We start from the raw sequence: 127016 nt of genomic DNA, 5'->3' as shown, positions 1-127016 counted from the left end.
CAAGGGGTTCGGTAGTTAACTGCTTGTCCGACAGGCGCGCGCGCGCGACTGGGAGGTAAACAAATCACTTTTGCTTTTGGCCCAAGCAAAAACTGCAGAGTGAGGGGTGGCATGAGGTGGGAGGGACTATGTGTAAAAGGACCTCAGGTTTGTATAGTTAGGAAAAATGCAATTTGGACAAATTGTCATTTGTTCCGACACGGCATACAAAACCTTCGGTCCTTTTACAATAGGAAGACTCACTTCTTGGTGGAGGAATCTGAGTCTTTTGTGAACAGATGGTGTTCGCCCAACCTTGGAATGCCTCCCTGGTCGTAAGAGCGAGGGAGGGATCCAAAGCCTCTGTCCGATTGATCGGGGTTGTGCACCGCAGGATCAATGGTCAGACCTCTGGACCAAGTACTAAGAGAGAGGCAAGCGTATCTCTTCGTACCAGCAAACAAGAACAAGTTCCTATTTGCAAGAGGCAACATAAAGTTATGGTTTGTCTCTTGTTGGCATCACCTTCCCCCCCCTTGTAGGAGGAAGGTGGTGGATATTCGCTCCCATCCCTACGTGAAAGGGATAGGATGGGGCTCTGTCGAGTAGCTCACCGGCATCTCGTCCTTATCCAGCAAGGTGATGACCGTATCCCTCTACCCACAGGTAGAGGGGGGAAAAAGATAGGAAGAGAAGACCAGTCACTCTCTCATTCACTTAATCTATTCTTACAGTCACACCAGGACTCGATGCTGTTCAGCCTGCTAGGGTCTGGGTTAGCTACACAACGTGTTGAGCAGCCACCACGGGTCCTAAGGAAAACGATCCAAGGACCTGTGGGCAATATCCAAAAGGTAGAAGGAGGTGCCAGTGGTCTGGTTGTACCAGACCCCTGCCTTCAGTACCTGCGCCACGGAGAAGTTCTTGTGTAACTCGAGGGAGTGTACTTCTAGGTCATCTTGGTGCTGACGAAGAGTCTTCAACACTCAGCCTGGGATGTCGAGTTTCTTCAGAAAGCGCGGTCGCGCTTTCACAGGACAAAGCAGATCTCCTTCGCATCGAAGGCGGTGAAGTCCATTAGGGAGGGGATTGTGAAGGACTCTAACCGATCGTCAGGAACCGAAGGGTTCAGAGTCTTCGCTACGAATTCGGTACGAAATCGAGCGTCACGAATCCCCATCCCCTGGATGCTTGACTTCGCAGGAAAAGTCATGCAATTACCTCAGAGGAAAAGAAGGGAATGGTCGTATGACCTATCCCTCTTGCTCGATCTTCGGGTGATGTCCTGTAACCCATACACAAAAATCGGTCTATCCGTCTGCCAGCGAAGTTGTTCTTTCCTCAGGTAGTGGATAGGACACCGACACTCAATGGTGGGTTGTGCGATGGTATGGGTACTGTGACAAGCCGTTAGGACGAAGAAAAGATTGTTATGGAACAACCGAACTAAGTCCACAGCGAAGTTCGTAACAGACTTGGGCGCTCTGACAGCTGCCGACTGACTGCGTTCGGTAGGAGGCAAGTTGTCCAAGCACCCGAGCAAGTACGTGACCTTCGCCTTAAAAGGGTTATGCCAAGAGACTAAACAAATAATTTGTTCGTCACCGATGCCAGAAGGCAAGGTGATGACTCTCTTAAGGCATGTGCCCAACAGGCGAAAGTCAATTGCCTTCTAGAGACCGAGGTCCCTGATGGCAAGATATCTCATAGTATAGTTGATTCTCGGCTAAGGAGAAACAAACACTATGTGTCGTTGAAGACGAAGGTGTACAGAAAATGCAACCTACGTCTTCACAGGCTGAACCGAGAGAAGGATTCTCAAGATTCTGAACCTGTGCTACAAAGACTGAGAACGCTAACCGCTATTCATTGCTGTCCGGTGAGGATCGTAGTTGGAATAAAAGCGGAGCGCTTTTCAGTAATGAAGACAGGGAAATACTACCTGAAGAACTGCTTCTCATGGGCTGAACATTTGGAAGTAGAGCTGTCAGGTCGGAGAGTAGGCGATGTCTTCTGGACATATCTGTTAATTCGGGCGAGCAATGAATAATTGCACACCTACGAATACGAGATATTTTGAAGACAAACTCAGATCTGCAAAAATCATTCGCATTATCACGGTGCGATGCAGCGGGTGACTAGTACAGACTTCTGTTACCGTGCGGTAAACAGAAAGATGAAAGAGTCCAAGAGATATCTCTGTTGAAAATTCTCGCAATGTCGAAGGCGATGAAATCGAGCATCACAGCAGTAGATGGTCCTTCATTATTGCGAGAATCCCCGTTAATCCAGCCGACCTAAGTCCATGAGTTGTTTGGGCAAGAGATAACTGGTTTCGGTAGTCAATCAAACCAGGGGAGAGAGAGAACTAACCGACCGTGCATCTCCGAGACCTAGCTGATACTGAGCCGCTATCAGGCAGTTCAATACGCAGTAGCTCTCGGTGACTCGTCATCCTGAGTTGCCAGGTAATCCATTATTCCACGAAGGAATGCGTTCGGCTAGAACCATCGAGCATAAAGAATACGCTCGAGCAATTATATTTAACCGAAACGGATTTCGGTAAATACAAAAGCTGATTTGGTGTTGTCATGACAATACCAAGTATCTAAAATCGAAACACTGATAACTGCTGGGAAGGTTGCAGGCAACCCCGAGTTGCAGTTCAATTAAGATACAATTCGTCTCGGTCACAAACCGTAGAGTTAACTACGGTATGTGCCTACCCCCCCGGACAATTCAAACTGTTAAAAGAATCATGTCGCGAGGGTAATATAGTAGTATATTTGTAGGTTCTGTACCACGACCTCCATCCTAAATTCTTTTCCTCTCGAGGAATGAGAATAAGGATTGGAGATCGACCGCCTTCGTTCTCTAGTCAAGAGAGTGAAGGAGAAGTCTTCCAAAGGAAAGCTTCAATGGTGAACAGAATACCGAAGACGATAGTTCAAGCCAAACTGGAAGTTCCCGTCCGTTCTTCTCTATTCCAGGTTAATCGCCCTACTGTGAGATATCTTTCTTTCAGCAGCAGTCTTCTTCCAAATGCTAGAAAGTTACAGGAATTCGAGCAATAAGCGAGGTTCCCGATTATCGTGTAACAATTGTCGGGGATTCTCGCTCACTTTGGACCGTTGGTCTCGCCTAAGTGTTTGGAGATCGTAAAAACTCGACACTCTGAGTGCGCTAGAAATTCCGTAGAATTCTAAGCACTCTGCGAAACCCCCACCGAATTCGTCAAACGATATCGGCTGGTGATCCTCCCGATTCCCGTAGAAATCGAGAAAGGGGCAGGATCCCTCCTCAACGACCGGGGCTTACGTCAGGTAGGACCCGAAAAGGTCCCCCGGTAGCGCAGCCCCTAACGTGGGATCTTACAGAGAAATCTCTGTAGGATCCCTCCCCTTTCCCTCGTAGCCGTAAGGAGAGAGGGAATGGGGGAGGAATTGGATACTGGCTCGCCTTCCCAGCGGAACTAGCAGTTGGAGAAGAAAAGGAGCAGCCATCGCCTTACGGCGATGGCCTCTCAGAGCCTGGGAAAACGTATCGTCAGGAGGAAAACGTTTTCCCGAGGAGGGTTACGAAACTCCATACTGTAGGTAAGGGTCTGCCGCCCCACTGTGAACGTCGTCTGGGGGGTTGGGGGCTGATCGACACCTGACAGGAGAGAGCCGATACCGTCCTCCGACTCATTCCAGTCCTCGTCGAGGTCGAAACCTCAGGAGGACCGACCGAAGGGGTATTCAAATACGGTGTCCTGAAGACACGTAGAAACGCCTCTGTCGCAGTCAGAGGAAGGTGAAGTAAGCTTGTTCGACCGGCCAGAACTGAGAGAGCCTTCTTGTCCGGAGACGAGAGACTACCTGGTTCAACACAGTCGGCAAGCTCCGATCGCGGCAGACCCACCGTACATTTGGGTTCCCTCGTCGGCCCCAAAACGACTCGAGCCGAGACGTGGCTCTGCTGGTGGGAGCGGCGATCCTTCCCCGAGGTCGTTGTGCTGACGAATCAGCGCCATAACCTCGGCAAAGTTCCTCTGGATCTCAGAAGTCACAGCATCTTGCAGAGTGGGACCGTTAAGCCCTTCGAACAAGAGCATATTCCGAGAACCTTCCTCCTAAGAAGGGGGAACAGCGACAGCCCTCTCGGTCTTCTCCATCCACTTGCGCATACGTCCTGGCCGGTCCAAGAACCGTGCCTGGCACGTAGGGCGTCGTGGTGGGATCATGAGGGGCGCACCCCTCACGATCACTCCTCAATACCTCGCTCCTCCCAGTGTAACCCGAGGAGGTTGAAGGTACGGGAGAGGCAGACCTGACGCTCCCTCCTCGCTCGCTGGCAGAACCAGCAGGCTTGGAGGGCTGCAGGCGATCGTCAACCCGCGGTGGCGATCGAGCTGCAGGCCTGGTCGAACCGTCTCGCTGTGGAGAACGGTGCTGGACTGAGCACAGCGGCCCCGATCCGATGGGTCGGGGTCAGAAGAGCTGGTGCTGGTTGACGGTTACCCGATCGCCTCTCTGTGAGAGCGACGGTCAGGCGACCTGCAGGCTCCACTGTCACAGTGAGGACGGTGCTTGTCCTCACGGCACGTCACGTCGCGTGGTTCCAGCCGTGGCTGGCACCGGCGAATGGAGGACCTCTTCCCAGCCTCAGCCCGTGGCCGGTCGTGGACCGTCACGTCCCCGGGTAGCCAGCTGGTCGCCGCGAGAGCGAGAGCTGGTCTGGTGAGAGTCGCGTGAGCGGCTGTCACCAGTCTTCCGCCCCGTGCCGTGAACCTGACGCTGAGCGGACTCAGAGGTCTGGTTCCTGGCTGCACGGTCGGGCTGGTAGGCGACCCGTACACTCGGTACCTCCCGCGAACGAGAAGGCCGAGACGGACCCTGATGCAGTGGCAGAACCACTGACACCAGGCGGAGAAAGATAACGGTGTTAGCCGGTACCCCATCTGGTCCCCACCCGTAGTCTTCTTCCTTGCGGAAGAAGAGACGGGCCCCGCTCCCGAGAGCAGGAGGACCAGCGGAAGGAACCCCTCCCGTCCCACCGAGGTGAGACGGGTCCCGAGAAGCTCGAGGGAGACTTCTTAGGAGGGAGGAGGCAACCTTCTTCCTTCCTGGGCTGTGAAGCCTTAGAAGTCGAAGGGGAAGAGGCGGCAGAACCGACGACGATGAAGAAAGATGAAGACGACGACGACGACACCTTCCTCCTCTTCTTCGTCAGCTTCCTCAGAACAGACGTAAGATCTGCTATCCAGGGCGGAGCCGGGGCTGCTGTAGCCGAAGCCACAGGTTCCCGGGAGGACGCACTGTACAGACAGACCAAAGTCTGGGGTAGTACCACCACGAACAGGGACGACGTCAGCAGGTATGGGCATCTCAGGAACAGCAGGCACAGCCAGCACAGCATCAGTAGGGACAGCCAGCGCAGCAACGGCAGGGACAGCCAGCGCAGCAATGCATGACAGCCACGCGCAGCAACTGCATGGACAGTCAGCCCAGAATCGGCAGGTTACGGCAGGCAGCACCGGAAACACAGGAAGTGGAGCAGCAGCCAGCAACATCCTGGTACCGGCGGCAGGTCCAGGGGCGAGCTCTAGGGCAGCGGAAGTGTGGTCGCGGCAGCGCAGGCAACCACGAGCGGCGGCGGCACGCCCCCTCTCGGTACGGCGAACGGCACTTCACAGCGGCTGTAGGCAAGACTGTTACCCACGTGAGGCGAGTACACCAGGTGAGGAGGGACGTCGTCACCTGGAGCGTGGTCACCACTCCATGGGTGACCGCAGTAGGCCCAGACATAGAACCGCAGACCCCTGGACACTAGCACGCCCTGCAAATGGAAGGACGCCCATACCTCACCAAGGTCCCACCCTCGTGGCAGTAGCACCTGCGGAAATAACAGTAGTAGCGATTAGTGGGGGGGAATAGTCCCCTCGCGCGGGGGGGTGAGCCCTCTCCGAACGAGTGGAAGACCCCGAATACAATTGTACATCGGGCACCAGAGCGCCCTCCCCCGCGCTCGACGGGTCGGGCGAGGAGAAGAGCGCAGATAACCTTCCCCCCCCCCAAGGGGAAGGGCCATCTGTGGGAGCTGAGCGGGGGGGGGGGGGGGGGGGGGTCTCGTTCCCCTCGTTCCCCCCGCCCCCAACACAGCACCCATGTACCCAACAATAATAATAAGAGCCCGAGAGCAATCGTGCCCTCGGCCCGAAAATGCAAGGCATAAGGATCAATTCCCTGACTGAGCGGAACTTGAACCAAAATAATATTGATGCAATCAATAATAAAGGAATAAAATAAAAAAGAATCTTGCATTACGATTCACTTCACAATGAATAAGGGCTCGGATCGAGCGCATTTGCGCCCTCGGTACCGAGCGCAAGGGTAAAAGGATCCATTCCCGATTATGAATGGAAACCTTGATCCATAATGAATTGATGCAATCAAAATATATATGAAAATGAAAAAGAATACTGCGCTTGCGATTTCACTTCATACAAATAAAAAGGGGAAGGATCAATTCCCGGGAAATAGCGGAAACATTGATCCAAGTAAACAATGCAATCTCAATAAAATATGAAAATGAAAAAGAACTGCACTTGCGATTTCACTTCATTCAAATAAAAAGGGGAAAGGATCAATTTCCGGGTAAGCTGGCGGAAAACTGATCCAAAATGAGTATTGCTACAATCAAAATAATATATATGAAAATGAAAAAGAATACTGTACTTGCGATTCCACTTCCATACAGAATAAGTTTCCGTGCCGAGCGCATTCGCTCGGCAACGAGCACATACAGTTCAAAAAAAAATAAAATGAAAAGACGCACTTACTTACGATTTTCATCTACACATTTTCAACCAAAATATTCCGATCGGAGCGAGCGCTCTCCCGCCCTCGGCACCGAGCATACACAATACGAGGATCATTTCTGGGAAAATGAATTCCCTCACTTACGCCCTTCAGTCCCGGCACTCGGGTAATCGGAGGGCGTGGTGAAACCAAGATCCTTTAATTCACAATTGAATTCAATGGAAATAAATATGAAATGATTGTACTTACAATTCAGTTTCACTAGATAAATAGAAAAAGAAAAACACAACCATGCGAAAGCAACGACGATGAAGCGGGCAGAGAGCGATGATACACGTCCACACGCCAGCAGGCCGAAAGCAAAAGTGATTTGTTTACCTCCCAGTCGCGCGCGCGCGCCTGTCGGACAAGCAGTTAACTACCGAACCCCTTGTTCGAAAGCTTACGACCTATCCAGCTGCCGCTAGTACCTTCCTATTGTAAAAGGACCGAAGGTTTGTATGCCGTGTCGGAACAAAGAGAATCCTTGATCAGGCCTAGACAACATATATCTCCAGATTTATGAATTAAAATAATTTTCTAAGTCATAGAAAACCATATTACTTGGACTAATAGTCCACTTACCAAGTCATCCGTGATCTGTGCATAAAGATCATAACATACTTGGCATCTTTCATGATGCCAAACTATCTCTTCAAGAACTTGTACCGCGCATGCCGAGTGAGACCGGCATTCCACATGTCCGTATGGCTGTTGAAGCATAGCCGAACAGCCCACCTCAGCACATTGCAACATCTGTAAGAGATATTGAAAATGAGTATCAACCAATCATTAAGCCAAATAGATGACTTTTTAGACATTAAAATATCCAAATTCCGGAGTTATTATCCCCGGAAGATTGGATGATACAGATTATGTTATCCAACATCCAATCCTCTCCCAACTTGAAGTCCGGCATCGCCGGAATGAGGAGGGAATGGAATTCGGAAAAAAACCCTGAATGCTCAAACTATCTCTAGTAAATATCTTAACTCGTGTGGATTTCAACCAAATTATTAATCCGGCATCGCCGGAATACAAATTTTAGTTGAAAACCCCGGAAAAGACAACTAATATTTTGAATAACTGGCCATTCCGGCTGATATCCGGGTCCATATATCAGAACCTACCAACTTCCGGAATAGCCGTCAAAATATATAAAATTTTAAAATTTTAAAATTACAGAACATGTTAAGTTTAAAATTAAAAACATCATCCGGACGATATCCGAGCCTATATTAATAGACCTACCACCGTCCGGGTAACGTTAAAACCAGTTAGAGCTAAAATAAAACTATACATATAACAGCTATACTGTCAATAGTCTATCGGGATTGTATCCGGGTCTAGATAATAGACCTACCACGATCTCGAAACAACTATAGACTATAGTATAAACAAAACAAATTTCTTATGAAATTCAAACGTATCCGGGCCCGGATCTCCGGACCTACCACGAATGTAAATCATTAGAAATAACATAAATACATGTAAAGACAATAACATAAACCAGTTTATGGAAGGGACACACACTGCGTGCTTCAATTCCGGAGGTCCCGGAATCCGGGAACTCTATGACGGCCCGAAAGTATTCGAAAATGAAAACCAAATGAATCGAAAGGTAATAATTGGTTGTCAACGACATCTTCATATAATCCTTCACGTCTACATAGAACGGAGAGGGGAGAAGATTGTCACAATTAATTGATCGATCTCTCACTCCGACCCCCGGAGTCCGGCAGTTGGAGATTCCGAGAGATGTACTATGTTACAACCAACTAACCTCAGATTCACACGTTCACACTCCGAACGTTTCTTACTTCCCCACCGCTAACACACCAACTGTCTCTCTTTCTCTCTCAAAATGACTAGCATAATAAGTCCAATGACTTATTATGAAACTATTAACATCAACGGTCGCAGGATCTATGAATTAGGCTAGCCTACCATTCACCAAGATCAGACGCTATTAAAGAACAGCTAATCGACTGCTGATGCTAAGTCAAAAGAGGAGAGACTCAAAAGGGAGGCAGCGAAAAGGAAGTGGCCTACTAGGTTATGTTAGCCTACGTAACCTACGCTAGGTTAGACTAAAAGAACCTCTATAGTCGTAGACTAAATGAATATCACTGGGTCCGAAATTCCAGGAACGAGTGATAAAACTATTAGAACAAACCAACCTTTAATAAAATATATAGGCTTGACAAAACTCGAGATTCAAAAGCAACCTAGCCTAGGAATAGGCACTAAACGAAAAATTGAAAATAAATGAAAAGCTCTAACTGAAAATTATATGCTCGATCTGAATAAACGTAATACACAGAAGAATGAAAACTTCTTAAACTGGCAAAACTCGAAGAATGCCTTTAAACGGATATATTCAAAAATGCACATATTACCGAAAGATGAAGGAACAGTTAATATTCCTGATCCTAGCACTACGGTGCAAAATAACTACCGAAAGGCATTCGAAATATTACCAAGAAAACAGATCGTAACATATAAAATAATAGGTAGAAATATCGCCTAGCAATAAAACAGACCGGCCATGCGGACGAGCCCGTGTGACGACACGTGCTATAATAAAAGTCTCAATAAACTCATAAAACAGCGATCTACCTCATAAAAGATTAAATCAAAACATGTTCTGGGTACTGAACTTAGATGGAACGGAAGATGCCATCATAAAATCCTAATCAGCGACGAAAAATTCACAAAAAACACAGAGCTATGAAATTTTGTTGTTACGCCGTCGCCGTGCTAACATAAGATGTTGTAGATGGCGCTGGGGAGGTGGGGGTTGGATGCGTGGAGGCGGCCTGTGTAACGGCACCTCAGGTTTCGGTGATTATTGACGAGGATCTTTCTATGGGGTAAAGGAGATGTGGCAGTTTTACTCGCTCCTGGTTTATACACGACATTTTTTAATTATAAAAAAGTGCTCGCCTGAGGGTAGTAACCTCAGTCAGTCCCTTTGGTTTATTCTCTGGTATATTTAGCATTAGTTTTATATATCAGAAATGGCTAACGAGACATTTCACCCAGCGACACGGCTTGATCCCAAAAAGAATGTGTTGCCCAAGTTTTAATTAACAACGGGTATTCCAACCGGGACGTCGCAAAAGCCATTCGCAGAAACATCGATAATTGGTACCAGCAGGAGCCTCGCCCCGCCACCCTTGAAGATGTCACTCTCTTTTACAAGGGAGTATTTCACAAGAAATACAAAGAGGACGAAACAAAGAGGACGAACGAGCCCTTCGTAACATCAACGAAAGGAACATCTCCCCCACGGACCCTGCGAAAAAAGTGAAACTGATCATTTACTACAAAAGCAAGAAGACCAGTGGCCTGATTATGAAAAACAATCCAGGCCCCGCGATGCAGGACCCTCTCAAGGAAACTAACGTTGTCTACCAATACAAATGCCCTGTCCGGGAATGCCCCGGCGCCTACATTGGTATGACAACGATGCAATTTTCCAAGAGCATATCCTGCCATGCTCAGGAAGGCGCCATCCATAACCAAGCTAAAAATGTCCACAATACCAGGATAACTCGGAAGGACATTATTCCTAATATCAGCATTATCGATAAGGTGGCAGACCACCGTCGCCTCCGCCTCTTGGAGGCCCTACACATCGGGAAGGAGAGACCCAGCCTCAACACCACTAAAGAAACTTCACTCCTCCCGACAGTGGCGCATAGGGCGCCGCCCGCCAGCACCATAGAGCCGATCGAACGGACCAATCAGGTGCTCCTGCCCAATACTACGCTCCCAGTCTCCATCGTCCGCACGTGAAGAGCAGTGCGAGCTTCCACCTCTGCAAGACGGCTTGACTCAGGGACTTAATCCTCTGTTCAGCCAATGAAAACGCAGCGCTCATCAGACAGAGCACCTGGGACACAATAAATTCTGCCGAACGACCCCATTCCAATCAGTTCACGCTCACCTTTCCTTGAAAATAAACCGATGATAGGGTTGGAAACGCTGGAATTCCGTTACGCACTTAGACTAAGATTTGTTAACCCTACGGTGACCATATGCCACTTTTGTTATCATATCAATAAATTGGTATTTTTAGAAAACATTTCTTTAACCAAGATATGAACAACGGCCAGCTATTAGCAAATATCAGCCCTGATGAGAAGAGAATAATAAGAATTGAAAAGACCATATATAAAATCAATTCCACTGATGCTGCCATCATCTTTAACAAAGCATTTTGAGAGAGGGTCTCCTACCTTCATATATTATTATTATTATTATTATTATTATTATTATTAGCAGATCGATGATATCTATTCATAAGGAACAAGTCCACATGGGTCATTGACTTGAAATTCAAGTTTCCAAAGAATATGGTGTTCATTAGGAAGGAGTAAGAGGAAGTAAAGGGAAATACAAAAAAAAGAGATACCACTTATTAAAAAGATGAGATAAATTAATAAATAGACAAAAATGTATTAGAATGCAAGGAGAATAGTATTAGGGTTGTGATACACTGCATCTTCTAGAGCTGATCAAAACACATCTGTCATCTTAAGGTCCATCCACACATCCACACTCTGTCTGGGAGACTTAGTCTGTTGGCAGACAAAATCTGTAAACAAACAAACATTTGTTTTCCATGTGGCCATGTCCGGCCAGTCAAAGTCTGGGTGGAGGTGAGCACAGTACAAGAATGGCAGCGAGGCTCATAGCCAAAATAACAGAAAGTGACTGGCACTCAGTGCCTTATTGATGCGCATTGTGAAGAAAAAGCGCTGGGTAAAAGGGAATGTTGTCAAAGCTGGGTCATGAAAAGGAGAGCTCTAGGAAGTCATGGGACTATTTTAAGAGAATTGACATTTTCACTTCCCAAGTTTTGTAAGAATGTGCCCTATCTAAGACCTTCCATTCTCAACCTGACAAAGTTACCCCCTACATAGTGAAATGTGACACTTATACAGATGCAGGAAAGCATTACACCAGAAGCCAGATTCATTACAGTGTTAATTAGGTAAAAGTGAAAACCATTCAAAAACCAACCCTACTATAACCTCCACAAACTGGAGCAAGCCTAGGAACCTCTCTTGATTCCTCCTAGAAGTCTTTTTGCATTTTTAAAAATTTGTCTTGTGCCCTGGCAATCTACTTCCCCTTTCCTGATGGAATGGAAAGAGTGTGTGATTCTAAGTCCCAATGGATACCTAGCCACTAGAATTTGGACTTCGGGGTCAGACAGGACTTGGCCCTTCTGATCTTGAACCTTATATGTTCCAGGAAAGACATGACCTTATCCGTGGCCAGCATACACTTGTCTTTATCTAACACCCAGATCAGCCAATCGTCTAGGTACGGCACCACCAATATACCCTGAGACCTTAGCTCCTGCACCACCCCCTCCGCTAGTTTTGTGAAAACCCTTGGGGCTATATTCAGTCCGAAGGGCATCACCCTGAAGTAGTAGGCTGCTTTCTTTAGTGTGAAACCCAGGTATGGGCGGAAGTGCCGAGCTATCGGGACATGCTAATAGGCATCTGAAAGACCTATAGAGGTGGTGACAACCCCACTGGGAAGTAAGGTCCGTACCTGAGAGATGGTCAGCATTTTGAACTTGTCGCAACGAATGTACAAGCTTAAACGGGACAAGACTAAGATCACCCTTCTTTGTCGGTGCCTTTCCCCGGGACACTGAATAGGTGACCCCAAATTTTCAAATGCTTTGTCCTGGAGACTGCCCCCTTGTGGAGAAAATCTCGGGAGTAATCTATCAACTTCTTGGGGTTGGTTTCCTAAATCCCCAAGAATGGTGTGAGGGTGGAGGTGGGAACCCTTGTTCCAACTCAAGCTTAGGCCCCTGGATACTATGCTTTTCGCCCAACTGCTGAACCCCCAACGATGCCGAAAGAGGTACAGCCTGCCTCCTACCTAGAATTTCATTGAGATGACGATGGTCTGGTTCCTCTTCCAGACCTTGCACCTCTAGTTCACCCTTGGGCTCTGGTTCCTCCACGCTGACGAAAGGAGCCCCTAGCCCTGACACCCCTCGCGACCCTGGCAAAAGGTTGAAATACCTGATTACCATAGACCGGGTTATATGCCCGCGACACAGTATACTGTGGGGGAGCCTGTTGATTAATTGACGGTGAAAGGAGGACAAATTGATGATGGTGCTGAGGCTGAGCCTTAGAAGTCGAAGGCCCGGGTACCTGCTGGACTGGTACAGCCTGTAGCACAGGTTGCTGTTGTGGAACCTGGAAAAGTTGGAAGCGCCTTTGCCTCTTCCTAGCTCTAGAACTGGGGGAAGAAGACTCCGGTTTTCGCTTACAAGGGATACCCCAACGCAACCTGATGCTTTGATTAAGAAGCGATGCCTCATCCTGAACCTCGTTTACTGCAGAAGCTGGAAAGAGGTCTGCACCCCAAATTGAGGAAGCCAGAAGCTTGTTCGGTTCGTGCCTAATCGCAGCCTCGGATAGAACATACTTCCTGCAATTTCTCCTAGCAACCGCAAAGTCGTACAAGTCACAATGCATGCTCAAAAGTAACACTTGCGATGATCTTAAACAGCGTCTCCTGAGCGTACTCAAGAGCTGCCGTCTCCGACAGCACTAGGGAGCTAAGAGACCGTGCGAGACGTGTCCTAGCGTTAAATTTGGCTTGAATCAGTGCATCTGACAGCCTAGGGAGGCGCTCACTAAACAAAGTGATTGCACAGTCTGGCTTAAGCTTGCCTACCGAGAATGTAGCCGGCAAATCCGCCCACAAATCCTCCCTCCTTGGGAGTAGCAAAGATGTGGGATCTGCCTACCTAAGCTGTGACATGGGCTCTTCCCGTGTCACTGCCTGGAGGGTAAGCTCTGCTACCTTTGATGTAAAAGGTAACAGGTTTCCGTCAACCGTCGTAAACATCGTGAAAGGGCTCCTAAATGCTGTTACCCTAGTATTGCACAGTTCCACTCTTCCAGGCTTCATACACAGCTGAGCCCGGTCTCTAGAAAGGATAAGCGCCTCCTTGGGGACCTTATCCTCTCTAACCAGAGCTGCCTCAGTAAGCCTAACACAACCTATGAATGGTGGCTGCAACCTTTCGGGGAAGAACTCAAAATCCTCGAGCCTACGTGTACCACAACCTTCTATAGTCAACATCCCGTTGACAAAAGGAGCGAAGTTCGCCACCCTCCAAGGATTACTAGGGTGGAACGAAGGGAGCGTGGTTCCGTCAGGCATGCTCTGACCTTGCACCAAGTTACTATTAGGTGCCTGAAATGCCGACTCCTGTCTGAGGTCTGCAATCAGGGAGTCCTGCGTACCTAATCTCTTAAATACCTCTTCAAACCTTGCTCGACTCAACTTGCTAAGTTACCTAGGCTATTGACCTGATTTAAAATATTCGTATTGAACAGGTCTTGGCCGACTAGAGGGGAGTCTTCCTGCCCCCCATGCGGTACCTTATGAGGTATCCGATGGCTAAATGTTGAAGGTATGTGACTTGTGGGGCAATGGGAAGAATTTCCCTCTTAAGACCTCGGATTTGAAGACTTCAGCCTAGGTTTAATATGTGTATGAACATTTGGCACTTTTCCAGGCCTTGAATTTGATTTTGGTTTTCTTTTAAGCAAGGTTTTACCAGAAGGATTTGTCTTTATTTTAGGTATCACAGAGAAGGAATGCGACCTAGAAGGGGGCAACCCTCCTGTGAAACCCTTGAAGGAATTGGAAGGAGAGGGAGTGGAAGAATCAGTGACTCGAGGAAAGACCTCGGTGACTAACTAAGCTAGACTCATTAACATTGTTACCTGTGCCCACATCTGGTGTAATGGGCAAATTGTCAACCACTTCAAGTGACACTCCTTCCAACCCAAGCTCCAGCAATTCCGCCTATTGCTGTTCAATAACTGAATCCCGAATTCATTTGATAATCGGTGCTGCGACTTCTGGGTCAACGCATCCGGCCGATTTCTCCGGCCAGGAAGATCAAAGCTGCCATATTTTGGGATAGGATATACAGCTTAGCCTTCCTTATGTTCCGGCCAAAACCTCCAACCCAGATCTTGAGGGTGGAGGGTGCAGCATCCTTAACAGACTGCTCCGTCTGTAATTATTTATTGTTATTAATTAATGTAATTAATTTTTTTTTAATAATGTATTTATTTTATTATTATTTATTATTATTTGTATTTATTTATTATTATTTATTTAGTTATTTTATTATTTTTATTTATTTATTTATTATTAGTTTTTTTTTTTTTTGTAAACACTATATTAATCAAAACTGTGCAGTATAATTTCAACGCAATATGCATGGGGGATGCAGTGCGTTAACTTACTGGAGAGGTAACCTGTTGCACCAAGACGTAGCAGGCAAAGCAGTTCCGTGATGCCAGACTACGGGATCTTTCAGCAACTGCACACAGGGCATGGCCCCGGCAAACATCTTGGCCGCACGGATCCTGTAGAACAGCGTTACAGCCGGCAACCAGACACTGGGTGACCTGTAAGTGCAATAACATAAGTATAAGAACGTTTGCACAAACTTATAGGAATACCCATGTTACAAAGTAATATGCCGGATCATTCCGGATTGAAACAATATAGAATATATATAATATATATATATATATATACATCCCGGGAACTGTGTAAGACATAAATCAACCCGGGACTGCATGACCCGGGAGGGATACACAAAGTATCCCGGGACGGCCACATGAACTTGAAGTTCCATGGCAAAACAGAGATAAAAAACTAAAATAACAATACATTATGCTCGCCCACGGAAGAGCAACTTCCGTAAACATAACCCTCAACGATTACCGGGGAAGCCGGAATCCAAACCCGCCTTATGCGGGAAGGGAATGTAAAGGCGAATGGATGAAAACTCCGAGAGTTGAAAGAAGCAGAACGCACCCAATCCACGGAAACCGAGACTGAATACGCAGAACAACCATCAACTCATGAGAAGGTCAGCTGAGAAGCGACACCCACCAAGCTAAGGACCTGGAGGACCTTCTGCACCCCCCCCCCCGCTGATTCGGATCGGTCATCAGCGACAACCTGAGGGAGAGGGGCACCCAACTACTGGGAGCCCCTCGTGCGGGGGAGGGAAGTAGGCCTGATGGGGTGACGATCATATGACCCAGCGTATCCCCGCAGATATTAGACTACGAGGAAAATGCAGGGACAGCCTATGAAGGCTAACCGACATAACATCCAACATAAAAATACATAAATTAAAACCAATGACTTAAAGCTAAAAGAAAATCATGCTTTAACACGGGGGCGGTTATATATGACTAGTTAAAACTCGTAAAATATTAAACCGCTATGAAGGCCACCCGATGACGGTGGTCGCACCAAGGAAACCCATAACTAGCCTACTGTCATAACGAAATGAAATGGAAGGCAGACGAAAAATAAAATAAACGAAAATAACTTAATGAAATATACCAAACCAGAAATAAAATATAACGGTGGGTAAACGACAAAGCACGTAAAAAAGTCACGTGCTCGAATAAAGGCCCCCGTGCAAAACCATGAAAATAATGAAAATATAAGTAATCAAAAACAGGATCGACCTAAAACTGCCACCCAAGATATAAATAAAATATGTACTGAAATACCACACGGTAAAGCAGGATGGATGCCCACGCAAAGCCGATATAATGCATACAAGGGAATGCCGTAAGGGCGACTCGCTGCCGCTACGGTCAAGTGATGCCTAACAAAATCCTAAATAAAGGCAAAACGAAAGGCAAACTCACTCCCTAAATATTGTCAAAAACGGAACAAGTACTTAACTTGGGTGAAGAGGCAGACTAAAAATCCATAAAGAGATAAAACACAAAAAATGATTAAATAGCAGACAGCTCAAAACAAACATGCCAACGCAAGGTGGCTATCGAAAAGTATGACATCACAGACGCCTTCAACGGGGTAGCAGGGTGTGACCTATGGGTCAGCTCCCCGTATTTAGGGTCTTTTGATGAGGAAAAGGCTAATTGGAGGGGTTGCTGTGGTAGTGTTTAACACTCGCCCCAGGTTTATACCGACACCTTTTTTTATAGGTGAGCGAGTCAGAGAGTTCTGACATGTCCAATTTAGCAGTTCTCTGGTATTATAGCAATATTTTACTAGAAATAACACTAAACGGACTTATTTCACGGAGCGACACGGCTTCCGAGCCCAGATATAGATTTTTCCTACGTCAAAATCCCTTTTACAGTTTGTAAGTTTATATATCATTACCATTATAGCTATTCTTAGTAGTAATAGCAATAGTAAAGCAAACTGCTGTAAACTCAAGGGCCCCAACAGAGGAAGTATTCCAGTGAGAAAAACAAATGCAAGAAGTACATAACATGAAAATAACAGAAAAAATTATAGAAAGGAAATGAATGTAAAAAAAATGAAAAAAGAAAGTATGTAATCGTATATTAAATATGATAATGCTTGAATATCAAGGACATTGAAAATCATAATTTCATATAACAAATGACCATATATACATATTAAATGTATTGTAGATAATAGCTATCATTTAAAATAGAATATCATACAAAATATATTTCCATGGACATCAAGCTATACAGGTGTATTTGTTTCCAATGATAAATATACTACAATAGTGTGGGAGCTTATGAAAAATTTTAGGAAAACACACAAAGGATAAGTGCTAAGCAACGTCTTGTTCAATTTTGTGCAGTAGGTAATGGCTGAGGTTGTAAGGGAGGAGGAGGGACCCCCCTTCATGTATCTTTTAAGCTGACAACACTGCCTTGTTTGCAGGAACTGGAGAGGAGCTGAGAAACAGCTAGATAGGCGGTGATAGGCATTAGAGAATAAAATGATCAAGATAGGCTAAAGACTGTCAGTATAAGGATCGAGATAGGCTAAAGCCAGTTAGTATATATGACATATGGAATGTAGAATGATCAGCAAGCCAAGACTAAGCTGGAAGTACCAAAAATGACACATGCTTGATAACAGATGCAGTGGGTGATAAGGATAAAGAAGTTATCCACTGAATTCAAGTTAGATGGATGAATGGAAGGGGATATCAAACACACTCTGTGACATGTGAGTCCCTATTAAGCTGAAGGGCAAGGTACACTAGGTGGTGGTAAGACCTGCCATGATATATGGGCTAGAAAAGGCACAACTGAAGGGAACAGAACAAATTACGATAGATGTGGCAGAAATGAAGATGTTCAAATGAAGGAGTGGGGTGACAAGGAGAAATATGATAAGAAATAAATACATCAGAGGAATAAAAATCAATTAAGTCTCCAAGAAAGCCCAAGCATTAAGACTAAGACGACTTGGGCACTTGATGAGGAGGGGACGTGATGAGCACCATGTTGCCAGAGAATTCATGGAAGTGCTAAGGACATGAAGAAGAGGAAGGCCTAGAAAGCTGGAGATACTGCATTTGAGAAGGCAAGAGACAAAACAAAATAAATAAGGAGGGACACATAATAAAACACCTGCAAAAGGACAATAAAAACTATAACCCCAATAATGATTGAGCTAAGAATACAAAAAATAAAGTTTCAATATACTTACAAAAGTCCATAAAATTTGACGTAAAGCAATCTTGTCTGCTCTCCTCTTTTACTACAACTTCTGAACTGAAATAATCTTGGGTTTCCTCTTTTATACATGACAAGTCAGGCTCAGGCTCAAGTTCAATTGGTTCTTCTTTTATGGTGACAGACTCCTCAAACTCAATTTCTTCTTTTATATGCAATGGTTCTAAGCTTGATTTGGTGACCTCTTCCTTATTGCAAACTGATTCCATTGCAACATATTCATTACTTTCACTCTCAATTTTTTTCTCATGAACTGTAGAAAAAGAGATAAAATTGTGAACTTGAAGGACAGAACATAACTATAACCCTGACATTGACAATTTATAGAGTAGGTACTGTATGTACTTATATTTCTATCAGGTACTGTATGTAGTACTTATATTTCTATCAATCTTAAATTCTTAAATAAAGAACCCTTAGATGGCAGATTTGGATATACAAATACATTTAGATTTACCAATGATCTAGTCTGTATCACTAAATAACAAATATATATAATGTACAGAAATTTTATTCTAATTCAATATACTAATTCAATGTACTATCCCTGAATACTTTTAGTTTCTAACAGTACTAATAAACTGTAATAACTCTTGTAAAATTGGACTCTTCTTGATGATGGAAAATTTGCTTAGCTCAAGTTTACATCATATTTTGAGGGTGCATTATATATCCTGAAGACTTATATTATAATATGTATACTGTTGACCGGCCCCATTCACAGTTCTGGATTCGTGGACTCACCAATTGGAGGCTTTCTCTATGGACCTTATACTACACACATTCACAGAAAATTCACCTACATATTCGCTGTATTTTTCACCGACAACTACTCACAATTACTACTGTATTTTCATATTTTCACAACTAAATGCACATTTTGCAATATTAAAAACTCATATATAAGCATTTTTAGAGGGGGGTTTAAGTTTGGGAGTTAACTGTAGTAGTGGATAAAATAATGATAGATAATTACGGTATGTAAATACTGAAAAGTTTATTTCTATGTAATAATCTTATATTAAAGGTATACTGTTCATAGTTGAAGACTGCTACTTATATATACCCTGTGGATATTACAAATGAACATAATGACAGATTGGTGCAAAAAACATGTACATAGACAAGCTGTTGGAAGTAGAGCTGGAACGCCTCCTTTGAGATGGCACACAGCTGGTCCATCTCCTCTGGACTGCTAGTGTTAACCCCCACCTATTTGTGCTTCTGGGTTCCTGACATGATGCTCATTTGGTGGAGTGGAAAATCTTTCCTTCGGTGCTTGTATGGCGATACACTGTTTTTTTTCCTGAGTGTTCATAAACTGTTCTGCCGAGAAGTGTTCTGCACAAGGTCTACCGTTGTGGTCAAGATAATCGACGTCTCTATTCAGCAAATCTCCCCTCTTGCAGTTGGCCACCCATCGCTTACTCCTGCAATGAAATTTACCATTAGGTAGGTAACAAGACCATGCATATTACCCCTCTCATAATTATAGCTAATTCAAATACTAAATTTTTTCATAATTCAAGTACACAGATTAGGGGAAACACCCGACTGGACTAGCTGATCCAGTTTTCACCGCGTGTGGATCCACCCTTCGAAAAAGTACTTTAACACGTCCTGACACTGGAGGTGGGCACCAATCACGAGTCATCGGTGGTGAGAGCAACAGCTCGAGACCTCTACTATCCCTTTCGAAGTAAGTATTTTCTCCAAAGTTAGAAATTACGGTCATATTTTAAGATTAAACAGAGGTTAGTGAAAGTCTCGCCATGCGCAGTGCAAACATACCTCCATGGTGCTTTCGAAATTTTTACTTATAACACCAACAATTTAGAAGAATGACACAATCTCGATGTTTGCGGAGTCGCTTGTGTCAATAAACGTTCCATTCCATGTGCTAAATGCGCACACCCTTGCACCCACAGAAGCTGAGGCACTTTCTTCACAACAATCGTCAACAATGACACCAACCGCAGCTTATCCAAGGAAACTATGATGTTTTGGTAGAAGAAGAAGAAGACGAAGCTTGCACTAGATAATATTTCAATAAATAGTTAAACAGCATTATAAGGTCATGAATTGCATAAATTTTTTACATATTCATGATTATTAATTTGAAAATATTCGTTGTTGAAAAAGTAAATAGATTCCTGACTCAAATATCAAGTTTTGCTGTGAACAGTGCCTACAGCGTTGTTCGCGCTCTTCTATTGTTTGTGTGTTACCATATTACAGCAATTTTATCATTATTGCATTACTATGACAACTAGAATTCATGGAAACAGTTTGTAAATGCATCGGCGTATGTGTGAAGCTCCACTATATAGGCAACGATGAGTCATTTTGCTGTCGTCTACTCGTATCTACTTTAGAAATATCTGTAATTTTTTGGGGTTAATTTGGTTGCAAAAAAAGGATAATAGACATGAATTAAATAAACATTTTGAAGTAACAAAGTAAAGTTAAACTAAATAATGAGTAAAGTAAACAATTAAGGGAATAAAGCTTTGCATCTCATAAACATGTAGTCGTGTACTGCCCGCAACTGTGTTTGTGGAGTGAGCGCTTAGGAATCAGGAACCGCAACATAGTCCAAGGGCAATTTGGAGTGAATTAAGACCAAAATGTGTATAATTACAATCAAATAAGCACTGTGGAGTTTCAGTTGTGATGGCAGTAAGGATAAAACCACCAATTACAAGGTTAAAATTAATTCAGTTCAAACCATGACCCCGGGAGTAAGATGTTTCATACTTTCACTAATATAGGCAACAAAATGTTGTTTTATTGTGCTGACTACAACTGCAATCTTGAGAATGATCAGTAAAAGTTACATATATACGCTCACATTGTTCAAAAGTGCAGAGAAGGCTGGGAAAGATGTTGGATCCTTTGCGGTTACGAATGGCACCTCAGTCGGTGGACGCCATATTGGATTTAAAAACTGCCTTGAAAACATATTTTACGAAGACCTCACATGCCTATTTTAATTTGTATGGCACTTTCATATATCACATCATGTTGACGAAACTTCAATCTTTTGAATGGTATGCTTAAAGATGTAATTGTATTCTTGTTTCACCAATTAAATATCAAGTGGATAAGGCTGATCCACGTGATGACGATGGATCCACTGCGGTGTTTCCCCCTAAGCAGGATATGTTGTTAATTAGTAGTAGTACTTTCTAAATTACTCAATCAGATCAACCTGGTTGACCATAATGCTGAAGATCAGGCCTTGAACCTGTGGCAGTGACAGTCTACAGTTAACATGTCTCCCGACAAAGACACTGATATTGAGGCTACTGGTTTAAATAGTAATCTGATAGTACATGTTTACTAGGTATAGCCTATGTATATTACCATAAGACCTTGGATTGGTTATATCATTAATCGTTTGGACATTTTTCCTTAAGGGTCCACCCAGCAATTCTTGCATGAAAAACCATTTTTTTCTGCTAGTTTTCTTGTTGCTTTGTTGTGTTTTCATGTTATTATCTTGGGCAAAACCCTTGTTTACCATTGAACCACCATCCTAAATATCAGAACGGGGTAGATCTATATTACTATTCTGCGGCGGCCTAGACTATGGCAGTTTTACCTACTGAACAAGAATTTCAAGTAATAATTATTCGGGCGACTGTAATTAACCCCCAGGGGCTCATACTAAACACGGCGAAATACATTTGACATCCCAATTCCTGGTGGCTCTTGTATTCACCGGGACTGACGATGCGGAATGCTTAGTATATAGAAATACCCAGAACGGTAATGGGGGCACCCAGGTGGGAACTGGGGGTTTTGGTGGGGAGGGGGGGAAACAAAAACGAGCAATAAGCAAATGACCTAATAACAATAGAACACAACAAAACAAGAAAACAGAAAAAAATGGTTTTCCATTCAAAAATATGAGGGTGACTGACTCGGAATGAGGTTACTAATCAACTTGAGCTCCGTTTTCTAAAACTTCCCATTTTCTAAACCACAATTTACAAACATGGGAAGTACAGTAAATGTTTAAGAGAAGATGTCTAACTTAACAAACACACCTAACCTAACCTAGGGGGAGGTTATCCTTACCTGGTGTGGCCCCCCTCACTTACCGGGGGGCTATATGCCCCTCTGACCCCCTCCCCCCTTAAAAAAATCGTACTTAAAATTGTCTACGATGACAAATTGTCTTGCCTTCCTATTCCTGATGACGTGGAGCAACTGCCGGGTCCTGTGGTGTGAGGATAAAGTTTTCCGGCAGCAATGAAGAATGTATGAAGCAGCAATTCAGAATTACCCACCGACTTGATAAAGATGTACCGGGAGATGTACTGTTGGTAATACTCTCTCCGAATACCGGACCTCAGCACGAAAGACTTGATGTCCCTCCATAAGCGCTCGATATTCCGAGTATGAACGTCTGGATTTGGGGGAACCACGAATTCCGTACTGTGATGAGTGGTCAAGTGCCGGTAGCCGAGGTCGTTCATTTTCATCCCATCTGGCCATTCCTCACTCACGATGATACTCCCTGGTCTGATGTGCTTTCGAATAAGAGGGATTAACGTGGCTCTGTCACGACGAGGATCTTCCATTAACCCCACGGCGAAAAACTTCTCGGAAACCCTCTCAATACCACCGAACACCCAGACCCCAGCAGCATCTTCCCTTCCACGTCCGGTTTTAGACTTGACGAACTCAAATTCGGCGATCTCGACAAAAATGTCTGGCCCTCCGATTGGGGGCTGATGAGCGACAAAATCCTCTGCCACCTCAGAACAATAACGTCTCCAGGTAACCGCTGTCTGAGAATTCAACTGCAAATTGTCAAATATTTGCCGATGGCTGAACCATTTGCGCAACCAGAAATTCACAAACAGCACCAGTTTCCAGGGATCGATGTGGCACTTGTCTAAAAATGTCCCTTTGTAGTCGCTCACCGAAAAATTGCACTGGATTCGTTTCTTCGATTTAGGCTTCCGGACTTTAGAGTAACACTCCCATTGATGCCGTTCCGCCCTTAAAGTGCAAGGCTTATCACACCTGGGACACTTCACTGCTCTCGGTAAGACTGCGTGTTCTCGTAAAAAGGATAACGTTTCTTCGTTATTACGAGTAAACCGTGATGCTGCATCACTCTCCGTAAGTACACAACCTTCGCACACGGAGGCCATCGTTGCACTGAGTTTTTTTTTTTTTTTTTTTTTTTTTTTGCGGGGGCGTGGGGAGTAAACAACCTGCCGTCTTAAATGAAAAGCCAATCAAAACTTCGTACAGAAATATATAAGAATTGTGACTGGGCAGAATCCATTAGCCAATAATATTACATTACATGGACAATTAGAGGACCGGGATGAGTAGGTAGAACTTCTGCGCATATAGGAAGACATCGTCACAGTGACCAATGGGGAGGAGTCAGAAAGGAAACCAACATGAGCAAATGAGAGCGAATCTTCCTGACATTTGAAACATAAGAACTTGGGGGAAATGTATACTATATACTTACCGTAATTTCATTATTTTTTCCTCTGTTATTATGCATTTACGCAGGTAATGTATTTAGAATAAAAAATGTTGCTTTTATGTGTTTTACCCAAGAACAAAATAAATTACAACGTAGGAGGTGGGTGGACTCTACTGAAAAATAACCAATCGTTTAGCCAGCTGTCACCTGTGACTACCTACAGCCTGGCATACTAATATTCTAGAACTGTTGACAGTTTACAATCATAACTCACCTTTTTTTTCATTGGGTAATCTGAAGAAACTCAGATCCTTTCTCTGCAAACAGTTATTACTGCAGCCATAGGCGAACAAAGTTATCATTGAGACTTTTTTGTGCGATATTTTCCGTATGTCAACGGAGCAGAAGCCATGACAGTCACGCCGAACTAATATGAGGGGCCACTGGTTCAATTATAAATTAGTATTATTAGTATAAAAATTAAATGAAAGTAGCAAAAATCGAATCAAGTAAGAGCCCAAGTCAAACCAAAAGTCGCAATCCCTGATTGTGAAATCTGGTCGCTCAAAGGTGTAAAAGAAAAAAATAGCCAAATTTGAGATTTGTAGCCCTAACTGGCCAGATCGCGCGGCCGCTTGCAGCACTGCACACCTTCCCTTAATGTAAACAAACATGGTGCCATAATAATTACGCATATCACATTCCAAGCTGCGGGAATTTACCCCTTATTTTTGCATACTAGACGAAAAACATTAATGTAGATCTATTATCAACGACATTTATGTCAAATAATTACATCAGGCATCCAAAGAAATACAGTTTATACTATGCCAGTTGCTTTCCTAGTCTTCGTAGTAGTAGTAGTAGTAGTAGGACCTTTTGCAAATGAAACGGAAGACCTTGAAAGACAGTCGGTACGGCGCCTCTCTTCAACTTGGATCGACCCGAACTGACATAGTAGTTCGGTTTGATCCTTTGAAAATCATCCTCAGAAAATGTTCCAAGCAAAGCACTGCCGACGCAAAAAGATCGAAATTCGGCCTGTGTGTGGCCAGGATCCACTTCCTCCGCAACGCTTTATCTCAGGGGAACCTGGCAGAAATAAACGGAGAAAACAACCTGTGTGTAGTAAGGCATTTTCGTCATAAAAATGAAACACTATTAATTATGAAGGGCGAACACGATAAGGCACAGAATAGTACTGTAAGGAATTACCGCCATGCACTCGCTACTAAACCAATCACATCCACACTAACAGAATTGCAGATTTTTATCGTGTATCTGGTTATACAACAGTTCTCAACTCACCTGTGAAATTACGTACCACCACTACAATCCCTATTCGTACAGCCATAAGCTGAACAGGTGGGCATAGTATCCACAGATCAGTGGAGTATTGCAAATTTGTGCAACGCCACTAAGATTAATCATCGCTTTCCCCCTACATCAAGGGTGATTTTCCTGTTACTATCTCCTACGCACCAAATGTGATATGATAATCGAAAGTGAAGTATAACATTTTAGTTTCAATTCTTATTGAAAATAAACACTACAAATTTTAGATATAGAAGAATGAATTCGGTTAAAGAAAATATGCATAAAAATTTAATTAATTTAGAGTAAAAGTTATTATTTTCCGGGTGCCTTGTACCCAATGAAAAAAATAGTGATGCAGCACTATAGTCACAGAACTTTGTCCAATTAGAAGATGAAAACTTAGATTTTACAAGCAAAAATGATAAACATGTAATATTGAAGAACATTTTTATTCTTTTATTGTCAAATTCATGGATGTAACAACAGTGTTGCCTTGAATCAACGAGAAAGGAAAGATGGACTCTATTCAAGTAACCTATGAAAATATATTTCTAAGACAAATGCCAATGCATTTATGGTAAACATAAATAAATGCCAGATTATTCTGTTACAAAAAAACCTCGATATGTAGCTTTTTAAAAATACTCTAATCACTGAAGGACAAGGAGATCCAGCTAGAGCAGGCTAATGCAGCATCCTCTATTTGTCAAAGTTACATCACCTTGCAAGACAATTCAGAGAAAGTTTCTCTAGCTACCATTGCAGCAACATTCAATTTTTCTTTAATCCTACAGTAATCCTTTCGTTCAACAAACGTAGTTATTAGCTGATTTGCAGTCACTCCTGGAGAAAAGCGCACGTGAGAAGCCCATTGAGTCCTGATTTTCCTACCACCAATCCTTATCACATAGGCCGACTTCGCAGAGAGCCATCTTGTCCTGCTTCCCACCTTCCTAGATATTTGGGAGCGGTGGCCTCTGCTGACTTAGGAATAACTACAAAAATCCCAAAACAACGTCTGTTAATTAATAGTAAATTTTTCTCTCACAGTCTTTATAAGGAACTGGCTAGACTGAAGCCAATCAGATTCCAAGTCAAGTCTGAATCTGGAACACTATATATTTCCCTTAGAATTTGCACATACTGAGTTTTCAATGCTGTCATTGTTATGCTGTGCTGCTTAATATTTTTCATCGATGCTAATAATATTCAATTTTGTTTTTATTTACAATACTAAAGAAAATACATATTTATAAGGGAAACAAGTGAAATTCCCCTACACCCCCCTACACAAAGGTAGGTTCCCCTACGAACAGCAGACTTCCCCTATTCGTGGCAACTCTGCCTGTGCTGTTGAATACTTTGATTCTAAGGCGGGAGAAGAGACGTCCAGAAGAGCTTTGCTTCGTGTTCGTGACGTCATTGCCGCCCCTATGATGCGGCCATATTATATGCATATATATTGTCTTCGTTTTAGCTTTAGCTTTTTACGGGCAGTTTCAGGAGCAATAGTATTAGTAGTACTAGTAAAAGCAATCATCCAATGAAATGGCTCCCTTATTCGTTCTATTTCTCCTTCATTCGTGCTTGTTTAAGAATATTGTCTCTGTAATACCACAAATCTTCAATTTCTTTCAACAGATCAGCAAACGAAGGATTTTAGCCATCAATTCCTCTTTACTTTCTTGATACGCATGTTTCACACCAAATGTTCTACGGTTCTAAGTTTTCAGTTATTTCTTCACAGCACAAATATTTTGTGTCTTCTCATTTACTTTTTCCTATCTTTTAATTCTAATGTGCCTATATGTCTAGGCATACTGGTCAGCATTTTTTTTCAGTATCAGGTATCATACCTGATTTTTTCCCCCTGAAATCCAAACAACCCGCCAATCGCACATTTTGTAAGTAGTAGTAAGAGTAGTAAATTACCTTAGAAACGGCTCTTGTATTCGGCCCAGTTTACCTTTTGTATGCTTGTTCGAGTTTTTCTCCGCGGTTACGATATTCAGGCCTACAGTGTCAAAAAAATTCTCTTACATCTGGATACATTGTTATTATTCAGTGCCAAATGTGAATATATAGATGCACATTAAACAGTATTGTCCTTATAAATAAGCATTTTAGGTGTTAATTGCAATGTCGCATAGGACCGAAGCCGGGATTGCCATTTTTCCCACTGGATCCATCAACCCAAAATTTTGTTCGCGCTGAAGTAGTAATAGTAGTAGTAGCATTAGTCGACGGGATTTTCGTATAAAACGGCTCCCATGCCCGTTCTATTCTGCCCTTGCTTGAGTTGAATATAATTTTATGAATTCCTTCATAGCTTTAATTAAGTATTTCGTTAGATCTTCAAAAAAAGGATGATAGCCATGAATTCCATCGCTTCCTCATGATTTTCTCGGAAACTAACGTAAACAAAACGTTGGGCATCGCTGGAGCCAATGAGAATCGCGGAATCCTCGTCCAATGAGAGCGCAGATCTCGTTTCATCGTCTTAAAAGGTTTGTTTACAAAAATACCGGCTCAGTCTGTCGCCAGGATTTGTCTCGTGGTGACCTTCTTGTGACAGGTCAAGTGTGAGTCCCGGAACCGCTCCCGTCCGAGATGTCAAACAGCAATAAGCGTATTCTCTATGTGGGTATGTTATCACCGAGGCTAATATGTTGTATGTAGGCGCTTTATCCATGTTGAAATAACATTAACCATGTTAAATACACCAGAGCAAAGGGTTTTAACGTTAGGTGCTTCGAACGCTATGACGGGTAGCGCTGTCAGTGCACTGTAGGCACTGCCTAAGGTTTTTTGTCACGTCTCTTCGTTCTCTTCCATCTGGCTTTCCACCTTCTCTAATAATCGGTTCACAACTGCTTTAAGGTTTGCCTCCTGTTAGGTAGGCTACCTGCACCTTTCAGACTTTCTTTGTATAGGCTAGCCTACCTACCTAAGGTAGCCTACTGTCCATTTCCTTTTCAGCGCTGAATAACCTTTTAGGTCCCAGCGCTTGGCCTTTGGCTTCCCATCTATCCTAGCCTGGTTCCTGGTTCCTGTATTCGTCAAGTAGGCTACCTACCCTAACCTAACCCAGAGGACTCCTAGAGGGGAACTGGGATTATGGTGTGGGGGCTGCCGCTGATAAATGCAGTGAACCATAACGCTTGATCAGGTTGAAAAAATTTTATTAGGGTAGAATTCAGAGAGAAGGGTCCTGGCGTACCCTGGGGGGGACGGGCAACGTCGTCCCTGCCCCCCTGGCCAAGTTAAGGAATGGAATCCAAGGTTAGGTTCGGTAAAAATACCCAAGTCTGGTTAAGTCACATTCCCGCAGAAGTATCCTAGACCACCTACTGCAGAAATGCCTGCTACTGTAGCCCTGACCCCAGGCTATGTTCGCTTGGGTATTATCTTGGTTAATCTAAGTACTAATACTGGCATGCCGAGTAATTTAGGGTAAAAAACCGCATGGTACAGGGGTGGACCATGTACGATCAATGTGTACAACCCCAAGAAAAGTACATTATAACGCGTCTTGACACCGGAGTAGAGGTCTTTAGCTACGTTTCTCACCAATAAGTCGCGTCTGATGCCCATCTCCGATGTCAGGACGCGTTATAATGACTTTTTTTGGGGTTGTACACATTGATCGTACATGGTCCACCCCTGTACCATGCGGTTTTTAACCCTAATTATAAATTGCAGTTTCCTACAGTATTTTGGATGCTCAATAAAAAATTTTCATCAGTTTTTGTGGGTCAGTTGTAGTTAACCTGTAATTTACCTTTGAACTCTTTTCTACAGTAAGGGGGAATTTGGGTGGGGCAAAGACAAAACGAGTGAAATACAAGGATGGTATCCAATTAATACTTTTCATTCAGATGAAACGTAAGCTGTTTATGGAGTGCTTTCAGACTAATATGCAGTAGGGAAAGGACCTGACACCCTAGGTTAGGTTAGGTTAGGTGTGGTTGGTTAGGTCAACTTGCATATGAATATAGTAAGAGAATTATATTTTCAAACCCAAAATGCAACAATGGATTAAAGTAAAATTTTTGTTTTTGTGAAAAAATACATATTTCAATTAAATCACAGGTCGCCTAGCCTATAGGCTAGTACTCACAAGTAATTTTTTTTACATAAAAATGTTTCAAGCATCTTAACTGATCTAACCTAACCTAGGTTGCTAGGGCTTTACCTGGCTGGAGGCTTCACCTTCCTGGCCCACCCACATAACTTGACTTAAAGTGGCTTGAAAAGTCGTGGAGTGAAATAAAGAGAAATACCTTAAACCCGGAATGCTTTGTCCATACCTGAGTGAAGGGCTTCTCCCCTCATGATCAGCCATCCTAGTCAGATCTAGAGCACCATAAATCAGAAGGTGAAATACAGAACATTTTGACATAACCTTGTGCACCACATGTCCTAAAGCTTGTTAGTGTTACACTAAGTATATGTTGCTTACCTTAAGATTGGAAGACACATTTCTCAATGCCCCATTCTGTATCCTGGTAACTGGCATTTTTAACCAAAATTTATTTTCACATTTAGGGATGACCTTACTTTCACAGATGGATAAAGTAATTCAGTGTATTCTGTATGAAATACATCATGTACAAACTCAGTCTACACATCTTATACACAAGGAAGATATTGCCAAACTGTGGAAACTTGTGAAAATGGCCTTTGTCTTAAAAGTTCAGAGTACTTTAGCATAGGGGGGTAATTATTTATTAACTGAAAAGCTCGTATATGAGTCTTGTGATTATCATGTGAACTACAGGCACATGTCACTTATTAATGTTCATTTAACTCAGAATGGGATGCCTTGAGAGCAACAGCTCTGGATTCAGAAAATAACAAGCCTTCACTTCGTTAGCTATAAATGCACAGCGTAATGTACACTTGCCCCTTATACGTACTAGTCCCCATGCAAAAAATGTCTAAATGACCATCATTCAACCTTTCTGATAACACATTTGGTTTGGGCTAGGCATTAAAGTACCATAGTACAGTATTACCCTAAAACTGAATTAGAATAAATTAGTTTATTTTTAAAAATATGAATATGCAAGACTATATAAATCCATTTTTTTATTGCTTATACGGTATTGTGTTTAGCATCTTTACTATTTTTGCTTTTCCAAACCATTTTTTTTACCTGACCACTATATTTAATAATTATGAGGAATGTCTGTGGGAAACAGAGTTCTACAAGTTGGGGCAGAAGCCCAAATGAAGTCAATGCTGTTATTTCCATAGGTCTAATTGTTGAAATATATGTAAATCACAATGTAAGTATTCAGAAGAGTACTCGGTTAATGTCTGCAAGTGGTAATTCACAAAAAATGAGGCCTATGAAATATGGTGTATGATGTATCAGAGGCAATTTGACTTGGGGACTTCATGACCCCTGCATACTCCTAAATGAAACCAGGCCTAGAGCTATGTTCACTTTGCACTTTCTTTAACAAAGGGGAAGGGCATGAGTATGGCTCAATTATTTATCCCAGGATGATGATACTGATACCTACCAACTGGGATTTTCCCCACTTTTACAGGTTTCCCCTGAGTCTTTCCTAAAAGATAGTCTGACTTGGCGACCACACACTAGCACAAGCCGCCTCCAGTACTGCCCTTGGTATCTTGGAAGCTTCAATTCCCCATGCCACATGGCATGGCTATACTGAACTATAATTTTGTTGTCTGCTTTGCAAATTAGTTGTGAACTTATCCACCAAGGAGTGCCCCATTATTCCCATAACAGCCTGCTTATGAATTAACCACTGTGTCACTGACTGCCTGTGCTCTCCTGGAGCCAGGTGACCCTTCTGTTCTACTCCAAAAAGATATCCATTGCCAGATATCAAATACATGAGAATTTTGTGTCTTCATTGTTGTGCCATCCTGGTGGATTTGTCCAATGTCACCCCTACAGCCTTACTGGAAATATGGTGGGGGAAGGCTTGATGGACTACGAATACTGCCTTCAATTCCAAAAGATTGATATAAAAGCATTTTATTTTACATGTGGACTGCCTTACGGACAGCTAAATTTGATAAATACCTAGGTGCCTCATCCTATGAAAAGAATATCTAGTCTTGCCACCAACAGTGGCTGAACAGATTGTTTTGGCTGATCCTGTAGGGGGTTAGTGCCATCAGTAAACCTCATGTGGTGCAGTGGAGATCCATCTTGAATATAAGATTCTCTTGGATAAATCCAAATCCACATTTTCCCAGTGGCAACTAGACCCAAATATTGGCACAGATTTAGGAGGCATCAAAGATTATTTGATACCTACCATACTGCAAGTTCATTGATGTGAGGGAAATAGTTAAATCAGATATCTTGTCCAAAATGTATTAGCCAATTTGTACATAACTGGAGGTTACCAATACATACTGTATTATTTGTGCTTATATGGCAGTCTACTGTAGCTGTTTTTAAGAAGCCAATAGTAATGGCTTCGTAAAGATTTCTAAGAATGGGCTCAGAACAACTTGTAGCTCCTTGATTTTAAATTGGTAGTTCTGCTATAGCATTAGTGCTTTGGGGAAGTAGTTTTGTACTTTAATTTGTTGCCTTACTCTAGCTGTGTACTCTCAGACCTTTCACATGGACATACAAGCAACAGAATGCGTAGTGACAATGTGTTACCTAGGAATGGCCTTAAGGATATGTTCTGAAATGTGAGATGAAAATTAGAGTGAGGCTAAGTTGAAGAAGTCAGACAGGTAGGTGGAAGAGACCAAAGAGAACAGATATCTAGAAGAGGTCAAGGCCATCACAAAGAATCTTAGTGCTGTCTACAGAATACCTCACAAGGCATACTGTAGGCAACACCTTCCCACAGGAGCTGTTTGTGCTTATTAGTGGAACTTTTTAAGTTGACTGAATAAAAAGGACTCTTATGCTATCAAATTTTAGACTGACAAAACTAATTTTATAAGTAAGGTAAAGGCCTGTGAAAGAACTGTTCGTGTATAATGTATTTTACCTGGGAATTCGCCTTACTTAATGAGTAGTTGCTGGGTATTTTCATCGGTTTCTACAAATTGGGAATTCTTGAACCCATGCCATCTGGTGCTTACAGCAGGCTGTTCTTAGATCTTCTCTTGTTGTGGAGCTCAGAAAACAAATATAGTTACTGGCTTTGCTTTGTTCTGAAAAGCTCTTGACTATGTTTTTTGCTTTTTAAATGTGTATGCAGTATGTGTTTTATGCTGTTTAGAATGTCTTTTTAAAATGTGTTAAACTTGTTGCAAGTATTTTTTTAGCTGCTGGATGCTTCTTCTAAGTTATGCTGTTTGGTAGCCACTTGCAAGATGAAGTGTACGTAACTGTTACACCTGTAATTTTTGTAGACAGAAACAGTATCGTTAAAGAAAAATACCCGTATATTTTGGATTTGAGGTGAGGTGACTTAAGATATTTCTGGTGCTGCATATAACCAGTTTTTACATATTCTGTGGGATATTGAAAAGCTTTTTTACCCGAATCACTTCATTATTTAGATAATGCCTCAACAGTACTGTCTGCAGACACTGTATTTTCTCTTGTGCTAAGTATTTCATAAATCTTCCTTGTGGAATGCAGGCGAGTGTTGCCAACCATGTGTGGTTTAACCAGAAAGGAATCCTTTCTTTGTTTGTTTCTTTTCCTGCATTAACTAGTCCAGGGATATGATGTCCAACTTTTCATAAATAAGAAAAGATACAAAGACTTTTAGAACCTGTCATAAGACATTGTGGTTAAAACTTTGGAGGGTGTTCACCATAGGCCGATATATATTATTGTACAGTATTTTCTACATAGTTAACTACCTGTTTGCTTTATTTCTGTTGGTTCTTTATTGTAGATGTCCTTAACCACTTTGGAGGAGGGCTTAGGATCTCTCACTCTGTGAAACAATTACTATTTTTTTAATAAGTGCAATATTTATTATATGTATGCAGCTGCCCAACTGAAAACAAAGGTATTTCCAATGTATGAATGCTGCCTTGTGATTGATGTCTACAAAATTAAAGGGGTCTCTCAGTAGCTTCGTAACTGGTGTTGTTATCAGTTTTGTTGTTTTCAACAGAAAGGAGATACGTAGTACTCGTAAGTCATAATAACCATTTGAAATATTTTGGAAGGTTCAAAACCCATCTTTGGTAAAACACACTTTGCTCTGGCTCCCTGCTAGTTAGTTTAGGGATAGTTTCTCTTTAAGTGCTTGCCGCAAAAATTTCTATTTTTTTTTTTTTTTTGTATGGCTGATTTTGGTCTCATTTTTAAGCTGAGGAATTATACTGTGTGTTTATTTTAAAATAAAAATCAAAATTGTCAGAATGATGTGCTAAAATTAGCCGAGTACAGAAATTGCTTTACTTCTCAGACATTATTACTCTATTTAAACAAAGCATCATAAACATTTACAAATACTTTCTGCACCATAAAAAAGTATCATATACATTTATACTTCCTTTTAATAATGAAAATTTTCATGTTTATGGGATACCTTGTCATTAACATAAAATATCATCTCTGTATATTTTTGCTTATGTTGGATGTACTAGTATCTGTATATTTTTGCTTATGTTGGATGTACTAGTATCAAGCTCCTTTTCAAATACTATTACAGAAAATCTCAGTGTTTATTATTATTATTATTTTTAAAATATTTAAGACAAGATAGATTTTGTTACTTTCTGCTGTTGTATAATACTTTATATTAGATCTTGAATTTCATACTTTCTGCGGTTGTGGAAAGAAGGATGTAAATCATGTCATTTTATTTGCAAAAGGAATAAGTGACCTATGTAAGTTTTCTGATTTTTACAGGTGGTTTAGCCGATGAGGTTACGGAAGATGTGCTCAGATCTGCCTTTGCCCCATTTGGAGAGGTAGTTGACATCCAGATTCCACTTGACTATGAAACGGAAAAGCATCGCGGGTTTGCGTTTGTTGAATTTGAGCTTCCTGAAGATGCTGCAGCAGCAATTGATAATATGGTATTTTTTGCTGCTTTTTCTCACTGTAGTTAAGGGAGTGTTTTTATTACGACTCTTGTGAAAACTCAAATAATTGATTGAAAAGAGGATCGACCTACATTTGGAATTTCCCTTTTACAGCTAGTTATCTGTCAGTAATAACCAAATTGTCATTCAGGGTCTTCCCTCAACAATTCCATTTAAAGCGTCAGTCAAGAAAAGATTTTCTGTCGGTTATTATAAGCCTTTGAAATACACGTATGTTGGTTCACAGATTTTAACTTCCGTATATATTTTTTCAGAATGAAAGTGAGTTGTACGGTCGTACGATCAGAGTCAACCTTGCAAAGCCTCAAAAGGCGAAGGAAGGTTCTTCACGTGCTGTTTGGGCGGATGATGAGTGGCTAAATAAATATTCTGGTGCAACATTAGAGAAGGAAAAGGAAGGTGAAGAAGAGGCTAAAGAAGGTGAAGAGAGTCAGGAAGGGCCATCAGAAGGAGTGAAAAGATCTAGATCTGCTGAGGAGACTGCTGTAATTTAATTTTCAGTTTTAATTTGATTGATGTAATTTGCTTTATGCATGCCCATAGCTTTAGAAATATCTTGCACTGAATTGTTTTTTCTTTTTTTCCACTCACTTACACTTCATTGAATTTTTTCAACATCAGTAGGTTTTGGTAGCTTACTTCTCAAAGCATTCATGGAAATAAATAAACTACGTGATGCTCTAAACACTGCCATTAACTAGCAATTGAGTTATTGATAGACTATAGAATATAGGGAGCCCCTGGGTTATGGCTGCTTGGTTTACGGCATTCCAACTTATGGCATCGTTAAATGTAAGCACTATTTATTCCCATCATAATTATGATGGGAATAGATAGTGCTCCCGGGAATGGAACCGACCTCCGTACTCTGTGGACTGTCTACACTATATATTATAATAATACTACTGTGATATGCAAAGAACTAAAATTAAATTGTTTTTATTTAGGATGATGAGCCAAAGACAAAGAAAAAGAAGACTAACCCACAAGTTTACTTTGACGTTAAAGTGAACAACAACTTGGTTGGACGTATCGTCATGCAGCTCAGGGCAGATGTTGTTCCTAAAACTGCTGAGGTGAGTAAATTGATATTTTTTGGATGTATGCAAGGCACTTGAGTCATTTTATGTGAGTGTTTTGTGGTTGTTTTGCTTGAAGCACTTGGCAAATTTAGCACAGTGGACCGGCAAATTTAGCACAGTGGACCCCACCTATTTGCAGCTTCACCTATTTTCAGATTTTTCTGTGGAATATATGTTCATATTATTAGCGGAAAATTCACCTATTTGTGATATTTTTCATAGAGAAATATTCATTATTACTGTATTTTCACATCATTTTCAAGACTAAATGCATTTTTTGTGAATAACTATTAAGATACTCATGTACAAGTGTTTTTGGGTTTTTCTGTGGTGTTTAAACTATCAATATATGTAGGTAGTTATAAGCGATTTTAGAGGGGTGCCAAGTATTCGCAGATTTAGCTATTTGGTGGGGAGTGTGGTATGCATCCCCCACTAATACTGGGTTAATAACTAGTAATAATGGTAACCAGTAAGGCTTGTGGTTATGGTCAGAATATGCTCTTAAAGAGTCAAATGCCTGTTCATAGCATGAGAACTTAAATGCAGAATATCGTGCCATTTTGACCCTTTGTGGGTATCAGCATAATGGAAGAAGATAGGTTGTTTTCACTTCTTTTGCCATTTTTGTCATGCACTGACTTTGTTGGGATTAAGTTGAAAGTCTTTATGGTTTTGTTGTATGGGGGTATTAATTATTTTTAGAAATTCACTAGAATAGCTTTGTGGTAAAGGATGGAGAATGTGGACAAAAGTAACAGACAAAAATTAGAAATCCTCTTTGTAGATCTAATGCTAGAATGAAACATGGGAACAGACCTTGTTAGTAGAACCATCAAAATCATTAATTGTCTGATTTTCCCTTAAAATCATTGGCCCTGGTGCAGGTTAGCATGGAGAGTCTTTAACCCATGCATTGGCATTTATAGGTTAAGAAAGGTAGTGCTTTTTATTGCACTAGCTGTTTTTATATGCATATACTCTTTATGTGTTCACCATCATCTGTTACATCCTTTGACTTGTTTCAGAATTTCCGATGTTTATGTACACATGAAAAAGGATATGGATACCAAGGGTCCACATTTCACCGTATCATCCCAGGGTTCATGTGTCAAGGAGGAGACTTCACGGAACACAATGGGACAGGTGGCCGATCCGTATATGGTCCTAAATTTGAAGATGAGAATTTTCTTTTGAAGCACACTGGTATGATATCAACTGTGGTGGTATGTTTAAAAAATGGATAACAATACTGTACTAATCATTGCAAAGGATACTTGTGTCCTTCATTTCAAGTTGACCTCTTAGTTTTTATTAGGTATGTGATGAAAAACATGCTCAGATGTTGTTAAGGTTAATGAATCAATAAAACTGTGCATCTTGACAGGTCCTGGGATACTTTCCATGGCAAATTCTGGCCCAAACAGTAATGGTTCCCAGTTTTTCCTGACTACTGAAAGAACAGAATGGTTAGACAATAAGCACGTTGTCTTCGGGCAGGTTATGTCTGGCTTAGATGTTGTGAAAAAGATTGAGGTAAGAATTTTGTTTACTGTACTTTCCAGTATTGCAGGTAGGTCATGTTGTTAAAGTGATCTATATACACTGTTAAATAATGTACTCAGTAAATTTTATGTGGTATGTATCAGAAATTGGGATACTAAACCCAGTGAGAGTTTGGAGTTTGAAGTCAATGGCTTGTCAAGTCATTTACTAATAATAAGAAATGAGATGTTTACATGACTTTTGTCTTTTTCAGAAATGCGGTACAAGGTCAGGTAAACCCACTGCAAAAGTTGTGATCTCAAACTGTGGTGAATTAGTATAAATCACTCTTCAGAATAAGCTCATTGGATCATTGGAAATAAAGAAGACAATGGATCAAGTTTTTAAGAAGTACTACTGCAAATTAATTATAGTTACAGGATTTGCAGTTTTCAAATTGATTTATATTAAATTGATTCTAGATATCCTGCATATTTATATATGAATGCCAAATTATTGGTGTCATGTATAAGTTGTCCAGTGTTGTGCAGTTGTGCAACCTGAAGTATTTCTAATGAAGGAGGCAGTTGACATAAACTGCAAAAATGCACGTCTTTAATTTTTTTTAGTCTTCAGTGATATAGTACTGTATAATGAATCCAAAATCAGCATCTCATCTGTAGTGCCTACTTTAATATGACCTTGGATGGAGTCTTAGGATATCACACCTTTTATTATTACATTACGTATACAGTAGTACATTATACGTAAGGTTATCATCTTATGTGTGAGCATATTTGAAGTATGCTTCAACTTTGATGTAACCATTATAGTCAAGTGGGAGATCATCCAAGTATTATTTACGCAAAAAACTATATTTAGACAGTCATCACAGTGTTATGTTGGAAGTGTTGTGAAATACCAGCACAGTTAAAGTGGACTTTAGTACAACACTGTTTCATGCTTTGTGACTTCCACAAAGGTGGTTATTTTAGATACTGTATCTCCACGAATTTTAAGTTTTTCCAGTTTGACTTTTACTACTGTGTAACCTAGCAATAGGTGGGACACATTGCCAATTTTCTTTTGCGAGAACTTTTTTTTTTTCGATCTATGCTGATTCAGTGCATGATCATTTTGCTTTCATTTCTCACTTCTGAGTTTTCTTTGTATAAGAATGAAATTATGAATAACTTCTGAGTTGTACATGTACACATGGTCTGTTCTTCTCGAAGTATAAAATTGTCATCTTGGAGAGATTGAACCAGTGAGTTTTATTACTTTCAGTATACAGTAGAAGTATGATCACTACAGCTTTCCCCTTAAGCCATTTAAAGTGTATTTTTGAAAATTAACAATATTAATTTGGATTTGCCTTAACCTGATGAAAGCATCTCTGTCACATATTCATAATTTTTGCACTGTAATGAATATAGAAGTGATTTAATTGTAAGAATTTGAAGATTACAGTGAAGTAGGAATATGGTACTTGAAATAAATTCTGATAAGCTTTCAGTTAAATTCAAAGTTCAGGTGCTCTCCTCAGATGTTTTTATTTTCCATTATTAGAACAGTCAAGTTGAATCCTTCTAACTTGAATACCTAGTATTTTTATATAAAATTATATTGTACATCAAGTACTTTCCACAGGTAATAGGAAATCAAGATACAACTACAGATTGTATCTTGTTGCTACCTCATTTTTATTCTTGTAATTAATGGTGTCCTGTTTGCTAAATTTAAAGCTTTCAGGTATGTCTTTGATAATCTTGTTTTGTTCAAGAAGATACTGAGTTTTTGACTGCTGAATTGGTATTTTCAGTACAGTATATGAGTTTGTGCCAGCTATACTGGAAATAGTCTGTAGTGAAAGTATAATATAATGCTGCTTTTTCATAATGTGAATAGAAAATGTAAAGCAGGAGAGTTTATTATATTTTTTCATAGTTAAATTTTGACTTATAACCTCATTTCCATTGTACTATCACATTTATTTCAGTATTTTACTACTACTATGGCACTATTTTATTAAATACAATATTGTTCCCCTGGGAATACCCTTTTAAGTATGTAGTAGTATCCCTCAGCACGAGCTTGAATTGATTGTTGAGACTTCATAACAAGGTGGTTAATTGAATGAAGGTGTGGTAGTGAGGTACCACCGACTCACGTGCCAGGCTCCAGCACTTCTTTGGCTGGGGTTGATTATTGACATCTTGTTCCTCGTATGATTGCACATAAAAGTCTTCTAAAGCAAGGAACCCAATCTTCTAGAAAGGGCAAGGCAAGAGAAAAAAGAAAGGGGAATACCAAGGTAGGCAGTTCCCCTCTCCAGTTGTCACAGGCAGGGTGATACTTGTCATGCCATTGGGCAGTGTGGCAAAGCCCCAAGTAAATTTTGCTCTTCAGGACCGTGACTACCTTTAAAGGAGGGATGCAGTCCCATCTTGGTTACTGATCCAGTTTCTGGCCTAACATCAAGATCTTCCAAAGTTCTCGCTCAGTTGGCTTTCTTGGAGGCTGGAGACCAATCATTAATTTCTTGTACATATGAGTTAATGCTCAGAATCACTTCAAAAGGTAAACTATACTCAGTCTTTGTTGGATTTCAGTGGATCTGAAGGACACACTTCCAATTACTTGGCTATTAGTCATCCATGAAGTACCTCCACTATAGTGCAGAGGTTACCAGTTCAGAGCTCTGCTTCAGATTGGCAGCAGTCCCATCAGGTATTCATGTGAATGTTCAATTCTTTTACATTTTGGGCTGATTTGCAAGGGTTATTATAGTGGAATGGGGTATGGGAACAGTGTTTGCCTGTCTGGCAGTGCTCCACTAGTGTGGACGGCTTAAGGTACTAGGATGGCATAATGCCGAAGGTTAAGCAACTGGCTCTCTCTTTTTGTATGGTAGCAGACAAGCCAAGAATGTTTCACATAGCAGGGGCATCCTACCTTAAAAGTTGTCTGATAGTCTCAGTTCAACCAGCCCAAATAGTTCCAGATACTGAAAGGAAAGTGCTTACTCCTGGCTGGTGAGTGGTGGTTTTCCTAGCTCACCCACCTACCTTAAACTAACCACCTGCTTAACAAGCTTAAATATGAGGCTCATTCCAGCTTGCACTGGGGGATACACCTACATAAAAGGTTCTTGTTTGTGTACTTAGGAGAGAAGTTATAATTTGAAATTTTATAGTGTCTTATTTGCTAGCATTTTTTCTTGCAGTATTTTCTCATGCAGAACATAAGTAATGTTTTTAACAAAAAATATTATATAACATTCTCTGTCAGGGCATCACTTCTGTTTTATTTAAAATTTAAACTTGTGGCCATAGAATTATCTTTTGGAATACTTGTGTCTGTTTTTAAATATACAGTACTATTTGTAAACATAAGACTGAAGGCACTGTCTATTTTTTCACTTATTGTAACTCTTGAAAATCATTTAATGATTTATCTCCACAAATTTAAAAGACATTTAGTCTTTATTTGTACAGTATATTGTTATAAACATATTCCTTTCCATATAATGTTTTATTTATCCATACAGTGCCATTGTAATCTCAACATTTATTATCGTTCCTCATGATTCAGAAGCAAGCTATTATTTCCATGTTTCTGAAACATTTTGTGTGTGTGTGTATACATGAACTTCCCCACACACACAAACACCTGAGAGGTATATCACTTATACCAAGAAGTCATCAATGTATGATGCTAATGTAGATCCTATTACATAAAAAACAGTTGCTTGATCAGGGTATCATTCCATGGGACAATCATAACAACTAGTGTACAGTACTAAGAAACAAAGCCTAGCTAAAAATCCATTACTGGACTGAGCACTGCAAGGAAATGGGATATTAAAAGTCCAAATTTAAAATATCTTTACATATTTACATATAGCAACATACTACTCTGCACTACATTTAGAGGATCCTATATACATCAAACCCCACAGAGCCACTTTTTGAATATAACTCAAACTTTACAACATAAATAGAAAAAGTTAAGCTAGCAATCTCAAGAAAAAGATTATTTCCATTCTCTACTCCAACTCGAGGCTTTATTATTAATCTCAAAAGTTGAACTACTATATTCAAGTATGAAATGTTAATGAAGCAGTTTGATTTTACAAATTTACTCTTTATGATCTGTTCAAATATTAGCCATACAGGTTTGCATGAATAAAATTAGAAAGAAAATTATATAAAAAACACAACTTTCAAGAGGACTCAATTCTTCGGAACATATTAGAAGCATGAGAAAAGAACCATTCACTTACAAATAATTTCTGGTTATGATAAAAAAACCTGACAACCAAACAAAAATCAACCAATACTTATTTAGCATGCTGCTGCTGGTACTTGTCTAAATTTAAAAGCAGAATATCATATCCAATACATGCCTTCAGGTAATGAACCTAATGTGTCATACATCAAGGGGGGGGTGTTATCAATGACCAAGACCTAGTGATAGGAAATACAATCATCCGTAGATCACAGCTCTGCAGTCAATTAGGCTGGTCTGGATTAAGCTGGCCTAGCGTCAGTAGTGCCCTAGCCCCAATTGGGCATAAGTTTGGTAAAATGTTAAAAGGAGTTAAAAAGAGACCTGATGTTGAGCTCAACCCAATGGACATCTTTGTTATATCATATAGTCTCCACACTTGACTACCAATGTGATTTCACATTAAATCAAATTGAGACATCACTAAGTTTACAAAGTTATGAATGATGTAAGTGTCATGTTGAATCTTGACATGTATTACCAAAAATGTGACTATTAATTGTATCAATTGACAACACTGCATCTGTTGAGATTGTCTCACTGGCCAAATCAGCATTTCTGTAACTACCACCAGCAACTGCTAAATAAATGTCCCCTTTGCTTTGATGAAATTTGCCAACTTTCAAGCAACAACAAATTTCAGAATAAAGTGACAAGAGCAGCAAACTATAAAGTCCATATATGAGAAACATTTCAACTGACAATGATAATATACTATAATAGTTAATTTAATAAACTATAAAATGTAAAATAGTAGTAGTACATTAATTCCAGCTACTTAGAATATTTATTCACCGGAAATCTTTTAAAACTATAGACTAGAAATTTTTATACTTAGGTTTACCTAAGCCAGGGGCTTCATATATTAAAATCATTTCACCTTTAATAATTTAAAATGTCAATTATAATAAGAGAAAAAAAGAAAATGAGTAACAAATAAAACTGATGCATCCACTTGAGATGTTAACTGCTTCTAAAACTCTTAAGACTATACAACTGTGATATGGCCAACATGGATCTCGATGGTCAACAGTCATATTTTTGTTGATTTTTAGTAGAGTATAATCAAATATACAATCAAGGCTGCTTTTGCCACCCTCTTATGTCAGATTTTCCTCTTTGGGAATTAGACATGAGTTCTCTACATAGTAAACTGAGTTTGTGCACTATCTGCCTCAATTCCCTCTCGGACTTCCTATTAAAATCGAGAGAAGATAAATACAACATTAAAACACCTATCTAAGTTTCCATATTATTATTCTTCTCTGCATTTGTCAAAATCATTACTCATGTTCCAGAAATAACAAACCAGTTACTTCAGCTGTGTGGCAGTAACTAAACTTTTCCAGATCCTTTAATCATAAAAAATATCTGAACATCCGCAAAAATATTCCAAATTGTCAAGTCCACTCAGCACATGTGAATAGTACATTTCCAACCACAAAATCCATTAAATTCTTCTTTAACCTTGACCAGTCACCCATCACAGGGGGTTAAGAACTACAGTGTGCCTTACACAGCACGTGACCTCCACTGCTTTCTCCATTAACCTAGTCATCCATTCTCTTTTGGTATCTAATCACTATAGTTCAACACGACAAATTTTAAATCCATATGAACTTTTCATAGCTAACAAACCTGAGGTCTTAATAGGATAGTAATCTTCTTGCGGCAGCTGGAAACAACTTTTGACCACTCAACTTACCACCATATAACAAATACTTTGATTCAACCCAGATCCTAGAAATGAAGTAGTGGTCTTGAAGGATTTTCTCCTTAATGAAATGTGGTCATTTAAGTAAGGTACATAAGATGCTCTGATAGGTTTGTTTGTTTGTTTGTATGGTGTTTTTACATTGCATGGAACCAGTGGTTATTCAGCAATGGGACCAACAGCTTTACGTGACTTCCAAACCACGTCGACAGTAAACTTCCAACACCAGAAATACACATCTCTGACCCCTCAATGGAATGCCCGATAATCAAACTCACAGCCACTGAAGTGGCAGGCAAAGACCATACCAACCACGCCACTGCGGCGCTTCGTGCTGCTCTAATAGGTGGAAAGATACCAAACACAAACAGCTGACAAGGTAATGACAAAAAGCAGTGGAGCACAGGCCAATCACTGATAATCTAGAAATTACAAATAAAAGCTTCAGGTAAATATGGATGCATCCTTGCAAATAATACAAATTCAACCAAGGCATCACAGCTCCACACACAAAAGACTAACTACCATACTGAACTTCATGTTTAACTTTCAGGTACAAAAATAATTCTGCATTCTTCAATAGTAACACAAAATATTCACATCCTACCAACAAAGTGAATATTTTCTATTACAGGACTATGTACAAGAAAAGGTACAGAAGCTGATTAACATATAGTATATACGTATATATTTGCTTACTGAATGGTAAGGTCATCATGATATATCATTACTACTTCAATTCAGGGTCAATACAACTGTTTACCTGTTGTTCTCCAGCAAGAATAATTCTCATCTTCAAACACTTTGGCTGAAGGATTTAAAAAGAAAATGAGTGTCTACCAATATCCCAGAGGTTACAATGAAATGACTCAGCTCAGCAACATCTATGTGAAAGATTGAAAACTGCTATTACTGAGACTTGTGACAAAATCAGAGCCATAAATTCTTTTATGTGTAGAACTATGATATCAAGAAACTGCCCCTTGGTTTTCACGTGATTTCTCTCCCAATCATATATACAAATAGTGTGATTAAAACTTTGTGTAGCACAACCCTACCTCTGTTAAATAATGAAAGACTATGTTCAAATAATTTCAACAGAGAACTAACTTAGTTCAGTAGAAGAAACTGTATTGTACATATTTCTGGAAGCTGCTGTTCCCTTGAAAGATGACAAAAATACTGTACAGCAGTTTTGGAAAAACTCATTATATCAAAGCTCTGAGGTCTATAGACTTACTCGAATGCCCTTATACAGTAGTCAGTTCATAATTTTCATCCAGTCATTCAAGAAATGTCTTTGGCATAAAGGAAATATTTTGAACGCACCTTGGACCAAAAATGTATGCAAAAAAAGTGAAATAAAAAACTAAATATCTTGAAATGTAAACAATTACCTCTCAATCTTGTAAAATAAATGTAAAATAAACATACAGTGGATTCAAAATTCCAGGAATGCATCTACACAGACGAACAATAAATAATTTTATAAAACCACATAAATAACACAAACCAAGTGTCTGTAAATTAGCACATAATTTTTATGATGAATTGATTAAGTGGACATCCTTCCTTTTCTGTCCTACCAGACACTGATCATTTAACTTTCCCCAATTCCCATAATTGACCACTTTCAACAAGTTGCCTGAACAACTGGATTTCACACAGTCAGTTTCTGAAATACACACACTCTTATGGATATGTCATGTGTACCTGATTGACTGCACTGATCCTTGGTTTACATCCTGTAAAGACATCCCCAGAATACACTGAGTCTACTGCATGTCTATCTAAAATTAATGTAAGTTAAATGATGTAATATTGGTTTCATAGATTTCTTTACCAAATGCTAAATGACCCTGGGATGCACAGTGACGAATACGTTCATATCTACATAACAAAAATTCTTATCTACATAACAAGAGTACAAAAAACGTATGACATTTACATATGTTCAGAGATGATTGAAACTCAATGACAACCTCAGTTACACAAGTATGACCCTTGACTTGCTCTATAAAGAATTGCTGTTGTGATTGTTGAAGGCTTGTAAAGTACCCATTTGAGATACAGCTGACATAATATGAGTCAAATGCACTTCAATGTTATTCTGGAATGCCACTTTGTTTGACTCATCTAGTGAATTTCTTATCTCATTGAGTGTTTCCTGAAGAGATGTTAACTCAAAGGCACTCACTTCAGTCTCTGCCAAATTCTGAAACAGGAAACGATACACTTTTAATATTATTCAACTTCAATGAAGAACTACTGATTTTCAAGGCAATTTCCATTTTTCCTATACAAACAACCCTCAAGTTTTTACGTGGATACCTTCAGCAAGGAACCTCCCTCTCACTCAGTATGCAGCATCACTTTTTTTTCTTCAGTAACAAGGATAAATCTGGGACTGGTTAGAGGCTGGATTATAACAAGACTTGGTTTTTTTATCTAGGAAAAATTAATGTTATCTTTGTAAAATTTGCAAGAGTATAAACCTTTGCCTTTCACATGGAGACTCACTCTTACCATTTAAGCTGAATGTAATGTCCTCTTACTCTTTAAGCTGAATGCAATGTCCACAGACCATGACAGAGTACCAGTAGAAGCAGCTGGGTTCACAGTAGGACCACATAAAACTTTGTGCATAGATGACAAAGACAAGAACGATATGTATATTCAATTCTTCTAATCATTTTTCTGTATTTTCAGAGTTAAACAGACTTATAAATACTAATACGTACAGTACACGCAGTCCCTGGTTATCGGTTGGGGTTCCGTTCTCGACGGTATGATGATAACCAAAAATCCAGTTATTGTCGTCGCTAAGCAAGTACTGTAAAACCGGATCACCAATACCAGGGACTGCCTATACATGTACAGGCGGCCCCCGGTTAACGGCGCAATCACTCAACGGCGAATCGGTTTTACGGCGGTCGTCAAAAATATTCATTAAAAAAATAAGGCATTTTAAAGGTATCTTTACAGCACAATTTTCAGTTAACAGCGCCGCTAGCACCGTTGTCTAACGAGTTCATACATTTGTAGAAATGCCGTTCAGACCATAAAGGTTATGCAAATTATATTAACAAATTTTATGGAGAGTTATTACGTAGGTATTAGGGTAAAATATATGCCTCTGACGCTGTTCTATGCCGAAAATGTCGAGTTACATAAGTGCAAATTTAGCTATGGATGTGTCGATTTATAAATGTTCATGCTTTTGTTTAAAATGTGTAAGAAAATGTATTACGTGAAAGGAATTTTTATTTCTGTACAGAAATATGATACGAAGGCAGCTTTTGAAACTGCCCTTCACATTATCAAATACGATGTTTTTTCATGTTCTTTCTTGTGAGCCGCCGCCTGCAGCTCTTCCGAAAATATCGATTTTAAAAAAAGTGCAAATTAGCGATCGATGTGTCGATTTTATAAATGTTTATGCTTTTATGTTTAAATGTGCATGAAAATGTATTACGAATAGGGTATTTTTATTTCTGTGCAGAAATATGATAAAAAGGCAGCTTTTGAAACTGCCCTTCAAGTTATCGACTACGATGTTTTTTCAAGTTCGTTCTTGTATGCCGCCATCTGCCGCTCTTCCGAAAATATGTTTAAAAGAGTCCAAATTTAGCGATCGATGTATAGACTTTTTAAATGTTTATGCTTTTATGTTTAAAATGTGTATGAAAATATATTACGTAAAGGTATTTTCATTTTTATACAGAAATAAGATACAAATTAAGGGGGCCGGCCGGCTAATGCCATTTTTTAAGGACAGGACTTTGATATTCATACCACTTAATAAGGTGACTTGGGACATCTCCAAACCGCATATGATTTTCGCCTCTGACCTTCGGTTTTGTGACGCCAGGCCAATTTATCCCGAAAATAACCACCTTTTTCAAATTCTATCTCCTCCCTTGATATTTAATATGAAGACCTGGGATTACTACCATATATAGACCTGATGTAGACCTCCAATCGAATGGAGAGTTTTTTTTCTAAAAGTCATTTTTTTGCTAGATATGAATTTTTCAATATGGTAAAAAAATAAACCCTATAAATCAGGAGAAAAAAATTTATAAAAAAAAAAGACGAAACAAAAATTGGAAAAAAGGGCTCTATTTGATTGTTCTATAATGTCTTTCTGAGTTATATACCAAATTCCAATGTTATAGCTTTAAAACTAAGTGAGAAGATAGATTTTGAAGGTCAATAAGTATAGTTTTGAGATACGGGCGTTCAAAGTTTTCCTTCATATTTCTGTAAAGACAATGTTAATAAATAATGATTATTATGAATGATATTTTCTTTTTTGTGTATTAATAAACCTAAACCAAAACTATTTTATTTATCATAATTTAATCATAAATGATGACCCCTTTGCTCATATATCGCAGCCTGGGGCACTGCTTGAGGCAAGATGGGGCACTCCTTCCTACGCAATTCTCTCTCTCCCCTTCACTAAATCGGCTCATTACTGCGATTTTCTTCTTCTGTATGTTAGCGAGATGTTTTCCTTGTATTTTCCTCTTTGGCATGAAGAAATTCTTGCCCGAAACAAAGATAAACAAACGTAAATGCAAGAAAATGTTAGAGGTGAAACTCGAAGGTGTACTCTTCTTTTACAAAGACAATTTAATAAATCATGATTATTACGAATTTCATATTCCATTTTGGGTATTAAAAAACCAAAACTTTGTTATTTATCATAAATGAAGATCTCTTTGCTCAAAGATCGTAGCCTTGGGGACAGTGTGACGTGTACTGTCAGGCAAGAAGGGGGCGTTACTAAGCAACCCTTCCCTCTCTCTTCACTAACTACCAGTATATTATGATATTCTGTAATAATACTAGAGCGATTTTTCTTCGTCTGTATGTTAGCGAGATGTTTTCCTTGTCTTTTCCTCATTGGCATGATGAAATTCTTGCCGAAACATACATAAACATACATAAAGGCACGCGAATGTCAAGAGGTGAAACGGAACGTGTAGACTACTTGATGTCTGTGATCGCACTAATTCATGACTGGACTTGGTAACTGAGCCTGAAGTCTCCTTCTCGTCTCGGGGAATGTCTACAGATGCCATTTCTCCCAATTTCTTTGACAATAATTATAAAAATTTACGATAATAGAAGAAATATTCCATTTTCTTGTACGGATCAGTGTTTTAGGCTTATTGGGTTATGTTAACTAATTTCCCTGTAACTACGAAAGTAAGGGGAATTTTGACAAAATATTTCGTATACGTATTCTCGATTGCCATATGAAGCTCCATGAATTTTTTCATGACTTTGCATTTTTCGCCCTATACTACCATATAAAGGGGTTCCGGCCAGCCATTTTTTAAGGACAGGACTTTGATATTCATACCACTTAATAAGGTGACTTGGGACATCTCCAAACCGCATATGATTTTCGCCTCTGACCTTCGGTTTTGTGACGCCAGGGCGATTTATCCCGAAAATAACCATTTTTCAAATTCTATCTGCTCTCTTGATATTTAATATGAAGACCTGGGATTACTACCATATATAGACCTGATGTAGACCTCCAATCGAATGGAGAGTTTTTTTCTAAAAGTCATTTTTTTGCTAGATATGAATTTTTCAATATGGTAAAAAAATAAACCCTATAAATCAGGAGAAAAAAATTTATAAAAAAAAAAGACGAAAGAAAAATTGAAAAAAAGGGCTCTATTTGATTGTTCTATAATGTCCTTCTGAGTTATATACGAAATTCCAATGTTATAGCTTTAAAACTAAGTGAGAAGATAGATTTTGAAGGTCAATAAGTATAGTTTTGAGATACGGGCATTCAAAGTTTTCCTTCATATTTCTATGAAGACAATGTTAATAAATAATGATTATTATGAATGTATATTTCTTTTTTGTGTATTAATAAACCAAAACTATTTTATTTATCATAATTTAATCATAAATGATGATTCCTTTGCTCATATATCGCAGCCTGGGGCAATTCTCTCTCTCCCCTTCACTAACTCGGCTTATTACAGCGAATTTTCTTCTTCTGTATGTTAGCGAGATGTTTTCCTTGTATTTTCCTCTTTGGCATGAAGAAATTCTTGCCCGAAACAAAGATAAACAAACGTAAATGCAAGAAAATGTTAGAGGTGAAACTCGAAGGTGTACTCTTCTTTTACAAAGACAATTTAATAAATCATGATTATTACGAATTTCATATTCCATTTTGGGTATTAAAAAACCAAAACTTTGTTATTTATCATAAATGAAGATCTCTTTGCTCAAAGATCGTAGCCTTGGGGACAGTGTGACGTGTACTGTCAGGCAAGAAGGGGGCGTTACTAAGCAACCCTACCCTCTCTCATCACTAACTACGAGAATATTATGATATTCTGTAATAATACTAGAGCGATTTTTCTTCGTCTGTATGTTAGCGAGATGTTTTCCTTGTCTTTTCCTCATTGGCATGATGAAATTCTTGCCGAAACATACATAAACATACGTAAAGGCACGCGAATGTCAAGAGGTGAAACGGAACGTGTAGACTACTTGATGTCTGTGATCGCACTAATTCATGACTGGACTTGGTAACTGAGCCTGAAGTCTCCTTCTCGACTCGGGGAATGTCTACAGATGCCATTTCTCCCAATTTCTTTGACAATAATTATACAAATTTACGATAATAGAAGAAATATTCCATTTTCTTGTACGGATCAGTGTTTTAGGCTTATTGGGTTATGTTAACTAATTTCCCTGTAACTACGAAAGTAAGGGGAATTTTGACAAAATATTTTGTATACGTATTCTCGATTGCCATATGAAGCTCCATGAATTTTTTCATGACTTTGCATTTTTCGCCCTATACCACCATATATAGCGGTTCCAGCCGGCCCCCTTAAGGCAGCCTATGTAACTACACTCCACGTTGTCAGGGGATGTTTTTTCATGTTCTTTCTTGTCCGCCAGTTCCGAAAAATGCATTGTGTTATTTTATTAATTATGCATCTTTTCCATAAATCCTTTAAAAAGTTATACATTATTTCACTGTATCCAAGAATATTGTATGTATTCTCATATTATTGTATTTTAAAATACTACGGCAAATTTAAGCCAGTATTCCGCGGAGCGGCCAATGTTGTGGTTTGAAATCAGCTGATGAATACGAGTTTGTTTCACCATAACGCAATTCTGAGCGAATGCTCTTGCTTCTAGTTAGCATAAGCGAATATCTATATACTTGACTTATATGAGACAAAGTTATTTTTCTTATACAGCGTGTTTTTAGGTGGAAATATTTATTGAATATGTCTCGTGAATGTGAACTACTTTTTTTTTTCATTAACGGATTACGTTGGCGGCATGTTTATTGCGTAAAAAATTACGTGATACCGTTCGCAATAATCCTTTATATCATCGTAATACGAACTTTACGTTATTTATCTTATATCGGCATTAAACCAACAGTAAAATGTGTTCTTTAGAGCACAGTAGTTTTGATTAAAATGATTTTATCCCAATTTTATCTAAAGTTGTGTTTGATGGCAGACGTTTACTGCAGTTTTATCCTTGTTGCCGATGTACGATAATAGTCATTAGCAGCTTGAACAGTTTTCTCAGCTTCAGTTATAACTAGGTTTAAATTTAACAGTATATTTCCCGATTGATCTTTAATCTATATTGATCGCTGATCTATAGCGAATAAAGTTATTACATTAAGATATCTCTGTTCTATTCTATGCATAACGCCATTTATAACAAATACGGTAATGTTGTACTGTAGTACGATGATTGAAATACAAGCCAAACCGATGTTATCCAGTTCAGTTGTACTTAAAAAAAAAAAAAAAAAAAAAAAAAAAAAAAAAAAAAAAAAAAAAAAAAAAAAAGTAGTTTCTCGTTTGGATGTTCATGGCTGTACACGTTCACGCAACGAGTATAACGTTAAAACCATACTTTCATCATTCTCTTTTGCTGTTATTGAACTTATGTAACTAGAAGATCGATAAAGTTAGGCCATTGTAATTTGATCTCTCATAAAATCGAACTATCGTAAGACTAATGATCGTAACCTGAACACTACAGCTACCTGTACACTGTATAAACTTTATTATATCTTTACATACTCTAGACACCCACATGTACTGTACAGTAAATTCTATAGTACTATACTGCATAAATATAATTTTACTTATTGCGTCGTTGTGGGATTACGGCGCCTTTGACTGGTCTAGAGTTTCGAAAGAAGGTGTGCGGTGGCCGTAGGCTTTAAAATCGCTCAGCGTCGGTGGTCAGGAACGGAACCCCTGCCGCTAACCGAGGGCCGCCTATATATAGTTTTAAGCCACAACTTTATCATTTCACTCTGGAAAAACATACAATGCATACTTTGCAAAATTTCAACTACGTATGCAGAAATATTGAATACAATTCACTACTGAAAATGATGCAGTTTCAAGATCCATAAGAGGCACCACCATTCTAATACATATTCCATTATTGAAGTAGGCAAACAAGGAGGTACAGAAGTAAGTTGCAACAACACCCATCGTGATAAAGATGGTCCAGTATGCCTGTAAGGCAAGGCATATAACTTTGTGGACAAATATTGCTTTTTAGTATCCAGAGCGCCAATAAAAAGCCTCTAATCAAACCTCATCAACACTACATTTGCAGCTACTTTGTTCATGGATAATTTAAAGTAATTTTACTATATAACACGAATCCATGGCACAAGAATGTCCATAATATTGGTCATTGGATGATGTCAATGCCTTCTCATAATCAACAAAAAACCACAGACAGGTAAATTACTTGGTGCCCTAGCATTAGGTGATGGTAGCTAAAAGCATACAAAAATATGACTTGGAAGACAGTGAACTTACCTTGATTTGAAGCATCAGTGATGTAAGTTTAGTGATGAGATCAAGCACAGATGCACTCGACACCTGAGGAGAACCACTGGAGTGGTTTGTCACATCTACAATGGTGGCTGCCTCCTCATAGCATCTCTCCTTAATTTGGCTTGGCAGTAAGGTAGGTGCAGATATTCCTTGTTCTGGGGCAATCTACAATGCACATTAAAGAAATACACTCTAGTATTCCAATCCTTTGCACTAATATTACAGCAAAGAAAATATACCTTAGAAGTGAACCCACGATTCTCCTGGCTTAATCAAAACATAGGAAAAAAAGAAAAGCAAATCCTTCCTTGTGCAAAAATTGAAAATCAATCATATTCATCTTATGACAATATTACTTTAGTGATTGCTATATTTAGGAGTTAAATATTATATTTCATGGTCAATATCTAAAAATTCTTACATCAATCTACATTATGAAGTCAAGATTTTCATAATCTGAAAATACGAAATCTTTGGGATAGACGTACCTCTTGGCAAAACTGTTGGACAGCCAAAAGATACTGATTCAGGTCTTTGTTTAGCTTTTCTATTTCTAGTACCAATGCTGCATATTTACGCTGAAATTCTACATTCAACTCTTCTCCATAGCTTCTCTGCTTTTCAGCTTGCTCATTCATCTCTCTGAGGGAACCTATCTTTTCACGCTTTGCTCTTAATATCTTTGACAACTGTACCTAGAAACAAAAGGATTATCCTTGTTATGCTGCTATAATCTCCAAAATTTCCAGTTACACTTATTTCAGACAAATCACATGAATGTACAAAACCCTGCAAATGTTGCTTCTCTTCCCAATGCCTAAAACATATCAGAAAGAGAATGGACCAATTAATTCATGTCTTCACATCAAACTTGAATACATAACCATAAAATACATTAGCTGAACTAAGCCACAGACTCAGACTCACTTCTCAACATTACATGCCAGACTGAAGGATGATCTGTTTTTAAATGTGGGAACTGATGAAAGTACAAGGGAAAAGGAAATACAGGTGATGTGAGAGTAGACATTAGTTGGTAGTCCACAGGACCACATAAAACCTTGTGCATAGCTGACAACGGCAAGAATGATACATACGTACATATTCAATTCCTCTAATAATTTTTCAGTATTTTCAGAGTTAAACAGACTTACAAATACTAATACACTACGTACGTCTATAATTTTAGGCCATAACTTTATCCTTTCCCTTTATGAGAAAAACATTCACTGCATACTTTGCACAATTTTAATTATGCTGAAGTATTGAATAAAATTCACTACTGAAAATCATGCAGATCAAAATTTTACGTAAATGTCACAACTTGTTTTCAAGACTGCTAAATAACTTTATGAAGTTCCCTTGTAGTAGACAGTAGCAGCATTACATGCATCTTCATTCCCTCACCAAATAATGAAGATTAAAAGCATTAAACAATGACAAAATTTAATATTAATACATCTGTACTCCTTAAATACAATTTCTGTAACTTATAGTATTATGAAGGAAACAATAAAATTCACAGCATACTGTCATTACAACAGCTGTTCCTTGGGGAATCACAGTTACTAAGCATAGCTCATATTTTTTGTTTCAAAATGTTTATGAAATCAGTGAAGTACAATTTATTCTCATTTCTGAGCTCTATGCTGTCAAATCAAGCACTGGAATGCTTTTGTCCATTATGCACAGCACTACAGATGGGAGAGGTTGGACAGCAAGAGAGCGATAAAAAAAATAAATAAATAAAGAAGTACTGTACGATCTAAATGTGGAACAGGGAAAAAAACACTAGTTGCACTAAGAAGTAATAGTTTGGGAGGTTGGACAGTAAGACTGAAGAAGGAAGTGGGAATGGAGGTAAAGTAAAAGGCTAAATAATGAGTCCAGCTAAGGGCCAAAGGGAAGCTTCAAACACCTTTAATTAATGCTTCTGGTGCAGTACTAGGGTGCACTAATGGCACTACCCAAATAATCAGCCAAATACATTTTAAACTAGAGAACTTACAATTTGAACGAGGCATTTTACAGGGAATCCACCTAAAGTATCTTCCATTGATAACTTTGAAGATTTCAGAGGAGACTGAGCTAATATAGGATCATTAGTGAGCGAAAGTGCGGGGCTGTCGGTTCCGCTTCCGGGTTCAAGCTTTGGCAAAATGGGTCTAGGAGGAGTAACCATTCCCAGGGGCGGCCTTGGACGGAATTTTTGAGAGAAGCTTGATAGGGGCATGATTTCTGCTCCCTCACTTGACTGTAAAACAAAATGAAAAAAACCAGAATGAGGAAGACGAAAGAAGTAACAACCATAATAAGTAGTTATTATCTTCATGATAAAAATAGGTTTCCAGATGAATTGTATAGATCTAACTTCATTTGCCACTAAAAATTGCAAACATTACCAGGACTTCATAATCAGGAATTGAATGTGTTCCAATTCCATGACGGTCAAATGTTATCCTGTAAGTGTTGTCTGATGTATCGACTGCGTCTATGACACCAGTATACAGTCCATTTTCTGGCTTTCGTATTCTTGCTGTAACCTGCATAGAAAGACCAAACAATAATTATCAATATAACTTGACATACAAAGAAAATGCACAACAAATTTTCTTTTAATTTAATCATGCGACTGACTTAACTCTTACAGGGCTAGCCTAAATAGTTGGTTCTCAATTACATATATTCATATAAAAATCTAATTCAATTAATTGTAACTTCTTGCAAATTCAACAAATGGATAACCTAAAAATGCTAAGTATTGACCTCACTTTTCAAGGAATTTGTCACCAGGTCTCTATATTTGTTACTAGTTGAAACTTGGACAATTACAGTTGAATTGCATTACATATAAGTACGTATGTTAAATTACTGGTACAAAAAGACAATTACTGTTTAACTACAGTAAAGATAAGTTGATTAAATCATGGGTACTAAAAGACTTGATAGCATTTAAATGGTCTTGAAAGATCAAATCATATTAAGTGAAACTAAGATTCAATCTGCTCACTGGATACTTCTTACAAATTTTCTACTATATGAAGCAAATGTACATACCATGTTGATGCCAATCACAAAATGTTAAAATTTACTTTCATCTGAAAGTAACTGAATTCTGTTACAAGATGCAATACAAACCTTTGTACCAATGACAAGCTGCATTGGAATTTGATCTGGCAAGGGAAAGTCTTTCAGAGAGTTTATGTCCGTGATTTTCCGCTGCTGCAGCAGCCGTAAGACTTGGCGCTTTTTATCTAATGCGAGGCACTCCTCTTGGAAAAAGGCCTGTCAATTCAAAAAGTATAAGAGTCAGTACATAACTATCAATGAAGCAATCTCAAAAAAATAACTCAATCATGAAACCCAATTCTGGACATCTTCCCGATCTTTCTATTGTCAAAAATGGTACCTGGATCATTATATGGTATTTTTATTGTCAAAAATGGTACCTGGATCATTATATGTTAGAGTTAAACTGGAAAAAACCTTTCACAGATTAATTCAGACATATCAATGATACGGAGAGGGGGCAATGCATGGAATATGCATCATAGCAGCCAACTTTAACTCAGTATTTATCTTGTTTTTTTTTGGTTTGTCACAGACTACAAACCAGCCATCTTTACTATCAACTATTTGCTATGCAATGAGAGGTTATCTGAAAAATTTTAAAAAGTCCTACAAAAGAGAGCTGTTGCAATCCCATGAAAACTGATATTCTGGTTAACCAGATCTAAATTATGAAACTCCGTCTTTCCCTTTGACTTGTACTCTGCAGCTCAGGAAGAAGTACTGCCCCACGCTGCATAATTTCCTGCTTCATATTTCCCTCGAACCATTATGTCTCCTCTCACTTGGCCTTCCTATTTCTTTTACTTACCACTGCTCCAACTTACATGTTTCACTTAAGATATCCTTAGAGTGAACTTTAGTACTAATCTAATAAACTGACTCTGCTTCCTTAAAATACTTCACAATAGTATACAGGCAGTCCCTGGGTTACAACGGGTTCGGCTTGCGACGTTCCGAGGTTAAGGCGCTTTTCAATTATATTCATCAGAAATTATTTCCAGGGTTACAACACCTACAACGCTGATCTGGCAGAAGAAATATGACACCAAAAATGCAAAATAATCAATATTTGAAGTTTTTTTTAATGAAAAATGCAATAAGAATGCAGTTTACATAGTTCTTAATGCACCCAAAGAATTAAAAGTAAGGTTTCCCCCTGACGTAACCAGGGGACTGCCTGTATAGGTAACTCAAATATTCCATATTCAAGAAAAAACTCCCTAAACTACTAATAGATCAGTAACAAAAATGTTTAACTTTAATTTTTCATGAGTCTTATCATTTTACTTAGAGAATTAGGACCACCACCAATAAGGAAATGCACAAAACCAGATGAAACAAAATGCAATGCATCAAGAAATTATGAAGAGTATGATCATACCTGAGAACAACGTCGGGGTTTACCCATCATCCGACGGATGATGCCCCACTGGCGGCGCGATAATTTCCGAGTTTTCAGCTGTGGAAAGGCCTCTTTCAATACAATCTGGAAGTCGTTCTCACCTCCAAATAAGGGCCTGCACGAAGAATGAATGAAACACAGGTTGACCTCATTATAAGGTGGACCTTACTATATTATCTAAATCTATGGTACTTCAAAGATTGCCAAGAAGTACATAAATACAACCAATACATATTACACTTCAAAATGTCCCACATAAAACACTATAACTCTATTAATAAAACGGGAGACTACTCAAAACTTAAAATAAAACGAAGATTAGTCGCTAAACAGCAAATACAAAATGCCTTAAATTTAATCAACACATTAACCCTTAAACACCGAAGCGGTATTTTAAAAATCGTCTCCCGTATGCCGGCGGCGTTTGCGAGTGAGCGCCGAAGATGAAAAAGTTTTTTTTTTTTTTTTTTTTTTTTAAATCACAGCACGCTTAGTTTTCAAGATTAAGAGTTCATTTTTGGCTCTTCTTTTTGTCATTGCCTGAAGTTTAGTATGCAACCATCAGAAATGAAAAGATATCATTATCATATATAAATTTTGAGATATATGACATTGCAAAAAAAATGTCATATATAATTGTATACAAATTGCGCTGTGAGCAAAACGGTTAAAGCTAACAAGTTAATTTTTTTTTGTTGTATTGTACACTAAATTGCAATCATTTTGTTATATAACACATTGTAAAATGATCAAGGCAACACAGAGAAAATATTATCACAAAATGATGCATGAATTCGTAACGAGCGGACGTAAAAAAAAGCTGTTTTTAAAAATTCACCACAAATCGAAATATTGTGCTAGAGACTTCCCCTTTGATGCAAAATGAAGGTAATTGATTGAATATTACTAGACTGTAAGCGTTGTAGCTTACAATTGCAGTTTTTGACCATTTCTGTCGAGTTAAAGATGACCGCAGGACTAATTTTTTCTATTTATCGTTATTTACATGAAAATATTTCAAAACTGATAAAAGCTACAACCATAGGTTGTTTTTAGTTGTATTCTACATGAAATTGCGCACAGTTTCATATATAAAACTCTATGTAATGGCTAATTTAAAATGGTGCAAACATTACGACAATCGGACGAAAAAATTTATGATTTTTTCGGAAGAGTTACCGCATGAACATAAGGAATTTTTTTTTTTTTTTTTTATAAATTCACCATAAATCAAAATATTGTGCTAGACACTTCCAATTTGTTGCAAAATAAAGGTAAATGATTGAATATTACTAGAATGTAAGAGTTTTAGCTTACAATTGCGTTTTTTTACCATTTCGGTCGAGTCAAAGTTGACCGAAGGTTGATATTTGGTACTTATTGTTATTTATATGAAAATATTTAAAAACTGATAAAAGCTACAACCATGGGTTGTTTTTAGTTGTATTCTACATGAAATTTCGCACATTTCCATATATAAAACTTTATGTGACGGCTAATTTAAAATGGTGCAAACATTACGACAATCGGACAACAAAATTTCTTATTTTTTCGGAAGTTACCGCACGGACGTAAGGAAATTTTTTTTTTTTTCATAAATTCACCATAAATCGAAACATTGTACTATAGACTTCCAATTTGTTGCAAAATGAAGGTAAATGATTGAATATTACTAGTATAAGAGTTTTAGCTTACAATTGCGTTTTTCGACCATTTTGGTAGAGTCAAAGTTGACCGAACGTGGTTTTTTTCTATTTATCATGATTTATATGAAAATATTTCAAAACTGATAAAAGCTACAACCATGGGTTATTTTTAGATGTATTCTACATAAAATTGCGCACATTTTCATATATAATACTCCATGTCCCGGCTAATATAAATGGTGCAAAAATTATGTCAAAGTGACAAAATAATTTCCGAGATGTGTCGCTGATACTTTTTAGTGCGAGAAGAAAGAAATTCGCGTTTGCGCGCCTGGGTAACGATTTTAAACAAAACAACGCCTTGATCCGTGAGCTCCCAGCATACCCTAAGGCGCGTGATTCAAAAGTTTTTGCCTAGTAGGCCTATAACTATTTTTCCACAAATTTTTTTTTTTTTAAATTTATATCGACGTACCATACGTCTAATCGGCACCCAACAGACAATTTATATAGACGTTTAATGCGTCCAATCGGCGTTAAAAGGGTTAATTCGCAAAATCCCGTTATAATTCCTATACTATAATCCTTGTTGGGGAGAGCCCCAAAGCGATGGAAAGCATTTACCCTTCTGAAGGCTAGCAACTTAAATTAGTTTTGAGGTACATAATCACTGTAGTATTCTGCTACTCACTTGTCAATATTTGAATAAAACCATTCAAAGTAAACCCATTTGTGTGCTTGGGGAAGCTTCAAAAAATTTCTAAGCCTGACTCCATTCTGCTGGGCTACTTTTTTGTCAGGTGTTGTTATTGTCTGAGGCTCCTGTAATAAATTTTCAAAAATTAGGAAAGTTTACTATTGCCAACTTATTTTTAATTGTGTTTATCTACCCATACACAATGACAAAAAATGGCCAAAACTACAATATAAACAAAATAAAGCCATCTGCTATAAGTACTAAAGTGAAGACAAAGTTCCTTTGGGTTATTCAAAAAAGGTTCCCACCATAGGATTAAGATCATACCATCAACATACACCCTCTCGTTATATCTTTACTGGATGTGAAATTCTTCTACTGTGATAAATTTCTCAGCAGCTGGAGTAGAATAACTCTCATTTATTAACTATGAATCTCATGAATGGAACTACTATGTAGTAGTAAGGAAAAGGTGTCCCTGAGGTAAAAAGAGGTGGAGATGACTTGACGCCCTCAGACACCAACAACACTATGCAGTTCTTCCTGAACATTCCTGACTTAATGAACATTTATCCTGGTTCAAGAGCCACCATCTTCATCCAATGACCTAAAATGCCTCACTGAAGACCTCCCAAACCCACAATGAAACAATATTCTTGGACAACTTCCACTTGTTCCTGCCAGTGTTAACTATCTCTAACTTGGGACTAAGATGCAGGACTACTGTACTCTCACTGGACACACCAGTATCTTGTTTAGATCCTCAACTACGAAGTTTCAGAGGGAGAGGATCAAAAGGCTCTCAAACCCCTGGTCAGGAACTGAGGGGACTCTGAGGCTTCACCTTGAATCAGGAGCAATGAAAATCACACCTATGCTTCTTATACTTGTAACAATCACAGGCCTCTCCAACCTCTCCCAAGCCCCACAATAGATGGAGTCATGGCAGGTTTTTCTGCAGGGACAGACAACAGTTGCAATAGGAACTGCCAGGGAACCAACAACAGGGTCTCTACCCGTGAGGTTATTCCCAAAATAAAAGCATCCGACACACAGACACATGTAGAGCTGTTGGTTGCACCAATGTCTTCCAGGAAGGTAACTAGGGAGAGATCCCAAATACATTGAAAAAAAACAACAGCACCGTCAACAATTTTAACTCACTGTGACAAGTCGTCAGCAATGCAGAACCAGGAACAGCCATTGCACTGTCCAACATCAAGTCCTAGGGGCATCCAGCTCAGTCACTGTCCAGCCCAAAAGATATCCTATCCTCCTCTGACCAAGCAGGCACATCCCAATGACAAAACCAGGGGTCACAACAAGGGAATGTCATGAGGGGTTAGTTGGCAAAAATGGAGCTGTTGCTCTCAGAGGAAAGTGATGGTGCCTTCTTAAACCTCCACCTTTTCAATTCATTCTCCTACAGTGCAGATGACCAAGAGCAGATGCTCTGTCCAGTTCAAAGATTGTATGCACTCTTGACTGCTGCAAAAAGAACAAACAGAATGAATATCAATGTTCACAAGTGACAAAGTGCACATAATATCATACCTTGTAAATTTTACACCATCCAACTTCTTACAGGGAACAAATCATACATAACAATTCATCACAAATTCAAACACATAATCACGAGAAAAACTCATCATAACCAGTAAGTCAGAAAACATTAAACTCTCTAACAGCAACAGCTGTGATAAAAGTTTAGCAGTAGAAGTAGAAGCAACATCTACATAGCAGCACATCCAATGCAAAAGTGATTGCAACAGTCAAGCAAGTGGGTATTACCCTCACCACCTCTCCTGCCTACTGCCAACGGCTATCTTTTTACTAAGTTTCAAAGATTGGACAAGCTTTGGCGAAAGTATATCCATATGCAAAACGAAGGGCTGTATCATTATAAAAACTAATCAATTTACAAGTGTGGGTTGCACAGATGAAGTATCCAGCAGCTGGGAAATAGGAAAGATTTCAAAGACTGAGATGGTTTGGACATAAAATGGGATTAGCAGCAGTTTGAAGGTACAACTGTAGATGGGAAGCAGGAAAAAGATCAGTAGGAAGGAGTAAAAAAGCATGGTAGAAAAAACAACAACAACAACAACAACAACAACAACAACAACAACAGTAAAGGGAACCAATGATGAACTGCAGAAAAACCTGAAGTCTTGAATCTCATCCTTCAATTATCTATAAAAAGCATGGAGAAGTCACAGGCAACCCCAAACACTTTAAATAAAAGAGAGGACCAACCTGTTTTGGAATAATACATCTACAGTAAATTAATAACTGCGTATAGCCAGCTGTTATATCAGCTTTGGATAATCTGTTTCATTGTCAAACGACAGATGAAGGATATTAAGTAAAAAAAAAAAATAATAATAATAATGACATAACTATATATGAACAAAAAATACAAAGAATAAAATACTTTGTAAATTCTTTCACATATCAAATTTCACACTTACCTCTGGAGTGTAAGATGAAGGAATTAGGCCATCAACCTGTAAAACAAAGTTTTTATATCTAAATGCATATGTAGTGAATATTTAATCTTTTCTTATAGAGTACAAATAAAAGAGAAACCCTATTTCCTTCATATGCAAAACATCTAGGTAACAATATATTCAAAATATAGTATACATTTGACTTTCCTCTCCAATCTTTAAGCTTCTTAATATGACAGCAAAGAACAGTATAAATCAATGACACTCCTGTACATACTTTTAAACCCCCATTATTATTATAATTATCAAAATAGTTTAACCAGACCACTGAGCTGATTAACAGATCTAATAGGGCTGGCCTGAAGGATTAAACCCAAAGCAATATTAACTAAGCAATCAACAAAAACAAACTGCAAAGATAAACTACTTACTAGGAAAATAAAATTAACTGATTACATGTACAGACTAAAGAAGAAAGATTGCAAAAACTAAATTTTTACCAATTTCAATGGACTGCTTGGAATTGGCTGTGGATTAAGCTGTTTCTTGGGGGTGCCTCTGGAACTCTTTTTGGGTGACTTGACTTGTGTGGGAGAACTTACAAGATCATCATCAAAATATAAACGGTTCTTCTTCCTCATTCGCGCGGGCTGCAAAAATACAAATGAAATTAAAATACTCCAAGTGAGGTAAAAAAAAAGACTTTTCAACACCTTGCATCTTGTAACACAACTCACCTCTTACTCTACAATCTCAGTACTGTCAAAATTCAAGTACAATTAAAATGAATGTTCAAAAAGATGTTGCTTTTAAAGAAGCTAAGAAAAGGTGACAAAGATAGATTTATACGACCCCATACCATATGAACTCAAAATATTCATTAACCCACTGAGGATGGGGGAAAGGCGAGGAGGGGGTCTATGTAACTGTAACATTACTCTTTGTGTTACATTAATGATTTTTATGTCACTTTATGTATAGGTAGAGCTGGTCTTTATCATTACATGTTTAGAAAGCCATAAAATAAAAAGCAGTCAGCAATATCATGAATCAAAGTTAGTTATAATGAAAAAATTATTACTTTCCTTGAAAATTTTTAAATATACAAGAGAGAGAAATAAAAAAAGATATCCAAGTGTGATTTGAACATTTAAACCATGAAAAAAAAAAAAAAGTGTAAAATTTTCTTGAGTGGCCAGTGGAAGTGGAATGAGTTTAGGTAACTTTTTTGAAAAAAATTGTTACATACCATATCAGTCTATGACAACAAGTACAGTGGACCTTTGGGATTCGCAGGAGATAGGTACCACAAACCCATGTGAATTTTAATAGTTCAAACACCAAACACACCCAATAAAAACACTTTTAACTGACTACTTTAATACCTTTATAACAAAAAATGCATCGTCGCAAAAATATAAAAACAGTAATTAGTAAATATTCATCTATGAACAACTCCATGAATGGGCAAATTTTCCTCATAACGTGGATACTATATGTTCCACAGAAAACCCACGGACAGGTGAAGCCACAAATCCAAATTGCAAACAGGCAGGAATTCACTGTATCCACATGTGCCACATTAAAATTTTGTTGTTGTGATGTCCATTAAAGAAATATCTTTCGACGATGACCGTGGTCATTATCAGAATGTCAAAGGGTTAACAAGAATTCTAATCAACCTTTCCAATAAAAGCAGTTTAAGCAATCAACCATACAGCAAACTTCTATCTAGAAGTAAAATAATAGTGTTCTTCATCTCATCAGAATTGCATCATTTGAATAGCTCGGATAAATTCTTCAATGTAGTATACTAAATTACTTGGAACATGCCTACAAGTATTTCTATAAGGTCACAGAAACAAATTCATACGAGTAAAGTGGACAATAAACACCGGACACAAGTTTCATATGGAACTTCAACAAGAAAATAATAGTTATGTAACCTACTATGTATTTTCTCTAGTTTCCAGTGCAAAATCATTATGTGACCTTAGAAGCTTTACAACTTGCTATGGTCGATCTGTTATGGTATGTAATGACTACTCCAAACATATTTGAGTTCCTACAGCATGCATTTAACATGGGGAACTGAAGTTGTCCTGCCACATGTAACCTTCATTTTCAAAATTGCAAATGAAAATATTGTACAAAAATACAATGATATTTATGCTTTCCAGTACTACAACAATGAGAAACATTGAATCATCACTTCTTCAATTTACTTAAACCTAAACTTGAAAATTCTGTACAGCACATTGCTTACAGAAAGAACTAGTGCTTATCAATAACAATAGTTCAGGAACTGCTAGGCCCAGGAATGTTGCAGCAACTGATGATGATAAAGGAATCTTGAACAGTAGTACATACTACATGATGCATGAGAATGTGTTACCTGTGAGTTATGTGACTGGCCCTTCATAAATACCAACGTACGGAACAAAAACGATTCGGGACCAAACGTTAGTTTGTGACCAACATGACCAAGTATCTGAGTTGCTACATAAAATATCTAATAATGTGGACTACTTCAGTGGTTTGTAATGTTTTTCTTTTTTATCAACACATATAAGCAATATCTAACATGGAAGAAATATGAAAAATTCTTCCTCTAACCTTTACACTAGTTATGTAAGTGCAATATTTTGATACTGTCTGAATAAGAAATTCCATTAAAATTTTTCATAAATGCTGGTCACTGAACCTTTGACACTATACTTTATGACTTATATTTTTATTTTCAGGTATCTCCCATCTCATGAGATGTCACAGATCTTGATCATTTCCTTTAAGTAATACAGAATCAAATAAAATTTGCACTCTCCTAGTTTGAAAAAGGTCTGGCTTGAAACCTTTGTATTTTTTATTGCCATAATTCCAAAAAATTATTTCTAGTCAGCAAGATCAACCATACCATGCCTCTCCGGTTTAACTGGATACTGGGTTCCTTGGATGGCGATGCCCTTTCCTCCCCAACTCGCTGCAGTCCAAGAGCAGACAAGGGAGAGAAATCCTGTGGAAATTTGTAAAAAAAATCATCAATGATAAAACGAATAGCAAATTTCTGTCCATCTTCAATTCATCAATTCATCAAAAAAATTTTATACTTTTTTAAGCAATTTGTATTTTTATGTCGGTACATCCTTCAGTGAGATTTAGAACTGGCAGTTGAAATGGTCAAAGGTATTTAAATGGTGGTACATGGGTGCAGGGATGGAAACTCCCTCGAGTGCCGCTGTCACTGAGTGACCATCTCACAAGACACAAGACTACCCAGGGATATGGCCCTCCTCTATCCCTTAATAGCATGATAGCATACCCCTACTTTTTACACCTATCTCCCTTCCAAGATACCAACAAGTATTGGTTAGAGGTGGCAAACTATGACATGGGCTGCTCTGCTTGAGAGAGAGAGAGAGAGAGAGAGAGAGTGAGAGATTCTCTCCACTCACCCACCTACCACCAACTGATTTCAGCTCTTGCTGACAAATACTCCTACATAAAACGTGATGGATCGTACACATTCCTGTAAAAGCACGGTTAAATTATAAAAGATAAAAAATTACTACACATTTGTTAGGGGAAAAAAAAAAATAAATAATACATACCGGTGATGGTTCCTGGGGCTGCGAAAAAGCCGTGGAAGAGGAAGAACTTGAAGATGATGAGAATCCCCCATTTTTGAAGGTCAGAAGCAACTCCGCTTGTTGCTCTGCCGACTGACCTGAAACCAATACAGGATATACGTAATTAACACAAACGGCTAAATTGCTGACGAAAAGGCATCAAAAAGTCTGATGACCTTTTCACTCACAATGCTGAGCTGTACTAACACGAATCTCGATTCTCATCTAACCTTTTAACCATACAATGAACTACCATGTCTAACAAGGCAAATCTATTTAAAAGTTATAATCCTCTTACAAAAATTTCTAGTTTGCCAAAAATATTGAAGAAATACATACGTATATATATGAAAAAGTGCAGCATAAAAAGGTTTCTGAAACATTTTAAGAGCAAATGCCACTAGGAACTTCAAATAAAAGTTTAGTCCAATGAACCCCCTGTACGTACTTGAATTCTCAAGATTCACGGACTCGATTATTCGCAGATTTCTCTATGGAACATATCTAACCCTTATATGTGGAAAAGTCGCATACTATTTGCATTGTATTTTTTACTGAGAAATATACACTAATTACTGTATTTTCTTATCAGTTTCATGACTAAATGCATTTTTTTTTATATAAAACTATTAAAATACTTGGGCATAAGCATTTTCAGAGGGCTTTTATTTGCAAATTTTAGCTAGTATTCACTGAGGGTTTGGAACACATCCCTGTGAATACAGAGGGTTCACTGAAGTGCCACCATGTACGGTACATATAGTATTCTTGAAAAAAAAAGCAATCCTAAAAATTACTTAAAATAACAATTTGTAGAAAATCGTAGTTTTCCAAACTATACAAACCTGAGGTCCTTTACAATAGGAATGAAACTTGCGGCAGCTGGAACCGGTCGTAAGCTTCGAACAAGGGAGTTCGGTAGTTAACTGCTTGTCCGACAGTCCGCGCACCGCGTGACTGGGAGGTGAAGATCCACTTTGCTTTAGGCCCAGGAAAAAACAGAGTGAGGGGTGGCATGAGGTGGGACTATGTGTGAAGGACCTCAGGTTTGTATAGTTAGGAAAAATCCAATTTTCGACATTGTTATTTGTTCCGATACGAATACAAACCCTCAGTCCTTTACAATAGGAAGACTCACTTCTTGGTGGATAGACTCTGAGTCTTAAGAACAGACTGGTGTTCATCCAACCTTGGTTCCTCCCTGGTCGTAAGAGCAGAGGGAGGGATCCTAGCCTCTGCCCAATGATCGGGGTATGTACCACAGGATCAATGGTCAGACCTCTGGACCGAAGTAATAAGAGGGAGGCAAGCGTACCTCTTAAAACTAGCAAGCAAGAACTTGTTCCTATTGCAAGAGGCAATATGAAGTCATGGGTTTGTCTCTTGTTGGCTTTCACTCCCCCCCGCCCCCCTTGTCAGGGGAAGTGGTGGATAATCGCTCCTATCCCTAATGAAAGGGATAGGATGGGGCTCAGTCGAGTAGCTTACCTGCATCGCCTCCTGTTCCAGCGAAGTGATGACTGCGTCCCTCTGCCCACACAAGGATGCGATGCTGTTCCATCCACTGGGGTGCTGGGTAAGCTACGCACAGTGTTGAGCAGCCACCACGGGTCCCAAGGAAAAAGTGTCCAAGGACCTGTGGGCTATATCCCGAAGGTAGAAGGAGGTGAAGGTGGTCTGGTTGGACCAGACCCCTGCCTTCAGGACCTGCGCCACGGAGAAGTTCTTGCGGAACGCAAGAGAAGGAACAATACCTCTGACTTCGTGGGGTCTCAGGAGAAGGGTACGGATGTCGTCGCTACCATCAGCTTTGTACGCCCTCCTGATCACCTCACGCAGCCAGAAAGAAAAAGTGTTCTTGGTTACTTCTTTCTTGGTCACCCCAGTGCTAACGAAGAGGCGTCGACACTCAGGCCTGAGGTGCCGAGTTCTCTTCAGATAGCGCTGTAGCGCTCTCACAGGACAGAGCAGCATCTCATCCGCATCGTTGTCAGTGAAGTCCATTAGGGAGGGGATTGTGAAAGACTCGAACCGGTTGTCAGGGACCGAAGGATTCTGAGTCTTCCCTACGAAGTTCGGGACAAAATCGAGCGTCACAAATCCCCATCCCCTGGAATGCTTGACGTTGAAGGAAAGACCATGCAGTTCCCCTACTCTCTTCGCCGATGCCAGGGCCAGCAAGAAGAGGGTCTTGAGGGCCAGATCCCTGTCTGACGACTCTCGGAGTGGCTCGAAGGGACTTCGAGTCAGGCTCCTAAGGACGAGAGTCACGTCCCACCCCGGGGGCCTGAGTTCCCTGGGTGGGCAAGACCTCTCAAAGCTCCTCATAAGCAGGGATCGAATTCGCAGGGAGATCTCGAACGAATTCGAGATATCCACTCCCCTCAGTTTCAGGACTAGGGCCAGGGCGGCTCTGTATCCTTTGACTGTGGGGACGGAGAGGAGCTTGTCTCGGCGAAAAAACACTAGGAAATCCGCTACCTGCTGAAGAGTGGCTCTGAGAGGAGATAGACCCCGTCTACGACACCAACCACAGAAGACGGCCCACTTTCCCTGGTACACAGCTGCAGAGAACTTTCTGACGTACCCAGCCATCTCTGTTGCTGGTCGGCAAGAAAAGCCTCTCGCTCACAAGAGATGGTGGATAACAGCCAGCCGTGAAGATGTAGGGACTGGACTGACTGGTGGTACCGTTCCACGTGTGGCTGGACGAGAAGGTTGTGCCAAGGGGGAATCTCTCTCGGTGCTTCTGCAAGCAGAGCCAGCAGGTCCGGGTACCAAATGGCCTCAGGCCATTTAGGAGCCACCAGGATCATCTGGAGATTCGGGGTGACCAGCACTCGGCTGATCACCTTGCGAATCAGGCAGAACGGGGGAAAGGCGTACACGAAGCGGTTGTCCCACAGGTGTTGAAGAGCATCCTCTACAGCTGCTCATGGGTCTGGCACTGCCGAGAAGAAAAATGAAGTTTTTATTGTAAAACTAATATTGTAATACCTACCTGAACACCTGAACTAGCCCTGGTCACTTACCAGCCCGAACCATCATTTATTAAAAATTTACCAAATCTTTGGTTAAAATAAACGATCAGTGTTGCCAATCTCCTGGCAAACACCCTCGTTACCTAGTTACCAGCCCACCGCTAGTAGCCCTGCCTCACGGGCCGGTCACACCTGCCCTCTCACGTCAATCATAACTCAATAACTCTGTATGAGAGGGGAGGAGGGTGGGAATCATTCAGGTGTTCAGGTAGGTATTACAATAAAAACTTCATATTGCAATACACCCCCTGAACACCTGAACTAGCCCGATTACCAACATTAATTTGGAGGTGGGGAATCAAATCTGCCCGGCCCTCCACTGTACTAGTTGTCAGTCAATATAATTGAGTACGCGAGTCAGTCTCAAGTTCATTTGTCTCTCGTCCAAGCTAATCTCCCACGTGTGGCCTTCTAGGCCTCCCATATGTGGAGGGAAAAACTCCTGCACCTCTACCCTAAGGTCAAAACTCATTGAGTGCGGGAGGGATATAAACCTCCTCTCAGCTGGCTATGAGCCTCACCTGTGTAGAGGAAAAACTGAAGACCTCCCATGTGGCTCTCAGCCTCTCATGTATGGAGGGAATCTGAAGACCTCCCACGTGGCTCTCGGCCTCTCATGTATGGAGGGAATCTGAAGACCTCCCATGTGGCTCTCGGCCTCTCATGTATGGAGGATGGGAATCTGAAGACCTCCCATGTGGCTCTCGGGCCTCTCTGTATGGAGGGAAAACTGAAGACCTCCCACCTGTGGCCTTAGGCCTCCTCATGTACGGAGGAGAAACCAACCATGTCCATCGGTGCGTCTGCGACGGTGTCGTCGATAGTAGTGATGTCCTCTCTTGTAGTGTTGTACCTGCCTGTCTGTACTCTGCCTGGTTGGCACTTGAAAGAATACCCTCAGATAGACCTAGACATGTTCTTTCCTATCTGTCCTAATACTTAAAATCCTCTTGTGATATATCATATCATGAATACCTTATACATATTCCTAATAGTCGCTCCCTACTCTAATACTAACTCAGACAGCAAGATTGTTGGGTTTAAAAATAGAATTTAGGCCAAAGGCCGAGTATTGGGACCTATGAGGTCAGTCAGCGCTGAAGGGAAATTGACAAAGTTTGAAAAGGTGTGAAAGGAAGAAAAACCTCTGTTGCACAATGAGTCCAGTGTTAGGAGAGCGTGGAAAATAGGATGAGAGAATATGGAGAGAATATGAAATCAGAAAAGTAAGAGAGAGAGAGAGAGAGAGAGAGAGAGAGAGAGAGAGAGAGAGAGAGAGAGAGAGAGAGAGAGAGAGAGAGAAACACAATCGTCTAGGATAAGAGAGAATATAAAATCAGGGAAAAGAGAGAGAGAGAGAGAGAGAGAGAGAGATGAGAGAGAGAGAGAGAGAGAGAGAGAGAGAGAGAGATTACGATCTTAACGATAATACTCGTATAACTCCGTACAGCTATTAACAACAGAACGAAAACTTGTTGCTAATGCGATCGACTCCTATAACATCACTTTATTGTATTGATCAGCGTGTGACAGTAATCGAATCCGATAGCAACATCCGTTATTGTATTCACCCGCGTGCGACGGTAATTACTGTATTCATAAGTTAAGTATCCAGATATTCATTAATATGCTAACTAAGGACAAAAACATTAGCCAAGACCAAGTGATATGGTTGAATCTGGAGCCAAGGAGAGAGAAAAAAAAAAAAAGACTAGCCGGCATCCTTGTCTGTCTAAACCACACCTCCTTACAATAGTGCTGTTTGACGACAAGCTAGTGTAATTGTAATTTAATTGAAAAGTAATAAAATAATATTTAAAGGTAATTAAATTAACTTTATTAGGCCTAATATTAATTTCAGTTATTGTAATTTGATAATACGACTGGTAATAATTTGTAACTGTAATTGACATAATCGCAATGTAAATACTGACGGCAATAGTCTATTAAACGTATGAAGACGTCATACATACAAATTCCTTATATCTGACATCTGATTATATGCCCCAAGATAGATACCTCATTGACTATGTTAAATGTCAACATAGTTGAACACACGTCTCCTTTAAGACGTTTGTACAAACTTGGCATAAGTGAGTGTGTTGTTACGTTAGTCATTTTAGGCAATCAGGAGAGAATGAGATGGATACGGCGACGCAAACCCGTATTCGTCATCCGCTGATTCCAGCGTGAATGACTGCCGAGTTTAGTGTTTATACTACGCTAATATGATGATACACATAATACAATTATAATGCTTTAGTCGGACAGAATCCGATCTTCATTCTGTTCGATTACATTCATATTAATTATCCTCAGATCGGATTCTCGTTCGTTTTCAATTACACCTGTACTGAATTATCCGAAGTCAAGAATGCCTTGAGCCTACAGCGTTAGCCAATATAAAAATAACTACCGATATGTTGTACAGCGAATACTTTAGGTTAGGCTAGGCTACTGAATATGCATACGATATATCATCGTGAACACTAGGCTAACCGTAGTTAATTTTATTCGATTTCTCTTCATACTGAATATCTTAAGTCAATATGCATTGAACGGAGAATTAGTTGATATTAACAATTATCGTATCGTATACGTAGAGGAAAGTAACCTTAAAGACGAAGGAGCATATCTGAAAGACCAACCCTGGCCTAAAAGCTTCTGATGCAAGGAACTCGAAGCAGGAAAAAGTCTAAAGATGCTCTAAGGACACTGTGCCTCTAAAAACTACTACTTTTAATACCAAAACCGACCCGAAGAAGCCTGCACTTCTCTTCCTAAACCAAACACTAAGTAGCCTATTATCCCTACTCGTCTATATCTGACCTAAGTTTTTATCATCCTGAGAACTTACACATCGAGGGAAGGGGAATCTGCTGCCAACACTGCCTGCTCCGCGCCAGGGGGGACGGCGGATCCTGCCCTGTGGGCTTGCGGATCCCCATAACCCCCAGCACCGGTTAGGGCTGATTCTGGAACAGGCAGGGGAGCTGGAAAAGAACGATTAGTAATTTCAGTTATCCCTATTGCTCGATCTATCCTCACATAATCTTGACATAAAATCGGTAACAGAGATGTCATACTCGATGTCAACCTACTCTCAAGTCTCTTAAAGAGCACTGTCTCTAAGTCTTTATCTTGATCTACGTTAGTCTCTTCCTGCCTACACTTACTTCTTATTAAGAGACCTTTCCTATGTTTGAGATACCCTAACATCTGGTCCAAAGACCACTCCTGACATTCCAAACATCTGGTCTTTACATTATATTGAACAGGCCTACAATTTACGCATAAGGAATGACTATCGTGTCATAGGGTACTCATCCTTTTCTTGCATTGTTGGCAAAGACGATACGTTGTTGAACTTCCGCTCGTCGTTTTCTGTGATGTCGTGGCCGAGGATGCAGTAGTCGTTGTCGTAGCCTGTGTTGTTTCTTCCTTTGCAGAATCAATGTCTAATGACAAGGTATTAAGAGCAATCCAACCGTAATCCAAAGGGATGCGTAATTCGTCACCAAAATCAATCAAATCAAAGGTGCAAATGAAGGCCGGGCAAGACCAAAAAGGGGTTCGCTGTGGATACATCTGTACTCCACCGCGAACGATAAGTGATTGACGTGAGAGGGCAGGTGTGACCGGCCCGTGAGGCAGGGCTACTAGCGGTGGGCTGGTAACTAGGTAACGAGGGTGTTTGCCAGGAGATTGGCAACACTGATCGTTTATTTTAACCAAAGATTTGGTAAATTTTTAATAAATGATGGTTCGGGCTGGTAAGTGACCAGGGCTAGTTCAGGTGTTCAGGGGGTGTATTGCAATCCTGAAGTTTTCTGTTGTGCCGGGTGGCGAACAGCTCCACTACTGGACGCCCCCACAGGTTGAAGAGCCTTTCCACCACGTCTGGGTGAAGAGACCATTCGGTCCCTATCACCTGATCCCGACAGCTGAGCTTGTCTGCTACTACATTCCTCTTGCCTGGAATGTAGCAGGCTGACAGCTCTACCGAGTGTCCCACCAAGCGGTCCTGGAACTCTTGGAGAGCGAGGAACGCTGCCTTGAGTTCCAGTACATTGATGTGAAGGTGCTTGCCGTTCTCGTCCCACACTCCTGAAGTCAGCAACTCCTCCAGGTGTGCGCCCCATCCCTCGGTTGATGCGTCCGAAAACAGCAACATCTCCGGGGTGGAGTGCGGAGAGGCACTCCTCTTAAGAGGTTCCTGTCGTCCAGCCACCAGGCTAGGTCCTGCCTCACCTCCTCCGTGAAGGACACAGGGAAGTAAGGTGGGTCTGTTGCCTGTGACCAACTCTCCTTTAGTCTCCACTGGAGAGACCGCAGGTGAAGACGCCCGTGAGGGACTAACTTCTCGAGTGACGACAGGTGGCCGATCACGACTTGCCACTGCTGAGCTGACTGTTCTTGCCGAGACAGGAACTGGTAGGCTGCCTCCCTGAATCTGCTGATCCACGAGTCTGCGGGGAAGACTCGCCCTGCTACCGTGTCGATCAGCATACCCAGGTACTGCTTGGGCTCGAGATCGGACTTCTCGAAGTTCACCACGATCCCGAGATTGTGGCAGAACTCGAGAAGTCAATCCCTGTCCTGTAGCAACTGCGAGCGGGAGCCAGGACCAACCATTCGTCGAGATACGTCAGAAGACGTATCCCTACCGAGTGGGCCCAAGCAGACACCAGAGTGAACATTCGCGTGAACACCTGTGGGGCGGTTGAGAGACCGAAGCAAAGTGCCCTGAATTGGTACACCGTCCCGTCGAGGATGAAGCGGAGGTACTACTTCCTAGAGGATTGATGGACGGGTATCTGGAAATACGCGTCCTTCAAGTCCACCGAAAGCATGAAGTCGTTCTCCCTGATGGAGTCCAGCAAGGAACGTGCCGTCTCCATCGTGAACCGAGACTGGCAAACAAATCGGTTCAGGGGAGAGAGACCTATCACCGGGCGCCAGCCACCCGAAGACTTCTCCACCAGGAAAAGACGGCTGTAGAAGCCCGGTGAACAATCCCTTACGAACTCCACAGCTCCCTTGCTCAGCAAGGCTTGGACTTCCTGCCGAAGGGCTACGTCCTTTGATGTTCCAAGTACGTAGGTCTGAAGGAGGACCGGGTTGGAGGTGAGGGGTGGCCGAGACTCGAAGGGTAGTAGATACCCCTCCCGAAGGACGTCTACTATCCAAGTCTAAGCTCTGTAGCGCTGCCATGTTGCCCAATGGCTCGCCAAGCATCCCCCCACTTTCGGCAGCAGGTGAGGGGGAACGCCGTCCCTAGCGTTTCCCGCCTCTCTTCGACTTCTTCCCCGCTCCCCCTCGTGAGAAGGAGGGCTGGGAGGAGGGCTAAGGACGACCGCCTTTGGAAGAAGTCGAAGGCAGAGTCTTTCCTTTGGACTTCGACGATGCAATCGTCTTGGCCACAGAGGAATCGCTAACCAAGCTCTTGGGCTTGGCCGCTGTCGTTCGAGGCTGCCCAGACGCCTTTGAGACTGCCTGGTGGACTGGACGGTCACTGTCATCAGTGCGCCGTTGTTCCACCGCAGCGTCCACCATCTCTCCTGGGAAGAAAGAGGAGGAAAAATAATGCCCAGCCACCCTGGTCACTCAGGTGAGGACTGCGTCCCTACGCCGGAGGTAGGAGATGGCTCTACCTCCAGACTGACATACTCTCCCGAAAGCCGGGTCACCTTCGGGAGTGATATTTCCCGAGGTGGCCGCGACCTTAGACACCGTGAGGGACCACAGGTATAACCAAGAGACTGCCTGGAATGCCGCCATGGCGGTGGATTCCAGTGCAAGTGCCTCTTGCTGCAAGAACCATAAGTTCTCCTACAGGAGCTGCTGCAGACACCCCTGGAGTTAGCCTAGCTAGCTCCGGGTTAACCTGTTTGGGCGGCATAGGATCCTCCGAAGGCACATAAAATCTCCTCTATCGCAGTAGAGGCAGGGGAAGTAGCTTGGAAGACCTGCCGGACCTTAGCGAACCCTCCTGTCTGGAGACAAGCGAGTCCACCTGGCCCAGCACCGAGTCAGCCATAGCTGATTGCGGCAGACCCACCCTCGTCTTGGGTTCCTTCTTAGGACCCCAGAACGACTCGAGCCGGGATGTGGGTTCAGGGGGGAGCAGCGATCCTTCCCCGAGGTCATTGTGCTGACGAATCAGCGCAATAACCTCTGCAAACGACCTCTGGATCTCGGGAGTGACTGCGTCTTGTGGAGTAGGACCATCAAATCCCTCCAACAAGAACGCCTCTCGAGACCCTCCTCCTTAGGAAGGAGGAACAGCGACAGACCCCTCTCGGTCTCCTCCTACCACTTGCACATACGACTTGGTCGGTCCTAAGACCGGGCCTGGCTCATAGGGCGTCATGGTGGGACCACGCTCCTCACGATCACTCCGGATCGCCTCGCTCTTCCCGGCGTAACCCGAGGAAGTTGAAGGGATCGGAGAGGAAGACCTGACACTCCCCCCTCCCTCACCGGTAGAACCGGTGTGCTTGGGGGGATGCAGGCCCCCAAGAGCTTGGTGGTGATCGAGTGGCAGTCCTGGTCGCACGGCTCTCCTGGGGAGAGCGGCTGGACCAAGAACAGTGGCTTCGGTCCCGTGCGTCAGAGGAGCTGCTGCTGGTCCCCCTACCCGCCTGGTCCCGATGGGAGCGGCGGTCAGGGGACCTGCAGAGACCACTGTCGCGGTGGGAGCGGTGCCTGTCCTCACGGTGCGTCGAACCCCTGGAACCAGCCGAGGCTGGTTCCTGCGATCGAGGGGACCTCTTCCTAGCCTCAGCCCGCGGCCGGTCTGGGACCTTTGCGTCAACCCTGGCCACCTGCGGATCGCTGTGAGAGCAATCGCTGGCCTGGCGGGAGTCACCCGAGCAACCCTCGCCAGTCTTCCGCTCCGTGCCTCGGTCCTGGCGCCGAGCGAACTCGGAAGCCTGAGCCTTGATTGTACGGTCACCCGCAGGTGACCGTACACTCGGTACCTCTCACGAACGAGAGGCCGAGCCGGAACCTGGTGTAGCGGCAGAACCCCTAGCACCAGGAGAAGAAGTACCGGTGTTAGCCGGTACCTCTCTGGTCCCCGTCTTCTTCCTTGCGGAAGGAGAGATGGGCCCCGCGGAAGAACCCCCCCGTCCCACCGGAGTGAGACAGGCCCTTAGAAGTTCCCAAAGGAGACTTCTTAGGGGGGGAGGAGGAAGCCTTCTTCTTCCTCAGCTTAGAAGCCTTGGAAGTCGAAGGGGAAGAGGCGGCACCAGGCGACGACGAAGGAGACGATGAAGATGACGACGACACCTTCCTCCTCTTCTTCGTCAGCTTCCTCAGGACAGACGTCAGGTCCTCCATCCAGGACGGAGCCGGGGCTATTGCCGAAACAACACGCCCCAGCTGCACCTGTCCGGAAGGACCCGCGACTGGGGCAGCAACACCACAGTCAGGAACGATGTCGGCAGGGGCTGGTCCAGGCACGGCAGGAACGTCAGGTACAGCAGGAGGTGGAACAGCGATCAGCGACATTCTGGGGTCAGGTGGAAGGTCCAGGGGCAAACTCTTGGGGCACCGAAAGTCAGGGGCTGAGGCGAGAGCGGCGAACCCAGGTGGCGGTGGCACGACCTTCCTCAGGAAACCAGCAATCGGGGCCTGCACCGCAGCTGAGGGTGTTACCGTAGTGACATGCTGGGTGTACACCAGGTGAGGAGGGGAGGCATACCCCGGGGTCGAGACGGTGGTGGTGGTGGTGGTCACCGGTCCATGAGTGACCGGAGCAGCACCCGCCGGGTGATGCAACAGCCCCCAAACGCTCAGCGTCCCCTGGAGGCCCAGCGAGAACCATACCTGGCCGAGGTCGTCGCCCGCACAGGAGCACCTGAGGCGGCAAAGGTCGGGTTAGTAGGAGGGGTTCCCCCTCGCACGGAGGGGACAAGGCCCACCCTGAACGAACGGAAGACCCCGAGTACAGTTGAATGTCGGGGTACCTCGCCCCCTCCTCTACGCTCGACGGATCGGGCGAAGAGAAGGAACGAGAAACCCCCCCCCGAAGGGGAAGGAGCCATACGCGGAAGCCGAGATGGCGGCAGGAAGGACGACGACGTGTCTGTGACCAAGGAAGTCGCCGGAGAACCTTCCGAGGACTCCCTGGCAGGCTTACGTCACTTCATCCTACCCTCATATAGCACCCACTGCTCCTCTGACCAAGATATCCATAAATCACAGGGCTCGGCCCAAGAGCATTCGCGCCCTCAGCACCGAGCACACAATTCATGAGGATCCACTTCTGGGAAGGAGCGGAAGGCCCCACACTTACGGCCCTCCACACCAGGGCAAACTCTGCGGCTGATGGAGGGGCGTGGGGACGTCTCCAGCTCACGGGAATCCATTTCACAAATAATAACAAAATACAAAAGCACACATACTTACAGTATCTTAACACACACACAAAGCAAACCAAGTTTGAGAAGACACAAAGCATACGATGAAAGGCGGGCAGAGAGAGGTGGAAAACACGTCTGTCAACCAGCACGGCCGAAAGCAAAGTGGATCTTCACCTCCCAGTCGCGCGGTGCGCGGACTGTCGAACAAGCAATTAACTACCGAACTCCCTTGTTCAAAGCTTACGACCAGTTCCAGCTGCCGCAAGTTACATTCCTACTGTAAAGGACCGATGGTTTGTATTCGTATCGAAACTACTTAAATTACTATACTTCAAATCACTTAAAAGGCCAAAACTGAACTATGACAGAATAAAAAAAATATATATATATATACAGTAGACCCTTGACTCACGAACGCATTGACCCACGTACAACTCGATCCCCGACCAAAATTATAGGTAAAATTTCACCCTTGACCTACGAACTAACTTTGAGATACGAACAAAAAAAAATGCGGAAAATAAAAATTCTGTTTGGGTCATGAACTAATTTTGAGACATGAACATTTGAAAAATGCTGGAAATTTCTGGAAAATAAACAATTCACTTTGTTTCACAAACTAATTTTTAGACACAAACATTTGAAAAATGCGCGAAATCGCCCAGCACACGTGAGAGCGTTTGAGTTGCCATGGGAACAGCCATCCTCCAGCCGCACACGCACGGCGTCACCCACGCATCGCTCTTTGTCTCATCTCATTGTGTACAAGACGTTCGTCAATTCGCTTAGCATTTTTTGCGCTAAAACTTGTGATTTTCTTCATAATGGGCCCTAAGAAAGTGAAGAGTGGTGGTGAAAGTAAGAAAGTGAAGAGTGATGGTGAGAAGAGGGTGCAGAGGAAGATAACCATTGAAATAAAGAAAGAAATGTGATGTGATAAAAGCCGCATTGGAAAAGTGGAATGATGTCCAGTGCTTCCTTGAATTGTATCATCCGGACAAAATTGTTACGAACAGGATCGTGAATATGCTCAATGAAAATTTAATGAGCCATTTCAGAAAAGTTATGCAAGGAAGGAAAAGGCAACAGACATTGGATAAGTTTGTGATTAAACGTTCACCAAAAAAACCTAGAAGAGTTGAATCTCCGGAACGAGATCTCCCGACCTGGATGGGGGAGGGTCTCCTTCCGCACAATAACCTTCTCCTCCCCACCCACCACCCTCCTCTTCTCTTGTCCGTCAAGCCAGAAGTCTCGCCAGTCATAGTAAGTGTTCACTTTACAAACGTTTTTATAGTGTTAGTTTACCATTTTAAATTATATTATTAGATATATTAAGGTTTTTTACACTGACTTTTACATTATCTGTGTAAAATAAGGCAAAATATACATAATATATATTGGTTCGTAGGGGTCGAGAACCAATTAATATTATTCCCATTAAACCTTATGGGGAAATTAGCTCCGAGTCACGAACAATTTGGAACACGACCAAGGTCTAGGAACGGATTGTGTTCGTGAGTCAAGGGTCTACTGTATTATTAACTAAATAAAATCGTAACATCGTTAATAATGGTTTACATTATTTTCAGCAGCAGTTACCTAACTGCTCTGAATTTTGAAAAACTAGAACAGTTCAAGATGGGATAACCAATACAACATTTTACTGCACTACAATCCCACCCGCAATGACACCAACGCCTGTAGATCCATTCCATCAATGCAACCCTTCAATTTGTACTTGGAAGGGTCACAATCAGGAATCATACCTGTCTCTAGAATACAACAACACACAGAATTAAGGGCAATGGCCAAATGCTGGGACCTATGAGGTCATTCAGTAATGAAATGGAAACTGACAATAAAAAGGCTTGAAAGGTGTAACAGGAGAAAAACCCCCCAGTTACACTAAGAATCAATTGTTAGGAGAGGAAGGAAACAAAGACAGAAAAAAGAGAATGGTGGCAATACCTCCCTAAGGGTGTACCAATCATGAAATGCGCTATTCAGAGCTGGAGAAGCTTATTTAAAAAGTGACCCCCTATGGATTAAGCTGACGATAATTTTGGGATGAAATGACAATTTGTCGAAAATTGCATTTTTCCTAACTATACAAACCTGAGGTCCTTTAACAATAGGAAAGTAGCTAGCGGCAGCTGGAACGGTCGTAAGCTTCGAACAAGGGGAGAACGGTAGTTAACTGCTTGTCCGATCGTCGCGCGCCGCGCGACTGGGAGGTAAACAATCACTTTTGCTTTTGGCCCATGCAAAATACGCAGAGTGAGGGGTGGCATGAGGAGGGACTACATGTTAAATTAGGACCTCAGGTTGTATAGTTAGGAAAAATGCAATTTTCGACAAATTGTCATTTGTTCCGATACGTAATACAAACCCTCGGTCCTTTAACAATAGGAAGACTCACTTCTTGGTGGGAGGAATCTGAGTCTTTTTGATGAACAGACTGGTGTTCGTCCATCCCTGGAATGCCTCCCTGGTCGTAAGAGCGAGGGAGGGATCCAAGCCTCTGTCCGATTGATCGGGGTGTGCACCGCAGGATCAATGGTCAGACCTCTGGGCCTAGTACTAAGAGAGAGGCAAGCGTATCTCTTCGTACCAGCATTGTAAGAACTTTTTCCTTACATGAGCAAATGTAAAGTAATGGGTTTGTCTCATGTTGGCATCCACTTTCTCCCCCTTGTTGGAGAAAGTGGTGGATATTTACTCCTATCTCTAGTTAAAGAGGTAGGATGGAGCTCTGTTGAAAGCTTTACCTGCATCTGACTCCCTTCCAGCAAGGTAACGACCGTATCCCTCTGCCCACAGGTAGAGGTAGAAAAAGATGGTGAAGAGAAGCCAGTCACTCTCTCATTCACGCATTCATTCTCCCAGTCATACCAGGAATCGATGCTGTTCTGCCTGCTCGGGTGCTGGGTAAGCTTACACAACGTGTTGAGCAGCCACCACAGGTCCCAAGGAAAAGGTATCCAAGGACTTGTGGGCAATATCCCGAAGGTAGAAGGACGTGAAGGTGGTCTGGTTGGCCCAGACACCTGCCTTCAGGACCTGCGCCACGGAGAAGTTCTTACGGAACGCTAAGGAGGGTCCGATACCTCTGACTTCGTGGGCTCTCGGTCGGAGCGTACGGATGTCGTCGCTACCATCAGCTTCGTACGCTCTCCTGATCACCTCACGCAGCCAGAAAGAAAGCGTGTTCTTGGAAACTTCTTTCTTGGTGACCCCAGTGCTAACGAAGAGGCGTCGACACTCAGGCCTGAGATGTCGAGTTCTCTTCAGATAGCGCCGTAGCGCCCTCACAGGACAAAGCAGCATCTCATCCGCATCGTTATCGGTGAAGTCCAGGAGGGAGGGGATCGTGAAAGACTCGAACCTGTCGTCAGGGATCGACGGATTCTGGAGTCCCTTAGCTTTACGAAGTTCGGGACGAAATCGAGCGTCACAGATCCCCAGCCTCTGGTATGTTTAACACATCGATAAGAAAAGGCCATGTAGTTCCCCTACTCTCTTCGCCGATGCCAGGGCCAGCAAGAAGAGGGTCTTGAGAGTCAGATCCCTGTCTGACGACTCTCGGAGTGGCTCGAAGGGTCTTCGAGTCAAACTCCTAAGTACGAGAGTCACATCCCACGCAGGGGGCCTGAGTTCCCTGGGTGGGCGAAGGACCTTTCGAAGCTCCTCATTAGCAAGGATATCTCGAACGAATTCGAGATGTCCAGTCCCCTCAGTTTTAGGACGAGAGCCAGGGCGGCTCTAATACCCTTAACTGTGGGTACTGAGAGGAGCTTCTCTCGGCGAAGAAACACGAGGAAATCCGCTACCTGCTGAAGAGTGGCTCTGAGAGGAGACAGACCCTGTCTACGACACCAACCACAGAAGACGGCCCACTTCCCCTGGTACACAGCTGCAGAGGACTGTCTGACGTGTCCAGCCATCTCTGTTGCTGCGCTACGAGAAAAGCCTCTCGTTCGCAAGAGATGGTGGATAACAGCCAGCCGTGAAGTTGAAGGGACTGGACTGCCTGGTGGTACCGTTCTACGTGTGGCTGGCTAGAAGGTTGTGCCAAGTGGGTAGCTCTCCTCGGTGCATCCGCAAGAAGAGCCAGCAGGTCCGGATACCAAACGGCTTGTGGCCGTTTGGGAGCCACCAGGATCATTCTGAGATTGGGAGTGACCAGCGCTCGACTGATCACTTTCCGAATCAGACAGAAGGGAGGAAAGGCGTACGCGAAGAGGTTGTCCCAGGGGTGTTGGAGAGCGTCCTCTGCAGCTGCCCATGGGTCCGGCACAGCTGAAAAGAAAACCATGAAGTTTTCTGTTGTGCCGGGTGGCGAACAGGTCTACGACCGGTCGTCCCCTACAGGTTGAAGAGCCTTTCCGCCACGTCTTGGTGTAGAGACCATTCGGTTCCCTATCACCTGATCCCGACGGCTGAGCTTGTCTGCTACTACATTCCTCGTGCCTGGAATGTAGCGTGCTGACAGCTCTATCGAGTGAGCCGTGGCCCACTCGTGCACCTGCACCGTCAACTGATGGAGCGGAAGAGACACTAGCCCCCCCCTGCTTGTTGACATATGCCACTACTGTGGTGTTGTCGCACATCAACACCACTGAGTGTCCCACCGAAGCGGTCCTGAAACTCTTGGAGAGCGTTGAACGCCGCCTTGAGTTCCAGGACATTGATGTGAAGGTGCTTTTCGTGATGGTCCACACACCTGCAGTCAGCAACTCCTCCAGGTGTGCGCCCCATCCCTCGGTCGATGCGTCTGAGAACAGAAGCATCTCCGGGGGGGGAGTGCGTATGGGCACTCCTCTTAAGAGGTTCTTGTCGTCGAGCCACCAGGCTAGGTCCTGCCTCACCTTGTCCGTGATAGCCACGGGAAAGTAAGGAGGATCCTTGGCCTGAGACCAACTCTCCCTTAGCCTCCACTGGAGAGACCGCAGGTGAAGACGCCCGTGAGGGACTAACTTCTCGAGTGACGACAGATGGCCGATCACGACTTGCCATTGCTGTGCTGCCTGTTCCTGCCGCGACAGGAACCGGCCGGCTGCCTCCCTGAATTTGCTGATACGCAAGTCTGCGGGAAAGACCTGCCCTGCTACCGTGTCTATCAGCATACCCAGGTACTTCATCTTCTGCTTGGGTTCGAGATCGGACTTCTCGTAGTTTATCACGATCCCCAGATCGCGACAAAACTTGAGGAGTCGATCTCTGTCCTGTAGCAACTGCGAGCGGGAGCTCGCCAGGACTAGCCAATCGTCGAGATACCTCAGAAGACGTATCCCGTGCGGAATGGGCCCCAAGCCGACACCCAGAGTGAACACTCGCGTGAACACCTGTGGGGCGGTTGAGAGACCGAAACAAAGTGCCCTGGAATTGGTACACCGTCCCGTCGAAGATGAAGCGAGGTACTTTCTGGAGGACTGATGGATGGGTATTTGAAAATACGCGTCCTTCAAGTCCACTGAAAGCATGAAATCGCTTCCCTCCTGATCGAGTCGAGCACCGAGCGTGCCGACTCCATCGTGAACCGCGTCGTTGCGAACGAAGCGGTTCAGGGAGAGAGGTCTATCACGGACGCCCAGCCCCCGATGCCTTTCTCCACTAGGAAGAGGCGGCTGGTAAAAGCCCGGTGACTGGTCCTCCACGATTTCTACAGCTCGTTTCGCCAGCATGGTCTTGATCTCCTGTCGAAGAGCGTTGTCCTTTGTTGATCCCTTGACATAAGTCTGTAGATGGACCGGTTTGGAGATGAGGGGGGGGCCGAGACTCGAAGGGTAGTAGATATCCCTCCCGAAGGACGTCTACTATCCAGTTCTCGGCGCCGTAGCGCTGCCAAGTCGCCCAATGGCTCGCCAGGCACCCCCCCACTTCCGGCAGCAGGTGAGGGGGAACGCCGTCCCTAGCGTTTCCCTCCTCGTTTCGACTTCTTTCCAGCACCTCCTCGGGGAAAGGAGGGCTGGGAGGAGGGCTGGTTGCGGCCTCCTCTAGCAGAAGTTGAAACAACTGGAGTCTTCACACGGGGTTTGGACGGTGCAACCGTCTTCGCCGCCGTGGAAGCGCTAGCCAAGCTCTTTGGTTTGGCCGCAGTTACTCGAGGTTGCCCAGAAACCTTCGAGACTGCCTGGTGGACTAAGCGGTCACTCTCGTCAGTGCGTCGCCGTTCCACCGCAGCGTCCACCATCTCTCCAGGAAAGAGAGGCTGGGGAACTCCTAAGAGGTCCATTTCGTAGCCCGAGTGCCGCTTCACGCCCGGCCCCCTTGGTCACTCGGGTAAGGACTGCGTCCCTACGCCTAAGAACCAAGTTGGCCCACAGGTTAGCAGTCTGATGGGCGAGGTAAGAGATTGCTCTTCCTCCAGACTGGCACAGTCTCCTGAAAGAAGCGTCGTCTTCGAGAGCCAGAACTCCCAGAGCCTGGCCGCTACTTTGGATATTGTGAGGGACCACAAATCCAACCAGGAAACTGCCTGGAATGCTGCCATAGCGGTAGATTCCAGGGCAAGTGCCTCCTGCTGCGAGAACCATAGGTTCTCCGACAGGAGCTTGCTGCAGGGAGCACACCATGGAGGTCAGCCTCGCTAAACTCCGGGTTAACCTGTTTCGGCAGTATCGGGTCTTCCGATGGCACGTAGAATCGCCTCTGCCGCTGTAGAGGAGGAGGAAGCAGCTTAGAGGGACCGTCCGGATTTTAGCGAGTCCTCCCGTCCTGAGACGAGATTCTCCACCTGATCCAGGACTGAGTCCGCAAGCTCATGACGTGGGCAACCCCATCATCATTTTGGGCTCCTCTTGGGACCCCAAAATGACTCGAGCCGGGACGTGGGCTCTGCTGGTGGTAGCGGCGATCCTTTCCGCGAGGTCATTATGCAGACGCATCAGCTTAATGACTTCCGCGAAGTTCCTCTGTATCTCGGGCGTCACAGCGTCTTGTGGAGTAGGACCGTCCAGTCCTCCAGCAAGAGAACATATCCCTCGATACCCCCTCCTTCAGAAGGAGGAACAGCGACAGGGGGGGGGGGGGGGGGACCCCTGACGGTCGCCTCCAACTACTTGCGCGTACGTCCTGGTCGGTCCTAAGGACCGTGCCTGAGCCGTACGGCGTCATAGCTGGGTCACGACGCGGCGCACCTCTCGTGATCGCTCCTCGGTACTCGCTCCTCCCGGTATAGCCCGAGGAGGTTGAAGGTATGGGAGAGGCAGACCTGACGCTCCCCCCTCTCGCTCGCTGGCAGGACCAGCGTGCGTGGAGGGGCTGCTGCTGATCGTCAACCCGCGGTGACGGTCGAGCAGTAGGCCTAGCGTCGCCGCTCGCCTGGGGCGATTGGCTCGGCTGAGAACGTCGAGACCGATCTCTAGCGTCAGGCGAGCTGCCGCTGGTCACCGTCTCCGCCCGGTCCCATCGGGAGCGGCGGACGGGTGACCTGCTAGGCTCCCTTTCGCGTCGAGACCGGCCAGCGTCCTCTCGGCGCGTCAAACCGCTGGTACCAGCCGTGGCTGGTACCGGCAGCCGTGGGGACTCCTTCCTCGCCTCAACCCGTGGCCGGTCAGCGACCGTCACGTCAGCCCGAGCAGCCAGTTGATCGCTGCGAGAGCGTCCACTGGCCTGGCGAGAGTCGTGTGCACGACTCTCGCCAGTCTTCTGCTCCGCGCCGCTGTCTTGACGGCGAGCGAACTCGGACGTCAAAACTTTGGCTGGACGGTCCTCTTTGGAAGAGCGTCCACTCGGTGCTTCTCGCGAACGAGAAGCGGCCGAGACGGAACCTGGTTTAGCGGCAGAACCACTAGCACCAGGTGAGGACGCACCAGCCGAGGCTGATGCACCTCTGGTCCCCGACGACTTCTTCTTTGCAGAAGAAGCGACGGGCCCCGTTCCCGAAGGAACGGAGGACCAGCAGCAGAGCTCCCCAGCTCGCCTGAGCGAGCCGGGCCCTTAGAAGATCCCGAAGGAGTCTTCTTAGGGGGGGAGGAGGCAGCCTTCTTCTTCTTCGGCTGTTTAGCCTTAGAAGTCGAAGGGGAAGGAGAGGCAGCAGACGACGAAGAAGACGATGAAGACGACGACGACACCTTCTTCCTCTTCCTCTTCTTCTTCGCCAGGCTCCGCAGAACAGACGTCAGGTCTTCCATCCAGGAGGGCCAGGGCGGGGCAGTTGCCGAAAGCAACAGGGCCGACTGCACCTGTCCGGAAAGACCTGAGCCTGTGACAGCAACACCAGCAGCAGGAACAACAGGAACAGGTCCGGGAACAGCAGGAAACGGCAGGAACATCTGAAAAGAGAAAGTGCAAGGCCGATCTGAAAGGGAAAGAGTGGCTGGAACGGCAACAGGTACGGCAGGCACGGCAGGTACCACGGGAGAGCCAGGCGTCCTGTCGACAGTCACGTCATCCTGGCACTGGCGGCAGGTCCAGGGGGGTACTCTTGGGGCAGCGGAAGTCCGGGGTCGGCAAAGAAAAAATCCAGGTGGTGGTGGCACCGTCCTCTTTGGCACGGCAGCAATGGGTTTTTGTACAGCCACCGTGGGTGTCACCGACATTATATGGGGCGTATATACAGATGTGGTGGCATCTCATACGCTGGTGTCGTTATTGAGGTAGTGGTTATGGTCACCCCGACCATGAGTGACCACCGCCGACCCCGCCAACCGCTGAAGCAACCCCTGGATGCTGGGCACTCCCTGCAGTCCCAGCGACTCCCACACCTGTCCCAAGTCGTCCTTCGCTGATGGCACACCTGCGGAAGCAACAGTCGGGTTAATTGGAGGGGCTCCCTCGCACCTGGGGGGCGACACACCCCCCCCAGAGCGGACGGAAGACCCCGAGTACAGCTGTACGTCCGGGTAGCGGGCGCCCTACCTCCCACAAACTCGACGGATCGAGAGAGGAAAAGGACTCCGCTACCCCCCCCCGCCCCGAGGGGAAGGCGCGGAAACGTGGGGGGGGCTGGCCGGGAGGCAGGAAAGAGGACGAAGTGTCCGTCACCAAAGGAGTCACTGGACTTTCCGATGACTTCTTGGTCGGCCTAAGTCTCTTCCTGCCCTCGTACAGCACCCACTGCGCTCGGACCCAATTCATACAAGTAACACAAGGTTCGTTGCGGGAGCACTCTCGCCCCCGGCAACGAGTACAAACCTCGTGGGGGTCCACATCAACGAATGACCTGAACCCTCCACATCTACGCCCCTCCAGCCCGGGACACACTCTACGGGCGACTGGAGGGCGTGGTGATATTTCAATCTCTTCCAATTCACTCATTGCAAGAATCAATAGAATTGTCAAAAGTACTTACAATCATCCTGATTTATACAGAAAGAGAAACAAATACTCAAACTCAAAGCACGAACGACAAGGCGGGCAGAGCGATGGCGAACACGTCCTTCCCACACAGGCGAAAGCAAAAGTGATTTGTTTACCTCCCAGTCGCGCGGCGCGCGACGATCGGACAAGCAGTTAAACTACGTTTTCTCCCCTTGTCGAAGCTTACGACCGTTCCAGCTGCCGCTAGCTACTTCCTATTGTTAAAGGACCGACAGGGTTTGTATTACGTATCGGAACAACTACGTAATAACTGCAACGTAATAGTTGCCTAAAAGGCATTCTGTGTTACAGTACAATATTTTACTTTCAAACCCAACAATCAAATCCCTTGAATGTTAAGAGATACATATAAAAAATAATCCAGAACACTACCTTTCCAAAGAAAATTTTTAAAATCTATATAGTATATATTTTCTTGTTAAAGAAACCATAGCTTTTGTATGAATACTCGCCAGTGCAAGCTGAAAATTGTTGTTAAACTGGGATTCTCCGTTCACACACGATCTTCAAGCACTTTTTCCTTCAACATCAAAGCTTATGTTGGGTGGCTGAGGCAGAATTTTGATTAAGAAGACAGGTATGTATACGTAGGAATAATACAAATTACTTTTAAAACTCCCGTAACCTGTAAATCCTGCATGTAGAGAGAAGGTTGATATGGCTCTGACCCACAGGAGTAACATGAGTATGTACTGACACTAGGAAATCTTTGGAGAACCAAGTTACGCTCGAATAAAAAGCAGAGCACAAGTTGGAAAGCAACTTACATCTGGTTCGTTTCAGATGATACCTTCACCAACACCTCCCCCCCACCGGCCTAAAATAACAGACTGGACATCAGGAAACAATTCTTATGACTCCCATAATTAACTACTGTTTAGTAATCTACCTTGACAATTATAAAACTAACCTTAGTTAGTATGAGTAATTATGAATCTCCTACTCAATGGTACATTTTTTATGTCCCTTTACATCAATATGGGAACAAATTAAACATAGCCTGCCTTGAGCTTCAAAGCATTGTTTATGGAAATTTAAAGGCAACCTGATATTTGAAGAAAAATGAAGCCCACCAAATACTGTAAATATTTAAAGAATAATAGAAAGTATTCACCAAAGACCAACTAACTCTAGCCAACAAACGTGCTATCAATAACGTAGCGTGTTCTTCTCAGCCTACGTCCAAAAGAGACACCCTACAGTTATAGATTAAATTACTTTCTCTCCTAATGTATCACTAACATCAGCCCAATTAACGACAGATTTCCCTGATTAAACACATTAAACATTGTTTAAACTAATGCCATGCTTATCATTTGAATGCAGGGGGCTGTCAAATAAAACAAGCCAAATCAATGAAACACATTTGCAGGGGGGACGGTTAGAGAGATGCCACATAGGATGAATAAGTTGCTAAACTTGGGCCTAGGAGTAACTAACGTGTAAAAATTCCTACGGCTTAGTCCTCACCATTTACATATTCTGGTAAAACTATGATACTTCAATTCCTCGCAAACACTAAGTTTTTTAACAGAAATGGTTAGGTGAATAACTTAGGTATTTACCAATGAAGGCTTACATTATATCTTCCAAGTCCATAAGGTCTACATAACACAAGAATTAAGCAAAAGCACTCTTCATTAGTTCATTATCGAATGGGAGCCTTTCCATTTTTTTGTTACATAATAATTTGCCAGCCATTTTCCAACAAAGATAGTTTGATATATTCTTATGCTGAAGCACCCACGTTTTCCAACTCTGACCAGTTTTCACAAGTTTCAGTTTAGCAATGGCTGCCTAGGGTGTGTTTCACATCTTGAGCAACATATCTTATGACAAAGATGTCAAACGACTCTTCATCCTTCTGGAAGGAAGGTAACTCAATTTACAGATAAAGGAATCTTTTAAATTGAAACCTTATCTAAAAGACAATGACTGGGATTCGGACACATAGGAAATGCAAGCGCCTAGCTAAAGGACGACACCAGGGATAGTCCCTGCTAACTAGGACACAAAGCACAAGGTTAGGTTGATATCAATTTCTTTATTTCACTTTTATGATCTATGGTGACCAAGGTCCAGAACTGGTTGGAGAGTCACAGGAGAGGCAAGCTCCTACTGGCCAGGTATGGACTCAGTACCTTATGCTACTTCAAGGTAAGTTAGGTTGAAAAGAATTTTAGTATCACCTGTTGTAGTTTCAGTTTCACGTTAATCACTTTTGGACGTCATAACTGACATGCAAGAAATAGGTATACCAATTTCCTACCTTTATAAATGGGGGCACTGCACTTCTTTTTGGTACACCATCTACCCTCAAAAATTCAAGTACCCTAATGGGGTTAGACCTAATTGTTTGATATAAGGGGAAGGGGAGGGAGTCACACAAATGAGCAGTTAGCACCAACAACAATGGTTAGAGCATAAAAAACAAATAATCAGGAGTGAAAAAATAAGGTTCACATAGTCATCTAGGAATCGTTATACCATTGTGGTTATTACCATCTAGGTACTTCTTAAAACATGATTTGCTGAGCAACTATGTACCCCTGAAACAGATCGGATCAATTCAATGAAGAACTCTACACCAGAGATGATGTTGATTAATGAATTTTTTTTACTAAACGATATTAAAATCAGTGTACATAATGCAGCTTAGGTGAGATAACGTGAATAATTTATAAAAAAATGTGAGAAATTTACTATTCTTTTTAAACTTTACGCAAAATAGCCCTGCACCACATTCAGCACCAGCCCCTCAGTGATAAATGTAAGAACATAAACAAAAGACTGTACATTTTCCCCCCATTTCGGTAAATCTTTCAAGTTATCTCAAGTGTGCTGCATCACAAAAACACCCTTTTGTAGGTATAATGTGCCGTCAAAAAATTTTTAATAAAAATACCTACAACATAGCTAGCTATCTCCAGTGTGGAGCCCTTCCCTATAATCACCATGACTTCCTCTAAGTAAGATTACTATAGGTACCTGGCAACGGCCGACTCAAAGAATTTACTCTGCACTCACGGTCCCGGCAATCCAAAAACGAAAGTCAGTCGGATATCCGAATCCATCCTAACCTTACAAAATAGGCTAGGTAGTCAAGTGTTCTTCATACTAGTATCAAGTAAGAGATTATGTAGTCTGAATGTTATAAAATAAAGGTAAATAAAATTAAAATGAAAAATAAAAGCCTAGCCTAACCCTACGCTTGCTGTGGCCTATGCTCTCTGGTAGGAGCAGCTATGACCACGGGACGTCATAGCTCCGCCCACGCGGCTCTGGAGCATATATCTCAAAGGACACCCCAGAGCCACAACCCTCTCCTACAAACCCCGCAGAGGAAGCAAAATGTCCGAAGCCCGAAATCGGGGTCAGTGGATCCTGCCAGACTCTCGCTCCTCCTCCTCCTGAGGAGGCTCCCGGCGGAGGATTTCCTCCCCTCCATCGGCCGAGACGCACACCCCGAAGGAAAACCGGGAGGAAAAGGCGAGGGGCGGCGCCCCCGGGGCCGAATATCCCGGGAGAGACGTGGGTTGTAAAGCCAGGGTTCTTATTTAGTGTTTGAGTGTTACGCCACTGCGAGTCCCCCGAAGAAGAGCGAAATGTAAACAGAGGCAGCTCCACATATGCACTCGGGGCCTCGCCCCCGTCCCCGCCGCCCTCGACTCCTGCACGAACCACTCCACAGGGGCAGGGGCGGCGATTCCGCTCGTCGGGCACCGGGTTCCACGCGCGAACGCCCTCCATACGCGAAAATAACTTGGGATTTACCTAATTCGCTTTCAAGAGTGTCCGCCATATTATGTGGCTGCCACTCCCATTGCATTATGGGTAAGGCGCGGCGGTCGATCCGGTTCGCGATTCCGTCCCTTTCGCTCTTTGCCTCTTCGCCTGATCAAATGGACGGCTGGAAACTCGCGAGGAAGGCTTTTCCTCGATTTCTCGGTCAAACACTCAAAGGGAAACGACGGGAAGGAGAACGACGCAGTTCGCCAGAGGACGTGAGCTGCGGTTCTTGCCAGCGCTCTCCTGCTGCGTCCAGCGGCGGCCGCTGCGGCTTCCCTGAACAGTCGCAGTGAGCTGCAATTGCAAATACTAATACCAATTTATTTAAATGTCTCTCCCACCCTCAAGCCATTTCGCAAATGGGTCACGTTTGAGTCGTTCTGCTTTATTGGTTAAATTCCATCACGTTTGCTCAGTGACTCAGGGAAACAGATAAATATATGTATACAAGCTTTATCGAAGCGCAGCAGCGATAAGATACCTACAGCTTACATTCAGTTCAAGGTTGTTAAATGTCCAGTATCAGGACAGGTTATAGGGACTGCCTCCAACAACTTGCTCCCACACAGTACTATAAATGGGGGCGAGTGAACATTCGGTACTCTGTGTCGGCAATGAGTAGTGTAACACCTATTATCTATATATAAACGTGGATGGCACGCACAGGAGTGTAGGTATTCCTGGTCACGGACAAATTAATTCTGTGCAGATACATTTTTTCCTTCGTGTTCTAAGGGCTGGGGCAATCATTACATAAACAATTAAGCATTCCACGAACATTTGTCTTGTGCGTGTTACCCACAAGAGCAAGGACACGTTGGCCTGTCTAAGACAACGACAAAGACATTCTTTCTATTCTCTACTTAAAATATGTCTACTGAGCAACTTATAGGAGGTGCATTATAGTGTCAGCTACGAGACGCGCTCTCCTTCTATTTAAAAAGTACAACATAATCTATTTATGGGGAATGCTCGAATGTGGATGTCCCGCATCAAATGCCAGTAATGTTGTTCAGTTCCTAGAAACTACGACAAAAAAAAATAGTTCGAAAAAAACATTATACTAAAACGCGACTTTGACTAGCTTTCTTCACTCTTAATTTCAAGATCAGCGGTGTAAAAGCTGCATGGGTCGATTTCTAAACTTCCAGCGACGTTTAAGGATTATAAATATTATATAATTCAAATTACTGCTCCTCATCTGCTAGACATATTTTCACGCTCAAAAATATAAAAAGCGATACGCGGAAAAATGTCTCTATAGGCAAGACTGTCAGAACCAAGTACAAAAAACGGAGTTAACAACTTTTTGCTACAACGACCTTGGGAAATGTCCAGGCCAAAGTCCGATACAGATATAAATAGTCCGAAACGAAGCTATTGCTGTTGCCATTTATTTAATAATAATTATTATTATTATTGTTATTATTATTTATTTTGGTCTATCACAGTCCTCCAATCCGACTGGGTGAAGAATTATATCATCGAATACCTGTAATTGAAAGCCATTTCTTCATTAGTATTTGCTGGACATGGAGTGCTATTTACCTTATTTTTTACTTTCTTTCATTTTATATCACCTTTAGTGGATGTGTTACGATGCCAGGTGCTTCTGAATTAGAATGATTCCTTCTCAAGGTTTTAATTCGTCGTCTACCCCTCGTTGATCTCTTCTTTTTTTCAACATGTAAAACGATTTATAGTACAACTAGATCTGTGGGTTACATTCAATACAATAGCCTTACTAGCTCCAAAAATAATGTTTGAGTGCCCACGCTAAAATATGTAGTATTAACGAACTGAATATATATATAATATATATATATATATATATATATATATATAATATATATATATATAATATATAATTTGTGTTCACTTAATCTATATGTTCCCCATTTAGAGAAGACGTTCAAAGTCCTTGAAATAAAAAAGATTGTCCTAGACCTTAATTGGAGGAGAGGTGTTGGTTACCTAGGTTACGCGAATAGCTTCGCCCTCAAAGACGGCCAAGGTTCCTCAATGTTACGTTACGAGTTGGCGGCGCTTCGTGGGAGGAATGACCATTGCGTAACGCTGCTGACCGACCGTCCAGTGAACTGGATAACTTAATTCGGGACTGAGGAGCTGCACCGAAGTTATGTTGGCTCGACCTAGTCATTACTTGGACGGGTGACAGGCAGCGAATGCTTCTTGTTTTGCAGCACTCGCGGTCGTTTAAGATTAGGTAGTTTAATCTGGGAGAGAGACTTTTCAATTTGAGGAATGACATTCATTTGCAGCCAAGCCAAGCAAAGGGCCTCGAATGACATGTTCGAAATCCGGAGCCACTCTTGAAGGCTGCATGGAGACTTCCAAGGAGCCTCAGATTCCCCCAAACTGAGTCTTCGTGGACATAGCATCTAGTCAAGGAATAAATATAATAGCACATTTGTCGTGCTGTAAGAACAAACAAAATCCAGTTGTATTTATAAAAATATATTAAACAAGTGAAATATATGCTCCGGATTGTCTTCGGCGTAGTCGAGTTATCTGCACAGCTTATAATCAAGGCTAACGAAATTAATGTATCTTTCGGTGGTCTCGGTATAATGCTGTATGAGCAGCGGCCCGTGAAACTTTAACCAAGGCCCGGTGGTGACCTGGCCTATATCGTCGCCAAAGTAACTTTAACCTTAGATAAAATAAAAAAACTACTGAATCTAGAGGGCTGTAATTTGGTATGTTCTGTAATCACCTAAAGAGGCATGCAGTTGGTACTGAGACTAGTGAATTTCAACTTTTTAAATATATATTTACAAGAAAATAAAATGACAAAACTTTTACTCATCCCTACGTGCTTAATTAATGTCTTCGCAACTTATATGTAAAACTGGGACATTCGATCTGGCAGATGCTTCACACGCAAGGGAACAAAGTGGTCCTCAGTGAGGACTCCTCACAAGATGACTATAGGCCTATGTGTTAGACTATAACATGACTATCGACATAAGCTGTGTCCATTATTCCTCCAAGGTCCCATTGCGAAATCAACGTGGTGGTTTCCGGCATGTCATATGGTTACCACCAGGGTATTAATTAACCCGGTATGCATCCATGCACCTCCTCCGAGGTGCTAGTTCCACTAAATATGGCGGAAGCTCGATGGGACGCCGTGTTTAGTACTAGCCCCTCGGGGAACAAGGTATTATATACATCTATTTCTATATTGTGTGGTCGATAATTTATATTAATAAACGATATCTTTGATCCCCGAGGGGTTAGTACTAAAAACGGCGTCCCTTTGAGTTTACCCTGGACTTTGACAAAAGTGGATATATATCAGACCCTCTACTATCTGTTGCCAGAACTCCTTAACTTGAGTCTAATCTAATCTAATCTAATCTTAACTTTAGTCTTGTTGGTAAGGAAATAATCCCTGCAAAACAATTATCCTTGGGTATCATTTAACACTCCTCTCTTGGACGAATAATAACAGGTGTTAGACACACCAACGTGTATGCATGCCCAATAAAAATTGACTTAGATCACCACCAGAGACCAAGATGCAAGTAAGAACTTCCCGAGGATCGCCAATATATATCACAGGAGGATTGTGGAAAAACTACGCAAATCTTGCAGGGCTTTTGACCGATCTAGTGAAGAAATGATGACTGACCAAAGCATTGTGAGACGAACTAAAACAAATGTTATTTGATGGAATGAAGCAAGCTTTAAAATGGCATTCATTATGGAAAATATACCGCTGCAGGAGTTTAGAGACGGCACATTTTGCCCCAGCGCTTATGCGAGTAGGAGACTCGAGACGTGCGAGACTGCACTACTTAAATAGAGTGCCTATAGCAACGATATCTGCAGTTAATGGAGTCCATCTGGGTTTTTTGGTAAAGACAGACCACAAACCACTTGTAGATGCAAGTTTGGAAGTCTATGAAACATGAGGTGGGCCATGGCACTCAAGTGGAGGTTTTGAATGGGGACTATTCCATGAAAACTCAATGTTGGCACAGATCACCTAGAGATCTTTTGTGTAGGGGTGTGTTTCAAAGTATGAAGTGCCTGATGAAGACTTTTTTTTCAGTTCCCCCTAGTATCCCTCTTTATGCTATAATTTTAGAAAAATGGCATCTTTCGTTTTCTATAATGTTCTTGCCTTTAGTTAAATATATTCAGTCCATACAGACGCTTATTTTTGAGGATATAATTGTTTAGTTACCAAAGTTACAGAAGGCATATTCTTTCTGAGTGTTTGTATGTGTATGTGGGAGAACTTTCGAGAGGTGGGGGCAATCATAAAAATAATTTTTACGGCTCCAGCCATCTCAGGTAGACAGGAGAATGCGGTGCTCCTAGTTCACCAAAAACATTTGTTGGTTTAGGTCAAGAGAGAAGCCGTTCAAAGGGAGATCCGTGCTACTGACAATCGTTCAGAATCAGAAGTTACTGCTACTTCATAGGTCGCGTCATTGCTCATGTGGTGTACCTACACAAATTTTCGTTGCTACAAAAATAGTTATTCCAATATATAATACTGAATCATTTTTAAAGAGAAAGCTTCAGCTAGAATATGATTATCAGCCAAGGAATGTTTAAAATCAGTCCATTTATTTCATATGAAACGTTGCATAGATATTTTACCTAGGCCTAATTGAGTGATCCCCGCCCACGAGAAGAAACAAGAATTGTAAATGTACTACTGGCCCTAGCTGTTTCTGCACCTCTTTTCTTTTTTATCTACTTAACCAGACGTGGATATATTTTCCGACCTTATGTATGTTCGGTTGTACTGTCACCCTGACATACATAAAGAAAATTTCTTTCTCTATATATCAGTCCTCTTAAAGATTCCTAAAAAAATTAAAGCCAAAACCAGCTGGATTTTTCAAGTGTTCCATTTTCCTCCTGTGGTAGGTACTACATCTGCATGGATATACATCACCTGTTTATCATATTTCCACATTTTCACTACCAATAGGCTACATTAAATCGTGATTTGTTTGCTTGATATAAAATCACCGAGACTTATCCGACGGGACAATTAAAAAAAAAAAACAAATATATTACAATATTTCTTGAAATGCGGAATGCAGAGAGAGGGGGCGTTACCACCAGCAGTTTAACATTGATAGAACAAATTTTGTATTGAACTGGGTGGCTATGGGTCTAGCAATTTAATGCATCCCAAAAGTTATCAGAATCTTGGGGTCCTATTGTGAAGGACTGCGGGGATAGGGGTGGTAGGCTTGGGGAGAAAGGGTGAAAACCCAGGGACATGGCATGAATACTATAAATGCGTGCTATGGGAAACGTTCTTTATGCAACTTTTCTTGGAGAAAATAAATAAAAATCGTACTTTTAGTAATGCATTTAAATGAAGAAACCATCATAAATATTATGAGAGATGTTACAAGTACGATTATATAATACTACTTATAAAAGAGCAGGAAAATGAGGAAATGAAACATTAGTTATTCATAGACTCTCTCTCTCTCTCTCTCTCTCTCTCTCTATTAACAGGGGATGGCTTTGAAGAAGAAAAAAATAAACAATACAATTGCCATTGCCGTATTCATACTTCTACATTGTGGATGGACTTATTTGCAGAGAATTTGTTTAGAATTTAGACATTTCGCACACCAATGAGACTAAACCATCTCAAAGTATTTTTTACTTATGTTTTCATCTGCATTAACTTTTCCTTTGTCTCTTTATCTACATATTGCCACATTTCTTACCTTGTTATCTCTTCTTGCTCTACATTATTCTATACAAAAAGTTCACCTTAACAGAATCAACATTTCATTTTGTCTCATTTATGTACATTCAGCACCACATTTCACTTCCAAAGGAAAGTTGGCTCAAAAATCTCTCCAATGTTGGTGTTCTGATCAACGAAAATGTGTTGGGTTAAGTCTGCAATGGAAGGGTAACCATGAATAAACTGCACGAAATAAGATCTTTTGTACACTCTTTATCTCTGGATTGAAAGTATAGTAGTTAGAGCAGCAACAGGAATGGTATCATGGTCATCTATGAATGCCTGCTTCTTAACTCTAACCTTAAGGCTATGCCAAACTTATGAAATGGTTTAATAGGGATCATGGCCATGAACGGAATATTAGTACAGTTTCAACATTGTAAATTTCATCTTTTACCTATCAGGTGGAACCTATAAACTTCCCTAGAACCTTTTCTCCTTCCCATAACTATGTTATTTAAAAACATCCGATTAGTAACCTTGTGAAGTGCATGAGCCAAGCCAGAAAATATCCAACTCTGTGGAAATTTGATGACTAACATCACTGCTAAAATTAGTATTGTATCAAGAGCAGCTTAAAAATAGAATTATAATATTTTCATTATTCATTCATTTTTAATTCTCCTGTGGTATTTTGGTGGGCGCGTTCTCTTTTCCCCGATGACAGAGACGAGCTCGTTCGCTGCACTATCCAGTGGTTCTTAGCTAAATTTGCCATTGTTTATTTAGTTTTTTTTAAATCCAGAAAATATATATAGTGGATTGTGATTTAACCAGAAAGCTAGATATCAGATATATTTGGTATAACAAGGTTAGGTCCGTAGTCCGACATCTACCTAGTTTATCGTGACGTACCGGTAGATGACCGTAATGAAATCGCGAGCTAGGTATGAACCTACGATACCTTAATACTAATCATATAAAATAGGGCTAGTAGGTCAGTGTGTGAGAGATTACCCCACTTTGGCCCACAGAATCGAGTCTCCTATAACATAAAAGTATATTAATAATCCTAAAACCCATATTCTGGGGTAACAGAAGAGGCCTGCCGAACTAACCTGGCCATTATGGCAGAAGCGAGGGCAGCTCTAGCCTCTCGGAAGATCGGGGAGGCCGACGTCCTCCTGGAGAAGTTGGGCGAATTGCAGGGCGTAGAGGGAGTCAACAAGTTGAAGAAAAGGATCAAGGCTGAGATTAATTTCTTGAAGAAGGTACGTTGTCTTTTTGACCCGTGAAACTACTAGGTACCCTAGGCTATGAGTCTTTTACGACCACTGGGTAGGTATGAGTTTATTAACGTATTTCTTGAGTAGGGTACGTTGTCAGTTTGACCTCCAAAACTATGAGTTTATTCTGACCTTGACCTCCTAATCCATTTTTTCTTGATGAGGGTACGTTGTCTTTGTGACTCATGAAACTACTCCTACCTAGGTACCTACTACTATATACCTAGCTACTTAGGTAGTAGTAGTTAGTAGGCTAGTACCTAGGTAGTATACCTACCTAGGTTTCTTTTGACCACTAGTATGAGTTTACTCCCTATTGGGACCTCAACCTACACAAAGTACTTATTCACAATTTTCTTGAAAAAGCTACCTAGTTAGCTACCTACCTATGTTGTCAGTTTGACCTGTGAAACTACCTATGAGTTTATTCTGACCTTGACACTACTACCTATTCATTTGTTTCTTGAAAAATGTATGCTGTCAATTTGAGTTTATTCTGGCCTCAACCTGTACAGAAAATATAGATGTGTTGTCAGTTTGACCCATAAAATGATGAGTTTAGCCTATTCTGACCTTGCTCTGTACAGTAAATATATTGGTAATTTATTTCTTGAAAATGGTATAGTATGTACTTTGTCAGTTTGACCCATAAAAGCATGAGTTTATTCTGACCTCGACCTGCACAGAAGATATAGACAATGTGTCTGCTTGACCCATAAACCTATGACCTCAACCTACATAGAAAATTAATTTATTTCCTAAATCATTATTCATTTAATGCTTTTATTTACTAAACAGTAAGGTTTTAAGGTGGTGATGATTAACAGCCTCTACGCATTATTTTGTATTATCTGAAACATTTTGTTTTTTCAGGCCTTGAGAAAGGGAAGTGACCTCAAAGAAGAACACATTATGTGCTCAAATTTGGGACAGCTAGGTGCTCTGTATGACGCTGTGAGTCAAGCATCACAGGTAAATGACATACATGTACATAGCTATACCTATATATATTTATTTAGTATAATTATTATTGGTAATAATGCAGAATATTGCATACACATTCTGCTGTTCACACTTTCACATATGAGTAATTCAGCAGTACCAAATGCCCCCCCCTCCCCCTGTACCCAGCTAGGTCAGAGACTGATGCCTTAGGATATAGGTTAGGTTAAGGAAAGGTTAAGCTGGAGTGCATCCCTTCTGAAACATCTTTCTATGCAGCTTTTCTCCACATGTACCTTTTTACCAGCTGGAATGTCACTCAAAAAGAAGCCTTTTACTATTTTCAACACTTATGTGGCACCACGCAAAAATAGTAATAACACTATGCTCAGATACCACAACTAATTATTATGTTACTAAGAAATTACATGGAGTCTTATTATTATTATTATTCATTATTATTTAATTAATTTTTTTAATTTTTTTTTTTTTTTTTTTTTGCTCTATCACAGTCCTCCAATTCGACTGGGTGGTATTTATAGTGTGGGGTTCCGGGTTGCATCCCGCCTCCTTAGGAGTCCATCACTTTTCTTACTATGTGCGCCGTTTCTAGGATCACACTCTTCTGCATGAGTCCTGGAGCTACTTCAGCCTCTAGTTTTTCTAGATTCCTTTTCAGGGATCTTGGGATCGTGCCTAGTGCTCCTATGATTATGGGTACGATTTCCACTGGCATATCCCATATCCTTCTTATTTCTATTTTCAGATCTTGATACTTATCCATTTTTTCCCTCTCTTTCTCTTCAACTCTGGTGTCCTTGCGACATCAATGAGTGATACTTTCTTCTTGACTTTGTCAATCAACGTCACGTCTGGTCTATTTGCACGTATCACCCTATCCGTTCTGATACCATAGTCCCAGAGGATCTTTGCCTGATCGTTTTCTATCACTCCCTCAGGTTGGTGCTCGTACCACTTATTACTGCAAGGTAGCTGATGTTTCATGCACAGGCTCCAGTGGAGGGCTTTTGCCACTGAATCATGCCTCTTTTTGTACTGGTTCTGTGCAAGTGCCGGGCATTCGCTTGCTATGTGGTTTATGGTTTCATTTTTCATATTGCACTTCCTACATATGGGAGAGATGTTATTTCCATCTATCGTTCTTTGAACATATCTGGTTCTTAGGGCCTGATCTTGTGCCGCTGTTATCATTCCTTCAGTTTCCTTCTTTAGCTCTCCCCTCTGTAGTCATTGCCATGTGTCATCGCTGGCTAGTTCTTTAGTCTGTCTCATGTATTGTCCGTGCATTGGTTTGTTGTGCCAGTCCTCTGTTCTGTCTGTCATTCTCCTGTCTCTGTATATTTCTGGGTCTTCGTCTACTTTTATTAGTCCTTCTTCCCATGCACTCTTTAGTCACTCGTCTTCACTGGTTTTCAGATATTGCCCCAGTGCTCTGTTCTCGATGTTGACGCAGTCCTCTATACTTAGTAGTCCTCTACCTCCTTCCTTTCGTGTTATGTATACTCTGTCCGTATTTGCTCTTGGGTGTAGTGCTTTGTGTATTGTCATATGTTTCCTGGTTTTCTGATCTATGCCGCGGAGTTCTGCCTTCGTCCATTCCATTATTCCTGCGCTGTATCTGATTACTGGCACTGCCCATGTGTTTATGGCTTTTATCATATTTCTGGCGTTGAGTTTTGACTTGAGTATCGCCTTGAGTCTCTGCATATATTCTTTCCTGATCGTGTCCTTCATCTCTTGGTGTTTTATATCCCCTCCTTCCATTATTCCCAGGTATTTGTATCCTGTCTCATCTATGTGTTTGATATTATTATTATTATTATTATTATTATTATTATTATTATTATTATTATTATTATTATTATTATTATTATTATTATTATTCTTCACAGCTTGCAAAAGTTAACAATAAGCAGATCATAAATTTCATGAATTTCATGAATTTGCCAACCTGATTTCAAAGAACATACTACTCTTTTGTTTTGTTTAGATACTACATGCTTTGCATAGGAGAATAGGGTTATTTCTGTTGGTGCTGGAAGACAGTGAATAAGCAATTCTAGGTACAAACTTACTAGCTTTGCTAATGTTATACTTGACGAAAGTATTTTTTTTATGTCTCAAGAGAGCTGGTGATTACCAGCCTGGCAATATTATGACTATTTAACTAGAGCTTTATTCTACCAACAGGTTGTAGGAGTATTACAGAACTTCTCTAGCCAACATTTGGAAAAGATAGTTGTTGATGTTGTTGCAGAAAATGGGAAACAGTGGATAAAGGTGGGTTCAGTAATCTAAGAATGTCAATTGACACTTAGCTATGCATATTATTATTAGGAAGTTTTTCCTAAGTTTGTATGTGGGTTAGTCAGTCAGTAATGTATGTACAAAATATTTTGATATTAAATGAGAATTTGATCAAATTTGAAGACTAATCGATTGGCAACCCCAGCCAGATTCTCAACTCTTGGTGGGCTTCAATGATGTGAAGATTTATTGCTTAATAAACCATGTAGCCCATTACAAAGTACAGCATAGTATACTCTATGGATTTTCAGGAATGCAGTATTTCATAAAGAGAAACTGTATGCTATATAAGTACTATAAGACAGATGAGTTCTTGTGTGATCTCAAAGATCCATTGCCAGACTCACATTCCATAGGCCTGTGAGAAGAAACATTGCTTAGATAACTGTAGGTTATGTTGAAAGTAGAATATTTGGAATAATATTGTAATATTAGGATCATCTTAGTTTACTTCACATTATATTTTTATTTCCAGATTAAGACACTAGATTATTCTAGCATTTCAGGTCTCCATGGAAGACTATTTTATTTCAGTAGAACATTTCTGTTTGTTCATGAAGCTTACCTGTCAGATATATATATAGCTGTATTCTCCGAAGTCCGACAGAATTTCAAAACTTACGACACACGCAGTGGTCGGCCAGGTGGTTAGTACCCATTCCTGCCGCTGGGAGGCGGGTATCAGGAACCATTCCCATTTTCTATTGAGATTTTCTCTGTCGCCGGTACTGTCAACACCTGTTTTCAGTACCTCCGTCTTAGGATTTTGTAAACTTCATTGCCGCTTAAGTATCCTAATTGTCTTTTGATTTATTGACTTGGGTTTGTGGCTAGGCATACGCTATCATAGATTGATTTGAATTTGGTTTTGATTGACCTTTGCATATGATGTCTGAATCTAGTTCGGCTAGTTTCAGACTGTGTTGTCTGCAAGAGTAAGGTGAGGCTACCGAAAGCTTCGGTAGATCCTTACTTGGTATGCACGATATGTACAGGGCATGTTTCTTTGTTGAAAGATCGATGTAAGGAGTGTGAGAGTTTGACTGATTCCAAAGGGAAGACGTATGATTCGTATGTACGCAAATTAGAGCGTGATTGAATCAGGGGGTCTTCCTCAAAGACTGCATCAGTAAACAGAAGTCAGGGTAGTGAACCTGCTAACCTTCCTGTAGACTTTGTTTTGCCTAACCCTGTAGTATGGCCTACGGGCTATGAGGTTATGTCTGCGAGAGGTAATGCCCTTTCTGTTATTGTGGATTCCATCCATATCTTGGAATCTAAAGTGCTCGCTCTCCAATCAGTGTTGTGAAGTGTAGTGCCCCTAGTGTTGTGGAGGGGGCATCAGATCGGCCCTATAATGCCTCTAGGCCTGGACCTCTGTTGGACTCCCAGGACATAGGGAGTGGGCAAGTCGAAAGCCGAAGGAGGGTTACGGGGACTCCCCACCGATCTGGCGTCCCTTCGGCAAGACCTGAAGACGCTTCCCAGGCTGCCAAGATCGTGCACGTGCACGAATCCTGAAGGATTGCTTCTCGTCCTCCGAGGCGTCCTCCCCGCGCGGGGGTTGGAGCTTTCGGAAGGACTCGCGCCCTCTAAAGAGAAGCTTTATAGAAGAGGACGCTTCACGTCCTCTCTCTCATCATGCGTTGCAAACGTCGTCTGAACATTTTTACGACTTTCCACCGCAGAAGAGAAACAGGACGTCATCGGAGCAGGACGCTTTTGAGCGCCAGACGCCCTAACTTTGTTACTGTGAGAAGGAAGAAGGCGTCCCCTCGCCCCTCGTCTTCTCACAGGATCAGCAACAGTAAGCCTTGTTTTTCGCCAAGAGAGAGGCAGTACTGCGTTGCCGCAGGAAGGATTTGAGGCTGTCTGTTAAAAGAATCAGGCAGTCTCCTTCTCTTCAAGACGCTCGCAAGCGCTCGGCGTTCTATGCATCAAGTCAAGACGCTCGGCAAGACCCTCGCGAGGACGCCTTTCGAGACGCTCGACGCTCTGTCGAGAGGGAGGAACGTCGTTTCTCGTAGCAAGGATTGTTCCTGCTCCCCAAGACGCTCCCCCCCTCCTCTCCTCGTGGCGCTCTGTATATGGTACGTGACGTTCGCTCTGCTGCGGAGCAGGATGTTGTTCAAGCTGCTAAGCTTGACGCCCTGCAAGCTGCTTTGCATAGTCAAGCAGCTCGATAAGACGCCCCTCGCTCGTCCCTGAGGGACACTTCGTCGGCTGCCAAGCATGACGCTAGTTTGGCAGCTAAGCTGGACGCTTCTCAAGCTGCTAAGCTGGACGCTTTCCATGTAGCTTCGTCACGAGATGCTCGTCAGGACGCCCGGCGTGACGCTTTTCTGGACGCTCGTCAGGACGCCCAGCATGACGTTTTTTCTGGACGCTTTTCTGGACACTCGTCAGGACGCCCAGCATGACGCTTTTCTGGACGCTTTTGTGGACTCTCGTCAGGACGCTCTTCAGGACGCTATTCAGGAAGCTCCTTTATCGGACACTCTTCAGACCGCTCCCAAGGACGTTCCTTTAGTGGAACTTAGCAAAGCTTCGGAGTTTGCTATTAAGCATTCCCGACTTTCGTCTTGAACCCTACTTCAAGTAGGAGACCCCCTTTTACGAGAGGAGCCTCAGGGTTTGATTGCTTCGCGGTCTGTTAAGGACCCTTCTCCTGTTCCCGTAAAGGAGACAGAGTCCTCGAGCGACTTGCAACCTACAAATGAAGAAGAGACTACTTCGTCATCAGCTTCATCTGTCAGAGTGTCGACCCGCCTTCTATAAGACTTGTTTGCTGATAAGTTTCGGCCCTCGGTCCCTTGCTCTCCTCTCTCGCTGTTAGCGTCGTCGAAGAAGAGGAAGGCGCCTGGTCTCGTCAAGATGTCCTCTTCGCTTTCTACGAAGAGAGCGTTCAATAGAATCCATGACTAGATGGACTCCAGGAAAGCGCAAGGAAAGACTTCTTTTGCCCTACTTCCAGCGAGGTTAAGTGTAAGAGCAGGCATTTGATATGAAACGGGAGAGGAAGCTGGTTGGAGAGTTCCTTCCTCTTCCCAGGACGATTTTACCAGCCAGATAGACGCCCCGAGGAGTTCTCTCCCGTCCTCTGCTAAGATTTCCTAAAACACTTTCAGATCTGCATCACCATCTGAAAGGGCTGTTCAGGACGATGGATATTTTTAACTCCTAGGTTGGTGTTTCAGAGCCCTGGACCTGCAGTCTCAGGGACCTGACTCTCTTCCTCTCGAATAACTATCCAACCTGCATGGATAAGGTAGTCAGGTTGGTTCTGATGAGATGGCATCTAGAAGGAGACTCTAGTAAATTGAAGCAGATTTCGGTGTCATAAAACCCCTCTTCTGCATTCAGGAAGGAGCTGCCTAAGGGGATCCTTCGGGTCCTACCTGCCGTAAGCCCAGTCTCTGAGCAGGTATCCTGCCCTTTCCTCGATTTCTACGGGAATCGGGAAGACTATATGCTCAAAATTCCTAGATTACCTTTTTTCATATACCTGGGTTCCCCCCATTGATAAGATACTAAACGTTTTGTCAGGTAAGTGGGTAAGCCCCCATTGACAAAATATTAAACTCTTTGTCACATAAATGGGTTAGTTCTCATTGACAAAGATCCCAATAACATTCTATCGCTTAAGCGGATAAGCTCTCATTGACAAGATTCAGAAGAACTCTCATTCATTGGCTACCTCGCTGAGGCTCGTCGGGGAAAAAGACTGGTAGACTATGTCCATGAAGCCTTCTGTCCGATAACATAAGAAGCTTGAGTTGTCCTCTTCGGTTCTCGGTTCTCACTTGAAGTTCTCCTGCGGCTAATACTAATTCGTTCTCTTGACTAAGAGGACGAAGACAGTCGATCTCCATTCCCTCTCTTCCTCGTCGAAGGAAGAATGTAGTAGGGAGATAGCTGTCCAAGTTGCCAAAATAGTCTACGTGTTTTACATTCGCGTCATATTGCTATTAAGCGATTGTATGGTTCAAGTTATATACGCATACCGTAGTTACCCCTACGGATGGCGACCGAGAGGACTTTTATTCTAATTACTTTTAATCGGTACTCCCGGCAACCCTCCATGAGTTTCCAGTTTCCCTTTTAGTTATTTTAGGTATTGTTACGACAACACCAGCTCAGCTTCTGTATTTAGCAAAATCTGTTTCGCCTAAATGTACCTGCTTGAGAGTTTCTTTCTGCTCAATGATGGTAACAAACATATCCCTTCGTAGAATGGAATAGCTGGCAACTCAGGCAGAATAGGGCGAGACGACGAAAGTAGACTGCTGTCACTGTAGAGCCAGCTCAGTTCCAGCTGGTTGTCTGCCATGCGCTGTCGGTTACGTCTCTCTCTCCTGCGGGATTGACTGACTAACCGTATCTCTGCCCTACAATCACGGACTTTAGCTTCGGGTTGAAAGGAATTCTCGCATGCATGAATGAACATCGCCTTCACTTTGCGAAAATTTTTCAACAGAGATCTCTTAGACTTTTCGGTTCTGTTTACCGCACTGTAACAGAATTCTGTACGAGTGTACCGCGGCATAGCGCTATAATAATAATGCACACCTGCTTAGGCAAAGCGCAGCCTTATTGGAGAAGGAAACAGGCTCGGTGAGGGAATGGATGAGTCTGCTGGGGACCATTTCCTCGCTGGAGAAGTTTGTTTTCATGAAGAGACTGTAATTCAGACCTCTCCAGTTTTTTCTACCGGAAAACTGAATAAAATCGAAGATATTGAAGTGACTCTGAACATTTCTCAGTCGGTCAACGATCACCTAAGGTGATAGCGAGAAGGTGCCAGGTATCTGGAGAGGGAAACAGAGGTCCTGGCACATAATCTCAAAGAATTGGAAGCAATGAGGTTGGCTCTCCAGTTCTTTTAAGAACGAATTGTTGACCGAGTGGTCCAGATCAACTCTGACAATTCCACAGCTCCCGCATATCGCAAGAAGTATCGAGAAACACTCTCTCGGTCCCTGTTCGAGTTAACGAGAGAGACCCTGTTGTGAGAACAGGCACGGAACGTAACGATCCTCAAGGGTTCGTTACAGGATTGCAGAACGTCCGTGCGGATCTTCTCGATCGACGGTAGCAACTACTGACATCCGAGTGGACTCTTCACTTAGAAGTATGTCGAGAGTTGTGGACATTTTAGGGGCGTCCTTTGATAGATCTCTTCGCAATATTGAAGACGAAGAGGCTTCCTCTAGACTGCTCCCCTTTTTTTCTCGATCCGGGAGCGGTAACAATAGACGCCATCCTATGGGTTTGGACGGGGATGGATGTTTAGTCTCTTTTCCCCTATTCAAACTCTTAGGAGTAAGTAATAAGATAATTGGCGGCGTCAGAGGGAGCGAGGATGACGCTGATCGCCCCATGTTGGCCTTCGAGCGACTGGTTCACAGAGGTCATGTCCTTCCTAGCGCACTTTCCAAGGACCCTTCCCGAGAGAGTCGATCTACTCTTACAGGCCCCACTTCGAGAGGTACTACAAAACCTCTCCGCTCTGAGTCTGACTGCGTTCAGACTATCGAGAAGTTGACCAGAGCGGGAGGCTTTTTAAATCAGTGGCAAGTACAATTGCCAAGGCTAGAAGAGCTTCCTTTCTTGCGGTGTACCAATCGGAGTGGGCCGTTTTCTGGAGATGGTGCAGGAAGAATGGCTGTTCCTCCACCTCGACCTCTGTGAATTAGATTGCCGTCTTCCCTTTCCGTCTGAGGAATGTGGATAAGCTGGCAGTCTCGACTATTAGAGGATACAGAAGTAGGTTGTCGACGGTCTTTGGACTCAGAGGTTTGGATCTGTCGAACAAAGCCCTTCACGATCTTTGAGGTCTTTTGAAATCTCAAAACTGTTTAAATCGAAGCTTCCGACATGGAACTTAGACTTAGTCTGGAAGTTACTGATGTCGAAGCCTTTCGAACCTCTCCTTTCTGCAAACTTAACGCACGTGACCAGAAAGGCTAATCTTTCTAACCGCTCTAGCTACGGCAAAGAGGGTTAGTGAGGTTTAAGCCATCAGCAGACTTATTGGCTTTAGAGGACATATGCAGTGTGTTCTCTAAGCCCTTCGTTCTTGGCTAAGAATGAAAACCCGTCTAACCCTTGGCCCAGAAACTTGGAGATCAAGGGGATGGCACAAATTATTGGGCAAGAGCCAGAGAGAGTCCTGTGCCCTGTCAGGGCTCTCAAGTTTTATCTAGATAAAACTAAAGGAAGTCGAGGTCCTTCGGACAATCTGCGGTGTTCCGTAAAAAGACCAGACTTGCCCATGTCAAAGAACGCCCTGGTGTTCTTTTTAAAGAGCTCTTACAAAGAGGCTCATTCGTCATGTTTGGACAAGGATTTGAAATCTTTTAAATTGAATGCTCACGAGGTGAGGGCGCGGCCTCGGAGGCATTTCAATAGAGCATGGCACTCAGTAACATCCTGAGTGCCGCGTTTTAGCGAAGCAACTCTGTGTTCGCTTCACACTACCTGCGAGATGTGAAGACGACATATGAGATCTGCTGCTCGCTAGGGCCTTACGTGTCCGCAGACACAATCTTGGGGGCAAGAAGTACCACTCATCCTATCCTGTAGAAAATGGTTAGGAAGAGCTATTAATTATAGTTGTTGGGTCGCCGCCAGTGGCGGACTTCTCAATTCGTAAGCTTTAGTTAAACATCCTTAACTTTGGCTAGGTTGGTCAGGTGGTGATATATATTACTTCTTAGCCCTCATAGTATGGTCAATATGGTCTAGTCACATTGTGGTCACGCTCCCGTTGACAGATCATCTAGAACTCACCAGCTATACAGGTCACTACCTTGCTGGAGACTCTAGTAAAGCAAAAGCCGACTTGGGTGACAGTAATCACGAAGTCAGCTATGCTAACAGGTATGGAACCAAGATGTCAGTCATCTGCATGTATATGTTTCCTAAAATCCTATTCTGTCTCTCCCTACCTCCAAAGGTGGGATTCAGCTATATATATATCTGACAGGTAAGCTTCATGAACAAAATGATATTGTTATGATACAATAAAGTTTGTTCATACATACTTACCTGGCAGATATATATAATAAAAGTGCCCACCCACCTCCCCTCAGAAGACAGTGGTAATAGAAAATCTGAATAGAAAATGGGAATGGTTCTTGATACCTGCCTCCCAGCGGCGGGAATGGGTACTAACCACCTGGCCGACCACTGCGTGTGTCGTAAGTTTTGAAATTCTGTCGGACTTCGGAGAATACAGACAGCTATATATATATCTGCCAGGTAAGTATGAACAAACTTTATTGTATCATAACAATATCATTTTTAATCAGTTTAACTGAGAAGTGTTTGTGCTGTACAGACTGAAAATGAGGCAGAAATTATGCCACAAAAGAGTGGAGAAACTTGTTTTATTTTTAACTTTATAAAGGTAAAAGATGTCCTTAAAGCATATTGATTCTGACAATGACTGTATACTTGTAATGTAAAATAATTTTTCTTATTTTTAAAACTGAATGGACAAGGCATCTCATTTCTTATTTCTACACTCTATCCTCTAAAACTTACATAGCATTTAATAATAAAACCAGACTCTCCCATTTCTATTGCAAAAACTGTTCTATACAGTAATACTATACACTTTATACTGATGTTGTAAATTCTTTTCTTATGCCAAGTACTGAAGCTTCATATCAACAGTGTTTGTCCCTGTTTAGTATGTTATCTGTCATACTTTGAGTGTGTCCTCTTTTGCTTCCTTTGTCATAGGATTGGATGAAAGATAATATGTTCAATGACCCCATTTGTTCATCCCTTCTCTAGCTCCTCATTTTTTGCATCAAGGCTTCTGCTCTCTCACTGTTGTGCATACTGGACTTCATACCCTCAGACACCTAAAATTCTGCCAAACTGTTTGCTGACAGTTTCTTTCCATGTGCTATCTGGCTATGGAATTTGTTTCCTTCTATTTGCTTGAAGTCTTGTAGCATCCCTTTTTCCCACCGTTTGTCCTCCCTCAGAGATTTGCAGCTGCTGTTTTTCCAGAGGTGGGTTGTGTGGCAAGCTTTGGAGTTATGGCTTACATGATTTTTTTTTCTCCTTGAAGATTGTGCTAAATAAAAAGCACTGTTGGAGGTTTACTATTCTCCCACATTTTGACATCAACCTAAAAAGCTGATCTCTCTTTTGATTTAGAACACTGTAGTATTTAGAATAATACAGTATACTGAAAGCATAATTATACTGTTATTCAATCAAAATAATTTTATCATATTATAAATCAAAAGTTGACTTTAATGATAATGTTGCATTGATTTACTCCATATTTACAACTTCCACATATTTACAGGTAATTTTAAGATGCCCCAAAGCCTTGCATCTTCTCTACGTCATGGGAGGACGCAAGGGTGTAAAACCCCTGGATGAGGTGGCTGAAGACTTTTTAATAATGGCGGAACACCATCCAGTGTTTTATGCAGTACCACAGGTACTGTATTCTTTTATGTATGAGTTATCCTTATACAGTAACTTGTTTCCTCTGTTGTAATCGGGACACTTCCTTTTTCACCCAGTGAAAGAGTTGAGGGTCTGGCATGTGATTGCAGATTGTATATATTTATTGTAGCCCTTTTACTTCTTTATAATCTAAAAGGAAAGGTTTATTTTGCCAGATAAGACGTAGTACTTGCCTTTGCTCACTGAGATACTGCAGGGAGATTTATAGGCTTCTTCAGGTGGCTTTCAAGAATTCCAAGAATTCTGTTTTTCTCTCGGCAAATTGTGTCAAGTGGTTCTTTGTGTAGGAATGATGGAAGATTATTTTTATTTATGAAGCATATTGTTTTTTAGATTTACATTTTATGCTCCAGGCATTTTGTAAGACTTGTGTTTTAATATTTCTTAGTAAAAATATTGTAAGAAATGACCATCCTTTTTTTATCATAGTTCAGAAGTGTAAATCGCAAAGGAATTAACAATCGTAATTTAATTCATACACTCAGAACATGTTACAGTACTAGATTTACAAGCATAAAAGACAAAATGACATTACCAGCTAAGAGAATGAAAGCTTAGATACGTATTTATGACGTTTACTTTTTTAGAAAATTATTTTTAATATTTATTTTACAGGTTGTCTTCTGGTTCTTCAGTGGGGTCAGTGAAAGTCTAGCAAGCAACTTAGAAGGATTGGGTATTTGCGTGAGAGGAATAAGAATACCAGACAATGAATTAGGCATCCCAGATTTTACTGTAAATGATTCTGAAAGTGACTGTGAAAACTTCTCAGATGAAAATGAAGATATGACTGCAAATGGCAGTGAATGTAATGAGGTTGCTGAGGATAATGTATTTACTAGTCAAGATAGCAGGACTACCAAATGTACTTGTGAACCTAGATTGCATAGTAGTTGTGAAGTACTACATAGTGAAGGTAGATGTCAAAATGAATTTGAGTGCAACACCAATGTGTCTTCATCATCAGCAGGGTTAGAATCATCTAACCTTTGTAGTACAGTTACGGAAAAGAAAGAAATAAGGAAGTTGAATTTAGATGTGACTGCTATTATTGCGTATGTGTCGGCGACTACAAATGGAGGTGCAAACTTCATCTTTGCAGACAAGGTCTTGACTGAGCAAGCCATGTGGGAAAGACAGAATCCAGTCAAGAAGACTCTCGATCAGTACTTTCAGGGTAATGCAATATATGATTATAATGTGATATATATGAATATATTTAGAATCTGTTCTATTAAAGGATCATTCATTCATTTGTAATTTGTAAAGATATGAGCAAACACTGTCTGAGTGACTGACAGTACTACATAAATACCTTATCATGACTTAACTTTTTGCCCTCATTCCAGTAGTATACTTCATTCAGATTTTACTTTATTCTGATTTACTCCACTGTATCTGTTTGTGAAACCATTATTTTCTGTTGACATTCAAACCAAATAAGTAATTATCAGAACTGTATACAGTATTATGCAGTTTACTGCAGATTGCAAATGGTAATGAAGGCTCTTTGCAACTACCTCTCTTCCTGCCTTTGACTTCCTGTTTTTTCTATTTTGGTATCCTCTTGCCAAGCTGTCCAGCTTCTTGAACTTAACCTTACTTGAATTTTCACCTCACAGTCAGGAACTAATCTTTCAGGTCAGTTTTGTGAGAGCCTAGAAATCTGACTTGGTGATATGGTGAAACATAAATAATGATGCTTAAAAAAAAATCATTTTTAAAAGTTACAGAGAAACCTAGTAATCTTTTTTCTGTTAACTAGGTATACATACTGACAAATCATTTAATGTTTTTTTGTATAATCATCTGAGTTTTTTGTGTAATTTATTTACTGTTCCTTTAAAGGGTGTGAACTTATGGTGTGCCAAGAAGCTGTTGATCATTTCTCTGACATCATCAATACCATTGGGGGACCTGCAGAGAAAAAGAGAAGCCAAGAGTTCCTTGCAAGAGTGGCAGTTGTACCGGGTCAGGACATCTATGAGGTGAGATGCTGCATCATGATATCATAACTGTATAGAATGTTTGTTTGTTCCGATACGTATATAAACCTGAGGTCCTTTAACAATAGGAAGGTACTTAGGGGCAGCTGAACCGATCGTAAGCTTCAAACAAGGGGGTTCGGTAGTTAACTACTTGTCCGGCAGTTGGCGGTCAGCTCGACTACGAGGAGAGGAGTCACTGTGCTTTCGGCCGTGCTGATGGATAGACGTGCTGCTCACCTCTCTGCCCGCTGTATACGTCGTATGCTTGGTTTTCTTCACATCGTGAAGGCTTTTTCTCTTTTTCTCTTACTAGTGTGCATGTGCAAAGCTTACGTAAGTACGTGTCTGTTTTGTATTATTCATACTAGCATGAATTGTGATCATTATGGATTCCCAAGAGCCGGAGAGATCCCATCGCCCCGCCATCAGCCGTAGATTGTTCCCTGGTGTGGAGGGCTGTAAGCGTGGGGCCTTTCGGTCCTCTGTCGAGGTATATCCTCATGAATTTTGCACTTGGTGCCGAGGGCGAGAATGCTCTCACACCGAGCCATGTGATGTATGCATTGTTTGGTCGGAGGAGCAGTGGGAGCGCTATGGAGGGAGGAAGTAGACGCGTAAGCCGGCCAGGGAGTCATTGGAGGGATTTCCTGTTACTCCCTTGGTCACGGACATGTCTTCTTTCTTACCTCCATCTCAGCTCCCTCGTATGGCTCCTTCCCTTTCTGGGGGGATATCTCGCTCCTTCTCCTCTCTCGATCAGTCGAGCATGGAGGAAGGGGCTAGATACCCCAATGTTCAGTTGTATTCGGGGTCGTCCGTTCGCTCGGGGTGGGAACTGTCCCACCCCGGGTGAGGGGAAACCTCCCCCCCCTTACTAACCCGACTACTCTTCCTTCCTCAGATCTGCTTGCCACGGGGGACGATCTCGGCCGGGCCTGGTACTCGCTGGGGCTCCAGGGGACACCGAGTGTTCAGGGGCTGCTTAGTCATCTGGCAAGAGAGACCAGACCGGTAACTCATAGCCCAACCACCACCACGACCACGACGGTATCCACCCCTGGCTACGCTGCTCCTCTGCACCTGGTATGCACCCAGCACGTTGCCATGGTTACCCCGACAGCTGCTGTTCAGGCACCGCTGCCAGAGGTGAGGAGGTATACCGTGACGCCGCCGCCTGGTTTTGCCGCTCTTGCTCCAGCCCCTGACTTCCGGTGTCCCAAGAGCTCTCCTTTGGACCTGCCTCCAGTACAGAGGATGCCGCTGGTTCCTGTCCCGCCTCCTGTTCCCGAGATTGCTGCCGCTCCAGTACCAGTTCCTGCTGCTGTTGTTCCTGCCCGTGGTGTTGCTGCCCCACCCCAGGTCCTTCCGGACAGGTGCAGTCGGGCCCTGTTGCTTCAGCAACTGCCCCAGCTCCATCCTGGATGGAAGACCTGACGTAGGTCCTGAGGAAGCTGAGGAAGAAGAAGAAGAGGAAGAAGGTGTCGTCGTCATCTTCATCGTCTGCCACCGCTTCCCCTTCAACTTCTAAGGCCCCACAGCCGAAGAAGAAGAAGGTAGCCTCCTCCCCCCCTAAGAAGGCTTGCTCTGAGACTTCTAAGGTTGGGACTTCCGTTGGTCCTCCTGTTCCTTCGGGAACGGGACCCGTCTCTCCTTCCGCAAGGAAGAAGAAGATGGGGACCGGAGGAGTACCGGCTAACACCGGTACCTCCTCGCCTGGCGCCAGAGGTTCTGCCTCGACGGCAGGTACTGTCTTGGCCTCTCGTTCGCGAGAGGTACTGGGTGTACGGTCGCCCGCGGGTGACCGTGCAGCCAAAACCCAGGCAACCGAGTCCGCTCGGTGCCAGGATCCAGGCACGGAGCGGAAGACTGGCTGGAGTTGCCCAGGTGACTCCCCACACCCCACCAGGCCAGCGATCGCTCTTGTGGCGATCCGCCGGTACCCAAGGTTGACGCAACGGTCCCAGACCTGCCGCGTGCTGAGGCGAGGAAGCGGTCCCCTCGGGATGGTCCAAGCGGCGTCACGCGCCGTGAGGACAGACCTTGCTCCCACCGCGACAGCGGACTCTGCCGGTCCCCTGACCGCCGCTCCTACCGGGACCGGGCGGAGAGGGGGACCAGCAGCAGCTCTTCTGACGCTCGGGATCGTCGCCGCTGTTCACGTTCCAGCTGCTCTCCCTGGGAGAGCCGCTAGACCAGGCCTGCAGCTCGATCGCCACCACGTGTTGGCGATCGCCTGCAGCCCCCCAGCACGCTGGTTCTGCCGGTGGGCGAGGGGGGAGCGTCAGGTCTACCTCTCCTCTGAAGAGAGGCGATCAAGAGTGATCGTGAGGGGCGCGCTCCTCGCGATCCTACCACGACGCCCTACGAACCTGGCACAGTCCTAGGACCGACCAGATCGTACACGCAAGTGGCAGGAGGAGACCATGAGGGGTCTGTTGTGGTTCCTCCTGTGGAAGGAGGAAGGTCTCGGGAGGTGTTCTCGCTGGACGGGCTTGACGGTCCGTCTCCGCGGGACGCAGTCACTCCCGAGATCCAGAGGTCGTTCGCTGAGGTTATTGCGCTGATCCGTCAGCACAACGACCTCGGGGAAGGATCGCCGCTCCCACCTTCCGAGCCTACGTACATCGGGTTTGGAGTCGTTCTGGGGACCCAAAAAGGAACCCAGGGCGACGGTGGGTCTGCCGCGATCAGCCTTGGCCGACAGTGTGATGAGCCAGGTGGACGCTCTTGTCTCCGGACAGGAGGGTTCGCTTCGATCCGGTAGGTCCTCCAAGCTCCTTCCCCCACCTCTACCGCGACAGAGGCATTTTTACGTGCCATCAGAGGACCCTCTGCCGCCCAAACAGGTTAACCCGGAGCTAGCTAGGCTAACTCCGGGGGTGTCTCTGCAGCAGCTCCTGTCGGAGAACCTCTGGTTCTCGCAGCAAGAGGCACTTGCTTTAGAATCTACTGCCGTGGCAGCAGTCCAAGCAGTCTCCTGGATAGACCTGTGGTCCCTCACAGTGTCTAAAGCCGCGGCCTCCTCGGGAAACATCACTCCTGAAGGGGACCCGGCTTTCGTGAGACTGTGCCAGTATAGAGGTAGGGCTATCTCCTACCTGACCCACCAGAAAACGGGTAACCTGTGGACCAACCTGGTACTGAGGCGTAGGGACGCTTGAGTGACCAGGGCGGCTGGGCGAGAGGCGGCCTTGGGTCTTTGCAACGGACTGGTGTGGAGTTCCTCCTCTCTCTCTTCCCCAGAGAGATGGTGGACGCTGCGGTGGAACAATGGCGCACTGATGAAAGTGACCACTTAGTCCACCAGGCAGTCTCGAAGGTGGCTGGGCAACCTCGAACGACTGCGGCTTAGCCCAAGAATTTAGCTAGCGCTTCCTCTACGGCTAAGACGATCGCTTCATCGAAGCCGAGAGGAAAGACTCTGCCTTCGACTTCAACTGTAAGGAGCGACCGTAACCAGCCCTCCTTCTCTCGAGGAGGAACTGGGAAGAAGAAGTCGAAGAGAGGAGGGAAACCCTAGGGATGGCATTCCCCCTCACCTGCTGCAGGAAGTGTGGGGTTGCCTGGCGAGCCATTGGGCAACATGGCAGCGCTACGGAGCGGAGACCTGGATAGTGAACGTCCTTCGGGAGGGATATTTACTACCCTTCGAGTCTCGGCCACCCCTCACCTCCAACCCGGTCTATCTACAGACGTACGTTCCTGGTTCGGTGGAAAAGTTCTCGGGGGGCTGGCGCCCGGTGATAGATCTCTCTCCCTTGAACCGATTCGTTCACCAGACTCGGTTCACGATGGAAACAGCAGGATCAGTGCTCGATTCCATCGGGGAGAACGACTTCATGCTTTCTGTGGATCTAAAGGACGCGTATTTCCAGATACCAATCCATCAATCCTCCAGGAAGTACCTGTGCTTCATCCTCGACGGGACGGTGTACCAATTCAGGGCACTTTGTTTCGGTCTCTCAACCGCCGCACAGGTGTTCATGTGAGTGTTCACACTGGTGTCAGCTTGGCCCCACTCGGTAGGGATACGTCTTCTGAGGTATCTCGACAATTGGTTAGTCCTGGTGAGCTCCCGCTCACAGTTGCTACAGGACAGAGGTCAACTCCTCGAATTTTACCACGATCTGGGGATCATAGTGAATTACAAGAAGTCAGATCTCGAGCCCAAGCAGAGGATGAAGTACCTGGGCATGCTGATCGATATGGTAGCAGGGCGAGTCTTCCCCGCAGACTCGCGGATCAGCAGGTTCAGGGAGGCAGCCGGACGGTTCCTGTCCCTACATGAGCAGCCAGCTCAGCAGTGGCAGGTTGTGATCGGCCACCTGTCGTCTCTCAAGAAGCTAGTCCCTCACGGGCGTCTTCACTTGCGGTCTCTTCAATGGAGAGTAAAGGAGTGTTGGTCACAGGCAAGAGACCCACCTTTCTTCCCCATGTCTCTCACGGAGGTGGTGAGGCAGGACCTAGCCTGGTGGCTGGACGACGGGAACCTCGTAAGAAGAGTGCCTCTTCGCACTCCCCCCCCTACCGATGTTGCTGTTTTCAGATGCATCGACCAAGGGATGGGGTGCACACCTGGAGGAGTTGCTGGCTGCGGGTGTGTGGAACCATCACGACAAGCACCTTCACATCAACGTCCTGGAGCTCAAGGCAGCGTTTCTCGCTCTCCAAGAGTTTCAAGATCGTCTGGTGGGGCACTCAGTGGTGTTGATGAGCGACAAGACCACGGTAGTGGCATACGTCAACAAATGGGGTGCCTAGTGACCCTCCTGTTGCATCAGTTGATGTTGCAGGTGCACGAGTGGGCTGTGGCACACTCGGTAGAGCTGTCAGCCTGCTACATTCCAGGCAAGAGGAATGTGGTAGCGGACAAGCTCAGCCGTCGGGATCAGGTGATAGGAACCGGATGGTCCCTTCATCCAGACGTGGCAGAAAGGCTCTTCAACCTGTGGGGGCGACCGGTCGTAGACCTGTTCGCTACCCGGCACAACAGAAAACTCTAGTTTTTCTACTCAGTTGTGCCAGACCCATGGGCAGCTGCAGAGGACGCTCTTCAACACCCGTAGGACAACCTCTTTCTGTATGCCTTTCCCCCGCTCTGTCTGATCCTGGTGGCACCCAAATGGTCTCAGCCTGTTTGGTATCTGGACCTGCTGGCTCTTCTCACCGAAGCACCGAGAGAGATTCCCCACAGGCACAACCTCCTGTGCCAGCCACACGTAGAATGGTACCACCGATCGGTTCGGTCCCTCTCTCTTCACGGCTGGCTGTTATCCACCATCTCTTGCGAGCGAGAGGCTTTTCTTGCAGCGCAGCAACAGAGATGGCTGGGTACCTCAGACAGTCCTCTGCAGCTGTATACCAGGGAAAGTGGTCCGTCTTCTGTGGTTGGTGTCGTGGACGGGGTCTCTCTCCTCTCAGAGCCACTATTCAGCAGGTAGCGGATTTCCTCATTTTCCTTTGCCGAGAGAAGCTCCTCTCTGTCTCCACAGTTAAAGGATACAGAGCCGCCCTGGCCCTAGTCCTTAAACTGCGAGGAGTGGATATCTCCTCCTTATGAAGAGCTTCGAGAGGTCTTGCCCACCCAGGGAACTCAGGCCCCCGGGGTGGGACATGACTCTCGTCCTTAGGAGTTTGACTCGAAGATCCTTCGAGCCACTGCGAGAGTCGTCAGACAGGGATCTGATCCTCAAGACCCTCTTCCTGCTGGCCCTGGCATCGGCAAAGAGAGTAGGGGAACTTCATGGTCTTTCCTTCGATGTTAAGCATTCCAGGGGATGGGGATCCATGACTCTCGATTTCGTCCCGAACTTCGTAGCGAAGACTCAGAATCCTTCGGTCCCTGACGACCAGTTCTAGTCTTTCACGATCCCCTCCCTGAAGGACTTCACTGATAATGATGCGGATGAGATGCTGCTTTGTCCTGTGAGGGCGCTATGGCACTATCTGAAGAGAACTCGACACCTCAGGCCTGAGTGTCGACGCCTCTTTGTTAGCACCGGGGTTACAAAGAAAGAGGTTTCCGAGAACTCTTTCTTTCTGGCTGCGTGAGGTGATCAGGAGGGCGTACGACGCGGATGGTAGTGACGACACCCGTACCCTTCATCCGAGAGCTCACAAAGTCAGAGGTATAGGTCTAGCCCTTGCGTTCCGCAAGAACTTCTCCATGGCGCAGGTTCTGAAGGCAGGGGTTTGGGCCAACCAAACCACCTTTACTTCCTTCTACCTTCGGGATATTACCCACAGGTCCTTGGACACTTTTTCCTTGGGACCCGTGGTGGCTGCTCAACAAGTTGTGTAGCCTACCCAGCACCCGAGCGGACAGAACAGCATCGCATCCTTGTGTGACTGCATGAATGGACGAGTGAAAGAGAGTGTGACTGGCTTCTCTTCCTCCTTCGTTCTTCCTCCTCTACCTGTGGGCAGAGGGCCACGGTCATCACTACGCTGAACAGGAAGCAGATGCAGGTAAGCTACACGACTGAGCTCCATCCTATCCCTTTCAGTAGGGATAGGAGTGTTTATCCACCACTCCCCGACAAGGGGGAGAGTGGAAGCCAACAAGAGAAAAACCCATGACTTCATATTGGCTCTTGAAGTAGGAACTAGTTCTTGTGTATTTGCTATTTATAAGAGGTACACTCTGATTATATATTGTATAATTGTTATGGGTATTTTATGCATTGTTGAAATATGGTGGGTGTCCTATATATGGACAGCATGTGGTAGATTCTAGAAGGTGTCTGTTGATGTATTTAAGTTGTGTTGTGACGTCATAGGCTGTGACGTCATAGACAAGATGGCAGCGGCATCGGCAGGATGTAAACAATAATACGGTGGAGTAGAAAGCACGTGTTGGTGGTGTGTGGTTGGTATGGGAGAGCTCTCTGTACCTGGTAATGGAAAAAGTTTTTTTTGGTCGTAACGTTCCCCCTTTGGTTGGTGCTGTTTTTGTTCCTAAGGAGGTTGGATTTCTGGAGTATACTGGAGTTGGAGAAAGCGTACAGGTGGGTAGATTATTCATTTGTGTAAAGAAATAAAGGGGTTAGGCTAGGCTAAAATTCAAACTGGTAGCAGAGTGTTGTTGATCAAAGATGCCTGGATCCGACAGTGAACAAAGGGAGACTACTAGATGGAGAAGGGAATGTCCTAGGTTTAGCGGGATACAAGAAGAATACAAAGAATGGAAAGGTCAAGCCGAAGATTGGCTATTGTTGTATGGAGAAGATACAAAATACCCGGCGATAGAAATGAGAATGAGCTTAAAAGGGAAAGCCCGAGAGCTAGTGGAAGCATTAGATAAAGATAAACTTACTGGTACAGAGGGTCCAAGTTAATCCTAGAGAAACTAGATAAAGCCTATCTAAAAGACTCGGTAATGGAGAATTACGGCAGAATAAAAAGATACCTTCTAATAAGAAGAGAATCTAGTGAAAATATGACGGACTATTTAATTAGATACGAGAAGGCAGCATCTGAGTGTGAAAGAGCAATGGAAAGGCGCGCTTGAAGGGGAAGTCAAGGGGTATTCATGTAATAGAGCAAGCAAAATCTCAACGGAAAAAATCAAAAAAACAAAACATTGGGTATTTCTCGGCTTGTGGGCAAGAAAAGCTAGAGTACGGAACAGTGTCGCAAACAATGAAAAGACTATTTGAGGGATTAAGGACTAAAGAGGAACGGGAATGGTGGGGTTCGTCAGAAGGCAATGCCAGTTCTGGGAGAGGGACGGGAAAACCAAAGATATCGGGGAAGATGGAACCGAGGAAGGGGTGGTAGAAATCCTATAAACAAGAAGGAAAGGTAACAGTATGTGCAATATGCAGCTCAGATTGGCATTGGGCTAGGGATTGTCCTCAGAATTTCATAATAGGAAGAAACTGAAACAAGACTAGAAGAAAATAAGCTGAAAACAGAAACTGGGACGGAAGAAGAAGAGGTTTATGTAGGAGAAGTTAATAAAATAGTGGAAGCATCGTGGGAGGTGGTTGATGCAATTTTGGACACAGGGTGTAAATCAACAGTTTGCGGGGAATTGTGACTAGCAGTATTGTCATGGATTTGAGTCAGTAAGAGTTGAGGAGAATGAGGGGACACTAGGACAGAGTCTAATAAAGTGTTTAATTTTGGTGAGACATCTTATAAGTCCTGAGGAATAATAGAAATACTTGTGATACTAAAAAACAGAAAGTTTTATATGAAGACGGAAATTCTGCAAGGTGATATACCTTGGCTGATAGGTAAGCAAACCATGAGTAAAATGGGTATGACCCTAAATTTGAAAGAAAATTGTGTGTCATAATAGAAGTATTAGGGGAAAATGAAAGTAGAGTTAAGGGAGAAGAGAAGACGAACAGGGTCATTTAAGAGTACCTATAAGGAGGAGGAAGGTAGAAGAATTATTACTGGAGGGTTGGAAGGGAAAGAATCCGAGGGAAATTAAGAACACAATTGGAAGAAACATTACATTTACAGTTTGGTCATGGCAGTGGAGATAAAATATGGAAGCTAACAGAGGAAGCACAATGGAGTAATGGGTTAATCGAAAAAGAAAAAGAGGAAATAAGAAAGTTACTAACGGAACTGATTGAAAATTGTGATGTTTGTAAAAGATACAAAAGAAACCCCGCCAAACCAGTAGTAGGCTTTTCTTGGAGTAAAACGTTTAATGAAGTCGTAGCGATGGATGTGGGAGAGATAGAAGAGAGAAAGTTCTTGGTAATAGTGGATATGGCAACAAGGTATTGTCAGGCCTGTTGGATAAAAGATAAGAAAACCAGAAACTATAATAAAGATACTTTTTGAGTGCTGGTTTTGCTATATTTGGTGCGCCCTCCAAAATATTGTCAGATAATGGGGGTTTGGGGAGAATTTCAAAATGAAAAAAGTAAGGAGGATGGCAGAAAAATGGAATATTAAAGTATTAGCCACAGCATCAGAATCTCCGTGGAGCAACGGATTATGTGAAAAGACCGTAGGCATGATCAAGGGAAGTGTAAGGAAGATGATGGAGGAAGAGGAAGTAGATTGGTCCATAGCTTTGAAATGGGTAGTGAGTGCTAGGAACTGTTTAATGAATAATGGGGGTTTCTCTCCCAACCAATTAGTATTTGGAAAAAACCCTTATCACTGCCTAACCTAATAGGAGAAGAAAGTTCAAGTCCTGCAAGCAGAGAAAAAGGGATGGAAGAGGGTATGGTAAGGGACACACTGAATGCAATGCACAAGGCCAGAGAAGCATTTATAAAAAATGAGTCTTGTAATAAAATAAGAATAGCGCTAAACAAAAACATCAGAGAACATAAATTTGAAGAAGCAGTGGTAGGAGATGAGGTATTCTATAAGGGAAAATGAAAATGAAAATGAATGGGAGAGGACCTGCTCAGGTAGTGGGAGTATCGGGGGTAAAACAATAATAGTCAAACATTGGGGATTCTTTAAGAGAAGTAGCTAGGATACATGTGACAAGGATTCAACGACGATCACCAGATACAGAAGAGATATCGGCTAGAATAGATAAATCCCATGGGGTGAAAGGTAGATCAGATGGCCCAAATGAAGGGAAAGTCTCGCCTCCCTCTTATAAATTTGGTCCAGAAGTCTGGCCACTGATCCTGCGGTGCACACCCCGATCAGCTGGGCAGAGGCTAGGATCCCTCCCTTTGCTCTTATGACCAGGGAGGGAACCAAGGTCGGACGAACCAGTCTGTTCATAAGACTTAGATTCCACCAACAATAAGTGAGTCTTCCTATTGTTAAAGGACCGAGGGTTTGTATACGTATCGGAACAAATAACAATTTGTCGAAAATTTTATTTTTCCTAACTATACAAACCTGAGGTCCTTTACACATAGTCCCACATCATGCCACCCCTCACTCTGCATTTCCTGGGCCTAAAGCAAAGTGAATCCTCTCTTCGCAGTCGAGCTGACCACCAACTGCCGGAGAAGTAAACTACCGAACCCCCTTGTTCAAAGCTTACGACCGGTTCAGCTGCCGCTAAGTACCTTCCTATTGTTAAAGGACCTCAGGTTTGTATAGTTAGGAAAAATACAATTTTTGACAAATTGTTATTTTCGTTAGGTTTAGTAAGAAGTAAGGGAAAGGTGATAGCTTGTGGGTACTGACTTTGTGGGAAGAGGAGTATTGACTTTGTTGGAAAGGAGACGGATATGGCAAGGCTTCCAATGGAGCCTGGGTTTCTGGTGTGGGTGGCAGTTGATTGGTTGGGAGGGGGACAGTGATGCAATGTATATTTATTGATAAGTTGTATAGAAAAGTGTTTGAACCCTATCACATACCTAAGTAGATATGACTTTTCATACTGATGTGTTGGTTACATGTAATGGCATATCTCAAGTTGGTGGATTCTTCTTGGGAACATTTTTTATTAACTCCAAATGAAAAATGTCTGACCAAATCATTTGCAAGTACTGCATAGTGTTACTTGTAATAGATCTTTCTATGTAAAACTGAGACCCTAATTGGAAAGTTTCAGTAATGTGTAAACATTCATCACCACTGTTAAGATTGTTAGATGGCAAACTACCATAGTTATAATCTCTTACATATCTGTATCTATTCTTATTACAAAATTGTTAAATGAAACTACTGAGTCATGTTAGTGAATACTTATTGGGTTTACTGAGATGGTTATGTATCAGATTAGAACTGAAAATGGAAAAGTTTCAAATTCAAAAAGTTAGACAGGTAGTTGGGAACAGATTGCTGGGCATGGATGGAGGTAAATTGCATTAAGCAGTGCAGCAGGGCACCAAAAAGAGTGGTGCAATGCAATAAAGAACCATCTTTAGTCTGCCACATGAGGCACACTTTTAAGTGGTGTCTTGTAAAGGCATTAAGCTTTATTGAATCATATGAGTGTCTCATGGAACAAGAGCCTGTGCTAGCATGAGGCCTGCTTAATCTAAAACAACTACTGTATACTATTGAATAATCTAATTATACTGAGATAACTACTGTAGTTTGTCCCTGAATTCCCTACTTTCTATTTTTGACAAATTTGTAATGCCTGAGGTTTGGGTGTTTCAGAAAGTTTGAAGGTACGTAGTAGTATTTCCAGCTATGGTTATTATGTATTACTGTTCTCACAGACATTGTTGTCTTTGAGAATGTTAAATCTTTTAAGAGCACCATATGTTGAAAATTGTCTTGATATATTTTTTTTTTTAACAGTGACTGGAACACTGAAATTTGAAGGTTCTCAGCTCATAAATGAATAAGACCATGTCGAGGATGCCAATTATTACTTCAATAATTGTTTGTATTTTCAGAATCAGGTAAAGATTGGAGGGAAAGTAAGGAAATTATCAAGGATCATCTTTGGTACAGGTCAAGCTCTCAAGGCTATTACTGTTACTTCCAACAGAGGTTTTGTTAGATCAGTTGAGCAGCAGGTGAGTCCTTTCCGTCCTCTCTGATTTTTTCGTATAGAAGCACATGTTGTATACATATGTACTTCCTATCAGTGTATTCGACTGGATGCTCAGAAACCGCAGCTGCCTTGAACTTTGGCTCATTTACCTGCCAGTGATATGGTTAAGAAATACAGAAGGCTTATACGTATAACAGTGATGAATATTGATGAGTTGGTAGTTGATAATATTTAAACACTAATGAAGAGTTTGATTAGGTGCTCAAGTATGACTTAAGGATAGACGTGATTTAACTACGATTGGACGGATCGGACGATGGACGGGTTTATGAAGGTGATTAAGATGGTAGTAAGTAACAGAGGGCAGAGGTGGACCATATGGCTAGGACCCTTAAAAGTAACAGAAAGATATCGGGCAGTTAAGCAAAAGTGAATGAAGACAGTGACAGTTTGACTGGAAGGAAAGGATCGGCAGCAGTGACTTCAGACATGTGCAAATTGCTGCTAATAAAGAAGACATTTAGTTTTCGTAACATTGTATGTACTATCAGACATGAAAAGGGGTAGATATCAGGATCTTTTCTCGGTTGAACAGAATAACCAATAGTTATGATGATCTATAGGGTTGTGATTGAAACAGACAATCACAAATCAATTTTGTACATGCAACTTCCCCGGCAGATATATACTTAGCTATAGTCTCTGACGTCCCGACAGAATTCAAAACTCGCGGCACACGCGACAGGTAGGTCAGGTGACACCAGCCCCCCACTCCCGCCCGCTGGGTGGCGGGAATAGGAACCATTCCCCCCCCCGGTTTTTTCCTAACCAGAATTTTTCTGTCGCCGGTAGCAACAACATCGTTGTTGGTACCTCCTGCATTGGAATTCTTTTCTCGTTGGCCGAGGATTATCTATCTGTCTTTTGGTGATGTACTTTGATCTTTGGTTTTGGTATACGCTTATCGTGGACCGTTTTTTGGATTTTGATTTGGATTCTCTTTAAAATGTCTGACGTGGCACCTGTATTTAGGGTGTGTGCGAAAGAGGAATGTAAGGTGAGGCTACCGAAAGCATCGGTGGATCCTCACACAGTCTGTAAAAAATGTAGGGGGAATGATTGTTCTGAGACTAACACCTGTCTGGAATGTGAGAGCTTAACGGAAGTGGAATGGAAGACCTTGGCTTCTTATGTAAGGAAACTTGAGAAAGATAGAGTTAGGAGGGCTTCCATCAGAAGCTCAAGTAGATCCCTGCTCTAATGAACAGGAAAGTAGCTCCTAACTTTTCTAGTAATTCACCTGCTCATAGTTTGGTTTCAGCCCCTTCCCCCAGCAGCGAACCTGTAGATGCGTCTACGGAAATGGCTGCAATGAGAAGCCTCAATAATCAGCTTGAAATCGCAACTGCAAGCAATGAAGGAGAGGTAACAAGGCAGTGATGTGTGCAGTGATTTGTCAGTTGTCCCCAGTGAAGTGGAGGGGGGCATCTGACCGACTCCGCATTGGCTCCTAGGCCTAAGACCTCTTTCAGACTCCATGACCAAGGGAGGAGGAATGTCGAAAGCCGCAAGGGGGATGTGAGAGTATTCCCAACGGTCAGGCGTCCCTTCGGCAGATCCTGTAGCCGCTTCCCAGGCTGCCAAGGACAGCTACTGCAAAAGCGTCCTCAGGAAGTGCTTTTCGGACTCAGACTCTTCGTCTCCCAGAAGAGGATGGAGTTCTTCGCTAAGTTTCGTCTCTTAAGAGATCCTGGAAGACGCCAGCAAGCGAAGCGTTGCGTTCCAGTCCTGAGCCTTTTCCGGAGTATTCGCCTGCTCGTAAGAAGAGAGCTATGAGATCTCCTGACTCTTCTCCGGAAGACTTATCACACAAGACGAAGGAAGTCTTGGTAGGACTCCAACAGCAGTTGTCTGCCTTAGTGGGAGTTCTTTTCTGAAGGCTCTTCTAGGAAGAAAGACATTTCTCTTCCCATCAAGAAGGTTTTTTTCTGTTAGGGGAGCATCAGAGAGTAAGCGTCCTGGCTTTTTTAGCAGACGCTCCTCGCCTGAAAGGTTTTCCGTCCCCTCAGCGAGACCTTCTTAGTCGCATATGACAGGGATCGGAAACTCCCTACGAGCAGAGTTTCTCCCAGGAGTTTTGCTAGAGACGATTTTGCCTCTCATGGCAAGCATCAGGAGCCTGATTCGCGGATTTCTCGTGAGAGAATTCGTGCGACTAAGAGCTCCGGGGAGAGAAGAGAGCCCCTCTCTATTCAGAGTCCGCAAGAAGGGGAAGGAGCGTTCGTTCGTCCTCTAGACATTTTCCGAAGGACGCAAGAGTTTTGCCGAATAGGCGCCGAAACTTAGACAAGTTTTCTTCACCTCCCAGGAGGGATAGGAGAGATTCTAGCGCCTCTCCGATGGACGCAAAGGGAAAAGGAGTTATTCGCCTGCTAGACGCAGTCAACCAGGACGCAAACATCTCTCATGGACGACGGGAACAAAGGGTTCTTCCTTTCTCTCGCAGGCGCATTTCGCCTTCTAGGCGTCCTCATCAGGACGCAAATGCCTCTCCTTCTTGGACCAGGCAGCCTCACCAGGACGCAAGCGCCTCGCCTTCTTGGCCCAGGCCGCGCTCACCAGGACGCAAGCGCTTCTCCTTCTTGGCGCCAGGAACAGGATGTTCTCCTTTCGCCTAGCAGGCGCTCTTCGCCTCACAGGCGCCTGATTCAGGACGCAAGCGCCTCTCCTAGCAGACGCAAGGAGCAGAGCAGAAGCCCGAGTATAGGGAAACTCCAGGACTCGTGCAGGAAGGAGGATAGGAGTAAGGACGAAAGGAAAAGGCTTCTTTCGACGGATCGGTCTCCTGTAAAGGAAAAGCCCTCTTCTCCCGCATCGCTTTTGGAAGAAGTTTCGGATGAAGAGATATCCAAAGATGCAGGAGTTTCGGACTATAAGAGACTTGCTTCTCTTTTGCTGCAGGTGTTTGGAGACTTGCTACGCCAGTCGGATCCCCCTTCTCCGGGATCGTTATTATCCAGTACGAAAATGTCGAAGGCCTCCTCCTTCGTTAAGATGACCCCTACTCTTTCTATGAGAAAGTCTCTGAAGAGTGTCTCGAGAGCTGGCTCAGATCTAAAAGAAGGAAGCGGGGAAGACAGTATTTTCTTTGTCCCCTCCCCCCTCTAGCTGACAGGGAAACCAGGTAATGTGGGGGTACGACACCAAGGAGCCAATGGGCCTGGGTCTCCCGTCGTCCTTTGATGCGGATTTTTCCGCTCTTGTAGATGCGTCTAGAAGAGCTCTCTACACTCTGCAAAAAGCCTCTTGGGGAATGTGTGAGTGGATCATCTCATCAAGGGCCTCTTCAAGACTCCTCGAAGTCTTTACTTTATGGACTGGGCTTTGGGAGCTTTTTAGCCAAGAAGTCTCAAGACCAGACTTCGTTACCATGGAAGAGTTGGGCAGTGTTTTAACCTGCCTAGACAAGGCGGTATGGATGGCTCCAATGAAGTGGCATCCCTTTTTGGGATCCTGTATATTGAAGAAGAGGGCAGTGTTAGCTCCTTCTTAACGAAAATCTGTTTCCTGTTTTTTTCCTCCATCCTGCAGAGATCCTCCCTTTTTATATGCCCCCGCCCCTCCCTCTAGTCCACCATTTTTTCCCTTCATGGACATAGGTTGAGGGACCCATTTCCCCCCAAAAGACCTCCCCTTTTTCAGAAAAGGCCACACAGGACCTGCTGGCCCAGTCAGCTAAGAGGCTAAAACCTGCTGTTCAGGTTGCGAAAAAGGAGAAAGTTCCCTTCCAGCATCCCTTTCGGGGAAGGTCTGCACCAAGATCTTCTCTTAGAAGTAGACGACTGGAGAAGAGAGGAAGGTCTTCTCGAAGGCCGTTCGTCAAGACCCAGTGAGACTGTGGTCCTCCAGACAAAAGTGGGTGCCAGGCTTCTAGACTTTTACGAACCTTGGGCACAGAAAAGGTGCCTGATGCCTGGTCCCTATCCATCCTAAAGAAAGGATATTTAATCCCCTTCAGGGAAAAACCTCCTTAACTACAACTCCAAGGGAGTTAACAGCAAACTACAAGGAATCTGTCAAGAAACAAGCCCTTCTACATCTCGTGGAGCAGAATGCTTTACAAGGAAGCCATAGAGGAAGTAAAAGATATCTCTTCCCAGGGGTTTTACAATCGCCTGTTCTTGGTTCCGAAGAGCTCAGGAGGTTGGAGGCCAGTTCTGGACGTGAGCGCCCTGAACGTGTTTTCGTAGCAAAGAGGAAGTTTTTTCATATGGAGAACGACCAGCCTCGGTGTTAGCAGCCCTGCGTCCAGGGGACTGGATGGTATCCCTGGACCTGCAGGATGCTTATTTCCACGTACCAATACACCCGTCTTCCAGGAAATACCTCAGATTTATGGCTCAAGGAAGAGTATTTCAATTTCGGGGCCCTATGCTTCGGACTATCAACAGCCCCCCAAGTATTCACGGGACTAATGAAAAATGTGGCTCACTGCTTCACCTCGAAGGGATTCGAATATCCTTGTATCTAGACGACTGGCTGATACGAGCACAGTCGCGAGTCAGAGGTCTGGAGGACTTAAAACTGACACTGGAGTTAACACAGTCCTTGGGACTGTTGGTAAACCTCGAGAAATCCCAGATGATTCCCCTGCAGAACATTGTTTATCTGGGGATTCGGATGGATTCTCGGGTGTTTTCATGTGTTTCCATCACAGGAAAGACAGAACCGCTGCTTGGAAAAAGTAGCAACCTTCCTAGAGAAAGAACAATGTTCCCGCGAGGGAATGGATGAGTCTTCTGGGGGACCCACCCCTTTCTTGTTGGAACAGTTCATTTATCTAGGAAGGCTTCACCTAAGGCCGTACAGTTCTATCTAAGAGAACGTTGGGATCAGAAATCTCAAAATCTGTTCCGATTCCTTCCAGATCACGAAGGAAATAAAGGAGGACCTGCGTTGGTGGATGAATCCGGTGCAGGATCAACGAAGGAGTATCCCTTCACGTTCCGAACCCCTCGGCTAGTGTGTATTCCGACGCCTCAGATGCGGGGTGGGGAGCCACTCTAGGGACGAGAGAAGTGTCAGGCACCTGGGGGGAGAAACAGGTGTCCTGGCACATCAATATGAAAGAAAATTAGCGCCGGATTTCACCTGTCCTCTCATACAACCTTTCCCCCCCGAGGCCCCCCTCGGAACTTTCCTCAGGTTCCAGTCCTGCCAAATTACAATTCGGAAACAAAACAACACAGTCCCATAAGCTTTTACATCAAGAAGCAAGGAGGGACGCACTCGTTTCTCCCTTTACAAGAAAGCAAGAGAATTACTGCTTTGGGCAGAAGAGAGAAGAATCACTCTCCGGACGAGATTCATTCAAGGGGACAAAAATGTAAGAGCCGACCTTCTGAGCAGGAGAGACCAAGTACTGCTACAGAATGGACGTTGCATCAGGAAGTATGCAACAGACTAAGGAACCTCCCTGGGGGGAAAGATCAAAAATTATAGATCTTTTTTTGCCAATTGCCCAAACCCTTTGGAACAACAGGCTGGAAAGTTTACTGCTCCCCGATCGCCTGCCCCCCAAGGGCGAATTTTTCGGTGGACGCCCTTCTCCTCGATTGGTCCGGAATAGACGGGTATGCTTTTCCTCCGTTCAAAAATATTATGGAAGTGGTAAGGAAGTTTGCAGCAGCAGAGGGGAGCCAAACTGACCCTCATAGCCCCGTTCTGGCCAGCGCAAAACTGGTACACAGAGGTACGGTGGGATGGATAGTAGACTTTCCGATCTCTCCCAAACAGGAGCGATCTTCTCAGA

At 42.9% G+C, this 127016-nt stretch overlaps 4 protein-coding genes across 10 annotated transcripts; 2 read left to right on the top strand and 2 right to left on the bottom strand.

Moving 5' to 3' along the window:
• Positions 1-7397: 7397 nt before the first annotated feature.
• On the bottom strand, positions 7398-23589 carry LOC135205735 (uncharacterized). Of its 3 annotated transcripts, XR_010312584.1 has the most exons (5): positions 22586-23589; positions 19610-19827; positions 18372-18650; positions 15137-15301; positions 12643-14901 (listed from the first exon to the last, which is right to left on the bottom strand). XR_010312584.1 is itself a non-coding variant. In XM_064236828.1 (4 exons), exons 1-4 carry the CDS (start codon positions 23563-23565, stop codon positions 7561-7563), a joined length of 1494 nt encoding a protein of 497 aa, XP_064092898.1. In that variant the 5' UTR covers positions 23566-23589; the 3' UTR covers positions 7398-7560. The 3 variants fall into 3 exon arrangements, 1 of the variants encoding a protein (XP_064092898.1); XM_064236828.1 differs by lacking the exons at positions 12643-14901; positions 15137-15301 and adding an exon at positions 7398-7577; XR_010312585.1 differs by lacking the exons at positions 12643-14901; positions 15137-15301 and having other exon boundaries at positions 18512-18650; positions 19517-19827.
• Positions 23590-27685: 4096 nt separating this feature from the next.
• LOC135205734 (peptidyl-prolyl cis-trans isomerase E-like) lies at positions 27686-40303 on the top strand. Its single transcript, XM_064236827.1, has 7 exons — positions 27686-27816; positions 34000-34169; positions 34451-34681; positions 35144-35272; positions 36307-36484; positions 36666-36814; positions 37038-40303. Exons 1-7 carry the CDS (start codon positions 27783-27785, stop codon positions 37104-37106), a joined length of 960 nt encoding a protein of 319 aa, XP_064092897.1. The 5' UTR covers positions 27686-27782; the 3' UTR covers positions 37107-40303.
• A 336-nt stretch (positions 40304-40639) lies between these two features.
• On the bottom strand, positions 40640-89388 carry LOC135205732 (protein lin-9 homolog). Of its 3 annotated transcripts, none has more exons than XM_064236820.1 (13): positions 89057-89385; positions 64528-64643; positions 63834-63932; positions 61420-61569; positions 60941-60976; positions 58464-58594; positions 56106-56241; positions 54791-54937; positions 54055-54195; positions 53661-53906; positions 52141-52347; positions 51635-51817; positions 40640-44982 (listed from the first exon to the last, which is right to left on the bottom strand). In XM_064236820.1, exons 1-13 carry the CDS (start codon positions 89109-89111, stop codon positions 44782-44784), a joined length of 1848 nt encoding a protein of 615 aa, XP_064092890.1. In that variant the 5' UTR covers positions 89112-89385; the 3' UTR covers positions 40640-44781. The 3 variants fall into 3 exon arrangements, with proteins under 3 accessions (XP_064092890.1, XP_064092892.1, XP_064092891.1); XM_064236822.1 differs by lacking the exon at positions 89057-89385 and adding an exon at positions 88617-89026; XM_064236821.1 differs by lacking the exon at positions 40640-44982 and adding an exon at positions 45279-45403 and having other exon boundaries at positions 89057-89388.
• A 335-nt stretch (positions 89389-89723) lies between these two features.
• On the top strand, positions 89724-121226 carry LOC135205733 (UPF0415 protein C7orf25 homolog; the record flags this gene model as incomplete). Of its 3 annotated transcripts, none has more annotated exon segments than XM_064236825.1 (8): positions 89724-89741; positions 95868-96040; positions 96929-97027; positions 99209-99298; positions 107655-107792; positions 108437-108998; positions 109670-109809; positions 121104-121226. In XM_064236825.1, coding segments are annotated over 7 exon segments (1296 nt in total), but the record flags the coding sequence as incomplete, so codon positions are not given.
• Between the last annotated feature and the right edge of the window lie 5790 nt (positions 121227-127016).

This window comes from Macrobrachium nipponense, chromosome 24, assembly GCF_015104395.2.
Source record: "Macrobrachium nipponense isolate FS-2020 chromosome 24, ASM1510439v2, whole genome shotgun sequence".
NCBI classification, from domain to species: domain Eukaryota; kingdom Metazoa; phylum Arthropoda; class Malacostraca; order Decapoda; family Palaemonidae; genus Macrobrachium; species Macrobrachium nipponense.
Note: the sequence above shows the minus strand (reverse complement) of the source record. Positions and strands in the feature narration are given on the sequence as shown.

Coding starts and splice junctions, on each gene's coding strand:
- LOC135205735 (XM_064236828.1), bottom strand. CDS start 23,565: ATGGCCTCCGTGTGCGAAGGTTGTGTACTTACGGAGAGTGATGCAGCA. Junction 19,828..22,585: donor ACGTCATCAGGAATAGGAAG/GCAAGACAATTT, acceptor ATTTCATTGCAG/GAGTAAGCGATGGGTGGCCA. Junction 18,651..19,609: donor GAACCCAGAAGCACAAATAG/GTGGGGGTTAAC, acceptor CTTTTTCTACAG/TTCATGAGAAAAAAATTGAG.
- LOC135205732 (XM_064236820.1), bottom strand. CDS start 89,111: ATGCAATGGGAGTGGCAGCCACATAATATGGCGGACACTCTTGAAAGC. Junction 64,644..89,056: donor CACTCTTGAAAGCGAATTAG/GTAAATCCCAAG, acceptor TATTGGTTTCAG/GTCAGTCGGCAGAGCAACAA. Junction 61,570..63,833: donor AGTTAAACCGGAGAGGCATG/GTATGGTTGATC, acceptor GTATTTTTGCAG/CCCGCGCGAATGAGGAAGAA.
- LOC135205734 (XM_064236827.1), top strand. CDS start 27,783: ATGTCAAACAGCAATAAGCGTATTCTCTATGTGG. Junction 27,817..33,999: donor TAAGCGTATTCTCTATGTGG/GTATGTTATCAC, acceptor TGATTTTTACAG/GTGGTTTAGCCGATGAGGTT. Junction 34,682..35,143: donor GATCTGCTGAGGAGACTGCT/GTAATTTAATTT, acceptor GTTTTTATTTAG/GATGATGAGCCAAAGACAAA.